This window comes from Hevea brasiliensis, chromosome 12, assembly GCF_030052815.1.
Source record: "Hevea brasiliensis isolate MT/VB/25A 57/8 chromosome 12, ASM3005281v1, whole genome shotgun sequence".
In the NCBI taxonomy this organism is placed as follows: domain Eukaryota; kingdom Viridiplantae; phylum Streptophyta; class Magnoliopsida; order Malpighiales; family Euphorbiaceae; genus Hevea; species Hevea brasiliensis.
Window position 1 is genome coordinate 11,895,122 of NC_079504.1, and position 136,593 is coordinate 12,031,714.

A 136,593-nucleotide genomic window follows, 5' to 3' on the forward strand; every position below is an offset into this window, starting at 1 on the left:
GTTAATTTTATATATTTTACATAAAAAAATTATTTTTATTAATAATTTATATTTTAAAAATTTAATAATTCCATTAAATATTTCAATTTTATTTTATATTAAATAAATATATAAAAATTAATTAATATTATCATAAAAAACATATATTTTATCTTTAACTAAATATTTACATAAACAATTTTGGATAATGGATATACAACATGTAAAATTCAAATATAGCCTGAACCCGTTATGAGTATTAAATTTCAAACTTGAATTCGTCCGAAACTTGATTAATTTCTTAATTAAATTAATTAATTGAATTAAATAAAAAAATTTTAAAAATATTTTATTTTATTTTATTAAAATTGATTTCTGTTCAATCCTAATTTACAATCCAATGGTTAAGCATTTTTTTTTTTTGAGGAACAATGATGAAGCATATTAATTTTTAATTTAGGTGGTTACAAGCTCAATCTTATCTCCTTCTCCTTAAAAGGTTTTAAAATTTACAGCAAGAACCAAACTTGAACTTACATTTGCAAAACTAGAAATGGAGAACTCTGATGTTTCCAACAAGTTTTGTTATTTGACACAGGAATGTTGGCCTTATAGAGGCTACAACTACAACAACCTTTTATTGTTCATTTTAATTATTTTTTCTTATCATAAAGGAGACTGACTGAGATGCTTGAAGCCATCTAGTCTACTCCTCCATTCGAATGAGACATCGAATGCCTTCTCCTTTAAGCATTAAATCAAAAGCTGTGTTGATCTCTGAGAATGGTACTGAATGAGTGATGAACTTTTCAAGTTCGATCTCCTGTCAAAAGAAACATCAATGAGTGCACAATATGTTATTTGTGTATGGTTTTATAATTTTCGATGAAGGGGAATATTGATATTAGCTATACCTTGTTCATGTACTTCTCCACAAGTAAAGGGATGTCAGTCCGGGGCTTGAAGTTCCCATAGAAAGTACCCTTGAGAGTCCTTTCTGTCAAGAAATTGAGGGGATGAGTCTTGAAGACATCATCTTTGCCAGGAAACCCCACAAGAACAGCCACCCCCCAGCCCTGCCACAAGAATTTTGGATCGTTAAACAAGGAAAATGGAACTGAGGCAACGAGATTAACAAACTATAGCCACTTAAAAAAATAAGATGTATACATCATGGACACTTTCAAATGCTGAAATCATGGCCTGAATATTTCCTGTGCATTCTATGCTTGTGTCTACACCTCCATTTGTCATTTCAACAAGTACCTGTTAAGGATATATAGATGTATATGATCACAATCGTATAACATCTTCAATGCAAAATCAGGAATTAATGTAACTAGTTTTAAGGAAAAAAGGGTTTATCCACAAACCTCTTGAACTGGCTTGTTGTGATCTTTTGGATTCACAAACTCGGTTACGCCAAACTTCTTTGCTGCAGACAAGCAAGAACTATGTATTCAATTTTCTTTCGTTCATTCTTTCCCATTTTTGCTTTTTAAGATTTGCGAGATGGTGTAAGGATCAGTTTTCGTGCATTGTACAATCTTCACACTGTGACTCCTGGATTCAACTATTTATAAAGTGCAGGAACACCAAGAAATCAATACCCTACCTTGTTCCAATCTATTAGGGTTCACATCAACGCCAATAATCCTGGAAGCCCCAGAAAACTTGGCCCCTTCAGCAGCCTAATTCTCATAGAAGCAACATAATGCGATTATTATCCTAATCATAGACATACGGAGAACAAGCGTTGCTCAAACTAAAATATAAGAGAAAGATAGGGGATGCTCACAGCAAGGCCTACAGCTCCTAATCCAAAGACAGCCACTGTTGAGCCCTTTGGAGGTTTAGCAACATTAACAGCAGCGCCAAAGCCTTGAAACAAAAACCAAAAATCTAATTTCAACTCATTACAGATACACACTGGTTTACAAGTTCTTATAATTTCTGTACCTGTGCAAAATCCGCAACTGAGAAGGAAGACTGTGTCAAGAGGAGCTGAAGGGTTGATCTTGGCTACACAGCCAGAATGAACCACAGTGTACTCACTGAAAGTGGAAGTCCCAACAAAATGGTAAATGGGCTTGCCCTTGATGGAAAATCTTGATTTTCCATCTTCAATCATCACACCTCTGTCTGGATTGACCCTGAGGAGTTCACACATATTGCTCTGTTCTGATTTGCAATGTGCACAATCCTTGCATTCCCCTGTGAATATAGGGAGGACATGATCGCCTGGTTTGAGTTCTGTCACACCCTCACCAACACTCTCCACAATCCTTGAAAAACCAGAAAAAATAACAAAATCATGTGAACATCGGTTCGGATCAAACACATGAAATTGATTCATATAAGACTAAGACTTGGCAGAGATTTACATACCCTCCAGCCTCATGACCAAAAATTCTAGGAAACAAAGGACTCTGTCCCTGCCAGGGCAGATAAACAATTTGCAGGATCAGTTAAATTTTTGTTTTGATCATCGGATCAGTTAAATTTGTGTATAATAATTTATCACAATTTGACAGAGAATTAAATTTGTGTTTGGTTTCTTACCTTGGCCTCCCAGAAGTAGATGTCAGAGTGGCAAATAGCTGTATAAAGGATCTTGATGCGGACCTCCATGGCCTGTGGGGGTGCCACCTCTACTTCTTCTATCACCAGTGGCTTCCCTGCTTCCCATGAAACAGCAGCTACACAAACAAATTAGACAAAGATATTAATATACATAGACGAGAGTATATGGAAGTGATCATATGGTATTTTAATTTGGTTTTACCTTTGCAAAGTATAATCTGATTAGCAGAACTTGCCATATTTCTTCTTTCAATTCTTATCCGTTCTAATGACAATAAAAAGGCACTGCCTTGCTCTCTATCAGAGGTCTGCAACTGGTCTTATCTTAAAAGTGGGGTCTTATCTTAAAAGTGGGTTATGATCCTACTTATGGGATCATGCCCCATTTTTTCCTTTCAATTAACTTTTAAATAGTAGTTTAATAGTTAGTTAAAATGTGTTTAAAAGAAAATTAATGTGTCAAAATAACCATCGATACATCATTGAGTATTATGATTATTAAAATGAGAATAATGTTAGATATTTTTCAAAATTATTAGAATAATATAATTTTTATTTAAGAAAAAAATAATTTTAAAATAATTAAATAAGCCATAACTAAGTAAAAAAAAGTACCTTACCATTAAGAACCTGATGGTTAACTTGATGAGATAGTCTTATCTCATCTTAGTTTAACTCCTCGTACCAGTATGATGGCTATATATTGTCTTCGCTTGAAATTGCAATAAGAGAAGATGGCGGGTTGTCCAATGATTTATTTCGTTGGGTGTCACAGTGGGTTCAGTGGTATATTCCTTCCTATAAAACTGGGTTAAATTGAGGACGACAACCAGTGACTCCGGACCTCACACTTAAAGTAACTATGAATATCATACTCGGAGAGCCCTTATTTTTACAATTAAAAAAAAAAAGAATACCTTACTTATAATTTTGGATTGATTTAGAGTTTTATTTTAATTTATAAGTTAAATTAAATACTAATTTACTTATAATTTTTTACTTTTTATTGATTTATAATTTTTTACATTTTATTTATTTATAAGCTAAATCAAATACTCTCTAAATTTATCTTTTTTTTTTTTCTCGTTTCCATAACGAAACTGAAATGTAAATTTATTACCCATTATATTCAATATAAAAAATTACTAAAACACTTCAACGCACGTCTATTTTTTAAAACTTTTGCAGTTAACAATAAACATTTTCATTTGTAAGTTCTAATCATTATGAACATTTTTGTTCTAGAGTTTTCATGATTATTGTCGTTTTTTTCTCTCATTGACCACCCCTTAGTCTTTGACTAATGGTTAAATTAATAAAAATAAACATATAAATCAAATAGTTAATGGACTAAATTATGTATTTTAAAAAATATTATACATAATCAAATACCTATTTTATAATATAAAAAATTTTAAATAGAAAATTAATAATATATTTTTTTAAAAATTTAATATAAATAAAAACAATTCCCTATTTAACTTGTTTTATCTATTTTAAATGATTTTTGTTAAATTTTTTAAACTTCAAAAATTAGTTCTATTTATCTATATGAAACTGCTCAATGTTATTTTTATTAATTAATAATATTATTTTTACTCAAAATGTTTTAGATATTTCTATTATTCATATCTATCATCAAAGGGTGTTAATCAATAATGTCAATCTAATAGATCTCCCTTTAATCGGTATCAACATGTCTTTCATACTTTATCACCGATTATTCTTCTTTTTATTACTATTTTTTTATAATTGACTAACTAATATTCGAACTTAAATCCTCACAACTCTAAATTGACTCTAATTTCATTAAGCTAGAATCTTCTTCTTATTATTATATGCTAAAACTTTTTGTGATTATTAATAATATATATTTTAATTATAAATATTAATACGATAAAATAATAAAAATAATCACTGTTCATAGAATAAGAAATATGAAAAACAGTTGCAATATGATAATTTTTTGATATAAAAATATATAATTACTTTTAAATCATATGCAAAATAATAGATTTAGTGTCACACGTATTAAGCAACAACTTTTAATATGTTATATTAAACATTTTCTTCAAACAATGTTCACAATAATTAAAAAAGAAAATTTCAAAAATTCAAAAAAAAAAAAAAGACGCAATGAACATTTTATATAATAAATTTTTTTGAAAAATTCAAAATTTCCTGAAAAAGAAAAAAAAATCTAGATATAGACAGAGTGAATTTTTCTTAATTATGTGATTTAGATTTTTAAATTTTTAATTAATAAAAATAAATATTAATATTAATTTTTAAACTTAAAAATTTCAATTACTCTAATTAAAATGAAAAAAGAAATTAAAATTTTCAAAAAAGGAAAAATAGAATGCTAAATAAAAAAAAGTCTTTTTCTCTGTTTTAGTCTTAATATATATATATATATATATATATATATATATATATATATATATATATATATATATATATATATATATAAAAAGAAAGAAAGAAAGAAAGGATTAACAAAAAGAAAGCATGCAATTCAATTTACAAAATAGCCACAGAAAATAATGTGGCAATTATTGTCGTAAATTGTATTTTTATCCATTATAATTTATGTATGGTAACTGGTATGGCATAATGCGTAATATAATATTATATTGCATATTTGATTATTTTATTTAATAATATTAAAAAATTTTAATACAATAAAATGACAATTATATAATATAATCAATTTCACTTGAAATTATATACAAAAATAGATATAATTATAATTATACTTATTTTAATTTTTTTATTTATTGTTCATACCACCACCTTTATTGCCACCACCGCTATTGCCACCATCATCTAGCCATTGTTACTACCATCACTCTTCTCATCCTGTTACCACTATTTGAGCATTGTTGTCACCGCCAGTACTATCACCACTATTTTGCTATCGCCATTATCATTACCACATAACTATCACTACTTAGTAGTGATGGTGAAAATATTAATAAATTTGAATTAAAATAATATTATATATTAAAATTTTATTACTAATTTATTACATTCCATCAACACATATATAAAAATAAACATGAGATTATAATAATAATTACATTACATTTTTGTTTTTCCAAACAAAGTAATATAATGCTTAATACGTTGCATTATATTACAATTTTAATTTCATTACATAGTTGATCACAATCCATTATACTACTGTGAGAGTTAGGGGTGTCGTAAGGCGTGAGGTGAAATATCATCCACTAGAATTATATAAAATGCACCAAGTAATATCCAGAAAAAATGGTGGAGTCACAATGGTCTCACTTAAGTACCACATCTTTATACAATATTTTCTAGATATGCACTTCATACAATCCTAATAGAATCAAATCACTAGTAAATATCGTATTCCCATAACATTACCACAGTACTAAAGATTTATGCCACGAAGGCATAGATAGACATGAGTCACTACTCGGGTAATAACCGGGACATTCAGTATTTATTCTGAGGGTCATGGATGGCAACTTACTCTTTGCAGAGTTTTCACAACCATTATTACAATAGTCCAATGTCTAGATTCGGAATAGTGGGTATGTAAGGGGAAGGTGTTAGGCATCCCTTACCTCTGGTTTAATCTCGTTAATTCGAGTGTCAGTCCTATACTAATATTTCTAGAAGTCTTGTTTATTATTATTTTATTAAACTTTATCCTAAAAATGCAATTCTAATCCTATACAAGCAAGTAATTCACAAAAGGGTTATTGTTTACAAACAATTTTCATGCACAAGTAATTCCTATCTATAGGGTTGTCAATTATTTAAATGATATTTACCAGATGACTAAAATTAATTTATTATTGAGAATTTAATTTATAAATAAATTCAATTAATCTAATTATTTAATTTTTCACCATGTTATCCTAAGGATAATTAAACTATATTAATTATGTACATGTGTAATTTATTATAATATCACATAAGGCCCAAACAATCACAACCTATTAAAGATTTCTAACATGTAAATTTATTTTACAATTACCAAGTATTAAATTATATTTATTTTATATGTCAATGTTAGTTGAATTTATAAACAAGATTAATTTTAATTTACAAAGTATTTATTTAAATTAATTACATGCAAAAGTCAATTAAATTAAAAACAAAATTAATTTTAATTTACCAAATAAAAATCATATTATTACTATAATTTCATGCCAATAGTTATTCTAGAAATTTAGGATTACTTACTTGTTAGTAATTGCAGTTGCCATTGGGGCAAGCTACCCTTAAAAAATGATATTCTCTTCTAGTATGGCAATGATATCCCTGACTTACTCTCGTTTAGCTCCATGTAAACTCCACGCAAATACCCTCTTTGGTACTTACCTTAGGACTACTTACCAATTTTGTTTGTAATAAAAAAATAAAGAAATTAAAGATAATAAGAAAATACAAATAACAATTCATATTGAATTCTAACTTTAGTCTTCTAAAGGGGTTAAAATTTCTAATCAGTTACAACTACCTAATAGTCTAAGTCTTCTAACCTGAGCCAAACACTTCATAACACCTATTGAATTAAAAGAATACTGAATATGTCAAATATCAATTAAAACCTAAGAACACACATAAGAACTTGCATAAACATAAAATTTTCAGATTTTGGTAGATTGACAATAATAAGAAATCTGATTTTTGAAAAATAATTAGACTACCTAAAAGTCATGAAAAAATTACAGAAGATAGCCAACACATCATATAAGATCATAAAATTTAAAAATCAAACAAAATCCTAGCCGAATGGTCTACACAAATCGTAATTTTTTTCAATGACATAATCGCACTACTTTTTGTTAAAATTCATAATTCATCGACCACAATAGATATGAATGCAAAACCAATCGGAAAAAATTCATAAAATTCTGAAATTAATTTTAGATGATAGGTTCACACAAAAATATTAAGAAACAAGGGAGATATGAGCGTCAAAAGTCAGGTATGCTACAAATCGGGTTTTGCAGGAACCCTAATTTCAAATATTCATAACTTATAAAATACAAAAACTGTTTCAATGATTCTTGAGTCTAAAATTAATAAATTTTCGTGACGAATATGAATATAATTTTACTAAAATTTTTAAATTTTCGGAACATAACACAAAATAATAAAAACATGAGAGACAGAAAACTGAATATATGCAGAGTTGTGTATCCCCTCAAATGAAAAATGATTACATGATCCACATGAAAATGCAAGATAAATTCAAAGACAAAAAACATAGAATTAAATATTATGTGGCATGAATCTTGAAAAGAAAATAACAAAAATCAACCTTCAAGAAAATTTGGGTGAAAATCTTCTTGAAGACAAGAAAAGAAACAAGGAAGAACTAAAAGAGTTTTAAATATCTCTAAATTTCTTATAGCTCTAAAATATTTCTAAATAGCTCTAAATTTTTTGAATATTTCTAAATCTCTTTTTTTTTTCTTGCTTTCTTCCTCATTTTTTTCTTCTCCTCTTTCTTTTTTTTTCTCAGTAGGGTATGTATAGAGTTTTGGGAGAGAGGTGTGATAGGGTTTGGAGTCCTAGGGTAATAAGGTTCAGATAACTTAAACAACTGGAGTTGTAGAATTTGGGTGAGATTAGGGTATGGGTGTGGTGTTTAAACTAATAAGAAGAGAGGGAAAAGAGGGCAGCACCAATAGGGAGAGAGGAAGAGGTGTGGTAGGGTTTGGAGTCCTAGTGTGATAAAATTCAGATAACTTAAATAATTAGGATTGAGGAATTTGAATGAGATTGGGATATGAGGGAGATATTTTAACCAATAGGAAGAGAGGGAAGGGGGCAGCACCAATTAGGGGTGTAATAAGTTGTATATGATCGCGTTCGCAAAACATCTTCAATACAAAAGCAGGAATTAATGTAATAAGTTTAAGCGAAAAAGGGTTCACAAACAAACCTCTTGAACTGGCTTGTTGTGATCTTTTGGATTCACAAACTCGGTTACACCAAACTTCTTTGCTGCAGACAAGCAGGAACTATGCATTCAATTTTCATTCATTCAATTATTTGCGCTGCGAGTCTACGACTCCGGGATTCAACTATTTATATTTTATAAAGAGCAGAAACACCAAGAAATCAATACGTTACCTTGCTCAAATTTATTTGGGTTCACGTCAACGCCAATAATCCTGGAAGCCCCAGAAAACCTTGCCCCTTCAGCAGCCTAGTTCTCATAGAAGCAACATAATGTGGATTATTATCATAATCATGGACATGAGCATAACAAGAGTCGCTTAAACTAAATATAAGAGAAAGATAGGGGATGCTCACAGCAAGGCCTACAGCTCCTAATCCAAACACAGCAACTGTGGAGCCCTTTGGAGGTTTAGCAACATTAACAGTAGCGCCAAATCCTTGAAACAAAAAACCCAAAATTTAACTCATTAGAAACAACAGATACACTCTGGTATACAAGGTCTTATAATTTATTCACCTGTGCAAAATCCGCAACTGAGAACAAAGACTGTGTCAAGAGGAGCTGAAGGGTTGATCTTGGCTACACAACCAGAATGAACCACAGTATACTCGCTGAAAGTGGAAGTCCCAAGAAAATGGTAAATGGGCTGGCCCTTGATGGAAAATCTTGATTTTCCATCTTCAATCATCACACCTCTTTCTGTATTAATCCTGAGGAGTTCACACATATTGCTCTGTTCTGATTTGCAGTGTGCACAAGCCCTGCATTCCCCGGTGAATATAGGGAGGACATGATCGCCTGGTTTGAGTTCTGTCACTCCCTCACCAACACTCTCCACAATCCTTGAAAAATGAAAAAAAAAATGAAAAAAAAAAACAAAATCATGTGAGCATGGGCTCGGATCAAACAGATGAAATAAACTCAGATAAGATTAAGATAGACTTGGCAGAGATGTACATACCCTCCAGCCTCGTGACCAAAAATTCTAGGAAACAAAGGGCTCTGACCCTGCCATGGCATAAAACAATTTGCAGGATCAATTACATTTGTGCATAATCATTTGTCACAATTCGACAGAGTTAAATTTGTGTTTGATTTCTTACCTTGGCCTCCCAGAAGTAGACATCAGTGTGGCAAAGAGCTGTATAAAGGATCTTGATACGGACCTCCATGGCCTGTGGGGGTGCCACCACCACTTCTTCTATAACCAGTGGCTTCCCTGCTTCCCATGAAACAGCAGCTACAGAAACAAAATAGACAAAGATATTAATATAAACAGACAAGCGTGTATTGGTGGGATCATAACTAAGTTATGATCTTTTAGTTTGGTCTTACCTTTGCAATGTATAATCTGATTAGCAGTACTTGCCATATTTCTTTCTTTCAATTGTTCTATGTTCTAGTGACAATCAAGAGTCGCAGCCTTACACTCTTGCAGAGTTCTACAACGGTTCTTATCTTTGAAGTGGTTTATGATAATCTACTTGCTGGATGGTGTGCTATTCACGGCCCATTATCAATAGATACCTCACGGATCTTTTTTTTTTTTTTTAATTATTTTTTATTTTAATACTATGATCTAGATAGCTAATATACTAGAACTGTCGTATATACAATTTTTTCTTTCTTTTGACAAATCAAATTAAATTTAATTTTTATATATACAATTTTTTCTTTCTTTTAACAAATCAAATTAAATTTAATTTTTAATTATTTTTTTTGAACTTAGAGGAAAGCAAATCATCTATATTAAAATCATCAAATAAAAATTTTCACTCATCATATTAAGTTGATGTTTTCGATTTGATTGGAAGCAGATCAATTATGTCAAAATTGGGAATTGACACTCACACAAAAAAATCATGTATAATCTAAATATCAAAATAAAAGTCTAATTAACAAGATAAAGACAAGTCTTACAGATTTTGTTGATGATGATATAACAACGGCTGTCCTGTCCCTGCACACAATTGTCTACAAGACTTTTCAAATGAATTTTCAAAGATAGATGATGAAAATTTAAAACTGTCATTGCTATTCATAATCCACTTTGTGCATACAAATTGGACTAATGACAGTAGGGGTGTGCAGTTTTCGGTTTTAAGTTTTAAATTTTAATCGTGTTCGGTTTATAATTTTGATAATTTCGTTATTTTCATAAAAATCAAAAACTATTAATATATAGAAAATAAAAATCGAATAAATCAAAGAAAACCGAACGAATCTAAAGATTTTTGAGTTTTGATTTCCAATTTTTTTGTTTTTATGTTTTTATTATTTAGATTTAATGTTAAAAATATGAAATTTTATAAATTTCGTTTGATCGGTTTAAAATCTTCGATTTTCGGTTTTCCCATTCTTAACCTTAGCTTCTCCTTTTTCCCTTTTATTATTCAATACTCAGTATATTCAAAGTTTGGCCAAGAAATTCCTGCTACATATAAAACAACATCATTTATTTATTTATTTATTTATTTATTTTTAACCCAAATTTCCAGTGTAGCTATACATTAGAGGGTATTTTGTGGTTTTGTGTTAATTAGAGGGTGATTTAGTCTTTTCAGATGAGTTTTGGGCTATGTAAAATAGTTGGGCCTGTTTTCATCTAAGGCCTTTTCCCTTATATTAAATTGGATCGTTTCATTAATACTAGTGATAGCATTAATGCTGGAAATAATAATCAGAAGTAGAATTTTATTCATATTAAAATTTTAATAAAAATATTTAATTAATAATATATATTATCATAATATTGTTAACTTTATTATATTTTTAATAATATATTAAAAGAAAATTAACAATATTATAGGTTAATGTCTTTTTTTATTTTTTTTAATTAGTATTAAAATTCAATTAATATATATATATATATATATATATATATATATATATATATATATATATATATATATATATATATATATATATATATATATTAAGCGAAAATTAAGAATGTTTTATTTTAGTATTAATTTTTATACAAATATAAATATTATTTTTTATAATACTAGCTATAAACATAAATTATATTATTTTTTTAATTATACATGAGTACATAAAAATTTATCGTACACATGTACGTATTAAAAAAAAAGAGTATTCTTAATAATGAGTGCTGTCTTAGTGTCTTTCACTAAACCAAAATTAGGATATATTTGCAAATTTAATTTGAAAAAGTAATATGATACAAAATTTATCATAAATAACCATGAATCAAATTAATAATAATAATAATAATAATAATAATAACATTGAGCAGTGAAATCTAATATATTATTTTGTGAATTGGGAATACTTGCAAGTCCGAGGTGCCACCTCCACTTCTTCTATCACCAGTGGCTTCCCATGAGACAGCAAAATAGACAGAGATATTAACATGAAAAGACTAAGAGAGAATATGTGTGGGATGATAATTAGGTTGTGATCTTTTAATCTTCAATTTATAATCTGATTACTTAGCTGTAATTGCCATATTTCTTTCCTTGCAGTGACAACCATAAGGCACAGCCCTTATACTCTTAGCAGAGTTCTACAACAGTTTTTTATCTTTGAAGTGGGATATGGTCCCGTATTCCCATTTGGTGGATGGGGACCTTGGGGTGCTGCTATCTGTCGATGGGCCATAATCAATATACTCCTCATGCCTCTCTGATTTTTTATTTATTTTTTTCTCTGAGGAAAAAAGCTAATATATACTATAAGAAAATATGTTGTTAGCGATATTAATAATTGAAGTAACAAGATAGAGACTAGTGATATAACAATTGCTGTCCCTACGCACAGTTGACTACTATACTTTTCAAATGAAATTTGATGAAAATTCGAAACTGTCATTGTTATCCATTCTCTAATTTGTGCATACAAATTGGACTAATAACAGTTTAAACCTCAGCTTGCCCATTTTTCCATGTATTAGTCAATACTCAAGTCTATTCAAATTTTGGCCAAGAAATCCCAGCTGTTAAGTAAAAATTGAAAATGGACTTGATGCTCATGGCCTTGATCGGATTTCTTGGGTGTTGGAATTTTTACTTAGTATGTATTTGGTAAAAAATTAAAAAATTAAAAAGTAAGCATAAATTATTTGATAAAATGTTTAAAAAAATTAATTGTTATTTTCGTAAGTTTGAACCTTTAAAAAAAGTATCAATATTAACATTTAACTGCTTAAAAAAATATAACTATCAACAAAATGAAAAATTAATCTTTATGTAATAATTATTCTTATTAATCTTACACTATACGCTCAAATTTTAATAATTTAAAATGATAATTATTAATTTAATCTGTTCAAAGTTAACATTTAACTCCTCAAGATATATATATATATTAATAAGTTAAAAAGTTAATCCAATCTCCAAATTATAAGAATAATAATAATTTTTTATTAATCTCATACTAAATATTCCCTTATAATAAAAATTAGCAGAAACATTTAGTTATTTATTGTTATAGATTTTCCAAATTGAGACCTATTATTTTTACCCCTTCGTCTGTTATTTGATTTGGTTTCCGTCTACACAAGCATAAAATGTTATGGTAAATAACTAATTATGCATAAATTAAATTAATTTTAACTTTTTAATTATTATTTCGTTAAAAGAAAAAAAAAAGAAAAAAAAAAATAATTAGAATTAATTTTAATTTTTAATTTTAATATATATATATATAAAATTTATTTTATATATATATATATATATATATATTATATAAAAATTATATATATATAACTAGAAACCCTTAATTAATAATAATATATATTATTATATATATATAATATTTATTTTATATATTATATAAAAATAGTACAATTTTTTATTGCTGTTGCCCACCACTGCTGCTTCTTTTTCTACTGTGCCTGTTGCGCCTGCTTTGCATTGCATTTAGATGATCCAAAATTTTTTTTTTAAAAAAAAAATTTTAATAAAAAAAAAATTTAAATAAAATAAAAATATTATTTTAAATTTTATATTTTTAAATTTTTTTATATTTTTTTTAATTTTAAATTATTTTTTAATAATTTTTAATTAATATATTTAAAAAATAAATTTTTTCAACGATACCAAACAGATATTAAATCTTCAATGCTGCGGTGCTTCGGTTTTCTTTTGATTTTCTTGGCTGTAAAAGAAATTAATAAATGGGTTAGTTGGTAAGATTTATTTTACTTGAATTTTCCTTAAATCACAGCTTTAGTTGGTAAGATTTGTTCCGCTTGAATTTTCCTCAGATCACTTCTTTATCGCAATTCGCTTAATCGTTGTGTGATTAATAAGCCATTAATTGGTATTTTAACCATTCTAGTTTTTTTTATTAAATTATAAATATTATATTTAATTATTTAAATTATAATATAATTTTAGTTAATTTTATAAATAAAAATGTGTATTAATTTAAAATTATTGTATTTTTTATTTGATCATATTTTATAAAATTTATGTGTTAAATGTAATTTAATAAAAAATGATATAATAATATGTTTTAAAAATATAAATGGATGAAGATGTATAAAAATTAAAATAAATTAGTAAAAAATAAAAGTTAGCTTATTGAATTAAATTTATTTAAGTTTTTATTATTTTGCTTTTTTTAAAAAAATTAAGTTTGATTTGTCTATGTTATTTTTTTATAATTTAAAATAATATTAATTTACATAATGAGATTTAGATTAATGTGAAAAAAATTATTTATAAATTAAAAAATAAAATAATTTTTAAAATTTATTTCATATTTTAGTGCATTATCATTATAAAATTTTATTTTCATTATATTTGTATTTTGAAATTTTATATTATCATATTGTTTGATACAAATAATTTTAAAACTTATTTAATATATTATTTAATACATTTAGTAAGTATTTTTATTTTTTAAATTATAGATTATATAATATATATTATAAATACATTATAGACTAAAATATAAATTTTACCATATATTTTTAACCAATTCATATTAATTATACAATTAATGCTCTCAAGTAGTCAAATTTTTTTTCTTCTTTTCCTTTTTATATCTTCCTCTCGATTTTATTATTTTAAAAATTTAAAACATAACCACTTAAAATTAACATTGAGAGGAATATAATTTTTCATATAAATATATGTAGAAATATAATTATACTTTCTTATAACCTTATTATAAAAATCAATAACTGTTGACCCGTGTAGCTCAAAATGGGCATTGATTTTGATAATAACAAAACTCAAAGGGAATCTATCTAACCCAACTTTAAAGTGATGTGTAGATTCTTTATCTTATTGCTAAAGAACCTTTGAAGTTACATCTAAAGAGAAATGATACTCAAAGACATCTCAAGACAAATCTAAAATGAGAAAAAGAACAAGACTATGGAAACCAAGACTCAAAGAAAATGTATGAAAGGAATAGTATTAGAGATTGAGTCTTAGGTCTTTTGTGAAAAGAATGGATGAGAATTTAGTCATATGGGGCTCAAAAATGAAATTTTATTTTCTGATTACTTTTTCTCATCATGACCTTGGATACTACTATTGAAATATTTTTTTTTAAGGTCTAAATCATTTTACATTGCAAGTTGAGACATGCAGCTGTTGACTTAGTTTGCTAACTGGTTTGCTAGATTTTTAAGTTTGCTAATGAGTTTGCAAAAAACGTTAGTTTACTAACCAGTTTACTGACTGCTCCTAAAATTTCATTAGTTTACTAATTTATCAGAGCTGCTCAACTTCGCACAAAAGGACAAAATAACGGCTATTTTGTCCTGGGTAGTGTGTATAACGTTCCAAAAGGGTTTCAAACGGTCTAAAATGATTTGGGACTATAAATACACATTCTTTACTTCATTTACACTTGATGAAAGCTTACATTTGAACTCCAACTTTGATTTTTCATTTATTGCTTTCATTCAAGAGCTTTAAAGATTTTAAGCTACCATTGGCAAATCAACTCATCTTTTCTTTATAGTTTGATTTGTATTGAGTAAGAGTGAGTGTTACAATATTGAATTGCATTTAAGAGAGGTTGTACAAGCACCTATTGAAGCTTGAGAGAGAAAGTGCTTGTGATAGCACTTGTAAAGGTTTCAAGCTACCATGGTGAAAGCTTGGTGTTGAAAAGTTGTAAAGGGCTTTTGGTCTCTTGCCTTCAAAAGAGCAAATAGTGGAGACAAGACTCAAAGAGGGTTCTTCGAGAGAGTGGATGTAGGCTAGTTAAGCCGAACCACTATAAAAATAATTGTGTTTGATCTCTTTAACCTTGAACTCCTTACTCTTGTGCAATTTAAATTTTTCTTGTTATACATGATATTGAATGTTGGTCAAATAGATTGAATTGACAAACTTGATAATATATTGAGTGACATGAGAAATTAGTTGTATATTGTATGATGCATGTTTTGTTAGATATTGCCATATACATTGATTGAGGCTTGAATTGCAACTTAGGAACTTATTGTTGAAACACATATCACTATCATTTTGTATAGAAAAGCATCTAGTTGAACAAAGCCACAATTTTTCATTAGGCTACAAGCAAGGGTCGAAAAATTGTTAAAGTCCAATTCACCCCCCTCTTGGACTATTTTGGGATAACAATAACTTAACTAAGATTGACTAATAAATTAAAAATAAAAAATATGTTCATGCACATAAGGATGTTAACGAATTATAATTAATTTATATTTAAACTAAATAGGCTCAAGAAAATTAAATTCTTATACAATCACATGTAAAATGTAAATTTTTATGTAAAAATTATAGTAATCATCCTAAAGATCATATGATGTAAATATTAAACATATTAAAAAAAAATCAATCTACTTAGCCTATATAAATATCTTTGACTATGTAAGAATATTGGTTTCATTTGATGTTGGTAATGATAATATTCTTGTGATCACATTTGTATATAACTGCTTTTATAAAAATGATACATTTGATTTACAAAAACTTAAAAATGTAAAAAACTTATGAATAAATTTTGCCTAATACAGAAAAAAGACACAAAATTGTAATGAAGAATGAAAAAAAAATCATATTATAAGTCAAAGTTAATCAAGCTTAAATTTTATTGTATGAAAATAAATTGTGTAAATGTAAAAGCTATCCATTTCTTATATTTAAAAAAAATAGCTACAAATTTATAACAAATAAAATATATGTCATTGAATAGGATTATAATTTTATATCTATTAATATAAATATAAATTTTTTATTTAATTAAATAGTTAATTTTTAATAATAATAGTAATTTTATAATTTAATATTATAAATTTGTAAATATTTAAAATAATTAAAAAAATAAATTAGTATAAATGAGATTTTGTTTATTAATTTTATTGTAATAGATTAAATAATTTTAATGAATTAATACTACTTATGGAATTAAGAACATAAAGTTAAGTAAGATTTTTAAATATAAGTATAATTACTATTAAAATAATATTAAAATTTTAATTAATATTAATTATGGTAATATTAAAAATTAAAATTATTTATAAATTTAATAACGGATAAGTCATTAATAAAAATTGTTAGTAACAAATTTATATTAATAGATTTTCATTACTTAAAATATTAACAATAAATATTTTCTTGTTAAACATTATTAATGATGAATTTACATAAAATAGCTTATCACTATTGAAGGTAGTAGCACCGAACAAGTCATCACTAAAAATTATTTGCGACGACATCATATAAAATAGCCTCTCATTGCTAAAAGTATTAGAAACAGATACATTGTTATTAAAAATAATTAACGATAAATTTTTTACTAATATATATTATTAGTGATAAATACATACAATTGTCGCTATAGATATATTTTTATTGATATTTTAATAAATAATATAAATTATGAAAGATATCATTGGCAATATCAGTTTCTCCCTTCATATATTTATATATATTTTATATATTATAGATATAAGGCTCTGCATCTAATATATATGAAAACTAAATACATAAAATCTATTAACTAAAATTTGATACTTGTATTAACCATTAATTAATATTTGATATATTTAAAAAATAATATCAATTTTTAAAATATAAAATACTTAAAATTTACAAATTTTGAAATATTTAAAATTTAATTTTAGTTTATCTCTTTTATTTTATTAATGTATATAAAATATTTAAAATTTAAAAATATAAAATATTGTAAATTTTAATGATAGACTTATCCTATTGAATTTATTATATTATATTACTAAGCAAATCATTTATCTTTAAAAAGTAAAATTATTATTTTATAAATATTAGTAACGAATACACCATATTTAAAGTTTTAAAGATTGACTTGTGTTTTAGTATTTCAATTATTAGGCCATGTGTAATTTTAGTTACATTTATTAACTAAAAATAAGAATTGTATCCACTATTAATTAATACTCGGTATAATTAAAAAAATTATTTAAAAAATATATAACATTCGAAATTTAAAAATATAAAAATTAAAAAATATCATTTTAACTTATCTTCTATTTTTATTATAGTGCATATAGAATATTTAAAAATTAAAAAATATAAAATAAAATTTCATTTTAAAAGTAAAATTAGTGTTATTAGATAAGGCATAATAGAGATTCATTTTAATTTATTTTTTTAATTATAAATTTAATTATTGATATAATTAGATAATGTTTCACTAACTTTATCTTAATAATATATATTAATTTAGTAATATTTTGATCAAATCGAAATAACCAAATTAAAATTTTGAATTGATGTTTTCTTTATTATGTAACTTTAGTTCGATTCAATTAATTTTTTTTATCAAAATCAATCCAAATCAATTAAACCAAAATTTAAAAAAAAATCAAAATTAACTATAATTAATTACCAAATAAAAGATATTGATTCAAAGTTTTAATTTGATTGATTATTTCAGTTTATAATAAATACTGCAAAATGAATATATTGGCTTATAAATTAATATAATAACTGAATTTTTTTTATCTATATATAAAAAAATAAATAATTTAATTAATTAAAATTCACTTGATTTAAATTAAATAAAAAATTAAAAAAATTAAATTATTGTCGCGCAACGAAGGAGGCGATGACTAGTTTATTGTTGATGAACATGAAAGCATTAATAATCCTAATGATTAGAAAAGAAATAGAGGGATGGAATGAAATCTCCAAGCAATAAAGGGATGGAATGAAATCTCCAACGATGAAACACACGATGGCAGACCACCCAAAAGAAATCTAGGAGCAAAAAATTCTTACTTTAGGAGGAACATCAAGTTTCCTAGTCAAGTTCAATAGAAAGAAGTAGAGGGATGGAATGAAGAGGATGGGTTCCTATCTAACATAGAAAGGGCAATATGATATCCAGATCTAACAATATGCTCTCATTTCCGAACACGAGGCCAATAAAGCCGACCAATTGGACAAATCCCACTCAAAGGAATATGTAAAATAGATTCCTGATCATCTTGAGAGAAACATTGTCGAACTAAATTCACATTCCAATTCATAGATTGGCATCAATGAACTTTGAGACCCTCGCATTTGGACCCAAACCCCGCCTTGCCAATGGTCTCCCAACTGCAGAATCCGAAATCCATTTATTAACCCAAACATTAATTGATTCCCCATTACCCACACACCAGCGCAAGCCATGTCCTTGAGGCCAGCCAAACTACACCAAATATAACTAGGATTATGACTTATCATTGCCTTCAAGAAAGAACACAGGAAAATACTTTGCCTTAAAAATCCAGGCACAAAGAGAATTATGATTTTATCTCTGTTCAGTAGCCGTTAACTGTTGAGTAATTCTTAACATAAATACTATGCTGTCAACGAATAAATGTCACCTTAAAAATTGTTGTCAAATAGGGTTTCATAAAATTTTACATCCCTATTTAGTTAACAAAACCAAATTAAAAAAAATGAAGATTTCTAATGCCTAAACCACCCTTTCTTAGAGAATTCAACTCCTTACATGAAAACCAATGCATCTTTCAAGAGCTATTATTTTTCCTTGTATTAGTCAATACTGGGTATACTCAAATTTTGGCCAACAAAAGCCTAGTATTAAGTAATACTTGAAAATGGATTAAGGTACCTAAATTTGAATCCGATAATGTATATAATACTTGAATTGTTCTGAATCTGATTATTTTTTTTTTACTATCTATAATTCTTCCAAACCCATTTATCATTCCACGCATGGCATTCGAACTTTTTTATATATTTTTGTTGAAATTTTAATCATATAGGATAAAAAACTATAGCAAAAAAATTTAAAATTTTAAAATAATTCAATAAAAATAATATTATAATTTCATTTTATACATTAATTTGATAAATAAATCATAAAAGAAATTTATAAATAAAATTAACAATAAATAAAATAAACAATATTAACACAATTATAAATTAAACATAATGAATTAAGGCATCCGTTACCTGTTACCCTCTTAGTTAAAAGAGTTCAGATAATGAGAATATAGAGTATTAAAGCCAAACCCAACTAATCAATTTAAAATTATTTAAATTTATTCTATTAGAATTCGGATAAATTGAGTGTTCAGAAAAATACTCTCAACTACCGAGTGTAGATTTGAGATTTGATGCTCGTAGTGTTGAACTGAATTCTTGGGTGTTGGAATTATCACTTATAATAAAGAAGCAAAGCATTTAGCTAATTTACATATTATCCAGATGAAGACTTTTTTACCCTTTCTATTATTTGATTTGGTTTCCATGTACACAATAGTATGAGATGTTATGGTAATTATGCATAAATTAAATCTCATTCTTTAACGTAAGTCTAGGGGAAAAATCAAATTCATTAATATGAATTTTAAATATTTAGTTGTTGAATTATTATGCAGAATTTCATCATATATATATATATATATATATATTCAGAAAATTCCTCTATACTGCTAGAATTCATTAGTTTTAATTTTCTGCTATATTATTACCATTATAGGGAACTAGTAGGATGATTACCACCCTAGTAAAAGGTGGCTGTTGCCCACTTGCAGCTGCCTCAACGAGAAATTATAATATGAATAGTTTATTCAACTCAACTCAACTCAACTAAGCCTTTATCCCAAAAATTTGGGGTCGGCTATATGGATTCGCTTTTTCCACTCTGAACGATTTTGGGTTAAATCCTCAGAAATGTGTAATGCTTCTAAGTTATGCTGTACTACTCTCCTCCAAGTCAATTTAGGTCTACCCCTTTTTTACTTTCTATCCTCTATCCTAAAGTGCTCTACTTGTCTAATCGAGCCTCACATGACCAAACCACCTCAATCTCCCTTCTCTCAACTTATCTTCAATTGGCACCACTCCTACCTTTTCTCTAATACTTTCATTACGGACTTTATCTAGTCTAGTATGACCACTCATCCACCTTAACAATAATTAAATTTTAATGGATTTCATAAAAAGACGTGTGAAGCGAAAATCTCGCGTCGCTTGAATATCTGACATCTCCAAAGCATATGACCCATTGTAGTTCTCCAACACTCAAGCTAGCTTTTGGGTTAGACTCTAGGTCCAATGTGATATCAGAGCCTTGGTTGTGAGGGAGGGTGAAAGGCGTGTAGAGCGAAAATCCCACGTCGCTTGAATAACTGACGCCCTCAAAATATATGAGTCTGTTATAGTCCTCCAACACTCGAGCTAGCTTTTTGGTTGGACTCCAAGCCCAATGTAACTTGATCTGCTCCAATTAGCTGAACTTAAACTTTCAAGGCAGTGCAGACATTTGGATCTCTAAGAGACATAATCACACCTTCCACGCATTCGCTGAATAACTGTTAATGCACACCGTAATTTTTCTCAAATAACACCTTCCAAGAAATTGCACCATTATAGTAAGCCTCATGGTTGGTCGTTTAATATATATATAGCCCTACATTTATTGTTAATGCACACGAAACCATTAACAATCCTAAAGATTAGTGCTTGGTTGCTCTACAACATCTCGTTGATTGCGAGAATGATGATAATGAGCAAGAGATCCCTTCAACATGTTTACGTGCTTGTTACTGCGCTCCTGTTTTTAGTGCACATTAAACCATCCCTTCACTTCAACCATGGTTGCATAGAAAGGGAGAGACTGGCACTCCTTAGGATCAAACATGACCTGATTGATGACTATGATTTTCTTTCTTCTAGGGGCACAGGAGAAGACAAAATAGATTGCTGCAAATGGAGAGGCATCGTTTGCAGTAACAGAACGGGTCACGTTAAGGAGATTCATCATACTCAACTCAACTCAATTAAGCCTTTATCCCAAAAATTTGGAGTCGGCTATATGGATTCGCTTTTTCCACTCTGAATGATTTTGGGTTAAATCCTCAGAAATGTGTAATGCTTCTAAGTCATGTTGTACTACTCTCCTCTAAGTCAATTTAGGTCTACCCCTTTTTTTCTTTCTATCCTTTAACCTAATGTGCTCTACTTGTCTAACTAGAGCCTCCGTATGTCTACGCTTCACATGACCAAACCACCTCAATCTCCCTTCTCTCAACTTATCTTCAATTGGCACCACTCCTACATTTTCTCTAATACTTTCATTACGGACTTTATCTAGTCTAGTATGGCCACTCATCCACCTTAACATTCTCATCTCTGCAACTCTTATCTTAGGGTGTGACGAAATTTTTACGCTGGTTGTCACTTACCGCAAGCTGCAGAGAATTTTACGCATTTCAGAACGAGTCACGTTATATTTACGGGCCACTGGGAGGTGAGATAAGCCATTCCTTGCTTGAACTGAGACATCTTACTTACTTGGATTTAAGTTTGAATGATTTTGGTGGCACTCGTTTCCCTGCTGGTAATTATTCTTCCCTCTCCAAGTTGCGATACTTGAATCTCCATTGCGCTAACTTTTCTGGAACCATCTCTTCCCTGCTTCCCAACCTCTCCAGCTAGCAGTATCTTGATCTGGGAGAGAATCATTTTCGTGATTTAGCAAACATTGACTGGCTTTTGGTCTTTCTTCTTTAAGTTACCTTGATCTGGGTGGCAATCCCCTTGTTAGGCCCGGTGATTGGTTGCAAATAGTTAACAAGCTCCCTCATCTAGAAACCTTGTGCCTGTCCTTATGCTTTTATGAGGATGTGATTCCCCTGACTCTTTCCCCAATCAATTCTTCTTCATCACTTACTACCCTCGATCTCTCTGGTAATAAACTGGTGATTCCTTCAACAGACCCATGGTTGTCTAACATCAGTCGAAATATTGTAGAATTGGCCCTCTCTTTCAACCTTTTACAAGGTTCAACTCTAGCTGAAATTGGGAGCATGATTTCTCTTCGATGGCTTGATCTTTCTAATACTGAAATTGTGGGCCCTATTCCAAAATCCTTTGGAAACATGTCTCGATTGCGTTGCTTACGGCTAGATGACAACAATCTCAGCTTACCACTTCCTGACCTGATTCAAATCTATCTGGTTACACGGAGAAATCAGCACTGACGCACTTAATCGTGGGTGCAAATCAAATAACAGGTTCATTGCCTAATCTTACAAGATTTTCATCTTTAAAGACATTGATTCTTCAAAACAATCGCCTGAGTGGGACCGTAGACAAAAGCATCGGACGTCTATCCAAGCTTGAATGTTTGTTGCTTGGTTGGAATTCATCGAAAGGAATCATATCCGAAGACCATTTTTCAAATCTGTCCAACTTGAAGGAGTTGGATTTATCTGGTAACTCCCTCATTTGGAATGTGAGTCTCGACTGGGTTCCTCCATTTCGTCTAGAAGAAATAATTCTTCAATCCTGCAATTTGGGACCTCATTTTCCTAAATGGCTCCGGAGCCAGAAAAATTAATCTTCGCTGGATATCTCTGACTCTGGAATTTCTGATTCCATTCCCAAGTGGTTCTGGGACTTGTCTTTTGCTCCCTCCTATTTAAATATTTCTCATAACAATTTGAGTGGGACCGTGCCTCATATTTCATTCTACCCTTCTGTTTTTGGCCTTCGTGAAATTGATGTAAGTTCTAATCGTTTCCATGGTCCATTGCCTTTGCTTCTATCTACTCCAAGTTTTATGTCTTCTAAACTTAAAGCAATGCCTTCGCTGTCCATCAATCTTGACTTCTCAAGAAACCTCTTTTCTGGAGCAATTCCTGATATTTTTTTTTTCCATGAAAGATCCCGTGTTTTTGAATTTGGCTAATAACAGTTTGTTTGGGAAAATTTCACCTTCCATTGGATCACTTTCAAAACTTGAAACCCTAGATTTAGGAAACAATGCCTTATCGGGACCATTAGCTTTGTCTTTAAAGAATTGCACTAGTTTGAGATTCGTTGACCTAAGGGGTAACAAATTGTCCGGAAATGTACCCACTTGGATCGGGGAAAGTTTAACCTCTTTGCAAATTCTTTGCTTGCAATCCAATCAGTTTCATGGAAGCATCCCCCTGCAACTGTGCCAATTAAAACACGTTCAAATCTTGGACCTCTCTGTAAATAACATCAATGGAACCATACCATACAGCCTCAAGAATTTAACGGCAATGGCTGACAGGAATTCAACTAAAACAGTCGATCATTTTGCAAATGATATGAAAGGTAATCTAATGATCCTTCAATATATTGATAGAGCATTGGTTCTTTGGAAGGGACAGAATCACGTGTTGGATAAAAATCTTGGGCTATTTAGGATAATTGACCTATCAAGCAATAAAATAGGAGGAGAAATTCCAAGGGAAATATCAAGCCTCTCCCAGATTAATCAATTGAACTTGTCGAATAACAAGTTGATTGGTGCAATCCCTGAAGAGATTGGTTATTTGAAGACAATGGAACCACTTGATTTGTCTCATAATCAATTATCAGGCAGACTTCCTGCTAGCATGGCCGATTTAAATTTTCTTAGCATCATGAACTTGTCGTATAATAATTTGTCTGGGAGGATTCCATCAAGTCCTCAGCTTCAGGGATTCAACGCTTCTTCATTTTCTAATAATCTTGCACTTTGTGGGTTGCCTTGTTGGATGTTATTGTTTATTCTTTTTTCACGTGTCCTATTTTTAGTTGTCCTAGTCTTTAGGATATGCAGTAGTTTGTTGCATAAAAGTTGCAAAGTCTTTGGGTATGTTAGCTAGTTGAGTAATAGTAGGGCTTAGTGGACTATTATCCTATTTTAATCCTTTTTTACCGTTAGTAGAAGCTCTATTTAAGGAGCTCAATTACTGTAATTCAGAGTGTGTGTTTTTTTAGTCAATTGAATAAAATTCCAAGTTAATTCACTCTTTTTCTTATTTTAGTTCAAACAGTGGTATCAGAGCCTAGTTAGAAGAGTGAATTGAAACACAAAGAAAAAGAGAGACGTGAGATAAGAGTGGTGTAGCAGTACCTTTATTTTTTTTGCAGCAGCAAAATAATGGCAACCTAGACTTTTGTTCAACCAGCAATTCCTCGCTTTGATGGTCACTATGACCATTGGAGCATGCTAATGGAGAATTTCCTCACATCCAAGGAGTACTGGCAAGTCGTCTCTGAAGGAATTACTGAACCAGTAGCTGGCATGGCAATAACTGTTGCACAAAGAATTGAACTAAAAGGGCAACGGCTCAAGGACCTCAAGGCAAAGAATTATCTATTTCAAGCAATTGATCACTCAATCTTGGAAACTATTCTTTCCAAGGATACCTCTAAGCAGATTTGGGACTCCATGAAGAAGAAATATCAAGGATCAACAAGGGCAAAGAGGCAGTAGCTTCAAGCACTTAGTTCGGAGTTCGAAACTCTTCGAATGAAATCTGGAGAGTCAGTCACAGAGTATTTTTCACGAGTGATGGCAGTAGTCAACAAGACGCAGATCCACGGTGACAAGTTGGAGGAAGTTAAAATTGTTGAAAAGATTCTTCGAACTATGACACCAAAATTTAATTTCATGGTTTCTTTTATAGAAAAATCTCATGATATTGATATGCTTTCAATTGATGAATTACAGAGCTCTTCGTTAATCCATGAACAAAAAATTAATCAGCAAGAAAAGGAGGAGCTAGCATTGAAGGCCTCAACAAAAAATCATTTAACTTCAGATAATCGAACTGGAGGACGAGGTAGCGGCAGAGGCAGAGGTAGAGATAATAACAATTATGGAAATCAACAACAAGGTCAGTACCAAGAAAATCAATTCCAAGGAAGAGGAAGAAGACGAGGTGGCTACAACTCAAAGTCATCAGACAAGTCCAAAATTGAATGTTATAGATGCCATAGGTATTGTCATTATAAATCAGAATGCTGAATAGATTTGTTTAAAGTGCATGGAGAGGAATCTAACTTTGTAGAAAAAGAGGAAGACGAAATATCTTTATTGATGGTTTATCACATGAAGGAGGAAACTAACAATAACCTATGGTATCTAGACACTGGTGATGCATGCATTTTAGATCATCATTTAGGTGTAATTTTTGCACATAATTTACCCTTGTTCATAGCTATTATTATAGATATTAGTATATATTTAGTCAATTTTGCAATTTTCACTTTTCTTAGTTTAATTTTTGGAATTCATTTGTTTTGTAGGTTAAATTTGGAGAAATTTGATGTATTTTGATCAGAGTAGCCATTTGGAGGAGATTAAAGTCGAATTGCAAAAATTTTGAAGTTGAGAAAAAAATGGCCTAGAGCGACACAACCTGCAGCACAACCGAGTTAGCTTATGTCGCAGGTTGTGTCGATCGTCAGATATTCAGGCCGAAAGCGACACAACCCACGACACAACTGACTCGGCTTATGTCATTTTTACTGGAAATAATTGACGTGGCATTTCCGTTACTCCAGCTTTTTACCTCACTTTCTCTGGAACCTTCCCCCTTTTACCCATTCTAGGGCAGACCCTTAGCCTATATAAAGCCTCATTTTATCATTTTCTTTGAATAGAGAGCAAGAGAGGCATTTTTGGCAAGATTAGAAAGAGAAGGAGGGAGCACTTTCTGCATTTTTTTTTTCCAGCAGCTGCAGATCACGTTTCTGCACTTTTCTACAGCAGATTCTGCTGCATATTTCTGGGTTTTTCTACCCTTGAGCTTACATTTCCATTATTTCTTCATTTATACATTTGGGTTTGTCTTTAAACAATGATTTGTGAGTAGTTGAATGAGATTCTAGAGATGGGTTTGTAAATATTGATTTGTATTGTGGTTTTGAACTGATTTAGCCATTTAAATGGGATTTGTTACATTTTGATTTATTGCTTGTGAGCTTGTTGCCTTGCTTGATGAATGGGCCCTCATTAAGTTAAGCTTTAATCCTTAATAGATGGACTGAAAAGTGAATATTAGGGATAGATAATCTTGCAATAAACTTTATTTTCTTGGTGTTAGAGATAAGCTAAGAAGATTAAGGGGAACTTTCCAAAAATCAATTAGAGCTTTAAATGGGTTTTTATTAGGTTTGAAATACCGTGAAAACAGGGTTTGATTTAATGAAAACCAACTTTGAAATGCTTGAAAAAGGTTTCAAAAATTTAAGAATTGATTTCCCTCAAAATTGCAATTCTCATGTGTTTGGCTAAATTAGGGATAAACCACATGCAAACAATATTGAAAAATCCAATCTCTAGAATCACTTTATTTTTTATTGAATTTAGATTTAATTCCTCTCAAATTTCATAAATAGAAATTTCAAATTAATTTTTGGTAATCTAGTTTAATTAATTTTAGTTAATTGTTTGATTTAGTTTTAATTCCTCAAATACCAATTTTAATTCCAAATTTCATTTTACATCTTTAATTTTTGTCATTCTAATTAGCTTATACTTTTATTTCCAATTTAAGCACAATTCCCTGTGGGATCGATATCATTTTTTAAAACTATACTACTGTGACCCGTGCACTTGCGGACACACCGTATCAAGTTTTTGGCGCCGTTGCCGGGGAATTGTTTGTTTTAAGTTGGATTTTAATTGTTTTAAGCTAATTAGAATTTTTATTTTCTTTTATTTTCACTATTGTTCCTTGTGTTTTTCAGGTACTTTTCTTGTTTATGAGACGATCGAAAAGCACAAGTGATACTGAATTGTTGTTCAATCCTGAAATTGAAAAATTCTGTAGAGCCAATAAAAAGGAATACAAGAGAAGAAAAGAAGCAGAAAAAGAAGAACAACAAAGATTTGAGCAAGAGGAGACAATAGAAAATATGGAGAATCAAAATAGAGCTATTGGTGGAAACAATGGAGGAAATGAGCAAAACGGGCAAAATGCTGTTGTTAATCAAAATGATCCTCAAAGAAGATCCATGTTAGATTATGCTTTTCCTAGATGTGCTGATGTGAGAGATAACAGACCTATCATTGGAGCTAATCAATTTGAGTTAAAGACTGGTCTTATTCAAATGGTTCAGAATTCACAATTTGGAGGTAGTCCACTTGAAAATCCTCATTCTCATTTGAAGAAATTTTTGATGATATGTGGCACACAAAGGCAGCCTGGAGTTTCAGATGAAGTTATTCGGCTCACCTTATTTCCATTCTCTCTTGAGATTGACATTGGAGTGGTATGACTCACTCCCACAAGCTATTATAGCTACTTGGGAGCAGCTATCTCAAGCTTTTCTATCTCAATTTTTCCCACCCGGGAAAACTACAAATTTGAGGAATTTGATGGTAGCTTTTAAACCAAGAGATGATGAAACTTTGTATGAATCTTGGATGAGATTTAAGGAGCTTGAAAGGCAATGTCCTCATCATGAAATACCGAAATGGATGATTGTTCAAAATTTCTACACGAGTTACTCGACCATAAGAAACACAATTGATTCACAAGTAGGAGGAGATTTCATGAGAATGACAAGTGAAGAATGCTATGATCTATTAGAGAAGATTGCTCATAATACCCATTTGTGGGGAAATCCTAGAGCACTTGAGCCAAAGAAGGCTGGGATTTATGAACTTGACTCAGTTAGCTACATGAATGCAAGATTTGATCAGTTGACTCAGCTTCTTAGTGATTTTTGCACAAAGGCAACAACCTCAACTCCTACAACTATGCAACAAGTTGCCTTCACAGATGGAACTCAAAGTTGTGGAGTTGATTACTCTTCTTATGGTGATGATTATTTGAACAAGCTGCTTATGCAGGAGGTCATCAACAGAAACCTATGGGAAATGCTTATTCTAATGTGAACAACTCAACATGGAGACCACAAGCAACTTTTGCTCAACAAGGTCAAAGCTCAAATTATCCTCATAACCAGCAGTTTATGCAGCAAAATAGGCCTCAATTTCAGCCTCAATTTCAGCCCACAAGGCAGCCACAACCTGGATATCAAGCAAGAGCACAACAATCCCTTCCACCCCATGAACCGAAGCCAACCATGGAAAGCATGATGGAGAAATTTTTTGCTGAACAAAGCAAGATGAATAGCAAATTGGAGGAAGAAATGCAACACATGAGACAAACCATGGATCAATTACAAGTCCACAACCGCATGTTGGAGACTCAATTGGCTTAACAAGCAAGCTCATCGGGAAGCAATTCCTATGGGAAACTACCTAGCCAACCACAAAATCCTCATGAACAATGTAAGGTTGTAACCTTGAGAAGTGGTAAAAAAGTTGGTCAAGAGAGTGAAAACAAGAGAGAAGAAAAAGAGAGCACAAAAGAAGAAAATTCAGTTGAGAGCAAGAAAAATGAAAAAGAAGAAGAAAGCAAAAGTGAGCAAGATGAGGGAGAAAAAACATACATCCCTTTGAACCTTACAAGCCCACCCTTCCTACCCTCAAATATTCATCAAGCATAAGCTAGACAAATAATTTGGCAAATTCCTTGAAGTGCTAAAGAAGTTGTATATCAATGTGCCATTCACTGAGGCACTATCCCAAATGCCAAGTTATGCCAAGTTTTTGAAGGAGATTCTTTCCAACAAGAGAAGGCTAGAAGATTATGACACCATCAACTTGGGAGAACAATGCAGTGCTATAATTCAGAAGAAGTTACCTCCCAAACTCAAAGATCCGGGTGTGTTTTCCATTCCTTGTCATATTGGTGATAATTGTGTGGCAAATGCCTTATGTGACCTTGGAGCTAGTGTCAGCCTAATGCCTCTTTCAATATATGAGAAGTTGAATATGGGAGAGTTGAAGCCCACAAATATGTATCTTTCATTGGCTGACCGTTCAATTAAGTATCCAGAAGGCATTCTAGAAAATGTGCCTATCAAGGTTGGGAAATTCTACATTCCAGTGGACTTTGTCATTCTAGATATGAAAGAAGACACAAAAGTTCCTATCTTATTGGGAAGACCCTTTTTGGCAACAGCTAGTGCATTAATTGATGTAAAGGGTGAGAAATTGACACTTAGAATGGGAGATGATCAAATGATATTCAACATCAATCCAGCCATGAAAAGGAAACATGAAGAAGTTGAGTCTTGTTTGCGGGTAGACATTATTGATGAGATGGTTCAAGAGCATTTCAGAAAAAGCTATCCACAAGACCCACTTGAAAATTGCTTAGTCCATGGTTGGAGCATTGATGATGATAATCACCACATAGCTGCTTTTGCACAACACTTGGAGAGTTCTCCACCACATCCTGAAGCCACAAATTTTCAGCTTGAAGAAGTGCAAACTTTGGAGATCAAACCACCATCATTAAAGGTAGAGGATGCCCCAAAGAGGTGTGCTGATAATGATTTGGTGTTGAATTGGGAGAAATGCCACTTTATGGTCCAAGAGGGAATCGTTTTAGGGCATTTAATCTCAAATAGGGGAATTGAAGTTGATAGAGCTAAAATAGAAATTATTGAAAAAATGCCCCCTCCAACCACTGTCAAAGGAGTGCGGAGTTTCCTTGGACATGCCGGGTTTTACCGGCGATTTATTCAGGATTTTTCTAAACTTGCTAAACCCTTAACAAATCTTTTGAATCATGATGTTAAATTTGATTTTAATCAAGATTGTATGGTTGCTTTTTGCAGGTTAAAGACGGCATTAACAACAGCTCTTATCATGCAACCCCCGGATTGGACTTTGCCATTCGAAATCATGTGTGATGCAAGCGAGTTTCTTTGTTGGGTATCCTTGGCCAATAAAAGATAGAAAACCTTATGCCATTTACTATGCAAGCCGAACCCTTGATGAAGCTCAAGTTAATTATGCCACAACTGAAAAGGAGTTCCTTGCGGTAGTATTTGCACTCAATAAATTTCGTTCTTATTTGGTCAACTCAAAGGTAATAGTTTTCACTGATCATGCAGCAATAAGGTACTTAATGAGCAAGAAAGAAGCTAAATCTAGGTTGATTAGATGGATTTTATTACTTCAAGAATTTGATTTGGAAATAAGAGATAAAAAGGGTGTTGAGAATGTGGTGGCTGATCACCTTTCTAGGATAAAAACTGAAAATAAAGATGATGAAATTGTGCCAATTGATGAGTTTTTCATGAATGAGCAGTTGTATGTGTTGAATTTTGCACTTCCATGGTTTGCTGATATTGTGAACTTCTTGTCTTGTGGTGTCTTGCCACCTTATTTATCTTGGCAGCAAAAGAAAAGATTCTTGCATGATGTTAAATTTTATTCTTGAGAAGAACCTCTTTTGTTTAGGAGATGCAATGATGGAATAATTAGAAGATGTATACCAGAGGAAGAAATACATGATGTTATTTACCATTGTCATTCCTCTGAATATGGTGGTCATTTTAGTGTCTCCAAAACTGTTGAAAAGGTCTTGACATCAGGTTTCTATTGGCCTAATATGTTTAAACATGTGAGAAATTTTGTAAGCAAATGTGATAGGTGCCAAAGGGTAGGCAACATTTCCAAGAGGGATGAGATGCCCCAACAGTCCATATTAGAAGTTGAATTATTTGATGTGTGGGGAATTGATTTCATGGGGCCATTTCCATCTTCTTGTGGGAATAAATATATCTTGGTAGGGGTGGACTATGTATCTAAATGGGTAGAAGCTATTGCTACACCTACCAATGATGCAAAAGTTGTGGTGAAATTTTTGAAAAAATTTGTTTTGACCAGGTTTGGTGCCCCACGTGCCATAATTAGTGATGGTGGTAGCCATTTTTGCAACCACCAATTTGAAAAATTGATGAGAAAATATGGGGTAAAGCATAGGATTGCCACACCATATCACCCTCAAACAAATGGCCAAGTAGAAATCACAAATAGAGAAATCAAGCAAATCTTGGAGAAAACTGTCAATAAGTCCATAAAAGATTGGTCCCTTAAATTAGATGACACTCTTTGGGCATATAGAACAGCATTTAAAACCCCCATAGGAACTACACCTTATAGGTTAGTTTTTGGGAAATCATGCCATTTGCCCGTAGAGTTAGAACACAAAGCTTATTGGGCCATTAGAGCAATCAATTTTGATTTACAAGCTGCTGGACATAAAAGACTTTTGCAACTTGATGAATTAGAAGAATTGAGACTTGATGCTTATGAAAATGCTAGGATCTATAAAGAAAGAACTAAAAAATGGCATGATAAGCATATCAAGAAAAAGGACTTTAAAGAAGGAGATTTGGTTCTCTTATTCAATTCAAGGTTAAAATTTTTTCCAGGAAAATTAAAATCAAGGTGGTCAGGTCCATTCAAAATTGTGAAAGTTTTACCTCATGGTGCTGTGGAAATTTTTGGTGAAAAATCTGGTAATTTCAAGGTAAATGGACAAAGGTTGAGGCACTATTCAGTTGGTGAGCCAATTGAGAAGATAGCAACTTGCTATCTTTCTCATTCTCCATAACATCTTGAGTGAGTATGGTCAAGCTAAAGACCTAAACTTAGCATTTTTGTGCATAACTCATAATTTTTCATTGATTCTTTATTTCTTTCATATATTTGTTTTAAGCTTTTCTATACTCCTTATTCAGAGTTTAACATTGTTCTAATTTCCTTGTGCAGATGGGATACAATGCATTGCAAGCAAATGAGCATAAAAAAAAAAAAAATTCATGTCTTTAATTTCGTTGCTTAATTAATTAGTATTTTGAACTTATTTAGTTAATATTTTGTTTGTGTTGTTTTTCTTTTACTTGAACCATTTACTTATTCAGTTTTTTTTTAGTTCCTCATAAAATACATTTTTCTTTTATATCTTTAGTACATTGCTCACTTGCTTTGATTTGCTACTTCGGATTTACACTTGATGGCTATATTTTTGAGCTTAACCTCTTTATTCCAACTTTTTGAGTTTAATTGATTTAATGGCTTCCATTGCACTGTTTCTTTTGCAATGAGTGCAGCAGCTGTCCAAATTTTACTTAATTAAATTGGCTGCACTTCAATGAGGTAACAATTCTCATCTCAGCTTGTGTCACTTTCAACACAAGTTGTGCTATCGCTTATGCAACAGGGTAATAATTCTTTATGCACATATGAGCTACCCATTTTCTGCACATATAGCCAAATTATCCCATTTCTTGCACTCTTTTAACATTGAGGACAATGTTCATTCTGAGTATGGGGGAGAGGGTAAATTTTTTGCAAAAATTATTTTTTCTTTTTTCATTTGCATATAGTGACATTACTTCATACTTGTACATATTCACAAACATACACTTGCATACAGCTTCATACACTTAGTTATGCATACTTAGTTGCATATAGGTTGACTATACATTTATACACTCATGCATTTTATTCATTCATTTAAAATTTTTGAATTTTTAAACCAGTCTTTGGATTCCATAAGCCACTTATTCAAGCAATCCAACTTGCCTTTAGATGGTTAGTGGAATGAAAGTTTCAGCTGGGTACAAAGTCTTAAGCATTATTCTTTCTCTTACTTAATAGCTGAAAATTAAGACATTCATCTAGGTATGCAGATTCTGATTAGTTATTTTGAGTTTTGAGTGTCTGGATAAGCCTTTAAGGAAGAAAATGGTCATTGTTGTCTCACCATTCCTAGAACAAGCATCTTAGATCTTTCAAAGCGAAATTTTTAACTTGCATTTGATAAGAAGATGATTTAGGCATTCCTTCATATTTTAAACCTCACATTTAGCCTTAACCTACCTTAATTTCATTTTAACCCTTGCAAACCCCCTTGAACCTTAATTCCCTAATTTCTTTGGAACCCAAATCATTTACCTAGCCATTAAACCTAAACACTACCACCTATTTATGAGAATAATATTCTAGCAATTAAGTGCATAAAAAAATAAAAAAAAATTAAAAAAAAAACATGGAGGATTGAAACATCTTGAAAAGTGCTAAAGTAATTGTCAAAAGTTGAAAAGGTCACCAAAATATCCCAAAGGTAATTTTGGGTGTGACATGAAATAGGGACACATACAAAATCAAAATAAAATAAAATAAAATAAGCATAAAAAGTAGTCCCTTTTGTATAATCATTGTGATAGCACTTGAGATTCATTGTGAATTTCTTTCCTTTTGATAAAAAAAAAAAAATGGATGCACTTTGAGTTTCATGATTAATATTATTCTCATATTTTGTTTACCTTATTCCCTTTCTTTGTTAACCACAATCTTACCCTATTTGACCCCATTACAACCCTTAAAAAGACCTAATGATTCTTTGAAAAATGCTTGTTACATTAGTAGAGTTAGATCTTTTATGCTTGCATATGGGTTTGGCAATATAATCTTCCATACATTACTCACCATCTATTTGAGACACATTGGCTATCTATTTCATTTAGGTTTGTTTTGGCACAATTGACTCTTGTAGCTGGTTGGTATTTATTGCTTGGGTTGATTGGTTAATTCTTAGCTATTCTGTAATTGTTGAGAGTGCTTGCTTCATTCTTTGTACTTTTGCTGGTAGGAACTTGGAATGTTGGTGGCTAGAGGTAAGTTGGTGGTTTGGATTAGTGATTTTTGTGTTTTCAAAGACTGATTCTATTCCCTTCCAAATGAGTTTTAATGAAATTTTGCTTGGGGACAAGCAAGAGTTTGAGTATGGGGGAATTTGATGCATGCATTTTAGATCATCATTTAGGTATAATTTTTGCACATAATTTATCCTTGTTCATAGCTATTATTATAGATATTAGTATATATTTAGTCAATTTTGCAATTTTCACTTTTCTTAGTTTAATTTTTGGAATTCATTTGTTTTGTAGGTTAAATTTGGAGAAATTTGATGTATTTTGATCAGAGTAGCCATTTGGAGGAGATTAAAGTCGAATTGCAAAAATTTTGAAGTTGAGAAAAAAATGGCCGAGAGCGACACAACCTGCAGCACAACCGAGTTAGCTTATATCGCAGGTTGTGTCGATCGTCAGATATTCAGGCCGAGAGCGACACAACCCACGACACAACTGACTCGGCTTATGTCATTTTTACTGGAAATAATTGACGTGGCATTTCCGTTACTCCAACTTTTTACCTCACTTTCTCTGGAACCTTCCCCCTTTTACCCATTCTAGGGCAGACCCTTAGCCTATATAAAGCCTCATTTTATCATTTTCTTTGAATAGAGAGCAAGAGAGGCATTTTTGGCAAGATTAGAAAGAGAAGGAGGGAGCACTTTCTGCATTTTTTTTTTCCAGCAGCTGCAGATCACGTTTCTGCACTTTTCTGCAGCAGATTCTGCTGCATATTTCTGGGTTTTTCTACCCTTGAGCTTACATTTCCATTATTTCTTCATTTATACATTTGGGTTTGTCTTTAAACAATGATTTGTGAGTAGTTGAATGAGATTCTAGAGATGGGTTTGTAAATATTGATTTGTATTGTGGTTTTGAACTAATTTAGCCATTTAAATGGGATTTGTTACATTTTGATTTATTGCTTGTGAGCTTGTTGCCTTGCTTGATGAATGGGCCCTCATTAAGTTAAGCTTTAATCCTTAATAGATGGACTGAAAAGTGAATATTAGGGATAGATAATCTTGCAATAAACTTTATTTTCTTGATGTTAGAGATAAGCTAAGAAGATTAAGGGGAACTTTCCAAAAATCAATTAGAGCTTTAAATGGGTTTTTGTTAGGTTTGAAATACCGTGAAAACAGGGTTTGATTTAATGAAAACCAACTTTGAAATGCTTGAAAAAGGTTTCAAAAATTTAAGAATTGATTTCCCTCAAAATTGCAATTCTCATGTATTTGGCTAAATTAGGGATAAACCACATGCAAACAATATTGAAAAATCCAATCTCTAGAATCACTTTATTTTTTTATTGAATTTAGATTTAATTCCTCTCAAATTTCATAAATAGAAATTTCAAATTAATTTTTGGTAATCTAGTTTAATTAATTTTAGTTAATTGTTTGATTCAGTTTTAATTCCTCAAATACCAATTTTAATTCCAAATTTCATTTTACATCTTTAATTTTTGTCATTCTAATTAGCTTATACTTTTATTTCCAATTTAAGCACAATTCCCTGTAGGATCGATATCATTTTTTTAAAACTATACTATTGTGACCCGTGCACTTGCGGACACACCGTATCAACTGGTTACAACAATCATATGAGTGGAGATAAGTCAGTTTTTTCCACCCTTGATGAATCTTTCCGAGATAATGTGAAGTTTGGGAACAATTCCAAAGTTGCAGTCATGGGAAAAGGGCAGGTAATAATTCAAACAAATGGAGATTTTTCTCATACAATTTCAAATGTCCTTTCTGTTTCATATTTGAAGACCAATCTTCTAAGCATTGGTCAACTGCAAGAGAAAGGTTATGAAATTTCTATAAAAGATGGAGTTTGCAGAATTCAAGATGCCAACTTGGGCTTAATTGCTCAAGTCAAGATGACTAGAAGCAAAATGTTTCCTCTCTATCTCCATAATATTCAATATGCATGTTTTTCAGCAAAATTAAAGGATGTGGCATGGCTGTGGCACTTTCGTTATAGGCATTTGAACTTTGGTGGACTGAGAATGCTACATCAAAAGAACATGGTGATTGGTCTTGCTCAAATTACAGCTCCTTCAGAAATTTGTGAAAATTGTATTGTTAGAAAACAATACTGTAGTCCATTTCCATAAGGCAAATCATGAAGAGCAAAGAAGGTGTTGGAATTGGTTCATTCGGATCTCTGTGGACCAATAAGACCAAGTTCCAATGGTGGTAAAAGATATTTTATAACCTTCATTTATGACTTTAGTCGAAAAACATAGGTGTATTTTTTTTCAGGAAAAATCTGAAGCATTTGTTGCCTTTAAAAGTTTTAAAGTGCTTGTTAAGAAAGAAATTGGTAGCCCAATAAAAGCTTTTCGCACTGATTGTGGGGGAGAGTACAATTCACAAGAATTTACAAATTTTTGTGAGAATAATAGAGTTAAGAGGCAACTTACAACAGCTTACACACCTCAACAAAATGGCGTTTGCGAATGCAAGAATCATACAATCCTCAACGTGGTGCGAAGCATTCTAACAAGGAGCAATGTCCCAAAAAGGTTTTGGCCTGAAGCTGTTACTTGGAGCATTCATATATTGAATAGAAGTCCTACATTCGTTGTTCAAAATATGACTCCGGAGGAAGCATGGAGCAGACAAAAACCAAATGTTGGCCATTTCAGAATTTTTGGTTGTATTGCCTATGCCCATATTCCAGATGAGAAGAGGAAGAAGCTAGATGATAAGGGAGAAAAATGCATTTTTCTTGGTGTTAGTAATCATTCAAAAGCTTATAAGTTACATAATCCTAACACCAAGAAAATTGTTATTAGTCGTGACGTGTTTTTCGATGAAGAAGTAACCTGGCCATGGAATGAAAAAGGAGTTCAACACCATATTCCAGTAGATTTTGAAGATGAAAAACAGCAGCTAGAGGAGACTAAACAACCATCAATTCCAGCTCAACCACCAATTCCAGCTCCTACACAAGTAGAGGAGCGACCTCAACGTGTTAAAAAAAGACCTACATGGATGACAGATTATGAGATAACTGGAATTGACCAATCTGAGGATCCACTTATGCATTTTGCTCTGTTTTCAAACTGCGATCCTACCACTTTTGAAGTGGCTGTTAAAGACTTAAAATGGCAGAAGGCAATGGATGAAGAAATTGCAGCAATTATAAGAAACAACACTTGGGTGTTGACTGAGCTTCCAAAAGGGCATAAGACAATTGGTATCAAGTGGATATACAAGACAAAATTGAATGAGAATGGTGAAGTTGATAGGTACAAGGCACGCTTAGTAGCTAAAGGCTATAAGCAAGAGTTTAGCGTGGACAATAAAGAAGGTTTTGCCCCGGTTGTATGACTTGATACAGTTGGATTGGTGATTGCTTTGGCTGCTCAAAACTCATGGCCCATTTTTCAATTGGACTTCCAATCAGCTTTCTTACATGGAGACTTAGATGAACAGGTATTTATTTATCAACCTCCTGGTTATGTTAAGATTGGAGAAGAACATAAGGTGTATAAATTAAAAAAGGCACTATATGGATTAAAACAAGCTCCAAGAGCTTGGTATAGTCGTATAGATCCCTATTTTTCTACGGAGGGATTTAAGAAATGTCCATATGAGCATACACTTTTTACAAAGTTTAATGATAAGGGAGAAATGCTCATTGTCTGCTTATATGTGGATGATTTAATTTACATCGGCAATGAGAGTTCCATGTTTGAAAGTTTTAAGAAGTCCATGATGGTAGAATTTAATATGACTGATATTGGAATGATGCATTATTTCCTTGGTCTTGAAGTAGCTCAATCTGCTGGTGGAATTTTTATTTCACAAAAGAAGTATGCTCAAGAGATTTTGGACAGGTTTCAAATGAAGAATTGTAATTCTGTTAGCAGTCCCACTGAGGTTGGTTTGAAGCTCATTAAAGAGCCTGGAGGTAGAAGAGTTGACAACACTCTTTACAAACAAATAGTGGGAAGTTTGATGTATTTAACGGCCACAAGACCTTATATTATGCATGCAGTAAGTCTTATTAGCAGATGCATGGAAAGTCCAAGGGAGATGCATCTTCTAGCTGCAAAAAGAATCTTTCGCTACTTGCAAGGAACTGCTAATTATGGTTTGTTCTACAAGAAAAGAGAAAAGTCAGACTTGATTGGCTTTACTGATAGTGATTATGCTAGAGATTTGAATGATAGGAAGAGCACGTCCGGTTATGTTTTTATGATGGGCTCCGGAGCAATTTCATTGTCACGAACAACCTATGGGTCGGACCGACACTAGGACCTAGGTTGGCATAAAGCCCTCGAGGCCCGTAGTAAATCTTACTATTCCCAAACGCATGATCAAGCCCACAATTTAGGCCCAACATGCATATAAAATAATTTAAATTAACTATTATAATTTTATTTTGGGCCAACTTAACCCAATAATTATCAGAAATTAAAATTAGGGGAGCCCAGCTCAACCCTGTTACATCATTCACAAACTATTTAAAAATCATAAAAAATTTTCATTTATTAATACAAAACTTAAATTCATACAGTTCCTGACAAGATCAATACTACTGCTAGTACATGCGGAGTTCTAAATTACAAATTTAGAGAATAATAATACAATTAAGTAATTATCGATAACCTGCGAAAAAAGAACCAGGTTATTCTGAAAAATATCTCTTCCTATAGCCTAAAAAAAAAGGTGAACAGGAGTGAGCATTCGACTCAAGAGAGTAAAATACCAATTTTAAGTATAATTTCTATAGTTATCTAAAACTAATGCGTCTTAACAGTGAAATGCAACACTATCATACATATCCATATAAGTCGCATCATAATAGTAAAAAGGTAATTTGGAGCACACACACACACCCAATAATATTCAAACTGCGAGTGTCTCTCAAGCCGCGTCTACCCGTCCTATCCATACCCAATACCACACACCACACGCACACTAACGCATGCACACTGCTCCAAATTACCATAAACAATAACCATGGCACTTCATCAATTAAGAATGCATTATAAAACGCGCTTAGTATTTAACTATGTAAATATATATTTATAAGTCATGCATGGACATGCTTGAACATATAATAATATTGAAATTATAATTAAAATTAATATTTTACTCACAGTACACCAGAGATTACTATAAAGGTTGGGTGTAGGAAGATGGTTGACCCTGATCACCTACATAATTTTATTATGAATTTATTAGTGCTAATTCAAATAAAAATAAATTTAAAGAGGCAACACATCCTAATTTATGCCGAAATGTGGTATCAGAGCCGGACCCCCTCTAGTAGATGTGTGGTTCGGAGATGAACCAGGTGGAAGCTGGTGGGCCTGTAACATCCCATGCGGAAAGAGAAGGTCTCGGCCGGAATGGTCCTCTGGGAGGGTAAGGCTCGCTGGTGCCCTTATCCAAATGGGAGGCAGGAATAAACTGAATCATATATTAAAATGGGGAAAACTAATCACTAGAGCCGCCTTTTGGTAGAATGGCCTGGAGAGTTGGAAGAACTCCAGGGTTAAGCGTGCTCGCTTGAGAGAAATCTTAGGATGGGTGACCTCCTGGGAAATTCTTCATTCCGCCTATGGGACAAAACCATGAGGCTCTGGATGGGGTGTGCCAAAGCGGACAATTCCTCTAGTGATTGGAGTAGGGGCGTTACATTCATGATCTTCAAGGAAGCAATGAATCGTGACTTTATCATCTATAGAAGCTGAATTCGTAGCAGCAACAACATGTGCCTGTCAAGCAATTTGGTTGCGTAAGGTTCTTGAAGAAATTCATCTCCAGCAGAAAGGATCTACTCCCATTTATTGTGATAGCAGTTCAGCAATAAAAGCTCTCCAAAAATCTTGTTCTACATAGGAGAAGTAAACATATTGATGTGAAATTTCATTTCTTAAGGGATCTCACAAAAGATGGGGTAATTGATAGAAGTGAAAATCAGGTTGCTTATGTATTTATTAAGTCCCTCAAGTTGGTATCATTCATGAAGTTCAGAAAATTACTTGGTGTCTGCACTTTGGAAAATCAAGTTTGAAAGAAGGTGTCCTGTAGCAAGTATATTAAACTGAAAGTGTAACTTTCAGACTAAGGGAGGGATTGTTGGATGTTATTGTTTATTCTTTTTTACGTGTACTATTTTAGTTGTCCTAATATTTAGCATATGCAGTAGTTTGTTGCATAAAAGTTGTAGAGTCTTTGTGTATGTTAGCTAGTTGAGTAATAGTAGGACTTAGTGGACTATTATCCTAGTTTAATGCTTTTTGACCATTAACCGAAGCTCTATTTAAGGAGCTCAGTTGCTGTAATTCAGAGTGTGCTTTTTTTTAGCCAATTGAATAAAAGTCCAAGTTTAATTCACTCTTTTTCTTGTTTTAGTTCAAACACGCCTCTTCAACAAAAGTGCCCGGGAGATGATATTCAAGTTTCACAACCCAAACTTGATGGCCGATACAGTCATGAAGATAAAGATGAATTCTGGAAATGGTTTTATGCTCGCATGGGTCTCGGATTCATTGTAGGCTTCTGGGGAGTATCGAGCACCTTACTGCTAAAGCGTCCTTGTAGACATGCCTTTTTCCAACTCTTGGACAAATTGGGAGATTGGTTTTATGTAAGACTAGCAGTGTACAAGAGAAGATTGCAACAGAAATTTCGTAGCTAGGATTCATCGCTTCTTTTGAAATGGTTGCCAAGGTAATGTCCTTACTCCTTATGATTCTTTCCTGTATGAATTTGACTAGGAATTAATATTACGTCTAGTAGGGAGAGAGTAGAAGTTATTTCAGTTATTTTGGGAATAGAAAGCAAAAGTACTAAAACATTGACAAAAAATTTATGATTTATGCACTAACTATCAATCTATTTTTTTTTCTGCCTTTTCTTTTTTCCTCTTCCCCTCTGTTTTTCTGACATTAGAACCTGCTACTGCTGCTGCCGCCGTTGTTTCGGAGAAAAAATTAGTTTGTTAGTCCGATGGCGAAATTTCGTATAAACAGCGAGCTTTTAGCCAATTGGTACAGTATATTAACTTCTTGTCATCATTTTGTTTATGTTTTGCTTCTTCAAGAATGAAAATTCAGAATGCAATAATGTGAAACTTGAGTTTGATTTTTGTTTCATGAATCCCTTAGTTGGCTTTGATTTTTGTTTCATGTATCCCTTAGTTGGCTCTTTGTACTATTTTCTCTTTCACGAAAATGAAAGACCATTATTATGTTAACTAAACAATAAGAAGTGATGACTTGAGCTTTTAGGATGAGTACGTCGGCAGCTTAAAGATAGAGGAAAAGCTTAGAGAAAATACCTTTTTCTTTTTTCATTAGAGAGAGGATTGTGTAGGTACCTTTTTCTTTTTTCTTTAGAAAGAGGATTGTATGGGAGTGTCTCATTCAAAACCTAACTTTACCAAACGAGTGATAAGCTTAGCAGATACTAAGTCTATGCATGTATACTTGAAGGGGTTGTATTCTTTATTGGATAGAAAACTATTCCTAATTGGCAACTACTTATGCAATGACCAGTGGATCCTAATATGTTAGGATTCGAAGTCATTACCCTCAGCAAGATAGCTCAAACGAAATTATCCTTCATAAACTCTGGCACTAACTTCATTGGTATCTAGGATTTGCACTTGATGTCTAAAAATAGCTATTGATACCTAAGTCCTTTAATATCATGTTATCAGATATCCCTTCTCCTAGTAAAAGAATAGCTTGAAAATGAATATAAAGAAAATAAATACAAAAAATAAATATAAATTGAAAATAAATATAAAGAATAAATAATAAATATCAATAAATGTATGCAAATAGATTCTTATAATATGAAATATACCTGCAATTGTTCATCGTCTTTTACTAATGTATTAATTAGTAAAATATTATTTAGTAAGTTTGAGAGAAAAATATTGGTTGAATGTTGTATCTTTTATTTATATTAAGGTGTGACTAATTTGATTTTTGACGTGTGATATTAGTTTATATAGTTTATAACTATAACTTTTAATTTTCTTAATATTAATTGAATTGTAACTATTGTAATAATTTTTTATTATAAAGAATTAATTACATGATTTTATAATTGTCGTAGAAAATAAAAAGGTTGTTTTGGTATATAATTTGTAACTATGACACTTAGTTTCCTAATGTTAATTAAATTATAACTATTGTCATAATTATTTTTTATTAAATGCTTTATACTTCTTAGTATTTACATATCACTATGTGTTGTAAAATTGTCTAAGTAAACAGGGCAAAATGGATAAAAAAAATTAATGGAGCGTTACTTGTCACGTTTTGATGAAATTTAATTTGAGATCAATTTTATTATATTTATTGTTATATAGATAGATATAGATTTTATTAACTATAGTTCTCATTCTTTATGTGGCAAACGGGCCGACAACGAAGAATTTCGAGTCCTCTAAGGTACAATTCAGCACTAAATTTCTCATCTTTCATCATCCTCGCCGGACTTTCAACAATCAACCCTAATACTGCAGAGGAAGCCAAGACAATTGAAGCATTCCCATTTCGAGTCCTCTAGGACACAATTGAAGTTAACCATGTCATGAGACAAGTTACTAAGTAATGTCCTCGTTTGAACATTTGGTAGTGACTGAAGCATTCTATGGAGTTGCTTATCTACCATGGCAAGATTTATTAAGATTGAAGTGACTGCTTCATTTGGAAAGAAACCCCTCTCTCTCTCTCTCTCTCTCTCTCTCTCTCTCTCTCTCACACTCTTTTAAGAAATTCCATTGCTTTGTGAACCTAATTTGCTTAAAGCAAACCCTGTATGATGATATTATACGAAATGGCATCTGGTTCACAACCCCTTTCTTCCAATTGTATAAGCAATTTGTCAGCCTATGGGAGCTTGTCAGCCTTGCAAAGGGCATTGATTATTATGTTATATGTCACAGCATCATGAACTAGACCTACTATTGGGATTTCATCAAATTTTTCCTGTGCTGCTTCCAATCTTCAGGTTCGAGACATTCATTCCATCAATGAGTATACTATAAGTCTCGATACTAGGCTCATATTTCGTACTTTTGAGGGACTGAAACAGATCTATTGCTTCCTCAATACAGCCATTTGTGCAAAGCCCATATAATAGGACTTTATAAGTAGAGAGCGATGGAGATTGACCACAGGATTGTATTTCCTTGAACGTCTTTCGCAGTTCTAATTCTTCCTCCCTGGAAAAGTGCTGCTATAAGCATGTTATAAGTCAATGTAGTTGGTTTCAATCCTTCACAGTGCATTTCTTGAAACAGCCGAATTGCTTCATCAATCTTTCGACTCTTGCGATAGCCAGTAGTCAACATATTATAGCTGAAATCATTAACCTTTCGACGCTTGCGATAGCCATTAATCAACATATTATAGCTGACATCATTAACCTCAATGCCTCTATTTACCATCAATTCAAACGGCTTCAATGCATCATCCGTCTGACCACGCAAACATAAACCGTTCAAAAGTGAATTGTAAGTGAACAAATCAGGCTCCTTTCCATGCTTTATCATCAATTTATAAATCTCATAATCTTCTTCAACCTTCCCCTTGTTGCTTAGGCAATCGATCAAAATTGTGAATGTTACCACATCTTGTAATATTCCTAGTCCCACCATTTGATTAAAAATTCTCGTAGCTTCCTTCCATAATCCTAATTCACAAAACCCGCAAATCAATGAGTTATAAGAGACTAAATCAATGAGTTATATATTTAAAAAAAATTATAAGGAATTAATTTTTTTTATTAATCCTAATTTTTATTATAAAGAATTAATTATATGATTTTATAATTATCGTGAAAAATAAAAAGATTACTTTGAGTTATAATTTATAACTATGACACTTAATTTTCCTAGAATTATTTATTTTTTTTTTTTGAATTTGGCTATTCAACAACTCTTAGTATTTAATCATAAGGTCTTTGAATTATAAATGACTGAATATTTACATGTTAATTTAGAGCATTAAATAATAATAAGTATGTAAAATTCTTTGAAAATATTCCACGTTATATACTTTTGTTACGATCTGATTCAATGGGCTGGATCGACACTAGGACTTAGATAGTATAAGGCTCCTAAAACTTATAGTAAGACTAACTATTTTTTAGCCCAACTTTAAAGCCCATATCTAAGCCCATTTTTAAGAATTAAATCGGACAGAGTCCGGTTATAAACTGGACTATCCAACAAAGAGCTTTTTAGATCGCTCGACCTGTTATCACAATATATATAGGTTTAAAAAACTTATAGTAACTAAAACTTTTTTTTTTAACTTTAAGCCATATTTAAATTTTTTTAGATTTAATAATAAGATATAGTCCGACTATATAATAAAAAGTATCATATTTTATATTATATATATATATATATATATATTATATATATATATTAAAAAAAAAAAATTGATGATCTTTTTATTATATAGACTACTTTGATTTTTAATTAAAAAAAAATTAAATTAATATGGGCTTTAAAGTTGGGCTTAAAAATTAAATATAGTAGGTTTTTTTTTAAATTTTTTATATATATATATATATATATATATATATATATATATATATATATATGGAGTTTAGCTCACCCTCACAACCCACAATCAATCAGTTTAATAAAATGGGAGCTCAGCTCCTTCATCCAAAATATATGTCCATCCCATTCAGCCATACATGCATAATATTAAGTTTAAAACATTAATTAATAATCTTTTAGAGCCCCAAATCAATAAAATATTTCTAGCACATGTGGAGTTCTAGAGTTTAAATCAATAACATAACATAAATATAAATACAGTGACTAGTAGACCTGCGAGGAAGAAAGCAGGTAAGTCACAAAGAAAAGCCTTCCTGTAGCCTAAAAAAAATGGTGAACAGGAGTGAACGTTTGACTCATAAAGTAAGATATTTATTTTACATACAATTTCTATAACTATCTAAGTCTAGTGCATTCCTAAGAATGAAATGCAACATCTTTACACAATTCAAACAAGTCAAGTCATAATCACAGCAAAGGCAATCTGGAGCACTCACATACCCGTGTGTCAAATTCATACTCACACACATGTATTTCAACCTCTACTAGCGAAATCAACTCAAAGTCGAACTTTCTTTTAATATCCAAATGTGCGGGCCAACGAGAACAACTCGAGTTGTGCCTACCCTGACTTATCCATAATAAGGATCGGGTCCCATTGAGTCAAGCTCCAGCTGCGTCTACCTATCCTACCCATATCTATATACACACCACATGCACACCAACTCACACACGTGGCTCCAGATTGCCATAAAGCAACAACCACAGCAATGTCATCAAATACAAATGTAATACAAGGCATGTCTAGCTAATGACTATATACATATATCTATAAGTGATGCATGAACATACTTTGAATACATAATAATATTAAAATTATAAGTAAAATCAATATCGACTCACAGATTGATCACTGGACTGCAGTTGGTCCAGCTAGAAGGAGAAGACGACCGGCACCGACCAGCTAAACATACACATTGACTTCTATAAAAAAAAACTAACAAAATTAAATAATTGATTTAAACCATAAAATAAAAATAATTTCTAAGATCTTGCCAAAATTTCGGTAGAGTTTTTCCTGTACCTAGAACTTACTCAACCTACAAAGTAGTTCAAATAACACTTTTAATACCACAAGCCTTAAGCCCACATATTAACAACGTCACATGGCCTCTTCTGGGCCCTTCAAATCAGACCAAACTAACACAATTAGACAATTTGATTATAAGTTTTAAAATTGATATTTTCCAAAAACCATTCAAACTAGCTTTAAAAATTCTATAAACTTGTTCTATCATCCTTAACAGTATTATAAGGATATTGCAAAAGAAATCATAATTTTTTGATCACCCACGAATATTTTATGAATTTCATTCTAAACCCAGTATTAGGCAAAAATTGAGCAACTTGGAATTCAGATTTACATATACCAAATCTAACACCTAGAATGAGTTTGAAACTTTTGAAAATGCTAAGATTGACTATAATATTGGCCACGTTCCGAGACGGGCCGCCGGACTGTCGGATCTGACTGAAAACTTGGCCTCGAGCGCTGGTGAGCTATCATCAATTCGATAGCACCTAAATTAAGCCCAAAAATTGTTAATAATTATCATAAAATTATTTTTAATTTTTTAAAAATGAAAAAGTCCGAAAATCTTACTAAGTGATCTGGACTGTTCGATATCGCCTTTTCCAAACAGCGTCTGATAGGAGCGAGGCCGATCCCATCTATAAGGTTTCGTCGCCCTGAGTCCATCGGTGGTCTCGAATTTCTGATCCGATGGTCGGATCGCCAGAAAAGTGGCCGAAAAGATAAAAAAACTACTAATTTTCTCTCTCCTTAATATGTGTGATTCCGGTAACTATAGGAGCTGCCACTAGTCGAAAACTCTTCCTTGGGCTGAGAGGTGTCGATTTGGACCAGTGGGGTCATTAATCACTGACCGAAATGGCCAGATTTTAGCTGGTCAACTTCCCTCTCTCTTCTCTCTATCTTCATTTTGGCTTCCACCGTCAGTTTTCTTTGCCCGTGCCGGCCTCCTTGTCATCGCTGGAGTGTTGCCTTGCCTCTTGGGGGGTGGCTACCATCGTTGTCATCCCTGACAATGCTGGATCGATGCTCCAAATGGGAAGGGGAAAGAGAGAGCGAGAGATGGGGAGGGGGGTGTCCTGCCTCACGCCTTACTACGATTCCCTCTCTTACAATCTCTACTCATGACCTAAGCCTATGTGCCATTTTCTACCATCCCTTTTGCTCGTCATGCCTATTTAAACCATTAGGTTTACTCTTATTTAACTTACTCGTCATGCCTATTTAAACCATTAGGTTTACTTTTATTTAACTTACTACTTATTAATTCACTCCTTTGCCTGATAGGGCAGTTCAAAACACCATTGTACATCCCATAACTTTTGCTTGCTCTGGTTGCATTCCTCAACTAACTTTCATCATACTGTTAGAAGTCTAAATGGACTTATCCCATTGCTACCTACTCCATCTTGGGAATCGGAATAGACAGAGTTTGGTCCATATCCTGCAACTTTGAACTCCATATTTAGGTTCCTAACATTGCCGGAACTATGACCTGCTCTAAGTCCTATACTTTTATATTCTATATCTTGACAACTATCCTCGCTCATGTACTCTTGTTCTAGGTTTTCTAATATTGCTCCTCAGTTCATCCTATTTATCTTGCCTATAATGGTACTTTATGTACTTATATCTCACTTTGATCTTCCTAATTTTGTCTTATTCTTGGCTATTTGGTTTGCTCTTTAATTCATCTCTTTTATCTTACCCAAAATAGAACCTTAATTACTTTATTTCCTAGCTCGATTCTTCTTTTTAACCTGATAGCTATGCTGAATAACTGTACTTTTCAGTGTCTCTGCTAGGTCATCTTCACCTTTGTACTACTCAAAATTGGTCTTTCGATCACTCTGTTTAGCACTTCCACTACCATTCAAATTTCTCTCCTATTATATCTGAAACCAACTATCCAAATTTTCATTTCCATATTTCCTTTTATCTACTGATATTCTATGACTTATTTTCACTTACTTGCAGTCATTGTCCTTTTCTTTGCTTAACTATAAACTACCCTCTCATACTTCAAGGAGGAAATCTACAAGGATTCTATTTTCTTATATCCACTCAATTAGTCAAAACTTATGGTACTGTTTACCATAACCCATCATTCAATTCACTGGCTTTTCATCCATTATGAGCCAATCACTTATAGTTCCTATAATGAAACTTATACCCTCTTCAGGATACTTTAGCCAATTACTCTTTACCACACTCTCCAGTCCCATCTGGGACATTATTCTTTAGGTCACATTAGTAGTAGTGATCTTCTGTCTTTCTTGAAAGCATAAGATCATACCCTACATCATAACTTACTACAACAGGGGTACTGCATCTTGCTAACACACAATGGATATAATATTCTTACTAAACATTAAGCAAAACGTCTCTTGTAATGCCAAAACTATTGAAGACCCCATATCAGGGATCAGATAATCCCACTAAGTAGGTGTCATCATTACAGTACGACCATACTAAAAACCTCTAGTCTCATACCACTTATGTTATAACCCTATGCTTAAGTTAAGATAACCGAGTCACTTATTCTAGTTATCACCCAACTGCGACCTTGATATTCTATTTAAGGGTCTTAAACTTCTAACAAGGAGTCTCAAACTCTTCTATAGAAATAGAACTTTGTTCTGGCATAACTGTTTGCTGGTTTTACAACAACTGCAAGTGCACGAATCGCTAACAAGTAATAAAGTAATGAGTAGAGTATCATTTCCATGAGGATCGTGTTGAGTACTGAACTATAGTGATTTTAATTATCTAGATGATTGAATTGTATAAAAATAGTAATTAAATCTAAATTAAAAGAAATAAAATCTAAACAATTAACTAAACTTGAATATTAATGAATAAAGGCATTCTAGAGCTAGTGGTTCACACTTCAATCAATTATAGAATCAATCTAATTTAGTCAATAATTGAGAGATTATTACTTTGATGGAAATTAATATGAAGTTATCTTAAGTCCTCTCTCAAGGCACTCAATGTGTATTTTAATTAACATAAACCCTACTTTCGTGATGATTAAATTAATTAAAATCCTTTAAGATTTTTTATTAATTTTGGAACTTCACAAAGGTCATCAGCCTATCTCCAGGTCAGATTTTCTATGTTCAAAATCATGATTTTCTAATACTAACCTTCACCTTTCAATTCTTCAATTAGTATCTTAGATCATAGCTAGGTGGCTACCAATACATAACATGCATTAAGAACACAAGAGATTGAATCAAAGAACAAAACCCCCAATGTATTAAATAAAATCAAATAAGATCCATAATTAAACTGAGAGTGCTACATCCCTAACCCTAGAATAAAGAAACTACTCACACATGGTGAGTTTTACAGTCAAGTTTATAAAAAGATAAAGAGAAGACATGAGAAGAAAATAGAGTGAAAGAACCCAGAAGAAGAGTTGCAGCCTTAGACTTTTGGAACTTCAGCTGAAAATCCCTTCTAGCAATCTTGCAAATCTTGTTTCTTCCTTGCCTCTCTTGAAGTTAATGTGCATCCTTGAATGTAAATTCTCTTCCTCTTTCAATTTTTGACTTGTTATATTTATATCTGGTATAAAAACCATAATTTCAGAGTCCTAAAAGCATTAGGAGTCCATCCAAGTCGGGTTGGAAGCAAGAAAAACCACATCAAAATTGTTGTCAGGGGACTTTACATGGGCTGTGTAGTGACACATGCCCCGTGTAACTTTTTGCCACTTCATTTTTCAAGTTTTCTTTAGTCTAGAGAGTTGCACGAGATCTAGGAAGTTACACGGGGTAGGTTACACGGCTCGTGTAATGCTTTTGGCCCTATATTCTTCACGTTTTGACCTTCAAATCTATTTTAAACTCGTTTTTTATTCTAGAACCGCATAAAAATACCTAATACAATATAAAAATCAATGAATTGAGTTGGATTAATATGTTTTCTAAAATAATAATAAAAACACATAAAAATAAACATAAAAGGAAACTAAATTCTGATAAAATGCAATGAATGTTAACCTTAAATATCTATATAATTTGATGTAATCAATAACTATACTAAAACAGAGGTTGTCTGCAATCACTGTCATCATGGTGCACAATGGGGAAGCACATAACTCTATACAATAATCCCATGTTGGTACTGTAATCTATAGCTTATAGCACAAATATCAAGAATATTGTATAGTTACTATGGTACATCCTAACAGACTAGTTTTCCCAATCTCTTATCTCTCTTGAACCCACTGATACTATAAATTTATGCTGACTGGGCTATCCACTGACGACTGCCCGTAGTGGTATCTCCACCCTTATCTAGGGCAACTATACTATCAAAACTCACCTTTATGTACTCATGCTTTGCACCAATTGGGCACGCCACTTAAACTCATACTTACAGAAACATAGCATTTCTTGGAGTACGTATCTCCATAGCAGACCTCAACACATCCGCTAACTCTAATTCACATCACTATGTACTCCATGAAAACTGAGACACTAAAATAAAGTACTCTTACACTACCCAAGAAATAACACAGAAGCTAGAAAAAAGGATTTATAGAAGAAAATGAAACATGATCCTATACTCCGCATGTGACCTCCTAATAAGAATCCTTTTACACCCCCAATTATACTATTTCCCATAAATCTAAAGCCTAAGCTTTGATACCAACTTTGTCATAACCCGATCCCATGGGCCGGACAGACACTAGGACTTGGGTCAGGATCCTCAAAGCCTGCAGTAAGCCTAACTATTCTCTAGCCTAACTTTAAAGCCCATATCCAAGCCCATTTTTAAGAAATCAATCGGACAGAGTCCGACTATAAACTAGACTATTCAACGAGGAGCTTTTGAGCTCACCTGACCTGTGATCACAATATGTGTGTGTGTGTGTGTGTGTGTGTGGGGAGCTCAGCTCACCCTTACAACCCACAATCAATCAGTTTAATCAAATGGGAGCTCAGCTCCCTCATCCAAAATATATGTCTATCCCATTCAACCATACATGCATAATATTAAGTTTACAACCTCAATTAATAATCTTTTACAGCCCCAAATCAATAAAATATTTCTAGCATATGCAGAGTTCTAGAGTTTAAATCAATAACATAACATAAATATAAACACCTACGAGGAAGAAAGTAGGTAAGTCACAAAGAAAAGCCCCCCCGTAGCCTAAAAATAAAATGATGAATAGGAGTAAGCGTTCGACTCATAGAGTAAGATATTGATTTTACATACAATTTTTATAACTAAGTCTAGTGCGTCCCTAAGAATGAAATATAACATCTTTACACAATTCAAACAAGTTAAGTCATAATCACACCAAAGGTAATCTGGAGCATTCACATACCCGTGTGTCAAATCCATACTCACACATATATATACAGGAGTTGATCTCCTATACAGCTCTCTTAGTTTTAACCTCTGCCAGCGAGATCAACTCAATGCAGGACTTTCTCTTAATATCCAAATGTGGGGGCTAGCGAGATCAACTAGAGTCGTGCCTACCCCGACTTATCCATAATAAGGATCGGGTCCTAGCGAGTCAAGCTCCAGCCATGTCTACCCGTCCTACCCATATCCATATACACACCACATGCACTCCAACTCACACACATGGCTCCAGATAGCCATAAAGCAACAACCACAGTAATGTCGTCAAATACAAATGTAATACAAGACATGCCTAGCCAATAACTATGTACATATATCTATAAGTTCTGTATGAATATGCCTTGAATATATAATAATATTGAAATTATAAGTAAAATCAATATCTACTCATAGATTGATTGACTAGACTGCAACTGGTCTGGCTGAAAGGAGAAGACGATCAACACCAACCACCTAAACATACACGCTGACCTCTATCAAAAAAATTAACAAAATTAAATAATTAATTTAAACTATAAAATCAAAATAATTCCTAAGATCTTACCGGAATTTCAATAGAGTTTTCCCTGTACCTATGACCTACCAATCTGCAAAGTAGTTTAAATAACACTTCTAATATCACAAGCCTCAAGCCCATATATTAGCAACATTACATCCCCCCTCTTGGGCCCTCCAAACTAGACAAAACTCATATAATTAGACAATTTGATTGTAAGGTTTAAAACTGATATTTTCCAAAATCTATTCAAACTAGCTTTAAAAATTCTATAAACTTGCCCTGTCGTCCTTAACAATATTATAAGGTTGTTGCAAAAGGAATCACAATTTTTTGGTCACCCACGAATATTTTATAAATTTTATTCTAAACTCAGTATTAGGCAAAAATTGAGCAACTTGAAGTTTGGATTATCTATGCCAAATTTGATACCTAGAATGCGTTCGGAACATCTGAAAATGCAAGAATTAACTATAATATTAGCCACATTCCGAGATGGGCCGCTGGACGGCTGGATCTGACCGAAAACTCAGCTCTGGGAGCCGGTGAGCTATCATTGATCCGATCGCACCTAAATTAAGCTAAAAAATTATTAATAATTATCATAAAATTATTTTTAATTTTTGGGAATTGAAATAGTCTAAAGATCTCACCAAGCAATCTGGATCGTTCGATGATTGCCTTTTCCAAATAGTGTCCCATCGGAGCGGGGCTAGTCCCATCTTGAAGGTTTTGTCACCCTGAGTCTATCGGTGGATCCGAAGGTCGGATTACTGAAAAAGTGGCTAGAAAGCTCAAAAACTACCCATTTTCTCTCTCCTCGATATGCATGAATCTGGTTGCAATAGGAGCTGCCATTGGTCGAAAACATTTCCTCAAGTCAAGAGGTGTCAATCTGGACCGTTGGGGTCGTCGGTCATTAGCCGGAATGGCCAAATTTTGGCCGGTCAACTTTCCTCTCTCTTCATTTTGGCTTCCATCGTCTAAATAGTTAAATAAAGTAAAGTAATGATATATAAAATCGTTACATCATCGGTTTCCATCGTCACTGCCGGCCTCCCTACCATTGCCAGAGTGTTGCCTTGCCTCCTGGGGATTGGCCGCCGTCGTTGTCTAGCCATCAATGGTGGATCGATGCTCCATATGGGAAGGGGAAAGAGGGAGTGATAGATGGGGAGGGGGGTATCTTACTACTGTGTTTTGAAGTTTTTTTTTATTATATTTTTAGTCCCTTAACTTTTCGAGTTTACTGAAATAAGTCCAAAATTTTTTTTTGAATTAGGTCCCAATTGTAAAAATGTGTTTATTTAAACCTATAAAGAAAATAATAATAATAATAATAATAATAACATGTTTAAATAAATTCTTGAAAATGTTTATAATTAAATCCACAACATTAATTTAAATTTCTAAATTATAGCAATTTTATTAAAATAACATTCAATTAAAATATCTTATTAAAAATAATATTTTAATTTTTAAAAAATAGAATTTAAGAAAAAATAAGATTTTTATAATTTAAAAAAAAAATTATTTGGTCTAGTTTTATATGTGCGCACATGCATCTCTTTCACCTTCATAACATTATTTGGAAGAAAAATGTTGCTTCCAATTCAATTATTGACAATGCCAGTGAACTTAAATTTTAAATATTCCATTGTCCTGGGTCTTTTCAAATTAGGAATTCTACTAATAACTTTCTATGATAGAATTAGCTTTTTGTGCATGACTTTAGTTTTTCTGCCTTTAAGTCTTAGTGGGCCAATTTGTTCAATTATTGACTTTAGTATTTTTCTCATTTTCATATATACTCAAGTTATACAATTATAAAACCATTTAATTTGAAGAAGACACAAATCTCTAATAAAATATGTGCATATCTCATAATAAATAGAAATTAATTCCTGTACTATTGCTGTAATTTCCAAAAAAAATAATAAAGTAATATGAAAACAAGTTATGAAACCCTCAAATTCTTTAATTTAGCTCTTTATCCTCAAAAAATAACCAAAAAAAAAAGTATCATTAAATATCATAAATAAAATAAAACATGAAAATTATGCAGAAGTAATACAAGGTCAATCCTTAATTTTTTTTTCCTCCACTATATTGTTAAGATTGATGTGTGTATTTGAAATGATAGCAAATTTAATTATATGTTTGGAATGAAAAATTATAAAATATTAATATAATATTAAATTTAAATCTTAATTTTTCTCAAATAGAGGGAAGTATCAATTGCTTCAAAGAATTCTAGAAAATTAATTTGTGAGAACTCAGAATACATTCAAAACTAGTGACTGTAAATGAGGCATGACTAGTAATGCCTAAGATAAATAAAGAAAATGAAGAAAAAACCATTTTTACAAGGATTGAAACCAGACCTAATGGTATGGGCCTAGCATTAAGTAGCTAGTAATCCAAATTTTTTGAGGTCAAGCTACCAATAAGAGCTGATCAAATGGTAAAGTTAGGTAACGTTGATGACTTGAAAGCAAGAGATTTCAAGTTCATAGTTCCACCATTATTAATTGTAATTCACATGATTATCTTTGCACTTCTATATTTTCGGTAAAAATAAATGAATGAAAGAGGTCTGGCTCAATTAGACCCACAAGCAGACATTTTCCAATCCACCTACGTCCAATCTTTTTCATGGTAGGAATTCTACAAAAGGTAGCTTAGACCATTGACAGACTTGTGATGCAAATTGAAAGCGTTCTCTACGCTCTGAAATTTGGGGTGTGAAAGTGAAAATGCACAGAGTTCAAGCATCTGGCGTTTTCACATTCAATTATTTTATATTCAAGACTGTCCACCTGCAAAAGCTTTCTAGTTCCAGAATTGTGGACCCACTCCATCTGGATAATTTCCACCAGTCTACCAAGGTGCTGTGGCCCACTTCGCTGCCCCGTCCTTTCCTTCAACGCGTTGGTGGTGGTTTTTAGCAAATTTAATTGGAACAACATTTATTGCATTTGAAAAAATTGATGTACAAATTCAGATTTTAGTATGAATTCGATTTAGAATAAAGATCGGAATGGATTCAGATTTCAGTAGTAATATTCACAATAAATTTAAATTCCATAGATTGAATATTTATTGCATGAATATATTTTTATAAATGATTAATTAAATATAAAATAAATATTTTTGTAATATATATTCTTTTAAATAAATAAAATTTAAGTATTTTATATAATTATTAAAATTTTAAAATATAAATTATTAATTAAAAATATTTTATTACAATTTTAATTAAAATATATAAAATTTAACGGTTCGACTATCATTTAGATAATAATAATCAGATATGGAATTGATTCAAGTAGTCAATGATAAACTTTAATAGAGTTTAGTCTCAAATTATATTAAATAATATAATTTAATTATAATTTTTAAAGTTATGTTCAAAAATAAATGATATTTTAACATAAATGTAAATTATTTAAATAAAAATATCATTAAAAAATTTTAAATTTTTGGAAAAAAAAATATATTTTCAAAATTACGTTCATTATAATATTTCATAGTAAATGAAACATGATATGAAAGTGAAGAAAATCATTTATGGAAACCAAAGCTGACAGTGTTAGATAATTTGTCATTTTATTTGAGTATTGTACTGATTATTTATTATTTTATTTTAATAATATAATTTAATATATATTTTTTATATTTTATATTTTTATGATCATTCTATAAAATTTTATTGATGATAAAATTTTAATTAATTATAGTTTTATATCAAATGTTAATATATAATTTTTTTAATAACAAATAGTATATGTATTTGATAAAAGAAATAAAAATATATAACTTTTAATTTTAAATTTTGAAGTAAGTTGAAAAATCGTTTATTTTCTATTGCTTTTTAAATTAGTTAATGTATATTAATAAGAGAATAAATGAAGTAGTGTAAAAAAACACATATATCACATGGTAATTTTTAAGGTATCATTATAAATTTTTTTTTTTAGATTTTAAATATAAAAATGTTTTTAAAGTAAATGTTTAAATTTTACAAATAATTTTCTAGTGAATAATTATTTAAATTTATATTAACATAATTTTATTAAAAAATTCATTTTTTTTAATCTACCAAAAAATTTAAATAAAAATATTATTTTTTTTAAATATATAATATGATGAGCATAATTTTATAATACATGAAATTGTAAACTTAGGAATTTTAAAATACTTAAAAGATGTAACAAAAGAAATTTTAGATGACTATTTTTTATATGAGATAAGATTTTAGTAATTAAAATTTAAAACATTTAAATAAAAAAATTAATGATTAATATAACGAGTTATTTTTTATGATAAGTTATTTTTTACATAAAATTATATAAAAAAAATTATGCTACATATCAATTTCTTAAGTCTTTTATTAAATTCGGCGGTAGATCTCTATGAAATCATTTTTAAGGGTGAACTTTAATATATATATATATATATATATTCAAACTGACTGGGGTCTGGCCATATCTAGGTAAGAGAAACCATGCATTATATATAGAAGCATCAATTGCCTGTAAGAATTAAAAATTAACAATCCTAAAGATTAATACTTAGTTGATTGCGAGCATGGTGATAGCGCGCACGAGATCCCTTCAACATGTTTATGTGCTTGTTACAGTGCTCCTGTTTTTAGTGCACATCAAACCATCCCTCCACTTCAAGCATGGATGCATCGAAAGGGAGAAAAAGGCACTCCTTAGGATGAAAGATGACCTGATTGATGACTATGGTGTTCTTTCTTCTTGGGGGAGAGAAGAAGACAAAAGAGATTGCTGCAAATGGAGAGGCATCGCTTGCAGCAACAGAACGGGTCACGTTATAGAGATTGCTCTTACTTACGAGAAGCCCCTGAGAGGTAAGATAAGCAATTCCTTGCTTGAACTGAGACATCTTACTTACTTAGATTTAAGTGGCAATGATTATGGTGTAACTCAGTTCCCAGCTGATAATAATGGTTCCCTCTCCAAGTTGCGACACTTGGATCTGCATAACGCTAACTTTGCTGGAGCCGTCTCTTCTCTGCTTGCCAATCTCTCCAGCTTGGTGTATCTTGATCTGAGTAAGAATCATTTTCATGATTTAGAAAACATTGATTGGCTTCTTGGTCTTTCTTCTTTAAGTTACCTTGATCTGGGCGGCAATTCCCTTGTTAGGCCCAGTGATTGGTTGCAAATAGTTAACAAACTCCCTCAACTAGAAACCTTGAGCCTGTCCTCGTGCTTTTCTGGGGATGGGATTCCTCTGACTCTTTCCCCAATCAATTATTCATCATCCCTTACTACCCTCGATATCTCTTATAATAACCTTGTGATTCCTTCAATATACCCATGGTTGTCTAACATCAGTCGATATATTGAAAAATTGACCCTCTCTTCCAACCTTTTACAAGGTTCAACTCTAGCTGAAATTGGGAACATGATTTCTCTTCAAGAGCTTTATCTTTCTAATGCTACAATTGTGGGTCCTATTCCAAAATCCTTCGGAAACATGTCCGATTTGCATTTTTTAGACCTATCGGACAACAATATCAGCGTACCACTTCCTGACTTGATTCAAAATCTATCTGGTTACACGGAAAAATCACTGGTGGCTTTAAGGTTGGATGGAAATCAATTAACGGGTTCATTGCCTGATCTTACAAGATTTTCATCTTTAAGCCAACTATATCTCGGAAATAATCGCTTGAATGGGACCATAGAGAAAAGCATCGGATATCTATCCAAGCTCCAAGCTTTGGCACTTGATTGGAATTCATTAAATGGAGTCATATCCGAAGACCATTTTTCAAATCTGTCCAACTTGAAAGAGTTGGATTTATCTGGTAACTCCCTCATTTGGAATGTGAGTCTCGACTGGGTTCCTCCATTTCGTCTAGAAACATTAAGTCTTCCATCCTGCAATTTGGGACCTCATTTCCCTAAATGGCTCAGGACTCAGAAGAATTATTATTGGCTGGATATCTCTGACTCTGGAATTTCTGATTCCATTCCCAGGTGGTTCTGGGACTTGTCTTTTGCTCCTTACTATCTAAATATTTCCCATAACAATTTGAGTGGGACGGTGCCTCATATTTCATTCCAACTTTATTTTCTTAATATTCTCATTATTGATATAAGTTCCAATCGTTTCCATGGTCCATTGCCTTTGCTTTCATCTACTCCAAGTTCTTCGTTTTTTATAACTGAAGTAATAGATTCACCGTTCATCTACCTTGACCTCTCAGGAAACCTCTTTTCTGGAGTAATTCATGATAGTTTGATTCTCATGAAAGATCTCGTGTTTTTGAATTTGGCTAAAAACAATCTGTTTGGTAAAATTCCGCCCTCCATAGGATCACTTTCGAAACTTGAAACACTGATGTTAGGCAACAATGCCTTATCGGGATCATTACCTTTGTCTTTAAAGAATTGCACTAGGTTGAAATTCATTGACCTGCGTGGTAACAAATTGTCCGGAAATGTACCCACTTGGATTGGAGAAAGCCTAACCTCTTTGCAATATCTGAGCCTAAAATCCAATAAGTTCTATGGAAGCATCCCCTCGCAACTGTGTCAATTAAAACAAGTTCAAATCTTGGACCTCTCTGTAAATGATATCAATGGAACCATACCATACTGCCTCAAGAATTTAAGTGCCATGGTTGATGGGAATTCAACTAAAACAATCGATCATCAATATGTTGGGACAACAGATGGTTCTGTGGCGTATGCTTATATTGACAGAGCATTGATTCTTTGGAAGGGACAGAATTACGTGTGCGACAAAAATCTAGGACAATTTAGGATAATTGACCTTTCAAGCAATGAAATTGGGGGAGAGATTCCAAGGGAAATATCAAGCCTCTCACAGCTTCATCAATTAAATTTGTCAAATAACAAGTTGATTGGTGCAATCCCTGAAGAGATTGGTTGTTTGAAGATATTGGAATCACTTGATCTGTCTCAAAATCAGCTATCAGGCAGACTTCCTGCTAGCATGGCTGATTTAAATTTTCTCAACACCTTGAACTTGTCATATAATAATTTGTCTGGGAGGATTCCATCAAGTACTCAGCTTCAGGGATTCAGTGCTTCTTCATTTTCTAATAATTTTGCACTTTGTGGGGAGCCTCTTCAACAAAAGTGCCCGGGAGATGATACTCACGTTTCACAACCCAACATTGATGGCCGATACAATCAAGAAGACAAAGATGAATTCTGGAAATGGTTTTATGCTGGCATGGGTCTCGGATTCACTGTAGGCTTCTGGGGAGTATCGAGCACTTTACTGTTAAAGCGTTCTTGTAGACATGCCTTTTTCCAACTCTTGGACAAATTGGGAGATTGGGTTTATGTGAGAACAGCAGTGTACAAGAGAAGATTGCAACAGAAATTTCGTAGCTAGGATTCATCCCTTCTTCTGAAATGGTTGCCAAGGTAACGTCCTTATGATTCTTTCCTGTTTTAATTTGACTAGCAATTAATACCATGTATGGTAGGGGACAAAGTAGAAGTTGTTTCAGTTATTTTGGGAATAGAAAAAAAAGGTACTGAAACATTGACAAATAATTTATATTTTATGTGCTAATTATCTATCTTTTCTTTCTTTCCTTTTTTTTTTTTTCCTCCTCTGTTTTGTGATATTAGGACCTCCTGCTGCTGCTGCCGCCGCTGTTGTTTCTGAAAAAAATTAGTTCCTTTTTCCTATGGCGAAATTCCGTATAAATAGTGTGGTTTTAGCCGGTTGCTTCAGTATTAGCTTGTTGCTCATCATTATGTTTATATATTGCTTCTTCAAGAATGTAATAATGATTTTTGTTTCATGAATCCTTTAGTTGGCTATTTGTACTATTTTCTCTGTCATGATAACGAGAGACTATTATTATGTTAACTAAACAATATTTAGTGCATCTTTTTTTAAACTCTAAGAATGATGACTTGAGCTCTTAGGATGAGTACGTCAGTAACCTGCAAATAGAGGAAAAGCTTAGAGAAAATCCCCAGCTCTATTTAGGGGATCAACTTCAACTTCAATGGTAAAATCAGATACCAGTCTTTGTTATTAGTAGAAAAGATTGAGAAAGCGAAAACTTAAACTTGATTTTACTGATATGCTTTGAGACTAGGCTAGGTTAGGCAAATTCCAGAGTCTGTGTATACTTAAGGAATTGTAATATTTATCATATAGAATAACTGTATTCAATAGGCAACTAATAGATTAGAATTTTAATTAAGTCGTTACCCTTTGCAAGGCAACTCAAACGAAATTACCTTCTTAAACTTCGACAAAACTTCATTGGTATTTAGGATTTGCAGTTGATGTCTCAAAATAACGCTTGATACCTCCCCCTTGAGAACCAATCATTTAGTTGATGGGGCATATTTTGTGAGAGAGAGAGGTGAACATGCACGTAAGGATGCGCATCCTCGTCCATTTTTCTATGCATCTTTTAGACCATAAAAAAAGAGTTTAATATCTCTCAGTGTGCATAATCGCCCATCCTTTCTATCTATATTTCTTAGCAATAATTTAACAATAAAAAATTATATAAAAAGATTTTAAAATAAACTAAAGTATTATTCATTAGTTTGATAATTTTTTTTTAAATCATAACTAACACTATCTTCTTTTTTTGTGTGAATGATTATATAAAATCAATAAATATAAACAATTAAAAATATAAAAAAATAAAGTGACATTTTTTAATTTTGTATAACAACAATATAAAAATTTTGAAACTTACAAATGACTGTCTTTATAATTAATTAATAAGAAATTATCACAATGGAATTGTGAAAGTTAGTACACTTAAACTTCTAATTCATTTTATTTTATTTTTAATCATATTTTATTAATAATTATATTTAATATGTATATATTAAATAAAAATTATTAGTCTTATTATTTCTTTATTAATATGTGAGTTTTTATTTATCTATTACGCAATATAATATGTTAATAATATTAAAAAAAGAAAGAGTTCAATATCTTTTATGCGCATGTATTCCTTTTCACTTTATACATCTTTTGAGCAATAATTTAACAGTGAAAAATTACATAAAAATTTTCAATGTCGAACTAAAATGTTATTTATTGTTTGGTTAATTTTCTCAAATAATAATAAACATTATCTAATTAAATAATTATATAAAATTAATAAATATAAATAATTAAAATATAATAAAAATGAGTAAATAACTAGTTATTCTTAATTTTTAAAATAACAAGTTTCCCACTTTATATTTATTTTTAAATAAAATAATTATTGAAATATGTCCAAATTTTCAGTCTTTAGTGTATATATATAACAAAAGGAATTTAAAATAAAAAACTTCACTTTTTTTTCTGGAAGGAAGAAAACTTCACTTATTATAATCCAAATATGAAAATACAACTTTAATGAGTTAGATATAGATTAGTCTTATAAATTTTGAAGATGATATTATCCATGATACGTTTTAGTAGTCAATAGTCTATTCAAATTAATTAGAACTAATTTTAAATTTCAACTGTTGAATTAATATATAGAATTTCATTTTATTGATATTTTTTCTCCGTTCAGAAAATTCTACCGAAGAAATAGAAATAATTATTTTTAACTTTTTGATATCTCACTCTTACATTAGAATCTCAATAATTATTGAGTGGTTATTTGATTCATATTTTGAGCACGATTGATAGTTGATAGGTAAACTAAAATATTTGATAAACATTATTTATAGAGTTGATAGACAACTTATAAGATACACATTAATTATATATTATATCAACTCTATTTTTAAAACTATTTCTCATCGGCTGATAGCTAATTTGATTTTATTTTTTATTTTAATTATATTATCCTTTTAAAAAATTTATTAATTATAAAATTTGTATTTTTAAAATAATTTATAGTAAATATAAAAATTTTATAAATATAATATTTATTTTTATATATATTTAAAAGATAAATATAATTTAATATGTTTTATAATAAATTAATAATTATATATCTATTTTAATAGTAAAATAAATAATATCGTATATATCTTTATTAGTTACTTTACATGTAATAATAATAATTAAATATAATTTTATAAATTATTTAAAATATATCAATTATGATTAATTATAAATTATTAATAATATTTATTATCTATCAGTATCATACAAATAAATCAAATAGAATCTGAGTTTACTGTAATATTAATATTATTACTATTATATATAATTGATTGAATTTTACACGGTGGCCGGGGCCCACTTTGTTGCCCTGACCGTCTTGTATTTTAACCCTTCAACGCGGTGGTGCTTCCGATTTTCCCTTGGTTTCCTTAGCTATTAAAGAAATTAATAAATGTGTTAGTTGGTAAGATTTAGTCCACTTGAATTTTCCTCAAATCACATCTTTCACGCAATTCGCTTAATATTGCGTGAATAGCAAGCCCCTTGCTTAGGCTGTTAATCATATATATGAACTCAAAATTTATTAACCAAAATTTGATATTTATATTAATAATTAATTAAAATTAAGTATTCAATTCAAATAAAATAAAATAAAATAAAATTATTAAAATCAAATTAATCGAATTATTATATTAAACAAACTAATTAAATCAAAATAATGAAAAATTGAACAAAATTAAATAACTCTAATTTGATTCAGTTCTTTCACAAATTCTCACACTTCAATTAAAATTCTTTCATAATTTCATTTTCATTTTCATTTTCAGCTCTCAGTCACAGAATTAGACATTCAAATTTACATAATTGATTCAAATATTTAAACATTTAAAATCATTGAATTGATTCAAGTATTCAAGATCACATGGTCACTTCAATTACACATTCACACATTCACTTTAATTTTATTTTTTTTTCATTTGCTTGGATTATTTTTTTTTATTTTAATAATATAATTTAATATGTATTTTTCTATATTTTATATTTTCATTATCATATTATAAAATATTAATAATAAAGTTATTAATTTATTATAATTTTATTTCAAGTGTTAATAAATTGATTTATTATTATTTTCATAATTTGGTTTATATGAGTGCTCATGCATCTCTTTCATCTTCATAACACTATTTGGAAGAAAAATGTTACTTCCAATTCCATTATTGAAAATGGCAGTCAACTTAAATGAAATATTTCATTGTCCTTTGTGTTTTCATATTAGGAATTCCACTAATAACTTTCTATGATAGAATTTTTTTTGTGCATGACTTTAGTTTTTTCTGCTTTTAAGTCTACGCCAATGGGCCAATTTGTTCAATAGCTTTTTAATTGAATTTAAACGATCCGTCATTTTCAATTATAAACTCTTTTAATTTGAAGAAGACACAAATCTCTAATAAAATAAAACATGAAAATCATGCAGAAGTAATACAAGGTCATTCCTTAATTTTTTTTTCCCCACTATATTATTAAGATGGATGTGTATTTAAAATGATAGCAAATTTAACTTTATATTGGAATGAAAAATTATAAAATATCAAATTTAAAATATTTCTTTCTTTTAAATTCTCGTGTATATATAAAATGAAGTCAAACAATTTGATCACTATGACTATAAAACATTATGAAATTGTTATGCGAAGTTTCGTGGAGAAAATTATGATGGTGAGAACCTTAGATCCACCAGAAGACATTTTCCAATCCGCTTAGAAAACCTGCACCCCTATACAAAAAGTACCTTATCGTCCAATCTTTTCATGGTAGGAGTTCTACAAAATGTGCCTTTGATCGTTGACAGACTTGCAATGCTTCATTTGTTTTTCTTCTTTATATAAAATTTTTAGTTTTTTTTTAATGATTTTAAAGTTATAATTTAATCAACAGTGATAAGATTTATTGTGCTTCTAAAAAGTGAACTTAAATTTGATCCTTATAAAATACATTGTTAAAAGAGCAGCCACAAATTCGAATTAGTTTTCTTTAGAATGTAAAATGGATATAGAAAATACTTAATATATTAAAAAATTTATAATTTATATTTTATGATATTAATTTTAAATTTTTATTATTTTAAATTAATATATCAATAAATATAAAAGAAGTATGCAAAAATTATACTAATAGATTCGCTTGAAAAAAATACAAAATAATGAAGTATTAAAGCAATGATATTTTGAAAAAGGTTGCATAAAATCTTAAACCATTAATTAATAATTATCAAATTAATTTAATTATTAATTTTATATATAAAATAACTACATATTATAAAATATCTTTTGCACGTGCAATCACTTTCAAGACTAGCATTTAAAAAAGTCCACAAGCAAAAGCTTTCCAATTCCAAAATTGTGAACCCCACTCCATCTGGATAATATTCCAACCATCCTACACGGTGGTTGTGGCACATTTCAGCATTTGATAAGAACTAATAATATTTAAATAAATATATAAATATGATTATTTAAAAAAAAACTATAAAATTATTATAAATTTATAGGATCCATTTATATGCATATTTTTATTTATTAAAACTCACATGTAAATTCATTCATTATTAGATTGTCACTTTATATTTTATGTAAAATATCTCATATAGAATAACTACTTTATTATATAATTAGAAAATTGTCCGTTAATAATTTTCTATGATAGACTTATCTTTTACGGATGAGTTTTAAGTTTTTCTTTTTCTTTTTAAGTCTTGGTCACTGGGCCAAATTTGTCCAATCTCTTTTCAATTGGAATTTAAACAATAAACAACTTCTAGTGTAATTTTGATATAAAATATATATCTCAAAGTAAATTTAATTAAATTAATTCGACGGTATGCTTTTGCTATAATTTGAAGCAATATAATAAAGTAGAATGAAAACATAAATATTGATGGTCTTTTTTACTACTTAGACGCAAAATTAAAAGAATTATGAAACCCACAATTTCACTCTATGCTATAGTCATGTGAATATTCATGAAAAGTTAACGATAGTTTAAAATTTAGATCATTTACAGACTTGTGATTGAAAATACTCTAAAATTTGTCGCTTATTTTCAAGATGTTACCTTGAAAAAAAGAATTGTCTTGTTTATCGATTGTCTACAATATGTTGGAAGATATTCATCTAATTGCCTTTTCTTTTACGTGGTCCAAATTCAAACTATTAATTAAGTGGAAAGTAGCATGGACTTGGACCAAAACTAAGAAAAAAAAAAAACCAAGGCTGTAGCCGCCATATTATACTATTGCAGTGCATTACGTATATAGAAGCATGAATTGCCAGTAAGAATTAAAAATTCACAATCCTAAAGATTAGTACCTAGTTGATTGCGAGCATGGTGATAGCGCGCAAGAGATCCCTTCAACATGTTTATGTGCTTGCTACAGTGCTCCTGTTTTTAGTGCACATCAAACCGTCCCTTCACTTCAACCATGGATGCATTGAAAGGGAGAAACAGGCACTCCTTAGAATGAAGGATGACCTGATTGATGACTATGATGTTCTTTCTTCTTGGGGGAGAGAAGAAGACAAAAGAGATTGCTGCAAATGGAGAGGCATCGCTTGCAGCAACATAACGGGTCACGTTATAGAGATTGATCTTACTTATGAGAAGCCCCTGAGAGGTAAGATAAGCCATTCCTTGCTTGAACTGAGACATCTTACTTACTTAAATTTAAGTGGGAATGATTATGGTGGAACTCAGTTCCCAGCTGATAATAATGGTTCCTTCTCCAAGTTGCGATACTTGTATCTCAATTCTGCTAATTTTTCTGGAACCATCTCATCTCTGCTTGCCAACCTCTCCAGCTTGCAGTCTCTTGATCTGAGTCATAATAATTTTCATGATTTAGCCAACACTGACTGGCTTTTTGGTCTTTCTTCTTTAAGTCACCTTCGTCTGGATGGCAATCACCTTGTTAGGCCCAGTGATTGGTTATCAATAGTTAACAAGCTCCCTCATCTTGAAACCTTGAGCCTGTTCTCGTGCTTTTCTGGGGATGTGATTCCTCTGACAATTTCCCCAATCAATTCTTCTTCATCTCTTACTGCACTCGATCTCTCTGATAACAACCTTGTGATTCCTTCGGTATACCCATGGTTGTCTAACATCAGTCGATATATTGAAGAATTGGCCCTCTCTTCCAACCTCTTACAAAGTTCAACTCTAGCTGAAATTGGGAACATGATTTCTCTTCAATGGCTTGATCTTTCTAATACTAGAATTGCGGGCCCTATTCCAAAATCCTTCGGAAACATGTCTGATTTGCATCTTTTAGACTTATCGGACAACCATCTCAGCGTACCATTTCCTGATTTGATTCAAAATCTATCTGGTTGCACGGAAAAATCACTGGAGGTTTTCATATTGATTGGAAATCAATTAACAGGTTCATTGCCCGATCTTACAAGATTTTCATCTTTAAAGGCACTATATCTCACAAACAATCGCTTGAATGGGACCATAGAGAAAAGCATCGGATGTCTATCCAAGCTTGAAAATTTGGGACTCGGCTGGAATTCATTGAAAGGAGTCGTATCTGAAGACCATTTCTCAAATCTGTCCAACTTGAAAGAGTTGGTTTTATCTGGTAACTCCCTCATTTGGAATGTGAGTCTCGACTGGGTACCTCCATTTCGTCTAGAAACAATAGGTCTTCAGTCCTGCAATTTGGGACCTCATTTCCCTAAATGGCTCAGGAGTCAGAAGAATAATTGGCTGGATATCTCTGACTCTGGAATTTCTGATTCCATTCCCAGTTGGTTCTGGGACTTGTCCATTGCTCGCCATTTAAATATTTCCTATAACAATTTGAGTGGGACGGTGCCTTATATTTCATTCAACCTTCATTCTTCTTATTATCTTTGTGTTGATATAAGTTCTAATCGTTTCCACGGTCCGTTGCCTTTGTCTTCTAAAACTGAAACAATAGATTCGCGGTTCATCTACCTTGACCTCTCAAAAAACCTATTTTCTGGAGTAATTCCTGATCCTCTGATTCCCATGAAAAATCTGGTGTTTTTTAGTTTGGCTGGTAACAATTTGATTGGGAAAATTCCACCCTCCATAGGATCATTTCCAAAACTTGAAACACTGAATTTGGGAAACAATGTGTTATCGGGACCATTACCTTTGTCTTTAAGGAATTGCACCAGATTGAGATTCATTGACCTAAGTGGTAACATATTGTCCGGAAATGTACCCACTTGGATAGGAGAAAGCCTAAACTCTTTGCAATATTTGAGCCTACAATCCAATCAATTCTATGGAAGCATCCCCTCTCAGCTGTGTCAATTAAAACATGTTCAAATCTTGGATCTCTCTGTAAATAATATCAATGGAATCATACCATACTGCCTCAATAATTTAAGTGCCATGGCTGATGGGAATTCAACTACAACAATCGATCATGAATATGTTATATTAAAAAACAGTTCGATGTTGGATCATTATATTGATGCAGCATTGGTCCTTTGGAAGGGCCAGAATCACGTGTTGGACAAAAATCTTGGACGATTTAGGATAATTGACCTTTCAAGCAATAAAATAGGAGGAGAAATTCCAAGGGAAATATCAAGCCTCTCCCAGATTAATCAATTGAACTTGTCGAACAACAAGTTGATTGGTGCAATCCCTGAAGAGATTGGTTATTTGAAGACAATGGAATCACTCGATCTGTCTCATAATCAACTATCAGGCACAATTCCTGCTAGCATGGCTGATTTAAATTTTCTTAGCACCTTGAACTTGTCATATAATAATTTGTCCGGGAGAATTCCATCAAGTACTCAGCTTCTAGGATTCAGTGCTTCTTCATTTTCTAACAATCTTGCACTTTGTGGGTTGCCTCTTCAACAAAAGTGCCCGGGAGATGATAGTCAAGTTTCACAACCCAAACTTGATGGCCGATACAATCATGAAGATAAACATGAATTCTGGAAATGGTTTTATGTTGGCACGGGTCTCGGATTCATTGTAGGCTTCTGGGGAGTATCGAGCACTTTGCTGTTAAAGCGTCCTTGTAGACATGCCTTTTTCCAACTCTTGGACAAATTGGGAGACTGTGTTTACGTGAGAACAGCAGTGTACAAGAGAAGATTGCAACAGAAATTTCGTAGCTAGGATTCTTCGCTTCTTTTGAAATGGTTGCCAAGGTAATGTTCTTACTTCTTTTGATTCTTTCCAGTGTGAATTTGACTAGGAATTATTATTACGTCTACTTGGGGTAGAGAGTAGAAGTAACTTCAGTTATTCTGGGAATAGAAAACAGAAGTACTAAAACATTGACAAATAATTTTTATGTTGTATGTACTAACTATCTATCTTTTTTTTTTCTTTTTCTCTCTGTTTTCTGATATTAGGTTAAAAGTTACAGCTGCTGCTGCTGTTGTTTCTGAAAAAAGTTAGTTTGTTTGTCCGATGGTGAAATTTCGTATAAACAGTGTGCTGTTAGCCGGTTGCTTCAGTACGTTAACTTGTTGGTCATCATTTTGTTTGTATTTTGCTTATGCAAGAATGAAAATTCAGAATGTTATAATGTAATAATTTAATAAATCTCAAAATCTTCTTCAACCTTCCCCTTGTTGCTTAGGCAATCGATCAAAATTGTGAATGTTACCACATCTTGTAATATTCCTAGTCCCACCATTTGATTGCAAATTCTCGTAGCTTTCTTCCGTAATCCTAATACGCAAACCCCAGAATCAATGAGTTTCAAGAGACTAAATCAATGAGTTATATATTTTTAAAAAATAATAATAAAGGATTTTTTATTATAAAGAATTAATTAGATGATTTTATAATTATAATGAAAAAAAATTGCTTTAGTAGATAATTTACAATCATGATACTTAATTTTCTTAATATTAATTTTTTTTTTGAATTTCGCTATTCAGCATATTTACATGTTAATCTGATATTTCTAATCATATGGCCTTTGAATTATAAATGACAGAATATTTACATGTTAATTTATAGCATTAAATAATAGTAAGTTGGTAAAATTCTTTGAATTATATATATATATAAATTGTTTGGTCTAATTTTATGTTTTATGTGTGTGCTCAAGCATCTCTTTCACCTTCATGACATTATTTGGAAGAAAATTATTACTTCCGATGCCATTATTGAGAATGCCAGTCAACTTAAATTAAACATTTCATTGTCCTGTGTCTCTCCATAGAAGGAATTCTGCTAGTAACTTTGCATTATAGAATTATCTTTTTGTGCATAACTTTAGTTTTTCTGCTTTTGAGTCTTGGTCAGTAGGCCAATTTGTTCAATTTCTTTTTAATTGAATTTTATATTATCTACATTATTGAAAGTATTTGTCTCATTTTCACATATACTCAAGTTATACAATCATATTTGACAAAAAAAAAAAAAGTTATACAATCATAAACCCTTTTAGTTTGAAGAAGACACAAATCTCTAATAAAATATGTATCTCATAATAAATATAAATTAATTCCTGTACTATATATTGCAGTAATTAAAAAAAAATAAAGTAATATGAAAACAAGTTATGAAGCCCTCAATATTGTTAAGATGGATGCACATTTAAAATGATAGCAAATTTAATTTTATGTTTCAAATGAAAAATTATAAAATATTAATATAATATTAAATTTAAAATATATCTTCTTTTTTTAATTCTGGTGTATATATATAAAATGAACTCGAACAATTTATCACTATGACTATAAAATATTATGAAATTGTTATGCAGAGAAAATTATGATGATTCAAAATTTAGTTCATGTATAGACTTATGACGCAGATTAAAAACATATTCTACATTCTAAAATTATATCTCTCATTTTCAAGATTTTTTATTCAATAGCAATTAATTTCATTGGATTTGTAGCATTCTTTATTTTCAACAATATTTTAGGAACACATTCACATATTCATCTCATTGCCTTTCTTTTTCCTTCCTTCATAGTGGAAATAGAAACAGGACGACTTGGACCAAAGAAAAAAAGACTGTGACTGCCGCAGTAGACTATTGTAGTGCATTGCGTATAATCGAAGGGAGAAATTCTTGCCTCTAAGCATCAATTGCCTCGAATAGAGGTCAGTAAGAATTCAAAAAAATTAACTTGTAAGAACCGAGAATTAAAAAAAAAAAAAAGTTAAAATAAAATTTTAAATTTAGTTAAATCTGATCTATAAAATTAATTTCATTTTTAAAATAAAATTCTACAAAAAGATTATCTTATTGCAATGCCCTTAAAGTGGCAAAAATAATAGTACAAAACTAATTTAAGACACAAAACTATATGAGAAAGAATTATCATAAAAACATTTCTATGATTAGAAAAACATTATGAAATTGTCATGCGAACTTTCGCAGAGAAAATTATGATGATTCAAAATTTAGATCATCCATAGACTTTTGATGCAAATTACAAACGTATTCTACGCTCTAAAATTCTCTCTCTCATTTTCAAGATTTCTTATTCAATAACAATTTCATTGGATCTATAGCATTGTCTATTTTCAATAATATATTCTTCAGCAGGAGCTGAAGAATCAACATCCGTGCACGTAAAACAATTTCTAAAAAAAATAAATAAATATATTTTCAAGCAATTATGGTACTCAATGAATGACAAATCCAGGCTTTTTACCATACTACGGAATCTCTTAGACATCAAATATATAGAATGATAATCTAATAATGAATAAATATATAAATATATGTGAATTTTAATAAATAAATATGTAAATATAAGTGAATTTCATATTTTTATAATTATCTTACAGTTTTTATTTTAAGTATAATCATATTTATATATTTATTTAACACTGTTTATTCATCGTTTTATAAAAATCTGACATGAAATAACTATTTTAGTATATAATTTCTTATGGCTGTGGTCTCCTTCACTGCGCCGTCCTTGGCTTCAAAGCGGTGGTATTTTTACCAAATTCGATCTAATCAGTACTGTTTATTGCCCTTAAAGAAATGATGTGCTAAAGTTGCTCTTATCAGTCCCAAATTATATTAAATAATAAATTTAATGATTATTTTAAAAGTTATGTTAAAACATAAATGATATTTTAACTTAAATTTCAACTATTTAAATATAAATATCATTAAAAAAATTTAGATTTTTGCAAAAAAAAAAAAAAGAAATTGTATTTTAAAAATTACTTTTCATTATAATACTCCACATTGAATCAAACATGATATGAAAGTAAAGAAAACCATTCTTAAATGGATTGAAACCAAACCTCATGGTGTAAATTCAAACTATTAAGTAAATAACAAAGTAACATGAAGACTTGGACCAAAACTAAGAAAAAAAAAAAAAAAGCTGTAGCTGCCGTATTATACTATTGAGGTGCATTACATATATAGAAGCATCAATTGCCTGTGTGAATTAAAAATTAACAATCCTAAAGATTAGCACTTAGTTGATTGCGAGCATGGTGATAGCGCGCAAGAGATCCCTTCAACATGTTTATCTGCTTGTTACAGTGCTCCTGTTCTTAATGCACATGAAACCATCCCTTCACTTCAACCATGGATGCATTGAAAGGGAGAAACAAGCACTCCTTAGGATGAAAGATGACCTTATTGATGACTATGATATTCTTTCTTCTTGGGGGAGAGAAGAAGACAAAAGAGATTGCTGCAAATGGAGAGGCATCGCTCGCAGCAACATAACGGGTCACGTTATAGAGATTGATCTTACTTATGAGAAGCCCCTGAGAGGTAAGATAAGCCATTCCTTGCTTGAACTGAGACATCTTACTTACTTGATTTTAGGAGGGAATGATTTTACTGGAACTCAGTTCCCAGCTGATAATAATGGTTCCCTCTCCAATTTGCGATACTTGGATCTGCATTACGCTAACTTCACTGCAACCATCTCTTCTCTGCTTGCCAACCTCTCCAGCTTGCAGCATCTTGATCTGGCTTATAATTATTTTAATGATTTGGGAAACATCGAGTGGCTTTATGGTCTTTCTTCTTTAAGTTACCTTGATCTGACTGAGAATCCCCTTGTTAGGCCCAGTGATTGGTTGCAAATAGTTAACAAACTACCTCATCTAGAAGTGTTGTGGCTACCCTCGTGCTTTTCTGGAGATGAGATTACTCTGACTCTTTCCCCAATAAATTCTTCTTCATCACTTATTGCCCTCTCTCTCTTTGGTAATAACCTTGTGATTCCTTCAATATACCCATGGTTGTCTAACATCAGTCGAAATATTGTAGATTTGGATCTCTCTTCCAACCTTTTACGAGGTTCAACTCTAGCTGAAATTGGGAACATGATAATCTCTTCGACTGCTTTCTCTTTCTAATGCTACAATTGTAGCCCCTATTCCAAAATCCTTCGGAAACATGTCTCGATTGTATTATTTAGACATATCGTACAACAATCTCAGTATACCACTTCCTGACTTGATAAGAAATCTATCTGGTTACACCGAGAAATCACTGACCTACTTAATGTTGGAGGAAAATCAATTAACAGGTTCATTGCCTGATCTTACAAGATTTTCATCTTTATAGCAACTATATCTCAAAGACAATCGCTTGAACGGGACCATAGAGAAAAGCATCAGATGTCTATCCAAGCTCGAAGTTTTGGCACTTGATTGGAATTCATTAAATGGAGTCATATCCGAAGACCTTTTTTCAAATCTGTCCAACTTGAAAGTGTTGGATTTATCTGGTAACTCCCTGATTTGGAATGTGAGTCTAGAATGGGTTCCTCCATTTCATCTAGAAGTAATAAGTCTTCAATCCTGCAATTTGGGACCTCATTTCCGTAAATGGCTCCGGAGTATGAAGAATTATTATTGGCTGGATATCTCTGACAACGGAATTTCTGATTCCGTTCCCAGGTGGTTCTGGGACCTGTGTTATGCTCCTTACCATTTAAATATTTCCCATAACAATTTGAGTGGGACGGTGCCTCATATTTCATTCCACCTTTCTTATTATAATTTTCTTGTTATTGACATAAGTTCTAATCGTTTCTGATGCATGCATTTTATATCATCATTTAGGTATAATTTTTATACATAATTTATCCTTGTTTATAGCTATTACTATAGATATTAGCATATATTTAGTCAATTTTGCCTTTTTACACTTCTTAGTTTAATTTTTGGAATTTATTTATTTTGTAGGTTAAATTTAGAGAATTTTGGTATATTTTGATTAGAGCAGCCATTTGAAAGAAATTAGAGTTGAATTGCAAAATTTTGAAGTTGAGTTAAAGAAACAGAAAGTTGCACAATCTATGACACATCTTGTTTCACAGGTTGTGTCGTTGTCAGATATGAAGTTTTTCTCGGGCAGAAAGTTACACAACTTGCGACACAAGGCACAACACAACCGATTCAGCTTGTGTCGTTTTAATGAAAATGGCTGACGTGGCACTTTCATCCCTCTAATTTAATACATCACTTTCTCCAGAATCTTCTGCCTTTTAGCCCATTCTAGGACAGACCTCTGAACCATATAAAAACTTCTTTTTCTCTTTTTTTCCACAAGGAGAAAAAGAAGGAGATTTTTGCAAGAGAGAGAGAGAGGAGGAGGAGCACGTAAGATCGTTTTATAGCTGCAGCAGATGACGTTTTCTGCAACACTCCAGTAGCAGATTCTTCATCATTTTACTGAGTTTTCTGTCTCTTAGCTTAGATTTTCATTATTTCTTCATTTTATACTTGGGATTGTCTTGAAACCATGATTTGTGAGTAGATCTTTCAGATTCTAGAGATGGGTTTGTAAATATTGCTTTGTATTGTGGTTTTTGAACTGATTTAGTCATTTAAATGAGATTTGCTACACTTTGATTTATTGCTTGTGAGCTTGTTGCCTTGCTTGATAAATGAGCCCTCATTAAGTTAAGTTTTAATCCTTGACAAATGGACTGAAAAGTAAATGTTTGAGATAGATAATCTTGCAATAAACTTAATTTTCTTGGTTTTGGAGATAAGTTAAGAGGATTAAGGGGACTTTTAAAATCAATTAGAGTTTTAATTAGGTTTTTATCAAGTTTAAAATACCATAAAAACATGGTTTGATTTGATGAATACCAACTTTAAAATGCTTGAAAAAGGTTTCAAAGAACTAAGAATTGATTTCCCTCAAAATTGCAATTCTCATGTGTTTGGCTAAATTGGGGACAAACCACATGCAAACAATATTGAAAACCCTATCTCTAGAATCACTTTAATTTTTATTGAATTTAGATTTAATTCTTCCCAATTTCATAATTAGCAATTTCAATTTAAATTTTGGTAATCTAGTTTAATTAATTTAATTAATTGTTTGATTTAGCTTAAATTCCTCAAATACCAATTTTAATTTTAAATTTAATTACCAATATCTTTAAATTTCAACATTCTAATTAGCTTATCCTTTTATTTTCAATTTAAGCACAATTTCCTGTAGGAACAATATTATTTTTTAAATTATACTACTGTGACCTGTACACTTGCTGAAGCTATTTCACAGCTAACATCAAGTTTTTGGCGCCGTTGCCGGAGAATTGTTTGTTTTTAAGTTAGATTTTAATTGTTGTAAGCTGATTAGAATTTTTATTTTCTTTTATTTTCACTGTTGTTCCTTGTGTTTTTCAGGTACTTTTCTTGTTTATGAGACGATCGAAAAGCACAAGTGATACTCAATTGTTGTTCAACTCTGAAATTGAAAAATTCTATCGAGCCAAGAAAAAGGAATCTAAGAGGAGAAATGAAGCAGAAAAAGAAGAACAACAAAGGTTTGACCAAAAGGAGAAAATTGAAAATATGAAAAATCAAAATAGAGCTATTGGTGGAAATAATGGAGAAAATGAGCAAAATAGGCAGAATGAAGTTGTTACTCAAAATGATCCTCAGAGAAGATCCATGTTATATTATGCTTTCATAGATGTGCATATGTGAGAGATAACTGACCTATCATTGGAGCTAATCAATTTGAGTTAAAGACTGGTCTCATTCAAATGGTTCAGAATTCACAATTTTGAGGTAGTCCACTTGAAAATCCTCATTCTCATTTGAAGAAATTTTTGATGATATGTGGCACACAAAGACAGCCTGGAGTTTCAGATGAAGTGATTCGGCTCACCTTATTTCCATTGTCTCTTCGGGATTCAGCATTAGAGTGGTATGACTCACTTCCACAAGCTACTATAGCTACTTGGGAGCAGCTATCTCAAGCTTTTCTATCTCAGTTTTTCCCAACTAGGAAGACCACTCATTTGAGAAATTTGATGGTAGCTTTTAAACTAAGGGATGATAAAACTTTGTCTGAATCTTGGATGAGATTTAAGGAGCTTGAAAGGCAGTGTCCTCATCATAAAATACCCAAATGGATGATTATTCAGAATTCTACACCAGAGTTACTCCAGCCATAAGAAACACAATTGATTCACAAGCAGGAGGAGATTTCATGAGAATGACAAGTGAAGAATGCTATGATCTATTAGAGAAGATTGCTCATAATACCCATTTGTGGGTAAATCCGAGAGCACTTGAGCCAAAGAAGGTTGGAATTTATGAACTTAACTCAGTTAGCTAAATGAATGCAAGATTTGATCAATTGACTCAGCTTCTTAGTGATTTTTGCACAAAGGCAACAGTCTCAACTCCTACAACTATGCAACAAGTTGCCTACACAGATGGAACCCAAAGTTGTGGAGTTGATTACTCTTCTTATGGTGATGATTATTTACAAGAACAAGCTACTTATGCAGGAGGTTATCAACAAAAACCTATGGGAAATTCTTACTCTAATGTGAACAACTCAACATGGAGACCACAAGCAACTTTTGCTCAACAAGGTCAAAGCTCAAACTATGCTTATAACCAGTAGTATATGCAGTAGAATAGGCCTCAGTTTCAGCCTCAATTTTAGCCCACAAGGCAGCCACAACCTGGATATCAAGCAAGAGCACAATAATCCCTTCCACCTCATGAACCGAAGCCAACCTTGGAAAGCATGATGGAGAAATTTTTTGATGAGCAACGCAAGATGAATAGCAAATTGGAGGAAGAAATGCAACACGAGATAAACCATGGATCAATTACAAGCCCACAACCATATGTTGGAGACTCAAATGGCTCAACAAGCAAGCTCATTGGGAAGCAAATCCTATGGCAAACTACCTAGCCAACCACAAAACCCTCATAAACAATGTAAGGTTGTGACCTTATGATGGGTGTGTCTGCAAGTATACGGGTCTTATCAAGTAATAAAGTGATAAGTAAAGTATCGTTCCCACGAGAAATTGTGTTTGAGTACTCGATTATGGTTTTTTTTATTATTTAGACTAATGGCAATTTATAAGAACTAAATTTACTAAATGCAGTAATTTAAATAGAAAATAAAAAAAATAGGCAATGGGTAATGTAAATAAAGTTTTAATCTAAGCAAAAATTAACTAAATTAATAATGGGCAAGCAAAAACAAAGACTAATTGATACTAAAAATGATTTCAGAATTGGAGTTTATGAATTAAATCTATTGGGATTTGTCTTGGGTCATCCAATTTTAAAAGAAAATAGAGTTTGAAGGTGATTGATTCTAAAATCCTTTAATATCTTTTTCAAGCAAACCAAAGAGTATTTTAAGAAAACCAAACCTACTTTCGTACGATATTTGATTAACTGAAAACCCATTAAGTTTTATAATCAATCAATGAATCCTCTTAAAACCCTAGTTTATTCCTAAATCTAGGTAATTTCAAGTTCTAATCCTTGATTATCTATCAAAGATTTTCTCCTTTCGGTCCTTCAATCAAATATTAAAAACTAGACCCAATGGGATCCAACATTAGGTAAGTCATAAAGCACACAAGAAAAAGAATCAAAACTCATATTTATATAAATCTAGATAAAACCCAATCTAAATCCACAAATAAATTCAAAACATTATAACCCAACTCTGAAATCTTAGAAAAACTATTCTATCATGGTAAAATTTACAAGAGAAAATGATAAAACTAACAAAAGAAACATAAAAATAGACTAACAATAGAAAAATCCAAGGGAAGTAGAGCCCAAAACTCTGAAAAACTACAGGTAAACATCACTTGGTAGCAGCTCCCCAGCAGAAATGGCATCCTCTCTTCTCCTTCTTATTCTTGCGTTTCTTTTTTTTTGTTCTCTCTTTCTCCCACTTCTTCTTGTGGTAAAAACTAGAAAATGATGCTTTTATATGGTCCCAAAAGTTACCCTAAAAATGGATAAGAGCCAAGGAGTGGAAAGAAAATGAGGTGCAAAAATATCCAGGTCAGCAAAGCTGTTCACGTTTTGGGCAGTCTGCTTAGGGTACTGCTTACCCTAAGCAACATCTTCAGCAATTTTCGACCTCTGCATGCATTGTCTGCTTAAGGTTAAGCAGACCCTCAGCAAATCTCGACAGTTTTAGGATAAAATGAGTTTTTCTGCTCATGTTTGACTTCCAGCTTGACATGAGTTGCACCTTAAGCACTGTTGCTTACCCTAAGCAGGATCTCAAGCACATTTCGCCCAACTTGATCTTTCAAGGATTGATTTCTTCAACTTTCCTCCATGCTTAAGGGACTCCAAATTTCTTCAAATCACTTTCTAATGCACTCATTGACCCTCAGTTTGCCATAAAAACCTATTAAAAATAACAAAATTACAAAAATCAAATATGAAGTAACTAAAGTTAATAAATAAGCTAAAATAAAGCTAAAAACATAAAATATACTAAAATATAAGGGCAAAATGGATGCAAAACTATCCTAAAATGCCTATATGAAATGAGTGCAACACCTTGAGAAGTGGTAAGAAAGTTGATCAAGAGAGTGAAAACAAGAGAGAAGAAAAAGAGAGCACAAAAGAAGAAAATTCAGTTGAGAGCAAGAAAAATGAAAAAGAAGAAGAAAGCACAAGTGCGCAAGATGAGGGAGAGAAGCCATACATCCCACCTGAGCCTTATAAACCCACCCTTCCCTACCCTCAAAGATTCATCAAGCATAAACTAGATAAACAATTTGGCAAATTCCTTGAAGTGCTAAAGAAGTTGTATATCAATGTGCCATTCACTGAGGCACTATCCCAAATGCCAAGTTATGCCAAGTTTTTGAAAGAGATTCTTACCAATAAAAAAAAGGCTAAAAGATTATGACACTATCAACTTGGGAGAGCAATGCGATGCTATAATTCAGAAGAAGTTACCTCCCAAACTCAAAGATCCGAGTGTGTTTTCCATTCCTTGTCATGTAGGTGATAATTGTGTGGCAATGCCTTATATGACCTTGGAGCTAGAGTTAGCCTAATGCCTCTTTCAACATATGAGAAGTTGAATATGGGAGAGTTAAAGCCCACAAATATGTATCTTTCATTGGCTGATCGTTCAATTAAGTATCCAAAAGGCATTTTAGAAAATGTGCCTATCAAGGTTGGGAAATTCTACATTCCGGTGGACTTTGTCATTTTAAATATGGAAAAAGACACAAAAATTCCTATCTTGTTGGGAAGACCCTTTTTGGCAACAACTGGTGCATTAATTGATATAAAGGGTGAGAAATTGACACTTAGAGTGGGAGATGATCAAATGTTATTCAACATCAATCCAGCCATGAAAAGGAAACATGAAGAAGTTGAGTATTGTTTGCGGGTAGACATTATTGATGAGATTGTTCAAGAGCAATTCAGAAAAAGTTATCCCCAAGACCCTCTTGAAAATTGCTTAGTCCATGGTGGGAGCATTGATGATGACAATCATAACATAGCCGCTTTTGCACAACACTTGGAGAGCTCTCCACCACATCTTGAAGCCACAATTTTTCAGCTTGAAGAAGTGCAAACTTTGGAGATTAAACCACCATCATTAAAGGTAGAGGATGCCCCAAAGATAGATCTTAAACCTCTTCCTTCCAACCTCAAGTATGCTTTTCTTGGACCCAATGGAATATATCCTGTTATAATTAATGCATCTTTAACTGATATTAAGACTGACAAATTGTTGAGAGTTTCGAGAAAATATAGGAGTTTTGGGTTATGCAATTGATGATATAAAGGGAATTAGTCTAACAGTCTGTATGCATAGGATTTTCCTAGAGCCAAATAGTAGACCTTCTATTGAACACCAAAGAAGATTAAATCCTACAATGAAGGATATTGTGAAAAAAGAAATCCTAAAATTACTAGCTGCTAGAATTATTTACCCCATTTCTGACAGTGAGTGGGTTAGTCCTGTGCATTTTGTACTAAAAAAAGGTGGGGTGACAGTTGTTAAAAATGAGAATAATGAATTGATACCCTCTAGAACTGTTACAGGCTGGAGAATGTGCATAGACTATAGGAAGTTGGACAATGCTACAAGAAAAAATCATTTTCCCCTTCCTTTTATGGATCAAATGTTAGAGAGATTAGCCAAGCATTCTTACTTTTGTTACTTAGATGGATATTCTGGTTTCTTTCGAATTCCAATCCATCATGATGACAAAAAAAAAAAAACTACCTTTACCTGTCCCTATGACACCTTTGCCTATCGAAGGATGCCATTTGGATTGTGTAATGCGCCTGCCACCTTTCAAAGGTGCATGATGGCCATTTTTTTTTATTTTATTGAAGAAATTATGTAGGTCTTCATGGATGACTTTTCAGTATATGGCACTAATTTTTATTCATGCTTGACTAATTTGTCTAAAATCTTGTAGAGGTGTGCTGATAATGATTTGGTGTTGAATTGGGAGAAATGCCACTTTATGGTCCAAGAGGGGATCATTTAGGGCATGTGATCTCAAACAGGGGAATAGAAGTAGATAGAGCCAAAATAGAAATTATTAAAAAAATGCCCCCTCCAACCACTGTCAAAGGAGTGCGGAGTTTTCTTGGACATGCCGGATTTTACCGACGATTTATTCAGGATTTTTCTAAAATTGCTAAACCTTTAACAAACCTTTTGAATCATGATGTTAAATTTGATTTTAATCAAGATTGTATGGTTGCTTTTTGTAGGTTAAAGACGGCATTAACAACAGCTCCTATCATGAAACCCCCGGATTGGACTTTGCCATTCAAAATCATGTGTGATGCAAGCGAGTTTGTTGTTGGAGCTGTCCTTGGCCAGTGAAAAGATAGAAAACCTTATGCCATTTACTATGCAAGTCAAACCCTTAATGAAGCTCAAGTTACTTATGCTACAACTGAAAAGGAGTTCCTTGCGTTAGTATTTGCACTCAATAAGTTTCGTTCTTATTTGGTAAACTCAAAGGTAATTGTTTTCACTGATCATACAGCAATAAGGTATTTAATGAGCAAGAAAGAAGCTAAATCTAGGTTGATTAGATGGATTTTGTTACTTCAAAATTTTGATTTAGAAATAAAAGATAAAAAAAGGTGTTGAGAATGTGGTGGCTGATCACCTTTCTAGGATAAAAACTGAAAATAAAGATGATGATATTGTGCAAATTGATGAGTTTTTTTTATGAATGAGCAGCTTTATGTGTTGAAATCTGCACTTCCATGGTTTGCTGATATTATGAATTATTTGTCTTATGGTGTCTTGCCATCTAATTTATCTTGGCAGTAAAAGAAAAGATTCTTGCATGATGTTAAATTTTATTCCTGGGAAGAGCCTCTTTTGTTTAGGAGATGTAATGATGGAATAATTAGGAGATGTATACCAGAGGAAGAAATAAATGATGTTATTTACCATTGTCATTCCTTTGAATATAGTGGTCATTGTAGTGTCTCAAAAACTATTGAAAAAGTCTTGACATCAGGTTTCTATTGGTCTAATATGTTTAAACATGTGAGAGACTTTGTAAGCAAGTGTGATTAGTGTCAAAGGGTAGGCAATATTTCCAAGAGAGATGAGATGCCCCAACAGTCCATATTAGAAGTTCAATTGTTTGATGTGTGGGGAATTGATTTATGAGGCCATTTCCATCCTCATATGGGAATAAAAATATCTTGGTAGGGATGGACTATGTATCTAAATGGGTAAAAGCTATTGCTACACCTACTAATGATGCAAAAGTTGTGATGAAATTTCTGAAAAATTTTATTTTGACCAGATTTGGTGCCCCACGTGCCATAATCAGTGATGGTGGTAGCCATTTTTACAATCACCAATTTGAAAAATTGATGAGAAAGTATGGGGTAAAGCATAGGATTGCCACACCATGTCACCCTTAAACAAATGGCCAAGTAGAAATCACAAATAGAAAACTTAAGCAAATCTTAGAGAAAACTGTCAGCAAGTCTAGAAAAGATTGGTCCCTTAAGTTAGATGACACTCTTTGGGCATATAGAATAGCCTTTGAAACCCCCATAGGAACTACACCTTATAGGTTAGTTTTTGGGAAATCATGTCATTTGCCTGTAGAGTTAGAACATAAAGCTTATTGGGCCATAAGAGCAATCAATTTTGATTTACAAGCTACTGGACACAAAAGATTTTTACAACTTGATGAGTTAGAAGAATTGAGACTTGATGCTTATGAAAATGCTAGGATCTATAAAGAAAGAACTTAAAAATGGCATGATAAGCATATCAAGAAAAAGGACTTTAAAGAAGGAGAATTGGTGCTCTTATTCAACTCAAGGTTGAAATTTTTTCTAGGAAAATTAAAATCAAGGTGGTCAGGACCTTTTAAAGTTGTAAAAGTTTTCCCTCATGGTGCTATGAAAATTTTTAGTGAAAAATCTGGTAATTTCAAGGTAAATGGGCAAAGGTTGAGGCATTATTTAGTTGGTGAGCCAATTGCGAAGATAGCAACCTGTTATCTCTCTCATTCTCTATAAAATTTTGGTTGAGTAAGATCAAGCTAAAGACCTAAACTTAGCATTTCTGGACATAACCTACAATTTTTCTTTGATTCTTTATTTCTTTCATATATTTGTTTTAAATTTTTCTATACTCTTTTTTCAGAGTTTGACATTGTTCTAATTTTCTTGTGCAGATGGAATACAATTCATTGCAAGCAAATGAGCATTAGTCATTCTGTTTTAGTTCTAGTTTTAAATTTCAGCTTTAAATTTTAGTTTTAAATTTGTTCCCTTGTACTTTTCATCTTTCTATGGTTGAATATTTCCTGGTGAATTTTGCAGGACTCATTGCTTTTTTTGTTAATTTTAAGAGGAAGTTTTTCCAAACTTTGTCATCTTGGCTTAATAAAAAATTATTTGAACGTGGATGTGTCAATTGGTGCTTTGAAAATTTTTAATGAGTGTTTGATGAACACAGCAGGTTAAGTAATTAGAATTTATGTTATGAAGGTCTGATCACTTAAAATCTAATTTGTTTCAATTTTTCAGGTACTGTGTAATTTTGTCAAATTTAGGCAGAAAGTTCCACAACCTGTGGCACAACCAATTTTGGTTGTGTCATAGCTTGTGTTCACTGGGCGCAATTTGGACAGAAAGTTCTACAACCTGCAGCACAATCGATTTTGGCTTGTGTTGTAGCTTGTGTTCACTGGGCACAATTTGGACAGAAAGTTGCATAACTTTCGGCACAACTTACATCCCTGTGTTCTAATTTGTGTCGTTTATTTGGTTTTGCAAGTTGACAACCCAATTCACCAGAATGGGCCCGCGACCAAACCCATGGCCAAAAGCCCACTAACCCATTTTTATTTCAAAAAAAAAAATCACTAACTAATTAAATCAAACCCATGGCCCATAGCCTATTTAACCAAACCCATGCCCAAAAGCCCATTATTATTTCTTTTTTACCAAAAAGCCTACACCTAATTAACAAAGCCCAAAGCCCATAATCCATATCCAAAACCCCTCACTTTTAATCCCTAACCCGAACCCATACCCGACACCCATAATCCCCACTACCATGGATACTGACTCGCCGGTAGCCCATTCTGGTGATGCCCCTATTGCTATATACAAGAAGAAAGCAAAAAGTATTAAGCCACACAAAACCACAAGCGGCACAAAGAGAAAGAAACCCAAACAAGCACTCGGCCTCAACCAGTCCGGTAGCCTACTACTGCATGCACTGGTGCTCGCGTGGAATTCCGAGATCACCAGTAAACGCCAGGAAATCTTTAGGTAACCCCAATATTCCTTCATCTGTACCTACTACCAGATAATGGGTGTTGCCTACTGCCGAAATGAAGAAAAATAAGAAAAGAATTGAAACTAGAGAAATTGTTCAGACTCAGTATTTGGATGTGTTTACACTTAAGTCTTTGAATATATATGATGAAATGCAGAATCTATTGGATGCTTTGGGTTCGGTGAGATTTGTTCATAAATAGGAATTGGTTTACCCCACTTTAGTGCAGGAATTTATGGCTTCCCTATCCACTAATGAGCATAAATATGAATTGGATCATAAATTGACAATGAACTTTAGATGCTTAGGTCAAGATAGGGTACTGTCCATGGATGAATTTCTTCATATATTCGGGTTCCCCACTAATAGTTTAATTAGAATGCCTACCAGTAGAAGGGAATATAATGGGCATAAATTTTGGCAGCAAATAACACCCTTAGGAGGTATTTTCAAACCTGGGCACAGTAAAGCCTCTAAAATTGAGAGTCTGTCACACCTTACCCCTCTGTAAGGCATAACATGATCCCGTAGAATACCTAATGAACTACCGAACTTCACCTATTGATAACTTATTAAGTACCATACAAGGGATTTTAAACAATTTTCTTACTTTTGACAAGTGGTGAGCATTTTCTAATAGGTATTTAAAACATATGATTAAAAGTAAATCTAGTTAATATTTTTGGTCCATTTTATTTTTATGCAAATTTTATAAAAATTTTGACAGAGTTCCCTTTGTATTTTGAGAAAACAGTTCTTCAAATACCTGTAAAAAAGCACTTCTAAAATTTTTTCTCAAGAACTGCTTCAATTTCATACTCAATCTCAATCAATTTCTCAACACATTTATCAACTTTCAAATTTCAAATCCACTATCCAATGATCATCAAAATACTAGCAATCCATTTCATTCAAATTAAATAAAATAGTTCCATTCATATTTCATTAGAAACAAAATAATTTAGATACATCATTACAAAATTTATATTAAGAGAATTTCAAACTACAATATATATTACAACTTTATACAAATTTTATACAAACTGCTCAAGACCCATTTTTACATGTCCATACATTTATGTGCAATATATACATCAAAAGAAATATTTACAATTAGGGTATAAATTATACCCGATGACTTTAAGCTGATAGCTCCTCACACTTCAAGACTCAATCTCATCGCTTCCTCTAGTCTCAGATTCTGTGACAAAGAATAGAAGCTATCGCTGAGTACTAGGACTCAGTGGTGCACAACATACTAAAATAATCTTTATGCAAAACTTAAATCACATTTATTCAAAAAATTTGACTAAACATGAGCATTAAACACAAAACATGAATTATGAGATTTTAATGCAAACCAAGGTCATTTCAAAGTATCAAAACACATTTCATAAAACCCATAGTTAGATCATGCCATTCGAAACAAATAGAATCTCAATAGCCAGAGGCTAAAGAGAAATCACATCACAAGGCTAGCTAGCTCAAATATATGGATATCCATTCACATCCTCTTCTACTGGCACACCTCAACACTTCTCCAGAGAAGGAATCAAAATTCGAAACTAATTACTCCCACTAGTTGTGCTAGTGAGGTGTTCAAATATATTGTCATGACACTGTGGTTTCAAAACTTATCTTAGCAATTTGCTAAACATTGTCATTTTAATATACATAATAACTTTCAACAATTTAAACCAAATATCACAAGAATGCCATAATCCAATATTTCACATTATTCAAAACAGTATGCAAAAGATGATTATAAAAAGTATACGTTGTACACAAACCTCAAGCGAGTCGCCTCTTGGCCTTGACTCGGTTCCTCGGGTTCTTTCCCGGTATTATTCCCAACTGAAACACATAATTTTACAGTGTTTCAGTACTATAATTTAACATAAATCCAAAAATAAATTTAGCCTTATTTTTACCTAGCTCTAACGTGCTAAACTCGACGTTCTCGAAATTTTGTGTTTCGGGTTACTATTCACTATACTATTCAAGTCAAATTGTTGACTTTCTAAGGCTTAATAGGTATGGGAATTCCAACTTCACCCACATACCACATTTTGGTCGCTAAACTTGTTGGTTTTGGTCATTTTCTCAAAACTTAGGTCTTTTAGGCAAAATTGCTAAATTTTTAATTTTAGTGTCCCTAATTATACTATTTCATTGGTCAGTTTACTGTTAGTATTTGGCAAAACTTTCTTCATAGAAAATGTTCCTTACTGTCTTAAGTTTATTCTCCTTTTTGAATCACCCCAATTGGAGTTTTGTAGCTCAAGTTATAAGCAAATTACGTTTACTATTCATGCTACAGAATTTGGTTCTACAGATTTGTTGATCCAACTTCATTCAGTAATTTGATCAAGTTAAGTCCATAATTTGGTCTAATTTTTTTCATATGAAATGTTCTACTATGTCTTAGGTTTCTATCGGTTCAAGAATCGCCTAAATCGGAGTTTTCTAGAGATAGTTATAGCCATTGAAACTTTACTGTTCAAATGGCAAATCTGCAGTCTGCAGATTCAATGACCTAACTTGGCTCAGTAATTTGATTGGGTTAATGGCATAATTTGGGTTGGTGTTCTTCATAAAAGTTTTAGGTCTATATCTCATCTAACCACTGGTAAAATTTCAGGTAATTTTGACCTGTCTAGCTTGAGTTATGACTAAATGAACAAATACTATTCATTTGATCAGGTTGTGCAGGGCAGCCTCTGATTTCTCAACTTCGGTCACTTTGTTCACTAGGTTTTAGTCACTTTTTGGGCAGACTTCCTAAATGAAAATTGTGTCATTTAGTGCCTATTTTCATCCCCAATTGGTCCCATATCCATTGGACTTGTAAAATTTCATTTTTGATCCCTCAAAGGGAATTTAGGTCATGCTACCAGCATATGACCTTATCCAATCCGAATTGGCTTTTAATTCCAACACTTCTAACACACCTCATTTGGTCACAAATGACCATTTTTCACTTCACATTAGGTCAAAGACATCATTTACAAATTTCTCTAAATTTTTGCCTCAAAACCCTAGGTCTCAAACCCTAACCACTCTAATCCATTGCAATTAACTAATTCAAAGCATATAAACACAATCTTTCAACTCATTCAAGCATTTTAACATGTTTAACTCAATCAAACTCATGCAAATCACTCTCCCCTCCTTGCTAGACGAATTTCAGTTTAGTCCCTCACACATATTTTTTTTTCTAATTTTAAGTTTATTTCTATGCTCTTGATGCTATACATACACTAATTAAACTAAAAACTTGAAGTTTGCATTACTTACCTTGTTAGGTGTCGTTGAACTTTCACTTCCTCTCAATTTTCTTCAATTCTTTGATGACCAATCTTCCTCTCAAGTGATTAAATCAAGTTTTTATAAAGCAAGTATGGGAGGATTTGGGGTTTAATGGTGGTTTCAAAGCTTGAAGCAAGCTTTAATGGAGGTTTACAATGGTGAGGGAGAGAGAAACGTAAATGGTGAGGAAGATGAGGCTTTTTACTTTTTTTTTTTTCTTTTCTTTTCTTTTGTTTTTATCCTTATGGAAGACTCAAAAATCCATTTAATTAATTTATTAATTATGGGATTTATGGCATCATGCATGATGTCATGCATGATGTCATTTCCATACACCTTTTTCATTTTCCTTCTTTTTTCTTTTTTTTTTCTATTAGTTCTTTAATTTAATTTTCGATTCCAAAATTTTTTTTTCTCCGATTTTATTTGATAGTTAGGTCAGGAGTCAGCTCTCAGGGACAATTGACCAAATTGCCCTTCGCAGGTTCAACCCGGTTTGCAAATAATTCCATATTTCTTCCGGCTCCCTGACCTAATTATTTAACTGGCTTAATAGTTCTTTTTCGTGATTTTCTCTTTTCCACTGTGTTTATAAGGGTCCTAAGGACTACGGCGTCACATTTTACGGTTCGAAATTTGAGTTTAAAATGACTTCGCAGTCGTTCCCGAGAAGGTCAACCATCGCTGTGACTCTCGGCTCGTTTAACTTCTTATATTTTGTTTTTCTTATTTATACTCAACTAATTGAACATTACTAATTATTTGTGTTTATGGTTTATCTAGTTGTCTTAAGTGTGGTTCTAATCCCCTTAATTGTTCGGACCGACTCCGGTCACCGGAACAGTGAAATATACCAGGCTATACAAATGGGGGTGTTACAGAGTCACTCTTTACGGTTGCTTCAAAGGTTAATTGCAAACACAATTTTAGGAAAAGGAGCAAGTGTTGGCACAATGTCTCAGTATGACCTTTTTTTTTTGTGGTGTGCCAAACTGGTAAAAATGTTTCACCTGGTTATTATTTTTGCCCCCATGTACTATACCAAGCTACTAGGGGTACTGGTGAGATTGTGTTTGGAGGTTTGGTCACACCCATTGCACACTATTTTGCTTTTTACCCTCAAGTTCATAGGTGTGCTGCCATCATAACTGGCTTGCTGTATTTGGATGGACCTCATTTGGCCAACCAAAAATTCTGTGTTAAAAATGAGGCCACACAGCTTTATGAGATTCCAGCACCAATAGCAACACCACCAGGCTCCCCTACTGCAATTAGCTGCTCCACACCATCTGAGCAACCTACTGAGCAGCCCTCTACACAACCTCTATGTCAGGCTCCAACAGCTGCACAACTTGCTTCATCAACAGCTTCTGGACCCTCCATGGCAACCCTCTTGACATTCATGGAGAATCTCAGTGATGAGATCTACTCCTTAGCTGATATTTATTTGGATAGGAGTGCTGAAATGCAAGATGAGTTGAAAGCCATACGAGCTAAGCTAGAGCAAATAGAAACTAACCAGGCACTCATTTTGAGCATCATTTCTCCACAGCAACCACCAAAAGCGCCACCACCTCCACCAGATGGCAAGGGCAAAGGAGTTATCATTCATGACGGACCAGCTTTTAGTTTCAGTTTACATATTTCATGTCTTTATTTTAGTTGCTTAATTAATTAGTGTTTTTAGTGACTTGTTTAGTTAATATTTTGCTTGTGTTGCTTTTCTTTTATTTGAAAATTTTGCTTATTCAGTATTTTTTTTAGTTGCTCATAAGTACATTTTTCGTTTGAATCTTTAGTGCTTTGCTCACTTACTTTTGATATGCTACTTCGGAATTTCACTTGATGAGTGGATATCTTATGGTTATATTTTTTGAGCTTAACCTCCTTATTTTAACTTTTTGAGTTTAATTGCTTTAATGGATTCCATTCCACTGTTTCTTTTGCAATGAGTGTAGCAGTTGTCCAAATTTTATTTAATTAAATTGGCTGCACCTTCAATAAGGTAACAATTCTTATTGCAGCTTGTGTTATTTTCAGCACAAGCTGTGTCACACCCTACCCCTCCGTAAGGCATGACATGATCCCGTAGTATACCTAATGAATTACCAAACTTCGTCTACTGATAACCCATTAAATACACTATAAGGGATTTTAAAACTTTTTTTACTTCTTTTTACAGTGGTGAGCACTATTGACAGGTGTTAAAAATTTTCTTAACTGAAATGAAACCAAATAACACATTTGAAGTATTAACAATTTCTGTAAAAATTTTGGCAGAGTGTCATCTGTATTTTGAATAAAACAGTTCTTCCACAAACCTGTAAAAAGCGCTTCAAATATATAATTCCTCAATCCCAAACTCCAATAATTTGTTCAACACAATAAATTTCTCAACATTATCAACTTAGTTCAACAATCAAATTTTCAGTGTTTCCAAAAAACTGAGATAAGATAAATTTATCACAATACTTTTACAGGCTAAAATAGTTTACAATTTTAGTTTACAACTGCTCAAGACTAAGTACAATATATACATACAGTGCATATACATTACAACAAAAACTACAAAATATGATATACTCAATATACCTGGCGAAATCTCAAAATGTGGTACAAGCGATTTACTCTGCTCCGTCTCAATCTGTGTACTGCGACAAAGAATGAAAGCTATCACTGAGTAAAATTTACTCAGTGGTGCACAATAACAATTTAAAATGCTGTATGTAAAACTTTTGTTGACAATTTACCATTCAAATAATTCACAATTTTTCAAAGCTCACATAACACAAATTTGATCAAACAATTGATTAACACAGTGTTGTCAATCAATAACACAACATAGGTCATGACACAGACTTTTCCGAACATGCCGTGTGTACATCACGACAAGGCACACTCACCCCACTAATCGAAATCAATGAGGGAGGTAGCTAGCTAGATAATGGTTACTCATCCATACTCACCTCAGACTGACAAGTCAAAGAGGGAGGAATATAATCACACTCACCCCATAAATGGAGGAGAAACATAATAACATTTTCATGCCAAGTGTGAATCAAAACAATTCCAAATCACAATATTTCATACAGACCACAAATCACATTTTATCTCAAAATTTCCATTTGCAAAGTAGGCAACACAATAATTTCCAAATAAAATTTTCAAAGTCAAAACAATCAAAAAATTATTCATAACTCATTTCTCTAAATTAATTTTCTGGTAAAAGCAGTGAATATAAAAAGTATTGTGCACAGACCTTTGATAAATGCCTCTTGGCCCTGAGTCAGTGTTCCTTATGCTTCTCAATATCCTTTTCAACTGAAACACACAATTTAAAGTATTTCAGTACTCAATGAATTTGTTTCTAACAATAAAATCTAATATTTAAATTTTCTTGATACTATTCCCTTCAATTCATTTCATTAGTCAACCTATAATGTTGACCCTTGAAGGACTCTAAGTGAGTCAATTATAATGTTACCAATATGTCACATTTTATAGCCCTTTAGTGTTGGTATATATTACCAATTTCATTTCCAAGTGTATTGCATTTTATTGTAATTTATCGGATTTCGGTGTACCATTTTGACCTAGCTGGACGACCTAGTTCCCTTGGTTTTCAGGTTCTAGTCCAAACTACAAACTTGTAGGTCTATGTCTTATTGCATGCGGGGCAAAATTTCAGGTCATTCTGAGTAGTGTAGACCAAGATATGGTCAATTTACCAATGCTAGATAGAATGCACTAAAATGGTAGGCTTAGGTCATTTTTAGGTCACTTTTGGTTCGGTCAGTTTTGGTACTTGAACTTGTGCAAGCTATTTGGCTTGGTTCTGGCCATTTCTGAGCTTTGATGTCTTTATAAGAATTGTAGATATATGTCTAAACTATTCATGGTAAAAATTTCAGGTCATTTGGATGTGTTTTGAGTAAGTTATGGTAAAAAAACTAACTGCTGCCCAAATGGTCAATTTTCAGGCTTTTAAGTCACTAATCCGGATTTGGTCATTTTTCAAGTCACCTTCTAGGCAGAATTTAGGTAAGCTTCCTTCATGAAAGTTGGCACATTTTGTGCCTAGTTTCACCTCCAATTGGTCTCATACCAATTGGAGTCACACACTTAAGGTTCTAAGCTTAAATGTACACTGCCCTGTTAAACATTATTCAACACTTACCAATTACACATCCAATACTTACCAAGTTTACCTTTCATGCCAATTCTGGTTTGCACCATACCATTAACACATTTTGGTTATTTTGTACAGCATGTAACCATTCTCAATATACACACTATAACACAGAATTTTCCAAAGTCCATTTACACAATTTAACCACATGAACATACCCCATTTACATATCCAATTCCAAACAATTATTCACATACACATGCTGCCACCATAAGCAACATAATTCAACAATATTTTATGAACTTAAACACTTCAATCTTCTTCATGAGGCTGCCACAAGTTTACACATACCCATCAACTTCAATTTTCACTTTTTAAGCTTACAAATCAAACTTTACACATGGAATTCAACTTCAATATAATTAAACATTTAAGTCAACATCTAAACAACCATTTACATGCAAGGACAAGCTATTCATGATGAAGTTCCATGGCTGCCAAAATGCTCCATCACCAATAATTCATCAAACCTCAAAAATTCTTCCATAATTCAACTACCCACAACCTTGGTTACACTTTTAATGAAACAAGAATTGAAAATAACTACTTACCTCTTTTGGACTTCTTCAAAACTCCACCAAAAATTATCTTTCTTGCTCCCTTATTGCTGCCCAAGGTGTGTAGGCAAAGATTAATGAAGGAAGTTCAAGAATTTAGCTTGAAATGAAGGTGATCTCAAGCTTGCATGGGTGGTTTCCATGGAGGAAAGTTGGGACACCATTTTCGGCCATGGGAGAGCTTGGTGAGGATGATGAAGTGAGCGGAGGATTCTGCCCTCATTTTAAGTATTAATGTATCCACTTAGTGCTCCACTAAACCTAGATTAATGATATTATAATTTAAGGTTTCAAAAATTACAATTTTAACCTTAATTTCTCTTAATTTACATTTTATCTTTAATTTCATTTTTCACTTGATTTTCCCAAATGTAATACCATTTATTTTTCATTGACATTTAGGTCAAAAGCTAACTCTAGGTGTCAAATGACCACAATGCCCCTATTCGGGTTGCTTTTCGGCTTTTTCGGTAACACCAATTTTTATCGGTTTCTTAATTTTTCTTTGTACTAATTATTTAATTTTTCTTTAACATTTCTAATGCCATTTATTTTTCAATAAATATTTATTTAAGTCCCAAAAATATTTTCTAGGATTCCATGAGGTCCAAGGCTAGTCAACGGCCCACGCCACAACTTCCCAGTGCGGTTATCCATTGGTACGGTTTTGTCCGTTTAGCTTAGTTCCATTTTCTCTCTTCTATTTTTCCTTTATTTTTTTTCTTGTATTTTTCTCTATTGTATTTCACTACCTTATATCTCCACACTAATATTTAATATAATTCCAAGCATCCTAGTTGTCCGGACAAACACTGTCACCGGAACAGTAGAACGCACTATCGAACATAGGGGTGTTACAATTCTCCCCCCCTTAAAATAAATTTCGTCCACAACATTTTACCCAATAGCTGTCTTACAATATTCACACGTTTATTTTCTCCTTTCTGTATGATCGTATAATCTTCTTTCCTCTGAATTTGTGTAAAACTTTAACAATCTAATATAACATTTACTTTATTTATATAGCACTAATCTTCTCTTACAATCGTTCCGTCTAATATTTTGATTCATGTTCCCTTTTTGAAAGACCATTGAGGTCGTGTTAGAATTACTTATCTAATCATAGGTCCTTTGACCATTCTAATCAACAATCTTACTCATTTTCGTAACATTTCTTTGTTATATCTGAACCAACTATTCAAATTTTTACTTCCACAACTCTTTTTGTCTATTAATATTCTAAAATCTACTTCCTTTTGTACTAAACTATAACCTTTCGATATTCTAGCTTTTGAGTTTTAAATCCCTAAGTAGGATTTTCAAACTCATTTCCAACCATAAAATTTTGTCCTGGCATAACTATACCAATACAGATCTTTGTTGGCAACTATTCTCATTTTGGTGTACTATCGAGTAGTACGTAGCTCTACACAATAATCTCAAGTCGATCAGAATCTACAAAGATACAAGATAAACATCAAGAACATTGCACGCTATTACGATACATCCCAATAGATCAAATTTTCCTATATTTTATCCTTTTCAATTTATCGATATTCGAATCTTATTCGATTATAATATCCATCGACAATTACTAATCAGAACATCTTTGCCCTCATCTAGAGCAATTCTATTACCGCAACTTACTTTACGCCCTCTTGCCTTACATTAAGTAGGCTTGTCATTTAGCTTTATAATTTATGGTGTGTTAGAAAATACTTTTCGCTGATAAACTCTTTCATATTTTTCATTGACATTTAGGTCAAAAGCTAACTCTAGGTGTCAAATGACCACAATGCCCCTATTCGGTTGCTTTTGGCTTTTTTCAGTAACAATCGATTTTTATCGGTTTCTTAATTTTTCATTTTTCTTTGTACTAATTATTTAATTTTTCTTTAACATTTCTAATGCCATTTATTTTTCAATAAATATTTATTTAAGTCCCAAAATATTTTCTAGGATTCCATGAGGTCCAAGGCTAGTCAACGGCCCACGCCACAACTTCCCAGTGCGGTTATCCATTGGTACGGTTTTGTCCGTTTAGCTTAGTTCCATTTTCTCTCTTCTATTTTTCCTTTATTTTTTTTCTTGTATTTTTCTCTATTGTATTTCACTACCTTATATCTCCACACTAATATTTAATATAATTCCAAGCATCCTAGTTGTCCGGACAAACACTGTCACCGGAACAGTAGAACGCACTATCGAACATAGGGGTGTTACAATTCTCCCCCCCTTAAAATAAATTTCGTCCACAACATTTTACCCAATGGCCGTCTTACAATATTCACACGTTTATTTTCTCCTTCGTATGATCGTATAATCTTCTTTCCTCCGAATTTGTGTAAAACTTTAACAATCTAATATAACATTTACTTTATTTATATAGCACTAATCTTCTCTTACAATCGCTCCGCCTAATATTTTGATTCATGTTCCTTTTGAAAGACCATTGAGGTCGTGTTAGAATTACTTATCTAATCATAGGTCATTTTACCATTCTAATCAACAATCTTACACATTTTCGTAACAGTTATTTTTTATATATTAAACAACTATTAAAATTTTTACGTCCACAACTCTTAATTTCTATTAATATTCTAAAATCTACTTCCTTTTGTACTAAACTATAACCTTCGATATTCTAGCTTTTGAGTTTTAAATCCCTAAGTAGGATTTTCAAACTCATTTCCAACCATAAAATTTTGTCCTGCATAACTATACCAATACTGAATCGTTGGCAACTATTCTCATTTTGGTGTACTATCGAGTAGTACGTAGCTCTACACAATAATCTCAAGTCAGTACTGTAATCTACAGCATACAGTATAAACATCAAGAACATTGCACAGTTACTACGATACATCCCAATAGATCAAATTTTCCTATATTTTATCCTTTTCAATTTATCGATATTCGAATCTTATTACGATTATAATATCCATCGACAATTACTAATCAGAACATCTTTGCCCTCATCTAGAGCAATTCTATTACCGCAACTTACTTTTTACGCCCTCTTGCCTTACATTAAGTAGGCTTGTCATTTAGCTTTATAATTTATGGTGTGTTAGAAAATACTTTTCACGATAAACTCTTTCATATTTTTCATTGACATTTAGGTCAAAAGCTAACTCTAGGTGTCAAATGACCACAATGCCCCTATTCGGGTTGCTTTTGGCTTTTTCAGAATAACAGATTTTTATCGGTTTCTTAATTTTTCATTTTTCTTTGTACTAATTATTTAATTTTTCTTTAACATTTCTAATGCCATTTATTTTTCAATAAATATTTATTTAAGTCCCAAAATATTTTCTAGGATTCCATGAGGTCCAAGGCTAGTCAACGCCCACGCCACAACTTCCCAAAGTCACGTTATCCATTGGTACGGTTTTGTCCGCTTAGCTTAGTTCCATTTTCTCTCTTCTATTTTTCCTTTATTTTTTTCTTGTATTTTTCTATTGTATTTCACTACCTTATATCTCCACACTAATATTTAATATAATTCCAAGCATCCTAGTTGTCCTGACAAACATCACCTAACAAAGAGAACGCACTATCGAACATAGGGTGTTACAATTCTCCCCTTAAAATAAATTTCGTCCACAACATTTTACCCAATGGTCTGTCTTACAATATTCACACGTTTATTTTCTCCTTTCTCGTATGATCGTATAATCTTCTTTCCTCTGAATTTGTGTAAAACTTTAACAATCTAATATAACATTTACTTTATTTATATAGCACTAATCTTCTCTTACAATCGTTCGCCTAATATTTTGATTCATGTTCCCTTTTTGAAAGACCATTGAGGTCGTGTTAGAATTACTTATCTAATCATAGGTCCTTTGACCATTCTAATCAACAATCTTACTCATTTTCGTAACATTTCTTTGTTATATCTGAACCAACTATTCAAATTTTTACTTCCACAACTCTTTTTGTCTATTAATATTCTAAAATCTACTTCCTTTTGTACTAAACTATAACCTTTCGATATTCTAGCTTTTGAGTTTTAAATCCCTAAGTAGGATTTTCAAACTCATTTCCAACCATAAAATTTTGTCCTGGCATAACTATACCAATACAGATGCTGTTGGCAACTATTCTCATTTTGGTGTACTATCGAGTAGTACGTAGCTCTACACAATAATCTCAAGTCAGTACTGTAATCTACAGCATACAGTATAAACATCAAGAACATTGCACAGTTACTACGATACATCCCAATAGATCAAATTTTCCTATATTTTATCCTTTTCGAATTTATTGATATTCGAATCTTATTCTGATTATAATATCCACTGACAATTACTAACTGTAACATCTTTGCCCTCATCTAGAGCAATTCTATTACCGCAACTTACTTTTACGTCCTCTTGCCTTACATTAAGTAGGCTTGTCATTTAGCTTTATAATTTATGGTGTGTTAGAAAATACTTTTCGCTGATAAACTCTTTCATATTTTTCATTGACATTTAGGTCAAAAGCTAACTCTAGGTGTCAAATGACCACAATGCCCCTATTCGGGTTGCTTTTCGGCTTTTTCGGTAACACCGATTTTTATCGGTTTCTTAATTTTTCATTTTTCTTTGTACTAATTATTTAATTTTTCTTTAACATTTCTAATGCCATTTATTTTTCAATAAATATTTATTTAAGTCCCAAAAATATTTTCTAGGATTCCATGAGGTCCAAGGCTAGTCAACGGCCCACGCCACAACTTCCCAGTGCGGTTATCCATTGGTACGGTTTTGTCCGTTTAGCTTAGTTCCATTTTCTCTCTTCTATTTTTCCTTTATTTTTTTTCTTGTATTTTTCTCTATTGTATTTCACTACCTTATATCTCCACACTAATATTTAATATAATTCCAAGCATCCTAGTTGTCCGGACAAACACTGTCACCGGAACAGTAGAACGCACTATCGAACATAGGGGTGTTACAATTCTCCCCCCCTTAAAATAAATTTCGTCCACAACATTTTACCCAATGGCTGTCTTACAATATTCACACGTTTATTTTCTCCTTTCTGTATGATCGTATAATCTTCTTTCCTCTGAATTTGTGTAAAACTTTAACAATCTAATATAACATTTACTTTATTTATATAGCACTAATCTTCTCTTACAATCGTTCCGTCTAATATTTTGATTCATGTTCCCTTTTTGAAAGACCATTGAGGTCGTGTTAGAATTACTTATCTAATCATAGGTCCTTTGACCATTCTAATCAACAATCTTACTCATTTTCGTAACATTTCTTTGTTATATCTGAACCAACTATTCAAATTTTTACTTCCACAACTCTTTTTGTCTATTAATATTCTAAAATCTACTTCCTTTTGTACTAAACTATAACCTTTCGATATTCTAGCTTTTGAGTTTTAAATCCCTAAGTAGGATTTTCAAACTCATTTCCAACCATAAAATTTTGTCCTGGCATAACTATACCAATCTGAGATCTTTGTTGGCAACTATTCTCATTTTGGTGTACTATCGAGTAGCACGTAGCTCTACACAATAATCTCAAGTCGATCAGAATCTACAAAGATACAAGATAAACATCAAGAACATTGCACAGTTACTACGATACATCCCAATAGATCAAATTTTCCTATATTTTATCCTTTTCGAATTTACTGATATTCGAATCTTATTCTGATTATAATATCCACTGACAATTACTAACTGTAACATCTTTGCCCTCATCTAGAGCAATTCTATTACCGCAACTTACTTTTACGTCCTCTTGCCTTACATTAAGTAGGCTTGTCATTTAGCTTTATAATTTATGGTGTGTTAGAAAATACTTTTCGCTGATAAACTCTTTCATATCTTTTCACAAGATTTTCTATTTCCTATACAACCAACACAAGGAGATTTCCTCCTGTTAGTGCATATTTATAATGTAATATACTGTATGTATCAAACAATGACATTGAGCAGTTGTACTATGAAGAAAGAATATTCAAATTACAGGTCAAAACAGAATTTAAAAACTTGCTCTGATACCACTAAAACATGTCACACCCTACCCCTCTGTAAGACATGACATGATCCCGTAGTATACCTAATGAATTATCAAACTTCGTCTACTAATAACCCATTAAATACACTATAAGGGATTTTAAACCTTTTCTTACTTCTTTTTACAGTGGTGAGCACTATTGACAGGTGTTAAAAATTTTCTTAACTGAAGTGAAACCAAATAACACATTTGAAGTATTAACAATTTCTGCAAAAATTTTGGCAAAGTGCCATCTGTATTTTAAATAAAACAGTTCTTCCAAAAACCTGTAAAAAGTACTTCAAATATATAATTCCTCAATCCCAATTCCAATAATTTGTTCAACATAATAAATTTCTCAACATTATCAACTCAGTTCAACAATTAATTTTCTAGTGTTTCCAAAAAACTGAGATAAGATAAATTTATCACAATACTTTTCTGTGCCAAAATAGTTTACAATTTTAGTTTACAATCGCTCAAGACTAAGTACAATATATACATACAAAGGCACATACATTACAACAAAACTACAAAATATGGTATACTCAACATACCCGAAATCTCAACATGTGGTACAAGCGACCTATTCTCGCTTTGTCCGTCATTCACTCTGACAAAGAATGAAAAAGCTATCATTGAGTAAAATTTACTCATCGGTACACAATAACAATTTAAAAGGCGGTATGTAAAACTTTTATTAACAATTTACCATTCAAACAATTTACAATTTTTCAAAGCTCACATAACACAAATTTAATCAAATAATTGAATAACACAGTGTTGCCAATCAATAATACAACATAGGTCATGACACAGACTTTTCCAAACATACCGTGTGTACATCACGACAAGGCACATTCACCCCTCTAATCGAAATCAATGAGGGAGGTAGCTAGCTAGATAATGAGTACTCATCCACACTCACCTCAGACTGGCAAGTCAAAGAGAGAGGAATATAATCACACTCACCCCATAAATGGAGGAGGAACATAGTAACATTGTCATGCCAAGTGTGGATCAAAACAATTCCAAATCACAATATTTCATATAGACCACAAATCACATTTTATCTCAAAATTTCCATTTGCAAAGTAGGCAACACAATAATTTCCAAATAAAATTCCCAAAGCCAAAACAATAAAAAATTATTCATAACTCATTTCTCCAAATAAATTTTCTGGTAAAAGCAGTGAATATAAAAAGTACTGTGCACAGACCTTTGATAAATACCTCTTTGCCCTGACTCAGTGTTCCTTATGCTTCTCAATATCCTTTTCAACTGAAACACACAATTTAAAGTGTTTCAGTACTCAATGAATTTGTTTCTAATAATAAAATCTAATATTTAAATTTTCTTGGTACTATTTCCTTCAATTCATTTCATTAGTCAACCTATAATGTTGACCCTTGATGAACTCTAAGTGAGTCAATTCTAATGTTACCAATATGTCACATTTTATAGCCCTTTAGTGTTGGTATATGTTACCAATTTCATTTCCAAGTGTATTGCATTTTATTGCAATTTACCGGATTTCAGTGTATCATTTTGACCTAACAGGACGACATAGTTTCCTCGGTTTTCGGGTTCCGGTCCAAACTACAAACTTGTAGGCCTATGTCTTATTCCACGCAGGGCAAAATTTCAGGTCATTCTGAGTAGTGTAGACCAAGATATGGTCAATTTACCAATGCTAGATAGAATGCACTAAAATGGTAGGCTTAGGTCATTTTTAGGTCACTTTTGGTTCAACCAGTTTTGGTACTTGAACTTGTGCAAGCTATTGGGCTTGGTTCTGGCCATTTCTGAGCTTTGATGTCTTTATAAGAATTGTAGATATATGTCTAAACTATTCATGGTAAAAATTTCAGGTCATTTGGATGTGTTTTGAGTAAGTTATGGTAAAAAAACTAACTGCTGCCCAAATGGTCAATTTTCAGGCTTTTAAGTCACTAATCCGGATTTGGTCATTTTTCAAGTCACCTTCTAGGCAGAATTTAGGTAAGCTTCCTTCATGAAAGTTGGCACATTTTGTGCCTAGTTTCACCTCCAATTGGTCTCATACCAATTGGAGTCACACACTTAAGGTTCTAAGCTTAAATGTACACTGCCCTGTTAAACATTATTCAACACTTACCAATTACACATCCAATACTTACCAAGTTTACCTTTCATGCCAATTCTGGTTTGCACCATACCATTAACACATTTTGGTTATTTTGTACAGCATGTAACCATTCTCAATATACACACTATAACACAGAATTTTCCAAAGTCCATTTACACAATTTAACCACATGAACATACCCCATTTACATATCCAATTCCAAACAATTATTCACATACACATGCTGCCACCATAAGCAACATAATTCAACAATATTTTATGAACTTAAACACTTCAATCTTCTTCATGAGGCTGCCACAAGTTTACACATACCCATCAACTTCAATTTTCACTTTTTAAGCTTACAAATCAAACTTTACACATGGAATTCAACTTCAATATAATTAAACATTTAAGTCAACATCTAAACAACCATTTACATGCAAGGACAAGCTATTCATGATGAAGTTCCATGGCTGCCAAAATGCTCCATCACCAATAATTCATCAAACCTCAAAAATTCTTCCATAATTCAACTACCCACAACCTTGGTTACACTTTTAATGAAACAAGAATTGAAAATAACTACTTACCTCTTTTGGACTTCTTCAAAACTCCACCAAAAATTATCTTTCTTGCTCCCTTATTGCTGCCCAAGGTGTGTAGGCAAAGATTAATGAAGGAAGTTCAAGAATTTAGCTTGAAATGAAGGTGATCTCAAGCTTGCATGGGTGGTTTCCATGGAGGAAAGTTGGGACACCATTTTCGGCCATGGGAGAGCTTGGTGAGGATGATGAAGTGAGCGGAGGATTCTGCCCTCATTTTAAGTATTAATGTATCCACTTAGTGCTCCACTAAACCTAGATTAATGATATTATAATTTAAGGTTTCAAAAATTACAATTTTAACCTTAATTTCTCTTAATTTACATTTTATCTTTAATTTCATTTTTCACTTGATTTTCCCAAATGTAATACCATTTATTTTTCATTGACATTTAGGTCAAAAGCTAACTCTAGGTGTCAAATGACCACAATGCCCCTATTCGGGTTGCTTTTCGGCTTTTTCGGTAACACCGATTTTTATCGGTTTCTTAATTTTTCATTTTTCTTTGTACTAATTATTTAATTTTTCTTTAACATTTCTAATGCCATTTATTTTTCAATAAATATTTATTTAAGTCCCAAAAATATTTTCTAGGATTCCATGAGGTCCAAGGCTAGTCAACGGCCCACGCCACAACTTCCCAGTGCGGTTATCCATTGGTACGGTTTTGTCCGTTTAGCTTAGTTCCATTTTCTCTCTTCTATTTTTCCTTTATTTTTTTTCTTGTATTTTTCTCTATTGTATTTCACTACCTTATATCTCCACACTAATATTTAATATAATTCCAAGCATCCTAGTTGTCCGGACAAACACTGTCACCGGAACAGTAGAACGCACTATCGAACATAGGGGTGTTACAATTCTCCCCCCCTTAAAATAAATTTCGTCCACAACATTTTACCCAATGGCTGTCTTACAATATTCACACGTTTATTTTCTCCTTTCTGTATGATCGTATAATCTTCTTTCCTCTGAATTTGTGTAAAACTTTAACAATCTAATATAACATTTACTTTATTTATATAGCACTAATCTTCTCTTACAATCGTTCCGTCTAATATTTTGATTCATGTTCCCTTTTTGAAAGACCATTGAGGTCGTGTTAGAATTACTTATCTAATCATAGGTCCTTTGACCATTCTAATCAACAATCTTACTCATTTTCGTAACATTTCTTTGTTATATCTGAACCAACTATTCAAATTTTTACTTCCACAACTCTTTTTGTCTATTAATATTCTAAAATCTACTTCCTTTTGTACTAAACTATAACCTTTCGATATTCTAGCTTTTGAGTTTTAAATCCCTAAGTAGGATTTTCAAACTCATTTCCAACCATAAAATTTTGTCCTGGCATAACTATACCAATACAGATGCTGTTGGCAACTATTCTCATTTTGGTGTACTATCGAGTAGTACGTAGCTCTACACAATAATCTCAAGTCAGTACTGTAATCTACAGCATACAGTATAAACATCAAGAACATTGCACAGTTACTACGATACATCCCAATAGATCAAATTTTCCTATATTTTATCCTTTTCGAATTTACTGATATTCGAATCTTATTCTGATTATAATATCCACTGACAATTACTAACTGTAACATCTTTGCCCTCATCTAGAGCAATTCTATTACCGCAACTTACTTTTACGTCCTCTTGCCTTACATTAAGTAGGCTTGTCATTTAGCTTTATAATTTATGGTGTGTTAGAAAATACTTTTCGCTGATAAACTCTTTCATATTTTTCATTGACATTTAGGTCAAAAGCTAACTCTAGGTGTCAAATGACCACAATGCCCCTATTCGGGTTGCTTTTCGGCTTTTTCGGTAACACCGATTTTTATCGGTTTCTTAATTTTTCATTTTTCTTTGTACTAATTATTTAATTTTTCTTTAACATTTCTAATGCCATTTATTTTTCAATAAATATTTATTTAAGTCCCAAAAATATTTTCTAGGATTCCATGAGGTCCAAGGCTAGTCAACGGCCCACGCCACAACTTCCCAGTGCGGTTATCCATTGGTACGGTTTTGTCCGTTTAGCTTAGTTCCATTTTCTCTCTTCTATTTTTCCTTTATTTTTTTTCTTGTATTTTTCTCTATTGTATTTCACTACCTTATATCTCCACACTAATATTTAATATAATTCCAAGCATCCTAGTTGTCCGGACAAACACTGTCACCGGAACAGTAGAACGCACTATCGAACATAGGGGTGTTACAATTCTCCCCCCCTTAAAATAAATTTCGTCCACAACATTTTACCCAATGGCTGTCTTACAATATTCACACGTTTATTTTCTCCTTTCTGTATGATCGTATAATCTTCTTTCCTCTGAATTTGTGTAAAACTTTAACAATCTAATATAACATTTACTTTATTTATATAGCACTAATCTTCTCTTACAATCGTTCCGTCTAATATTTTGATTCATGTTCCCTTTTTGAAAGACCATTGAGGTCGTGTTAGAATTACTTATCTAATCATAGGTCCTTTGACCATTCTAATCAACAATCTTACTCATTTTCGTAACATTTCTTTGTTATATCTGAACCAACTATTCAAATTTTTACTTCCACAACTCTTTTTGTCTATTAATATTCTAAAATCTACTTCCTTTTGTACTAAACTATAACCTTTCGATATTCTAGCTTTTGAGTTTTAAATCCCTAAGTAGGATTTTCAAACTCATTTCCAACCATAAAATTTTGTCCTGGCATAACTATACCAATACAGATGCTGTTGGCAACTATTCTCATTTTGGTGTACTATCGAGTAGTACGTAGCTCTACACAATAATCTCAAGTCAGTACTGTAATCTACAGCATACAGTATAAACATCAAGAACATTGCACAGTTACTACGATACATCCCAATAGATCAAATTTTCCTATATTTTATCCTTTTCGAATTTACTGATATTCGAATCTTATTCTGATTATAATATCCACTGACAATTACTAATCAGAACATCTTTGCCCTCATCTAGAGCAATTCTATTACCGCAACTTACTTTTACGTCCTCTTGCCTTACATTAAGTAGGCTTGTCATTTAGCTTTATAATTTATGGTGTGTTAGAAAATACTTTTCGCTGATAAACTCTTTCATATCTTTTCACAAGATTTTCTATTTCCTATACAACCAACACAAGGAGATTTCCTCCTGTTAGTGCATATTTATAATGTAATATACTGTATGTATCAAACAATGACATTGAGCAGTTGTACTATGAAGAAAGAATATTCAAATTACAGGTCAAAACAGAATTTAAAAACTTGCTCTGATACCACTAAAACATGTCACACCCTACCCCTCTGTAAGACATGACATGATCCCGTAGTATACCTAATGAATTATCAAACTTCGTCTACTAATAACCCATTAAATACACTATAAGGGATTTTAAACCTTTTCTTACTTCTTTTTACAGTGGTGAGCACTATTGACAGGTGTTAAAAATTTTCTTAACTGAAGTGAAACCAAATAACACATTTGAAGTATTAACAATTTCTGCAAAAATTTTGGCAAAGTGCCATCTGTATTTTAAATAAAACAGTTCTTCCAAAAACCTGTAAAAAGTACTTCAAATATATAATTCCTCAATCCCAATTCCAATAATTTGTTCAACATAATAAATTTCTCAACATTATCAACTCAGTTCAACAATTAATTTTCCAGTGTTTCCAAAAAACTGAGATAAGATAAATTTATCACAATACTTTTCCAGGCCAAAATAGTTTACAATTTTAGTTTACAACTGCTCAAGACTAAGTACAATATATACATACAGTGCACATACATTACAACAAAAACTACAAAATATGGTATACTCAACATACCCGGCGAAATCTCAACATGTGGTACAAGCAGCCTATTCTACTGCTTTGTCCGTCTGTCCACCTGCGACAGCAATGAAAAAGCTATCGCTGAGTAAAATTTACTCACTGGTACACAATAACAATTTAAAATGCGGTATGTAAAACTTTTATTAACAATTTACCATTCAAACAATTTACAATTTTTCAAAGCTCACATAACACAAATTTAATCAAATAATTGAATAACACAGTGTTGCCAATCAATAATACAACATAGGTCATGACACAGACTTTTCCAAACATACCGTGTGTACATCACGACAAGGCACATTCACCCCTCTAATCGAAATCAATGAGGGAGGTAGCTAGCTAGATAATGAGTACTCATCCACACTCACCTCAGACTGGCAAGTCAAAGAGAGAGGAATATAATCACACTCACCCCATAAATGGAGGAGGAACATAGTAACATTGTCATGCCAAGTGTGAATCAAAACAATTCCAAATCACAATATTTCATATAGACCACAAATCACATTTTATCTCAAAATTTCCATTTGCAAAGTAGGCAACACAATAATTTCCAAATAAAATTCCCAAAGCCAAAACAATAAAAAATTATTCATAACTCATTTCTCCAAATAAATTTTCTGGTAAAAGCAGTGAATATAAAAAGTACTGTGCACAGACCTTTGATAAATACCTCTTTGCCCTGACTCAGTGTTCCTTATGCTTCTCAATATCCTTTTCAACTGAAACACACAATTTAAAGTGTTTCAGTACTCAATGAATTTGTTTCTAATAATAAAATCTAATATTTAAATTTTCTTGGTACTATTTCCTTCAATTCATTTCATTAGTCAACCTATAATGTTGACCCTTGATGAACTCTAAGTGAGTCAATTCTAATGTTACCAATATGTCACATTTTATAGCCCTTTAGTGTTGGTATATGTTACCAATTTCATTTCCAAGTGTATTGCATTTTATTGCAATTTACCGGATTTCAGTGTATCATTTTGACCTAACAGGACGACATAGTTTCCTCGGTTTTCGGGTTCCGGTCCAAACTACAAACTTGTAGGCCTATGTCTTATTCCACGCAGGGCAAAATTTCAGGTCATTCTGAGTAGTGTAGACCAAGATATGGTCAATTTACCAATGCTAGATAGAATGCACTAAAATGGTAGGCTTAGGTCATTTTTAGGTCACTTTTGGTTCAACCAGTTTTGGTACTTGAACTTGTGCAAGCTATTGGGCTTGGTTCTGGCCATTTCTGAGCTTTGATGTCTTTATAAGAATTGTAGATATATGTCTAAACTATTCATGGTAAAAATTTCAGGTCATTTGGATGTGTTTTGAGTAAGTTATGGTAAAAAAACTAACTGCTGCCCAAATGGTCAATTTTCAGGCTTTTAAGTCACTAATCCGGATTTGGTCATTTTTCAAGTCACCTTCTAGGCAGAATTTAGGTAAGCTTCCTTCATGAAAGTTGGCACATTTTGTGCCTAGTTTCACCTCCAATTGGTCTCATACCAATTGGAGTCACACACTTAAGGTTCTAAGCTAAAATGTACACTGCCCTGTTACACATTATTCAACACTTACCAATTACACATCCAATACTTACCAAGTTTACCTTTCATGCCAATTCTGATTTGTACCATACCATTAACACACTTTACAACACATTTTGGTCATTTTGAATAGCTTGTAACCATTCTCAATATACACACCATAACACAGAATTTTCTAAAGTTCATTTACACAATTTAACCACATGAACATACCACATTTACATATCCAATTCCAAACAATTATTCACATACACATGCTACCACCATAAGCAACATAATTCAACAATATTTCATGAACTTAAACACTTCAATCTTCTTTATGAGGCTGCCACAAGTTTACACATACCCATTAACTTCCATTTTCACTTTTCAAGCTTACAAATCAAACTTTACACATGGAATTCAACTTCAATACAATTAAACATTTAAATCAACATCCAAACAATCATTTACATGCAAGGACAAGCTGTTCATGATGAAGTTCTATGGCTGCCAAAATGCTCCATCACCAATAATTCATCAAACCTAAAAAATTCTTCCATAATTCAATTATCCACAACCTTGGTTACACTTTTATTGAAACAAGAATTGAAAATAACCACTTACCTCTTTTGGACTTCTTCAAAACTCCACCAAAAATTATCTTTCTTGCTCCCTTATTGCTGCCCAAGGGGTGTAGGCAAAGATTAATGAAGGAAGTTCAAGAATTTAGCTTGAAATAAAGGTGATCTCAAGCTTGCATGGGTGGTTTCCATGGAGGAAAGTTGGGACACCATTTTTGGCCATGGGAGAGCTTGGTAAGGATGATGAAGTGAGTGGAGGATTTTGCCCTCATTTTAAGTATTAATGTATCCACTTAGTGCTCCACTAAACCTAGATTAATGATATTATAATCTAAGGTTTCAAAAATTGTAATTTTAACCTTAATTTATCTTCATTTACATTTTATCTTTAATTCCATTTTTCATTTGATTTTCCCAAATGTAATACAATTTATTTTTCATTGACATTTAGGTCAAAAGCCAACTGTAGGTGTCAAATGACCACAATGCCCCTATTCGGGTTGCTTTTCGACTTTTTCGGTAACACCGATTTTTGTCGGTTTCTTGATTTTTTATTTTTCTTTGTACTAATTATTTAATCTTTCTTTGACATTTCTAATACCATTTATTTTTCAATAAATGTTTATTTAAGTCCCAAAAATATTTTCTAGGGTTTCCCGCGGTACAAGGCTAGTTAACGGCCCACGCCGCAACTTCTCAGTGCGATTATCCATCGGTACGGTTTTGTCTGTTTAGCTTAGATCCATTTTCTCTCTTTTATTTTTCCTTTATTCTTTTTCTTGTATTTTCCTCTATTGTATTTCACTACCTTATATCTCTACACTAATATTTAAATATAATTCCAAGCATCCTAACTGTCCGGACAGACACTGTCACCGGAACAGTAGAACGCATTACCGAATATAAGGGTGTTAGAAATTGCACTACCACTTATGAAACAGGGTACCCCTTATCCACTTTAGGCTTATATATCCATTCTTTATGCACAAATTAGCCACATATTTTCTGCACTGTGTTTGAGTGAGCCCATTGAATTTATAGCCAAATTATCCCATTCCTTGCATTCTTTTAACATGGAGGACAATGTCCAATCTGATTGTGGGGGAGAGGGTAAATTTTCTACAAAAATTATTTTTCCCTTTCATTTACATATAGTGACATACTTATTCATTAATTCATACTTGTACATATTCACATATATACACTGCATATAGCTTCATATACTTAGTTATGCATACTTAGTTGCATATAGGTTCATTATACATTTATACATTCATGCATTTCATTTATTCATTTAAAATTTTTGGATTTTTAAACTAGTCTTTGAATTCCAGAAGCTTCTTATTCAAGCAATCTAACTTGTCTCTAGATGGTTAGTGGAATGAAAGTTTTTAGTTGGATACAAAGTCTTAAGTATTATTCTTTCTCTTACTTAATAGCTGAAAATTAATATATTCATCTAGGTATTCAGATTCAAATTAGTTATTTTGAGTTTTTGAGTGCCTAAATAAGCCTTTAAGAAAGAAAATGGTCATTGTCGTCTCACCATTCCTAGAACAAACATCTTAGATCTTTCAAAGCAAAATTTTTAACTTGCATTTGATAAGAATATGATTTAGGCATTCCTTAATATTTTAAACCTCATATTTAACCTTAACCTACCTTAATTTCATTTCAACCCTTTCAAATCCCCTTGAACCTTAATTCCCTAATTTCTTTGGAACCCAAATCATTTACGTAGCCACAAAATCTAAACACTACCACCTATTTATGAGAATAATATTTTAGAAATTAAGTGCACAAAAAAAAAACTTGGAGGATTGAAACATCTTGAAAAGTGCTAGAGTAATTGTGAAAAGCTGATAAAAAAAAAAAAGAGGGGTCACCAAAATATCCCAAAGGTAATTTTGGGTGTGACATGAAATAGGGACAAGTACAAAATCAAAAGAGTATAAAAAGTAGTCCCTTTATATAATCATTGTGAATTTCTTTCCTCTTGATTTAAAAAAAAAAAAAAAGGAATATTGGATGCACTTTGAGTTTCATGATTAATATTATTCTCATATTTTGTTTTCCTTATTCCCTTTCTTTGTTAACCATAATTTTACCTTATTTGACCCATTACAACCCTTAAAAGACCTAATAATTCTTTGAAAAATGCTTGTTACATTAGTGAAGTTAGATCTTTTATGCTTGCATATGGGTTTGGCAATACAATCCTCCATACATTACTCACCATCTATTTGAGACACATTGGCTATCTATTTCATTTAGGCTTGTTTAGGCACAATTTGTAACAACCCAAAAATTTAATGATAATAATAATAATAATAATAATAATAATAATAAATTAAAAATTAAATTAAACAAAAAAAAATTATTTAAAATTTTTTTAGGAATGAATCTGGACAACATGTCTGTCTAGGTTCATTCCCAGAATTTCAAAAAAAAAAAAAATCAGAAACCAGCATACCCCCCCCCCCCTTAAACTCTCCCTCCCGTCACTCTCCCTCCCCCTCCCTTTTTCTTCCGGCCGGCTGGCGAGGAGTCCCCCCACCCTTGGTGACACCGGCCAACCACCAGCCGGGCGGTAGCACCGCCAGACGCGGCGGTACGAGAAGGAGAACAGAGAGAAAATGTGCGCATAGTGGGCAACGACTTTCCGAGTCGATTCCGGCTTCGTCCGACGTCCGATCGAGGCGATTCAGGTGGGGTTGGAAAGCTTGTTCTGAGAGCTTTCTTTTGATACTAATTTTGCAGCAAATGGAGGTCGGATGAGTGAGATATGGAGGAGAGAAGTTTTGGATTTTTAAGCTTTTTCATCATATCTAGGACGATCTTACCGTTGGATCGATGATCCGAGACCACCTATGGACTGAGGAAGAGGGGAGAAACATGATGGTATGATCAAATACGGCAAATGTCGTCGGCGACAGGCAGCCGGCCACCATGCGCGGTGGTTCCAGCGGTGGCTCCGGTGGGCTTTGGAGATGATTCAACTTCTAGAGGCTCTCTTATAAATTTTTGAAATTTTTGAGACACAGATAAACTTCGGGTAAGACTATTGTCATTATTTCTTTATTTGTGGAGCATAAATACAGTGTTTCTTAAACAGGAAAAATTAGAAAAAAATTTTAAGAAAAATATATGATGAAAGTAAAATTATTTGGAGATATTCTATGGTGTTTGTTAAATTTTTGAGTGATTGTAGAATATTTTTGAAAAATATAGATGGATTTTAGTTAGATTTTTAGCATATGGGCATATAAGATTATTTGAAATTATGATATTTAAATTCTATATGATTGGTTGAAGCTTGAGAATGGAGGTTTAAATATGTGAATATTGAATTGGGTTGAATTAAGAATATGTTAGTTGTTGGAAACTTATGAAATTGAGTAATATTCTTGAATAAAATATTCATGGGTGATTAGAAAATTTTAATTCATTTTGCAATAGCCTTATAATATTATTAAGGACCGCGGGGCAAAATTTTAGAATTTTTAGAGCTTGTTTGAGTGGATTTTTACAAAATGTTAATTATAGAGACTAAAACGTAATTTTTAAGGTTTTGAGTATTACTTGGTTTGGAGGGCCCAGGAGGGACCATATAATGATGATAAGATATGAGTTGAATTTAGAAGTGTTATTTGAGCCTTTTTGCAGGTTGGGTAGGTTCCAGGTATAGGGAAAATTCTGCCAGATTTTCGACATAAATTAGGTTGTTTGTTGCCTCTTTAGAGTTTTATTTTGACTTAGTACTAATAAATTTATAATTTAATTATTAGGTGATCGATGTCAACTATTTTCCTGCATCCAGTAGCCACAATAGTCTTCGGTGTACTGTGAGTAAAATATTAATTTTAATTATAATTTCGATATTATTATATGTTCAAGCATGCCCATGCATCACTTATATGTATATATCTATGTAGTTAAACTCTAGGCACGTTTTATGTTGCATTCACAACTGTTAAAGTGCCATGGATGTTGTTGCGGTAATTTGGAGCAGTGGGTGTGATGTGGTGTTGGTTATGGATAGGACGGGTAGACACGGCTTGAGATCTTCGCTGGGACCCGGTCCTTCGGGGTAGACACAGCTTGAGTTCTTTGCTGGGACCCCGATTTGGTTTATTAAGCAAAAGTCCGGCTTGAATTCTTCGCTGGCACAGGTTGGATTAAAGAGAGCTGTATAGGGGATCAGCTCCCATATATTTATGATTTGACATTACTGGGTGTGTGAGTGCTCTAAATTACCTTTTTGCTATTATGATATGAAAATATTGCCGAAGTTACATTTCACTCTACAGGGTGCATTAGCTTTAGATAGTTATAGAGATTATGGTTAAAATTGATATTTTACTCTCTGAGTCGAACGCTCACTCCTATTCACCATATTTTTCCAGGCTACAGGAGGAGTTCTTTTACAGAGCAACATGCTTTCTTCCTTGCAGGTTTAACGTCGGTTATTTAATTGTTTTATATTTTTTCAAAATTTGAAATCTAGAACTCCGCATGTGTTAGTAATAGTGTGAACCTTGTTAGAAATCGTGTTAATTTAAATTTTTGAGATTAATAAATGAAGATTTGTATGGCATTTAAACAATTTGTAAGTGATGGTAACAGGGTTGAGCGAGGCTCCCCTGACTCTAGTTTTTTATTGTTATCGGGATGGGTTGACCCAAATGAAAATATTTTATTTTATTTTATTTTATTTACATGTTGGGCCTAAGTTTTTAGGCCTTGGTTATGGATTTGAGAATAGTAAGGCTTACTACGAGCCTCGGGGGCTTTATGTCGGCCTAGGTCCTAGTGCCGGTCCGGCCCATAGGTTGGGTCGTGACACAATTTACTCTTATAACTTGTTGGTATTTGTTGCTTGGGTTGATTGGTTAATTCTTAGCTATTCTGTAATTGTTGAGAGTGATTGCTTCACTCTTTGTGCTTTGCTGGTGGGAATTTGGAATGTTGGTGGCTAGAGGTAAGTTGGTGGTTTGTATTAGTGATTTTTGTATTTTCAAAGACTGATTCTATTCCCTTCTAAATGAGTTTTAATGAAATTTTGCTTGGAGACAAGCAAGAGTTTGAGTGTGGGAGAATTTGATGCATGTATTTTATATCATCATTTAGGTATAATTTTTACACATAATTTATCCTTGTTTATAGCTATTACTATAGATATTAGCATATATTTAGTCAATTTTGTCTTTTTACACTTCTTAGTTTAATTTTTGAAATTTATTTATTTTATAGGTTAAATTTAGAGAATTTTGGTGTATTTTGATCAGAGCAGCCATTTGGAAGAAATTAGAGTTGAATTGCAAAATTTTGAAGTTGAGTTAAAGAAACAGAAAGTTGCAAAACCTATGACACAACTTGTGTCACAGGTTGTATCGTTGTCAGATATGAAGTTTTTCTTGGGCAAAAAGTTACACAACTTGCGACACAAGGCACAACACAATCGATTCAGCTTATGTCATTTTAATGAAAATGGCTGACGTGGCACTTTCGTCCTTCTGATTTAATACATCGCTTTCTCCAGAATATTCTGCCTTTTAACCCATTCTAGGGGAGACCTCTGAACCATATAAAAACTTTTTTTTTTCTCTTTCTTTCCACAAGAAGAAAAAGAAGGAGATTTTTGCAAGAGAGAGAGAGGAGGAGGAGGAGCACGTAAGATCATTTTGCAGCAGGAGCAGAGGACGTTTTCTACAACACTCCAGCAGCAGATTCTTCATCATTTTACTAGGTTTTTCTATCCCTTAGCTTAGATTTTCATTATTTCTTCATTTTTACACTTGGGATTGTCTTCAAACCATGATTTGTGAGTAGATCTTTAAGATTCTAGAGATAGGTTTGTAAATATTGCTTTGTATTGTGATTTTTGAATTGATTTAGTCATTTAAATGAGATTTGCTGTATTTTGATTTATTGCTTGTGAACTTGTTGACTTACTTAATGAATGGACCCTCATTAAGTTAAGTTTTAATCATTGATAGATGGACTGAAAAGTGAATGTTTGAAATAGATAATCTTGGAATAAACTTAATTTTCTTGGTGTTAGTAAGCTAAGGGGATTAAGATGACTTTTAAAATGAATTAGAGCTTTAATTGGATTTTTATCAGGTTTGAAATACCGTGAAAACAAGGTATGATTTGATGAATACCAACTTTTAAATGCTTTAAAAAGGTTTCAAAGAACTAAAAATTGATTTTCCTCAAAATTGTAATTCTCATGTGTTTGGCTCAATTGGGGATAAACCACATGCAAACAATATTGAAAACCCTATCTCTAGAATCACTTTAATTTTTATTGAATTTAGATTTAATTCCTTTCAATTTTATAATTAGCAATTTCAATTTAAATTTTGGTAATCTAGTTTAATTAATTTAATTAATTGTTTGATTTAGCTTAAATTCCTCAAATACCAATTTTAATTTTAAATTTTATTACCAATATATTTAAATTTTAGCATTCTAATTAGCTTATCATTTTATTTTCAATTTAAGCACAATTCTCTGTGGGAACAATATTATTTTTTAAACCATACTACTGTGATCCGTGCACTTGCAGAAGCTATTTCACAGCGTCCATTGCCTTTGTCTTCTAAAACTGAAGCAATAGCTTCGCCGCTCATCTACCTTGACCTCTCAAGAAACCAATTTTCTGGAGTAAATCCTGATCGTTGGATTCCATGAAAGATCTGTTGTTTTTGAATTTGGCTAATAACAATTTGATTGGGAAAATTTCACCCTCTATAGGATCACTATTGAAGCTTGAAACACTAAATTTAGGAAACAATGTGTTATCGGGACCATTACCTTTGTCTTTATTGGAATTGCACTAGATTGAGATTCCTTGACCTAGGCGGTAACAAATTGTTCGGAAATGTACCCACTTGGATCGGAGAAAGCCTAACCTCTTTGCAATATCTGAGCCTACATTACAATCAGTTCTATGGAAGCATCCCCTCTCAAGTGTGTCAATTAAAGCATGTTCAAATCTTGGACCTTTCTGTAAATAATATCAATGGAACCATACCACCCTGCCTCAAGAATTTAAGTGCCATGGTTAATGGGAATTCAAATAAAACAATCGATCATAAAAATGTAAGGAGAAGAGGATATGGTTTTACACAGACGTATCATTATATTGACAGAGGATTGGTTCCTTGGAAGGGAATGAATTATATGTGTGACAAAAATCTTGGACGATTTAGGATAATTGACCTTTCAAGCAACAAAATAGGGGGACAGATTCCATGGGAAATATCATGCCTCTCACAACTTAATCAATTGAACTTGTCCAATAACAAGTTGATTGGTGCAATCCCTGGGAAGATTGGTTTTTGGAAGATATTGGAATCACTTGATCTGTCTCAAAATCAGCTATCAAGCAGACTTCCTGCTAGCATGGCTGATTTAAATCTTCTTAACAGCTTGAACTTGTCATATAATAATTTGTCTGGGAGGATTCCATCAAGTACTCAGCTTCAGAGATTCAGTGCGTCTTCATTCTCTAATAATCTTGCACTTTGTGGGTTGCCTCTTCAACAAAACTGCTTGGGAGATGATATTCAAGTTTCACTGCCCTACCTTGATGGCCCATACAATCAAGAACACACAGACGAACTCTGGAAATGGTTTGATGCTGGTGTGGGTCTCGGATTCACTGTAGGCTTCTGGGGAGTATCGAGCACTTTACTGTTAAGGCTTTCTTGTAGACATGCCTTTTTCCAACTCTTGGACAAATTGGGAGATTGGGTTTACTTGAGAACAGCAGTGTACAAGAGAAGATTGCAGCAGAAATTTCGTAGCTAGGATTCATCCCTTCTTCTGAAATGGTTGCCAAGGTAACGTCCTTATGATTCTTTCCTGTTTTAATTTGACTAGCAATTAATCCTTTGTATGGTAGGGGACAAAGTAGAAGCTGTTTCAGTTGTTTTGGGAATAGAAAATACAAGTACTGAAACATTGACAAATAATTTATATTTTATGTACTAATTATCTATCTCCTTTATTTTTCTTCCTTGTTCCTTTTTCCTCTACTCCCCTGTTTTCTGATATTAGGACCTGCTGCTGCCACCGCTGTTGTTTCTGGAAAAAAATTAGTTTGTTTTTCCTATGGCGAAATTCCGCATAAATAGTGTGGCTTTAGCTGGTTGCTTCAGTATTAGCTTGTTGCTCATCATTATGTTTATATTTGCTTCTTCAAGAATGCAATAATGTAAAACTTGAGTTTGATTTTTGTTCCATGAATCCCTTAGTTGGCTATTTGTACTATTTTCTCTTTCATGACAGTGAGAGACCATTATTATGTTAACTAAACAATATTTGGTGCATCTTTTTTTTTTTAACTATAAGAAGTGATGACTTGAGCTTTTAGGATGAGTACGTTAGTAACCTACAAATAGAGGAAAAACTTAGAGAAAATCCCCAGCTCTATTTAGGGGATCCACTTCAAGAGTAAAATAAGATATTAATCTTTGTTGTTATGTAGAAAAGATCGGGAGAATGAAAACTCAAATCTGTATTCACTATATGCTTTAAGACTATGCTAGGCTAGGTAGATACCAGACTCTATGTATACTTGAAGGAACTATAATCTTTATTGTATTGAAAACTATTTTCAATAGGCAACTAATAGATTAGAATTGTAAGTCATTACCTTTGTAAGGTAACTCAAACCAAATTACTCTTCTTAAACTTTGGCAAAACTTCATTGATATTTAAGATATTCACTGATGTCTCGAAATAATGCTTGATGCCTCCCCTTTGAGAACCAATCTTTTAATTGAAAGGGTATATTTTGAGAGAGAGAGAGAGAGAGAGAGAGAGAGGGGGTAGAACATGCACGTAAGAATGTGCGCTCCCATCCATTTTTCTATGCATCTTTTAGACCATAAAAAAAAAAAAAGTTTAATATCTCTTATGTGTATGATTACTCATCTTTTTTATATATATTTCTTAAACTTTGTTTGGTTTAATTTTATAGTAAAATTCATTTTATTTACAAATGTACTTTATGATAGAATTTATTTATAAATATATTTTTTGTTTGATATAATTTATATTAAATATAGAATTCATTTTAAATAAAATAAATTTTGTATTTGTAATAAATAAAATAAAATGAAATGATATATAATAAAAGGATAATTTTATCGCTTAAAATATATATTATTTTAAGTTTGAAATTCATTTGCAAATTCTATCAAATTTGATAGAATTTAGTTTAGCTATAATAAATTTCATAGAATTGATTATTAATAATTTTAAATTAATTTTTATTTAAATCAAACATTAAAATTTTATATTTATAAATGAATTCCACAAAATTTTGTAAAATTCATTTACACCAAACACTATCTTAGCAATAATTCGATAATAAAACATTATATAAAAAGATTTTAAAATCAAATTAAAATATTATATATTAGTTTGATAATTTTTTTTCAATCATAACTAATACTATCTTCTCTTTTTTTGAATAATTATATATAATCTGTTAATATAAACAATTAAAAATATAAAAAAAAGTGACATTCTTTAATTTTATATAACAATAATCCAAAAATTTTAAAACTTACAAATGAAAATTTTAAAACTTACAAATGACTATGTCTTTATAATTAATTAATAAGAAATTATCATAATGGAACTGTAAAAAGTAGTAGAATTAAACTTCTAATTCATTTTACTTTATTTTTAATCATATTTTATTAATAATTATAATTAATATGTATATATTAAATAAAAAATTATTAATTTTATTATTACCTCTAATTAATATGTGAGTTTTTAGTTATCTATTTCTCAATATAACATGTTAATAATATTAAAAAAAGAAAGAGTTTAATATCTTTTATGTGCATATGTACCTTTTCACTTTACACATCTTTTGAGCAATAATTTAACAGTAAAAAATTATATAAAAATTTTTAATATCAAACTAAAATGTTATTCATTATTTAGTTAATTTTCTCAAATAATAATTAACATTATCTAATTAAATAATTGCAAAGAATTAATAAATATAAACAATTAAAATATAATAAAAAATAAAATAACACTTTGTAATTTTATATAATAATTTTAAAAATTTAAATACCCCACATAACATGTGGGCAAATGACTAGTTATTCTTAATTTTTAAAATAACAAGTTTCCCACTTTATACTTATTTCAAGATTACACCTCCACATGACACGATATATATCATATATAATTTTTGATTGGTTGAGTATATAAATTAATTATACACTTAAGTGCGTATAAGAAATTTTTATTTAGATATAATTAAATCACTTTTTCTCTTTTATCTTTTTACAAAATTTTGCAATCATATAAGAGCATCACATCACAATTCAGTTCTGAATAAAATTTCAATATATAATTATTGAAATATAAATTTGTAAGTCCCAAATTAGAAAAATAAAAAGATGAACACAGAAATTCAATGATTTGATAAATGTATTTCTATCACAAATAATCAATTATTTTTCACTACTAAAATAAAAATATTATAATTCCATTTATATAAACTTAATCCTTTTTTATTTGTATTCACAAAGTAATCTCAAAATAATTAAAACTTACCATAACTTTTCTAATTTTAATAAATTAAAAATAAAAAGACATTATAATTAATAAAATATTATTTTCGAAAATTCTTTAAGTAAAACTAAAAAAAATAAAAATTAAAAAAATTAGAGACTTCCCTGAGAATTAGAAGAGCAGCTCCATATTCAAATCAAGATAGAGATATGTCACCATCTCCTCTTACCGACTCTATTCCCATCAATAATTTGTATTTGCGTGTGTTATATTTTTATAAAAGCCCAAAATCAAACATGTGGAAATCAAAATAGGAAAATCTCACAAACGAAAAGAATTATATATATATATATATATATATATATATATATATATATATATATATATATATATAGCTGATGTAAAACAAAGTATAATAATATTGAGCAGTGAAATGAAATAATTTGTGAATTGAGTGGGAAACCTGTGATGATTTTTTTTAATAAAAATGGGAATTAGGAATAGTGGACTGGGTGAACTTAGCCCACGAGATTTGATTTATTTTTTTATGATGGGCCGGTTGGTGTAGAGTCCGTGGCCATGCGTTGCTACCCAATCAGGGGGGCCGTAGGTCCCACTTCTCACTCCACTTTTCTTTTCCTTATCATTTTTCCTGTCCCAGTTTTCTACCATTGCTTGCTACTATGTTAAAGTTATTTTGCTAATAATAAAAGTAATTTCATTCTATTTAAAAATAAAATATTAAAAATTAAAATAATTACAAATAGACCACTCCTAACCCCGTTGAATTGAGTGTAGCATAATTTATTAATGTATCATATTATATTTTATTATATTGTATAGTTACCATATTTAGAAAAATAATATGGTATAAAATTATTTAATATCTTTATTTTTATTTTTATTTATTTAAATTTTATGATTTGATAAAGTAAATATAAAAATTATTAAAATATTTTATTATTATTTTAAATATATAATTGATTATTATTCAAAATAAGAATATAAGAATTTAAAATTATCTCAAATCATTGATTTGGTTATGTAGTAAAATGATGGTCCTAAAACCACTATTTTTTCAAGAACAATTTAAACAAATAAAAAATACAATCATACCATACAATATGAAGCCATGATAAACCATTATCAAGGGATAAGTCTATTATAAAAATTAAGTATTTTTTAAGGAGATTTAAAGAAAATAGATTATTTGATAATCAAATAATACTATTGACCGTAAAACTCAAATTTTAATATTACCATTTATTTAATTTTATTTAAAAATAATAATTAGCATTAACAAAGCGTTGGTGCAGGCAGACTGATAGAGTTCTATTAACTTCTAGGTTATAATAACTTAAACCTGAAGCCTGCTTCCACAACTTTAAATGTACTGAGACACAGACAATTATAATTCTATACTAGTTCGGGCTAGGCATCATTAACATTTATAAGTGAGGCATAGCTCTCATTTCCCATCATCTTTGCCTCCAGCTAAGCCTTGTAGCCACATATGTATATATTATCCCCGGTTGAGACTCAGAGAAGCAAAGACCATTATAACAATTAAGTTGAAACTTTTAATCAAGATTAACTTATGATCAAACCCTAATTATCTTATCTATCATATGTGCTTATTAAACAGAGATTATAGTGTTTCGAGATGTAGAAAGTAAATGCAGAGTATATATGATTGAGTTTGTGGGGGTAGGGGGGGACGTCCGAGACCAAGCAAGAATCCACCAAGGAATAAGATAGCGTTTCCTTGACTATAAAACTCAAATTTAAAAATATATTATAATCTTAAAAATAAGCTTAGTATTATATGAACTAATCAGCGAATCCATGCTTCCTTCATAAATACGAAGGAGGGCCATGACAGGATCATTGAGGAGCTCATTCATGGAATTTCATCAGCTTTTCCACTTATTAATTAGCTATTTAATTAGCTGGCTAATGAGTTGATGAAAAGTAAATGAACTTTATAAAACACCCATGTTACAGGAGCTGTTAATGAAAGCCTTTGAGAATATGAGATTTGAGAAAGGCTCTCCTGTTGGGGTCCAATTTAAACTTTTCTAGTCTTTCGAACATTAAGAAGAAAGCCCTTTTTACTGCTCACCTTTGGCGATCGATCATTGGAATTAGATTTTGAAGATTCATTTTGTGTTTCTCATTCATAAAGTGAACAGAACAGAAAAGAGTTGATTTTGGGTGGCGCAGAGAAAATGAAGGGAACTTTGTTTCAATTCTTTTCATGTTATTTATTCATTTATTTTAACAAAGGATAGTTGCATGCTCAATTAAGTGAAGAAATAATACAAAAGTTTGAACCTTAAAGCAACCTCACACAAAGACATAAAGCAAAAGAATCTAGCTAACCTTTGACTTGTCTTATCAAATTATGGCAGCCCAGTTATACGCTCACCTCACAAAAACAAAAGAGCATGCGTGACAAAAGGATGAGGATAGCTGAGAAGCTAGTATCCAAGAATATGCATGGTCTCACTAGCTGGATCCAGTAAACCATTGATTGAGTCGATGTCTTGTTTACAATCACCTTCAAAATCAACCTGCTGGAGATTTCTACTTCTTGCTTTGAAGACAGCTTCCCTAAGCCCCAAAGAGCGGATCAGTGATGTCCTGGAAGACTTGTCAAGAGAGAATACAGCTGCACCGTGGTAACCTTTGGTACATTTCACGAGCTGTACTTTCTATTTATTTATTCATCAATTTAATGATATTAAATTTTATTATTAACTTCCTGTCGAAATTTGACTAGCGTAATAGGAGAAGGAAAAAGAAAAATAATTCAAATTATGTGTGGGGGGCAAAATGATCACAAATGAACAATGGTGTTTCTTTCTGATCATGCATGCGTTATGCTTAATCATGACATAAAACCGGCCAATCGTGTGATCCAGATTGATGCATCACCAAACCAGCTTGTTCAGTGATAACTTTGTGCAGTAGGTACAGTACAATAAAGGGAATGAAATATGTGACCAGACCACTCCATGTCCACATCATTACATACCCAAAAGAATCCATATCACTTTCATTGACTTCAATAAATGTAAGGCTGAAAAAATAAATTCAAAGAGGGTAATCCATTATTAATTTCTATTTTATTTAGACTTAAAATTTTAGTGAAATATTATGAAGAATTTCTTTTTTTTTCTTTCATTAATAATTAGATTTATTTGATTATTTTATTTTTTTTAATTATAATTAGTTCTATTGAAATTTATTTGGAGTTCATCATAGGCTGTAAATAAAAAATTAAAAGAGAATATATAAAAAAAGAAGCAAGTCAAATTAACATAAATCATTTTGGTGGAGTTAACTTCAAACTCAATAACTACACCTTGCTAAAAATCTTAAACATTCTCTAGGTCAATGAGAAATTAACATAATATCAGAGCAGTTTATAGTCCAAGACTTAAAAAAAGCATATTAGGCAATGCTGCAATGAGTTAAACCCAAGTAAATCCACAGCCTAATAAAAACAACTACACCCATAAAATCAAACCACAAAGAAGAGGCAAGACAAAACTCTAAATGGGTAATTGTATGTAGTTCAAGTGACAACTACATGCTAATAAAAAGAAATAGATCCATAAAGTTAAGCCATAAAAAAGATGTAAAATTCTAAATGAGTAAATTTATAAACTTGAGTTCAATCTAATTGTATTTAAGGGGAGTGTTTGAGTCCCACATTAATTTAAAAGCAAAAAAGTTGAAAGAGAATATATAACACCATTTTAATAAAAACAACCTCCACCTCAACAATTAGACATTATTGACATTTTTCAGCACGTCTTTAAGTTAGAATTTCATAGGACAAAACTTGAGATTTTGCAGTCCACTAAATCAAAGCTGATTGAATGATTTATTTTTTTTTATTGAATCAGAAATTAAATTGGAAAATTAATTTATGATATTATTTTATCATAATTAAAAAAAATCAATAAAGATTAACCTAGGAGGCACCAAGCACAAAAGTTCAATTAATTAAGATGAAGTCATGATGAGAGGCGTAATTAGCATCCGCATTCTGTATTTCTAAGTTCATCATGGTTTCTCTCATTAAAAAAAAAAAAAAAAAAACTTGGAAATAACAATTAATTTTGCTCTTTTTAAAAAAAAAACCAATTAATTTAGCTAAGTTCCCATCTTATTTGCCACGTGGAAAAAACATAAGAACCTGTCACAATGTTAATCATAAGCTTACCAAACGCAATTCCCGCTAAACACAGTGCGTATTCAATCAAATAGGTTAATTAATTACTCTTTTAAGGGTAATTTCGTCCATAAATCTCCTATATAAACACTGAAAACCTCTTCACTAGCATGTAAACCCTCCGTTAACTGATAGGCATTCAAAACCCTGAAGAAAAAAGAAGGAGAAGAAGAGAGAAAGAGAAGATGATAACTGGAGATGATTTCTACAAGGTGATGTGTGCAATGGTGCCTCTGTATTTTGCAATGCTAGTTGCATATGGGTCAGTGAAATGGTGGAAGATATTCACACCAGAGCAATGTTCAGGGATCAACAGATTTGTTGCTGTTTTTGCAGTCCCAGTTTTATCTTTCCACTTCATCTCTCAAAATAATCCATACCAAATGGAAACCAAGTTCATACTAGCTGATACTCTTTCTAAGGTCATAGTCCTTGTTATTCTCTCAGTTTGGGCCATTTTCTTTAATGGAGGATTGGATTGGCTTATCACTCTCTTCTCAGTTGCAACTTTGCCTAACACCCTTGTCATGGGAATTCCTTTGCTCATGGCCATGTATGGAGATTTCACTCAAAGCCTCATGGTGCAAGTGGTTGTTCTTCAGTGCATCATATGGTACCTTTTTTTTTATAGGCCCTTTTTGGTTTTTCTTTACTTTTTCATGTCTACGGATCTTTTGTGGAAAAAAAGCAGCTGAAAAGTTTGAAAACTCCAGAAATAAGCATCCAATCCAATCCAAGAATTTTTCTATATATTGGAAATGATAAACCTATGAATTATTTAGTCTTGGCTTCTTGGATTCTTTCTTTTCTTTTTCTGTAATGCAAGCTATAACTAAAAGCGGTTCTTGCAGGTACACTCTTTTGCTCTTCCTCTTCGAGTACAGAGCAGCAACCCTCTTAATCAAAACCCAGTTCCCAGGACCCGCAGCAGCCTCCATTTCCAAAATCGAACTCGACAATGACGTCATCTCCCTCGACGGCCGAGACCCACTCCGCACTGAATCTGAAACCGACGGCAATGGCCGAATCCGAGTTCGCATCCGCAGGTCCACTTCCTCTGCCCCGGACTCTGCCCTATCATCCTCCATCTGCCTCACTCCTAGACCTTCAAACCTCTCCAACGCGGAAATCTTTTCTGTGAACACCCCTGCACCATTTTACGAGTACACTATCAATCCTAATACCAATAATGGTTACACTCATTATAATCATGGACCAAACAACGAGATAATAATATGTAATGGAGACTTGGGTTTCGGGTATCGGTCCGGAACGAGTCCCAGATTATCTGGATACGCATCGTCGGATGCTTACTCGCTGCAGCCGACGCCAAGGGCGTCGAATTTTAACGAGCTGGACGTGACAAACGCCGCAGGTACACCATACTGGGTCAGGTCTCCGGTAGCCGGTAAATTTTTCAGGCAGCCTTCCCCGGCGGTTCCCGAGGTCAGGATGGTGTGGGGAGAGTCTCCAGGAAAGGGTCAAAACTGCGGAGCCGGCGGTGTCAAAGATATTACAGGTACGAACAAATTAAATCCTCTTTCCTCTTTAAACTGTGTCGATTTTATCCACACGGCGTCGTTTTTTATGTATCGCCTAAGTAATAATTATATATGGTTCCTTGGAGTTGACAAAAGGAAGGAAGTTTAATGGGTGAAATATCAATATGAGACCAAAACGACATTGCAGCTTTTGCAGTGTACGGTTTGTCTCCAAACATAGATTTGTTTGTTTGCCTGAATTTGATCTGATTGAGTAGTCACTTTCAGCCTTATGCTTCTATTAATAGCTGAATTAATTTGATTTTATTTTATGAAATGGAATTGAAAACCCTTGATGAAAGAAAATAAAAGAGAAGAAAATTGATAGTATCCCGAAGGGGAATGATGGGTATTGAAATCCACCATTCCATTTCTTTGTTGGGGAATCATCCATCCATTTTGGTAGGCCACAATGTTTATTATTCAATAAGGAAATTATACATTATTATTATTTTCTATTTTTAATTTTATTATAATAATAAAATTAAATAAATTATGAGTATGATGAATTAGAAAATAGAAGGTAATTATCTTTTTTTTTATCTCTCATTATAAATATAAAGATTTTTAATATAATAATATATTTAAAAAAATATTTTGTATATATATATGTATATCTTTTTTCCAAGTTTCTACCGCTATAAGACAGGTGGGGTACCTCCAACACAACCCTGGAAAGAAAAAAAAAGAAAGGAAGAGGTCAATGAATTTCTTAACTATTGGCTTCAACGAATCAGCTCCCTGTTGATAAGCACCATCATTAGCTCACAGCACGTGTGTAATGATAGATTATTAGGAATATTAGGTTTGCCTAATTGGTCTTCATAGCAGAGAATCTAATTATTTTTCCCCCTAATCATAACAATCTCAACCAAAGCAAATTTTGGGTAATTAATTATCACCAAAATCATGCTCATCCACAATTTTCTAAATGCTCATTATGTTCCTAAAGTAGGATCCATTGAAAACCAAGTATACATGTATCTAACATATAAGTATCAGTTATATAATTTTTTGGTTTCATTAGTATATTATTTCTTCAACTTTATTTTTTATAACCAATTCGACATTCTGTATATATTGTATTGTTGTATTGTGACTCAAACTTGAAACATCACAATTTTGGAAGCATCACAGTTTTGGAAACCACTCTCACACCCCGTATAGCTTGCATAGACTATTAACTTACTCTGCAAATAAGATCCGGGAAATTGATTGTAGTTTATATATGCTTTCATCATACAGAAAAGGAAATTAGCTTCAGAGACAGTTCCAAAACGGTGGCGCCTGAGGAGACAAATTCAAAAGAAGCAGCAGCAACTAGCCAAGAAATGCCTCGTGCCTTTGTGATGCTGAAACTCATACTCATTGTAGTAGGAAGGAAGCTCTCTCGGAACCCAAATACATACTCTAGCGTCCTTGGCCTTCTCTGGTCTTTAATCTCATTCAAGTAATGCTTATTCATACAAATTTTTTACTCATGAAACTATACATGATCCTATATTTACTTTTTCACTCATAGAGATGTTTTGTGTGGTGGGGCAGATGGAATGTGGGAATGCCCAGCCTGGTTAAATACTCTATCAAAATCATTTCAGATGCAGGACTTGGAATGGCCATGTTCAGTTTAGGTACGTATAAATAAATTTTGTATTCCTTTTACTATTTTCTTCCTATTCAGGAGTTTGAGTTCTATTTATATAGACTGAAATTAATGATATCTTTATTTTGTATTTCATAACCTTGTTCACCAGAGCTTTAGTTCAATGGTATTTGAGTTCTAAACTGTGAAGTTCAGAGTCTCAATCAAAGCTAATTATATCCAAAAATTGTTAACCATAATGAGAAATGAGACCAATCACATGTATCACTAAACATAAGAGAGTGACGTGACAAAAATATTACAGAGTAGTAACATTAATAGTTATCATGTTACTAACATGAACGTCAAGCCCAAAATTAGTTTATCAACTTGGAAATAATAATTTTCCTGTTAAAACCACAATGAAAATGACATATATCCGTAGAATTGCAGGCTTGTTCATGGCCCTTCAACCTCGAATAATTGCATGTGGCAAGAAAAAGGCGACAATGGGAATGGCGATCCGATTTATTTGCGGTCCCATAGTGATGTCAGCCGCTTCTGTTGCCGTTGGTCTAAGAGGAGTCCGGCTACGCGCTGCCATAGTTCAGGCAGCTCTTCCACAAGGGATTGTACCGTTTGTGTTTGCAAGGGAATATGGATTACATCCTGACATTTTAAGCACAGGGTAAGTATGGAGGCTTGTACTATCTTTCTTTAAGGTGATTCAAATAAAGATGAACACATCTAGTATAATTTTATATTAAAGGTTGCATCTTTGCATTAATGTTTTGGAAGAATACATGCGCGGGAAGCAACATAATTTTTCTTGTCTAGACCAATGGTGGATTCAAAATACAAAATATATGGTGGATCAGATTTAGGCAAGAATTTTCCATTAATCCCTTTTCACTTGAGACCTAGATTTAATTATTAGTGTTGTTTATTCTCTTTCAACTCATAGTAAAAGTAATTGCCCTTTAACCCATAAAGCCCTTTGAACCGTAAGAAAAAAAAGGGGGAAAAGTGAACAAAAAGCAAAGGAGGAGGATCCACAGCAATAGTTGGGCATAATATCATATCATATGTGACCAAAACAAACTTTACCCTTTTCTTTCTTGATGTGGAATTAGCCATTAACTTATGCTTGGTCATGTTTCAGGGTCATTTTTGGGATGCTAGTTTCTTTACCAGTAACGCTGCTCTATTACATATGCCTAGGACTATGAGGAGACAAGGAAAGCTGGGTCATCATCAGTAAAAGAATATGAAGAATCCAAAGCATTAGTTCATCCATGGCATTTGTCCCTACCTTGGTTGGGTGGATGATCCAGCCATTATATAGCCTTCCATTAGCGAGATGAGTGGAGTTTTATTTAATTATTGTAAACGTTTCTGTGCAGATTGACTAGAAAAAGGGCTGGAGGTCCAAAAAAAAAAAAAAGCCTAAAAACATGGTGAGATTAATTAGAAAATGTGACAAGATGATCATATTAGGTTATTTATATATGGTGAGGATTAATGCGCTAATTGCCCTAGTACATAGGCTAGTGGTAACCGAAAGGAAAATGGAAATTATCATGACTTATGATGAGGGTGGGAGCTAGACTTGACTTGCTTTCATGTTAGGAGGTGGGTAAAGTTGTTGCATATCTAAGAATGTTTGACTCAACTAAAGAATTTTCCTACTATTATATATGAAAATTTATAAGAGAGAAAGAGAGGCAAATTTATTGTATAATTTCTACTATTGTATAATTTCTACTTTGTTTTGGTGTCTTTTGATGCTTTTAACAACCATAACAAAACAGTTCTTGCTTCTATAAATCTTGGCCATTTCAAGGGAATTTGTTTAATATATAATGGCTTAGAATTGAAGTCTTATAGACAGGTTAAAAAGTTTGATTTCCTTTCTTGTTGCCAATATCTTAAAAGTAAGGAAGCAATTGAATTTCTAAGGGCTAAAGAAAGCTCACATCCAAAAAGTTGTCCTATCAAAAGGCTAAAGCAGTCTTGAAACATTATTATTCATTTTGTTATTTCTCTGAAAATGCTAGTATATGTATATACTTCCAAACCTAATCCATTTAATTGGGAATCTTTCAGACTACCATGTTGGACTGTCATATTTAGATAAGATATCATCATCTAGCCATGTAAAGTCAAAAACATGCAAACATGCAGGCGGCCGTCTGTATGCTATGGTGAGACAAACAAGATTTCTTTTATTTGACTTGATTGCTAATATTAATGCCAATTGCCAAAGATAAAGACTTTTAATTCTATATAATTTGAGATGTTTAGGCCTTTTTAATTTGCAGATGATCTATGCCCCCCATTTTGGGAAGGCTGGAAGCTCAAGTTATTAATCCAATTTTGCTAAAAATTTGTGTAGCTTCAACGTCTGTAAGTCATGAAAAATCAAGTGTTTTGTTCAGTAAAAGAACCTTTTTTTCTGGAACATGGGTGCCATGACTGATTTCCTTTTTTCTGGAACATGGGTGCCATGGAACAGCTTCAGGCCCAACAACTTTCCTTCAAACGTGGAAACATTTGGCCCATAAACAACTCCTCAAATCAAATGCACCCAGTTAAAGAATGGCTCCACTAAAGCCTAGAAAGCTTCTCTGCCAAATGCAATGGTTAATTTAATTGGTGGAGAAAAGTTTTAGATTTTTGTTTGGAAAAAATAAAGTTAATAATTGATGATTAAATTTGTAAAAATTCTGTGGTTGGTTGGTTGGTTGGCAGACAAAGTGAATCGACATAAACATGTGCGCAAATGCAAGGCGAAAACGAGCCCTGGGCACGTGGTGTGTCTACGACACTAGTGGATGGTGGACCACACCGCTTCAGGTAGAAGAGGCGCTGGATAAAAAATAAAGGGACACGTGTTGCGCCGATTGGATCACATCTTCCACGTGGATGGTTGGAAATTAACTTAGCCACGTATCCTCCCATCGGCTTTTACGTTATTATTATTATTATTTTTGTTTAACGGAAGTTTAATCGCCTAATAATAATTTATTAGTTGCTTAAAATAATAATAATAATAACAATAATATATATATATATATATATGATATTATTTGACAAAAATTAATATAATAAGTATTATTTAAATTAATAAAAATAGTGTTGTTTACATTTTTATTATTAAATATAAATAACTTTATTTATAGTTATCAGCTTCAAATAATATTTTATTACGTTATTTTGTATTTTCTATGTTTTTAAAATAATGAGTATTTTAAAAAAATTATTTAAAAATATAAAATATAAAAATTTCAAAACGTCATTTTTTTTACAAAATAAAATAAAATAAAATTACTTTATTTTGAAAAAAATAATTATAAATTTTATCATAAATTTAAGAGATTAAATTAATAAAACGTGTGGTTCTTTTGTTTCCTTTTTTTCCCACGCGACTATTTAAGGGTATGCGACCATAATGCCAATGGTCCAAAAATCATATTCTTCAAAATTAGGAATTTATCTAGTACAGATTATGATGTTGGGGTCCAATTTGAGATTTTTTTAATTTCAGTTATTTTAATATTTTTATTTAATTTTAATTTAATTATTTAATATTATAATTTCAATTCGACTTTTAATTTGTTAGTTTTAATTCAGATTTAATTTAATTTAATTCTTGAAAAGATTTTATATAATTTTTATTATTAAGAATTAAACTTAAATCATCATCAAGATTTTAAAATTAGTTATTATTTACAACATATTAAGACTTTATATATTTAATTAAAATAATATAAAATATATGAAAAATATTTTTTTATTAACATATTACAAGTTGAATTTGTAAAAATTAAATGTAGATATTAATATTTAATGGTAAATAATCTCATTTTTATCACTAAAATAAGAAATTAATTCTAATAAATTTATTAATTATTAATACAAATAAAAAAATAAGAGAAAAATTTTTAATGTAATTTGTGATTTGTTTTACATAATTTAATTAATTATAATAAAATTAATTATCTATTTACTTTCTAATTAAGGCATTATATAATTTAATAATAAAAAAGCATATAATATATACTTAACTATAACATATTTTATAATATATATACATATATACTAATTTTATAATTAATTTAAAAATATATATTATAAATTTTTCTTTTTATTTACCTCGAAATTATTCAATTTTTAATATAATTTGATTTAAATTTTGATAAAGAAAATTAAAATTAAATAACAAAATATAAATATAAATTTATCTAATTTAATTCAAGATATTAAGAATAGTAGATAACTTAGATATATGTTTTTAAAAGCATTACTGAACTAGTCTCGTAATGATAGATTTACTTTATTTTTTACTTGTTCTCACTTTTTTTAGTAGTTTGTTTAAATATATATATATATATATATAAATAAAAAGTAAGAAAATATTTTAAAGAGAATATAACATGTCATTCTCTTTTATAATTTTATGACTTTTTGTATTTACACATAATATTTTTTATTATATATAAATTATAAATTATTTAATAATTAATTTATTAATATTACAATAAATAGTCATTATTATAAAATAACTTATAATATATTAATATATATTAATTATATATATAATTTATTTTTATGATAAAATTTTTATTAAAAAGTTTGAAAAATAAAAGTAATGAAAATAAAATTTAAAATAATTAATAAAAAGTTTAAAGCATTATATTATTTTTATATATTAAAATTAAAGAAAATATATTAATTAAAATTATTAATAACCACATGTATTAGTATGGGTAATTTTTTAATTTTTAATAGAGCAATATAAAAAAATAATAAATTAAAAAAAGATAAATAATAATTATTACTTTAATTATATTAACTATATTTTCTGAAAAGAGAAATTAAAACTAAGCTATTGAATATAACAAAACCCATACATTAATTATTAATTTGTTTTTAAATAACAAATTAATAATCATTTAAATTTGTCACTAACCGCTTTTCAATTTAAAAGAATTTATTTTTAAAATTTTATTTTATTAATAAAAAATTTCAATATTTTTATTTTTAAGTAAATATTTATTTTATATTTAAATAATTATATATTTTATAAAATATTTATTATTTTTTAATATGTATAATTAATTAAATATAAAACAGTAAATATATAGATATATATAAATATTTTATTAATAAAATAAAATTTAAAAGATTAAATTATTTTAAATTGGAAAACAATTAATTATAATATTAATTTGTTAAAGAATTTTAATTTGATGATCAAATTGTTATTCATAAATAAATCAATATGAGTTTTGTTATGTCAAAATTTTAATTATAATTTATGTAAAAATAAAAATAATTTTTTATTAAAAAGTTACTATATAATTTTTATATTTAAAAAAAATAAAATACTTGTTTCTCCTATTTATTTCATTGTTAAGTTCATTCTTTCAGAATTAATATATTCAAATGATATAAAGTCATCGTTATGAAATTAAATATTTTAACGTTTAATTTGTTAAAATGGAGAAAATTAAATAATAACTTTTTCGAACTTTTATTTGATAAAATTGTTATTGGTAAAATTATTTTTTAAATATATTAATAAAAATATATTAAAAAATAATTAAAAATTAAATTTAATTAAATTTAATTATTAAAATATTAAAATAATAAAATTATTTTTTTAATTATTTTTTAATTATATTTAAAATAATATTTTTATTTAAAAAATAATTTTAATTTTAAAATTTAATGCTAAACAAAGCTTTTGTCCTTACACGAAAAATCCATTAAAAAAAAAAATAGAAACCCACGTGGCTGGCGGTTCTACAGAAAACCTTAGGCGCCACTGGTAACAGAAAACAAGCAGTAGCCCACAATGACGAACGCATACCGGAAAGGAAATTCAACAGCACCGACGCGCCTAATCCAACCTCGAAGCTGCAGCCGCAACCCAAAATGGTGGAAAATTCTTATCAATATTACCAGCTTATATACACTCAAGATTAATATATTATACTTTCAAATTATATTTATTATATTTTTCATATAATTTTCAATATTTATAAATAAGATAAATGTTATTTAATTTATTTTAATTCATTAAAAACACACAAAGAATATTTATTATTAATAATAATGAAACAAAAAAATTAAGGATTATAAATATATTTTTTAAAATAAGAAAATTAAATTATTACTTTTATTAATAATAATATTTTATTTTAAATAATATAAAAAAAATTAATTACAATCTATTTAGTATTAAATTTTAAAGGTAAAAATTATTTTTTTAATAAAAATATTATTTTTAATGTTATTAAAAATATAATTTAAAAAAATTATTTTATTATTTTAATATTTTTATGATTAAAATTAATAAATTTAATTTTTAATTTTTTTAATATTTTCTAATTAAAATGTTTACAAATGTTCTTGCCGTACTTTTGTTCTCTTCTTCCCACTATAAATACCGCCCAGGGGCATGTTCATTTCCCGAATCCATCTTTATCATCATCCGTTGTCTTTGAAACTCGAAAGTAGTCATGTCTAGCACCGCTGGTCAGGTCATTCGCTGTAAAGGTGAATGAGTACTTACTATTCTTTTCTTTATTCGATCTGGTGTTTTGTTTTTTGTTTTTGAAAATTTATCTACTTCTTCTCTTGTTAACAAGTTTATGCTTCTTGATCGATCTATTTCAAGGTCTCAATTTCTCCAAATAGTTTTATATACCTTGTTGCTAAGTGGGTTTCTCTGGGCTTCTGCTGAACGTTAGAGAATGATCTTAAATAATCAAGAATTTGTTTGCGTTTCTAGATTATTGTTTTAGGGGGAAAATTAGTTATTTCATAATTAGATTTATTACATATTGCTTGATGTAGTTTCTTTAGATAATTATTGGTTTTTCTTATAATGCTTTTGTGACTGATCATCGCTTAAATGATCATATGGAATTGTAGCTGCTGTAGCATGGGAGGCAGGAAAACCACTGGTGATTGAAGAAGTAGAGGTGGCACCGCCACAGGTTAATGAAGTTCGTTTGAAGATCCTCTTCACCTCTTTATGCCACACTGATGTTTATTTCTGGGAAGCTAAGGTCACAGATCTCGTACTTATAACTGGATATGATGCTCTCCATTTGTATTTTTCCAATTGGATTTTTGGGGCTTAGGCTCTATTCACATCGGATCGAAGTTAAAAATGTGTTCTTTACATTGCAGGGGCAATCACCATTATTTCCTCGCATATTTGGTCATGAAGCTAGTGGGTAAGCACTTCTCACGTGCTCTTAATTCTTGGGATATTGTCATATTACAATGTATTGACTAGTTTGTTTCACTTTGCTGGGACTTAGAATTGTGGAGAGTGTCGGTCCTGGTGTGACTGATCTCCAACCGGGTGACCATGTCCTACCTGTGTTCACTGGGGAATGCAAGGAGTGCCGCCACTGTAAATCAGAAGAAAGCAACATGTGTGATCTCCTCAGAATCAATACTGATAGGGGTCATATGCTTGCTGATGGCCAGTCGAGATTCTCTATCGATGGGAAACCCATTCACCACTTTCTTGGCACCTCCACATTTAGTGAATACACTGTTGTGCATGTTGGCTGTCTTGCTAAGATCAACCCTGCCGCTCCTCTTGACAAAGTTTGTGTGCTCAGTTGTGGAATATCCACAGGTTTGACGAAAACTCCCTCCTATTTTTCGTCTTTTGTTCATGATTTTGATAACAATAACAACAGGGCTACATTTTTTTTGGTGATTTATATTGATCAATATAGCCACTTGTTGGTGAAGGTCTTGGTGCCACCTTGAATGTTGCAAAACCAAAAAGGGGTCAATCTGTTGCAATTTTTGGACTAGGTGCTGTTGGCCTCGCAGTAAGTTGTTCTGGCTTCCACGATTTGGTTTTTACAACAATCATAAAAGGCTTGAGAGGGGTTAACCCCTGTGTGTGTGTGTCTGTAATTTTTAGGCTGCAGAAGGGGCAAGGATATCTGGAGCTTCAAGAATCATTGGTGTTGATTTGAATCCCAATCGATTTGAAGAAGGTAGAGTGAATTTGTATTGAAGAAAAAGCTATGTAATTAACAACAGGAATACATACCTTTCTTGATATCTTGAATTGTGCAGCACTTAATTGACGAATGGTTTACATTCTGTCTCTTCTGGCAGCCAAGAAGTTTGGTGTCACTGAGTTTGTGAATCCAAAAGATTATGATAAGCCGGTTCAACAGGTGAGTTCGATTTCCAATTAATAATTTCATTAGCAAAATATGTTGGACATCCTACTCTGTCTTGGTCCTCAAAGGGCAGAGTTTAGATTCTCAGGATAATGGACAATTTAGAATCAATTGCTAACATACTCGGATAAAACCTGTACAATGTAGCACAAATGCTTACATTACTTTTATTCCACCACCTTCTCCCTTCTAGAATGTTGAAAAATATTACTTCTGTAAATGTGATGTCTTTCTTCTTTTAAAAGAAAAGGTCAAATTGATTTTTGTTCCAATTATTTAAGGCTTGATTCTAGTAAACTACCTGTTCAAATTGGAATTGATACATGAGTTCTGAACAGGTGATTGCTGATATGACTGATGGAGGAGTCGATCGGAGTGTTGAATGCACTGGGAGCATCCAAGCCATGATCTCAGCATTTGAATGTGTTCATGATGTAAGCACTTCCCATATGTCATTGCAGTATGCTTTTTTTCTAAGATGTGTATCTCATGATTTAGCACATTATTTTTGCACATCAGGGTTGGGGTGTTGCCGTACTTGTGGGCGTCCCAAGCAAGGATGACTCGTTCAAAACTCATCCTATGAATCTGTTGAATGAGAGAACTCTCAAAGGAACTTTCTTTGGCAATTACAAGCCTCGCAGTGATCTTCCATCTGTCGTGGAAATGTACATGAAGAAGGTAACTTTCTGTTTCTCAAGATGTTACAGACGGTTCATCGATGCTGTTTAATGGATTACTTAAGACAGTTTAATTTCAAAGAAATTGTGATTGGTACTTGTGTAAATTGTATTGATATGCAACTAACACATTTGAATGCCTCTTGTTCTGTAGGAGCTAGAAGTGGAAAAGTTCATCACTCACTATGTTTCTTTCTCGGAGATTAACAAAGCATTTGACTACATGATGAAAGGAGAGTCTCTGAGGTGCATTATCAGCATGGAGGGTTAAAAAACTACATGATCCTTTCTGTTTGATGAGGTCATAGCTTGTATCCTGTAGTAAGGATGCCCTGTTATCAGGATCTTTTTAAGCTTGTGAAGTGATGAATAAATAGTTGTTGCAGCAAGTTTGTGGCTTTGACCTTATGGACAAATAAATAAACTTTTAATATATCTGTGTGGATATTTTGATGTCCTTTACTTTGTTATTTCAGACTACTCCAACTACAGCCAAAACAGATAACCAGCTTAATTAATAATACTAATCCCATGAGATCAGGCTACCATATCATAAATCCCGTCCTATTTCTTACACAAATCACATCCCCAATCAACAAGACATTTGTCTTACAGTTTGTACAAGCATTTCTTGCATAATACATCATGCTAATGATTTCATAAAAATTAGTTTATATGAGATTAAATTTTGTAGTTCCTTCAAATGAAACTAGCAAATAATAGAATCGCATTTCTTATATTTGTTGTTGCAATGCCTACAACTGATAGTCCCCATTTTCTGGCTTCATTTCTGCCATCTTTGAGACCTTAATGTAATGCCCATTTCCAAATCCTAACATTGGAATTCTTACAATTTCTCCTTGCTTGACATTAGTCCACCTGAAGTCCATCAAACTTGTAGCATTAGTTCCTAGTGGCACAGTACATTTGACAAAATTCAGAATTTCAGATACTGCAGTTAGAAAATTCACATGTATTGGCTTAGAGAGACATGCAGAAACGCTGCCACCAACACTTTACTGAACTCACTTGCCCGCATGAGCTCATTCTTCCACCAAATGGGATAAAATTTTTTGCACGAACATTTGGTCCCAAATCCTGTTTAAATCATATTGAGATTAGTTCTACAATACAATCACCTGACAATGTACATATGCAAGTCAAACCTTGCTGGGTTTTGTGCACTTTTTGAGTACATTTATATGGTTCAATTTTCAAGATTCCACACACCTTCCATTGCCATGGATTGAAAGCAAGAGGATCTTTGTGTGTTTCTGGGTTAAAAGTGAAGAGAAGATGGAACGATCATGATTGTCCAGCCTTTTGGAATAGTATATCCTGTGAAATTTTGCAATGTTTTAACCTTAGTAGCCTGAGCTAATAAAGAATAGAAATGCTACAACAATTTTAAAAATAAAAAAATGGCTTGTAAAAAAATTGAAAAAAAAAAAAAAGAATACCATTTATGTAAATATCTTCAATTGTTGTTCTTAGGATCCCCACTGAACCACTCATTCGAATTGCTTCATCAAACCTGCATATTCAATGAGAGAAGAGAACACAATCAAATAAATTTTAGAAAGAAAAAGAGGCCAGGGAATGAAGTAGAAATAGTTCATCACTTCTTTATATAACTCACATGCATTGTGAAAGTCATATATATTCCTTCCATGTTATACCACTTTCCTTATTTTCTCTGCTACTAATGATCTCCTTGTTTTCCTTCTGATAAGACTATATCAATGGATATATAAATAAGCTTGCTGAGGGAAAAAAAAAAATCTAAAAAAAAATCCCTTGAAAAACATTAGTTTTGTTATTAAAATAATTTCTTATACAATTATTGTTGAATTTTATTTCTTTAAAAATTAATTTTTAAATTAAAAGAATTCAATTTTTTTTATTCTGAATATAAAATTAATAAAAAAAATTAATTAAAATAAATTCTTATAAAATTTTAAATTCTAAATGAGGTAAAATTATGTGGGTGAATTGCTCAAAAGTACCAGTAGTTCTTGCATGACAAAAGGACGCTCATGGCCGAAGTGAGAGTCGAAGGGATAGTCTCGGAGGTGGCAAGTAAAAGTGCAATATATATATATATATATATATATATTAGCTAATCTGTTTTTTCATAGGAAATGGATTGAAAAAACTGATAAAAAATATTTATATTGAAAATAAGAATATTATAAATAGACTGCTATATATTTTGATAATTAAAATTATATAAAAAAATATTAAAAATAATTTTAATAAAAAATAAAATATTAAAATTTAATTAAATATATAAAAAAATTAATTTGTATTAAATTTGTACACAATACAAGTATTTAATTAATTAATAACAAATGTGAAAATATTTTATTCTACGTGAACTGATTATAAAAAGAGTCTCGTAACTTGTTTTAATTTTTATAAAACTTAACCCAAATGACTGGTAAAATTGAAGGTCAATTCAATGATTTGAATGACCCGATTTAAAATTGAATCGTCTGTGGTGGTCTTGATCAACCCAAACTTTCATCTGAAATAATTTTCAATTCTTAAATTGATCTAAAACCTTTTTTATATAATGAAGTGAAGAATAATTTAGATCAACTCGTAATTTAAAATATAAATATGTGATATTCATATATTTCATAGGTAAATCTACCATATATTTTATGTTTTGAATTTATGACAAATTAAGCTACAAACAGAAATTCTAAACCGATATTAAAAATTATTATTTTAGCTAAGAAAAATTTAACATATTCATTTTTTCACATATTTGGCCATTATTAGATTCTCATCTTATTTCTATCATTTGAATTTGATTTGCTAAGTAATTGATATGCTAGATAATTATTATTTTTGAATTTATTAATTTTATTATAAAATTGAAAAAAAAATCATATATATTAGATAATTTTTTTTATATAAATTAACTAATAATAATAATAAGTAATTTTAAAACGATCCCATTTGTCAAATACATGAGTACATATGCTACTTATTAACTACTAATCACAATACCATAAATATATAGTAACCATTAACTACTAATCACAATTACTTAATTAAGAAAATAAATTATACATCTGATCGACTATTAGACACTGAATTCAAATTGCAAGTTCTTCGTTGCTACAATCTGAATTAATGAAGAACCAGAACAAATTAAAGTATGCTTGAACTTTTTGGATCAACAAAGTGTGCCTGAACTTGTCACTGGGTTTTGTACAGATTTTATTTCATTCAATCCTAAAGATTAGAGGAAATTTATTAATAATTAATGGAATAATAATTTAATATGGATCACGCCTTGTGATCAATCTGGGGATGATTAGAAGAGGAAGAAGTTGCACCCACCTCAAGGGCACTGGCACTACTAGAATTAGCCTCCACAGACATGGCATGTAAACCTTTGCCCAACTTCTCATCCTTCTTGATCACTTCATCAACATGCACATCATCCTCAATCTCTAGCATTACAACTTGTGGCCCATGAGGTCCTTCTACAATGGCCTCTTTCATCTTAATGTGTTCATCCACATGAATAAGATCTGTTTCTTTAACTTCCTTTTTCTTCTTTTTCTTGAGGAAGCAACACAGGGCGGCCGCAAGAAATGCAAGGAAGAAAAGGCAACCAGCTGAGACGAACACAATGACTATGACTGTGGTGTTGTTGCTTGGTGATGGTGCAGGTGGCAGTGGGGGTGGAGGGGGACGTACATGGGGTGGTGGTGGTGGGCGAACATGGGGTGGTGGTGGTGGGCGAACATGAGGAGGTGGTGGTGGGCTGACAGAAGGTGCTGGTGCTGGTGGTGGTTGTGGTGGTGATGGACGTACATGAGGTGGAGGAGGAGGAGATGGTGGTGGCTGGAAAGGGTGACTTGGCGGTGGAGGAGAGAAATATGGGAAGTAAAAGTTATTGGAAGAAGCCATTTGAAGGTAAGTAGATATTTTATTTGAATTAGAGGATTAGAATGATAACTGATGCGGTAGGCATTAGGCAGGTGCCTATTTGTAGTGAGGATGTGGATAATATTTTAGTGTTAAAATCGATAACAAGTTTTTAATGACTTGACTCTCATTCTAAGATTTGTGGAGAACTGGTTGATTGCATTGGAAAATACTTCTTTGATTCCAATTCCCTTTGTGTTTCTTCTGAAGCTTATTTCTATGACCAAACTGTTCATGGACATTTCCATCAAGCGAGATAACAAGTGTA

The 136,593-nt window shown here is 31.8% G+C and overlaps 5 protein-coding genes, 1 non-coding gene and 3 pseudogenes across 12 annotated transcripts; 6 read left to right on the top strand and 3 right to left on the bottom strand.

The window, feature by feature from the left end:
- Positions 1-443: 443 nt before the first annotated feature.
- Positions 444-10,016, bottom strand: LOC110651205 (alcohol dehydrogenase 2-like). Of its 6 annotated transcripts, none has more exons than XM_058131132.1 (10): positions 9,854-10,016; positions 9,622-9,758; positions 9,480-9,526; positions 9,035-9,360; positions 8,884-8,954; positions 8,689-8,764; positions 8,498-8,559; positions 1,150-1,245; positions 894-1,055; positions 444-802 (listed from the first exon to the last, which is right to left on the bottom strand). In XM_058131132.1, exons 1-10 carry the CDS (start codon positions 9,888-9,890, stop codon positions 686-688), a joined length of 1,131 nt encoding a protein of 376 aa, XP_057987115.1. In that variant the 5' UTR covers positions 9,891-10,016; the 3' UTR covers positions 444-685. The 6 variants fall into 6 exon arrangements, with proteins under 6 accessions (XP_057987115.1, XP_057987114.1, XP_057987112.1 ...); XM_058131131.1 differs by having other exon boundaries at positions 8,872-8,954; XM_058131129.1 differs by lacking the exons at positions 8,498-8,559; positions 8,689-8,764; positions 8,884-8,954; ... (1 more) ...; positions 9,480-9,526; positions 9,622-9,758 and adding exons at positions 1,353-1,414; positions 1,595-1,670; positions 1,778-1,881; ... (1 more) ...; positions 2,368-2,414; positions 2,542-2,678 and having other exon boundaries at positions 9,854-9,982.
- An 11,456-nt stretch (positions 10,017-21,472) lies between these two features.
- LOC110658341 (receptor-like protein EIX1) lies at positions 21,473-42,582 on the top strand (annotated as a pseudogene).
- On the bottom strand, positions 28,091-28,197 carry LOC131171484 (small nucleolar RNA R71). Its single transcript, XR_009142144.1, has one exon. It is a non-coding gene; the product is annotated as a small nucleolar RNA R71 (small nucleolar RNA).
- Positions 42,583-42,667: 85 nt separating the features above from the next.
- LOC110658342 (pentatricopeptide repeat-containing protein At3g22470, mitochondrial-like) lies at positions 42,668-45,661 on the bottom strand (annotated as a pseudogene).
- A 10,612-nt stretch (positions 45,662-56,273) lies between these two features.
- On the top strand, positions 56,274-59,751 carry LOC110658303 (receptor-like protein EIX2). The gene is made up of 2 exons (XM_058131133.1): positions 56,274-59,278; positions 59,489-59,751. Exon 1 carries the CDS (start codon positions 56,430-56,432, stop codon positions 59,244-59,246), a length of 2,817 nt encoding a protein of 938 aa, XP_057987116.1. The 5' UTR covers positions 56,274-56,429; the 3' UTR covers positions 59,247-59,278; positions 59,489-59,751.
- Positions 59,752-65,027: 5,276 nt separating this feature from the next.
- Positions 65,028-68,351, top strand: LOC110658304 (receptor-like protein EIX2). The gene is made up of 2 exons (XM_058131134.1): positions 65,028-67,933; positions 68,141-68,351. Exon 1 carries the CDS (start codon positions 65,115-65,117, stop codon positions 67,899-67,901), a length of 2,787 nt encoding a protein of 928 aa, XP_057987117.1. The 5' UTR covers positions 65,028-65,114; the 3' UTR covers positions 67,902-67,933; positions 68,141-68,351.
- A 2,862-nt stretch (positions 68,352-71,213) lies between these two features.
- On the top strand, positions 71,214-113,367 carry LOC110658343 (receptor-like protein EIX2; annotated as a pseudogene).
- A 7,108-nt stretch (positions 113,368-120,475) lies between these two features.
- Positions 120,476-125,210, top strand: LOC110658305 (auxin efflux carrier component 6). 2 transcript variants are annotated; one of them, XM_021815857.2, is made up of 6 exons: positions 120,476-120,959; positions 121,198-121,865; positions 123,133-123,337; positions 123,433-123,518; positions 123,923-124,157; positions 124,632-125,210. In XM_021815857.2, the coding sequence occupies exons 1-6, from the start codon at positions 120,532-120,534 to the stop codon at positions 124,696-124,698; spliced, it is 1,689 nt and encodes a 562-aa protein (XP_021671549.1). In that variant the 5' UTR covers positions 120,476-120,531; the 3' UTR covers positions 124,699-125,210. The 2 variants fall into 2 exon arrangements, with proteins under 2 accessions (XP_021671549.1, XP_021671550.2); XM_021815858.2 differs by lacking the exon at positions 124,632-125,210 and having other exon boundaries at positions 123,915-124,093.
- Positions 125,211-129,900: 4,690 nt separating this feature from the next.
- On the top strand, positions 129,901-132,834 carry LOC110658306 (alcohol dehydrogenase 1). The gene is made up of 10 exons (XM_021815860.2): positions 129,901-130,033; positions 130,412-130,548; positions 130,673-130,719; positions 130,807-131,132; positions 131,252-131,334; positions 131,430-131,505; positions 131,630-131,691; positions 132,036-132,131; positions 132,217-132,378; positions 132,532-132,834. Exons 1-10 carry the CDS (start codon positions 129,997-129,999, stop codon positions 132,646-132,648), a joined length of 1,143 nt encoding a protein of 380 aa, XP_021671552.2. The 5' UTR covers positions 129,901-129,996; the 3' UTR covers positions 132,649-132,834.
- The last annotated feature ends 3,759 nt before the right edge of the window (positions 132,835-136,593 follow it).

Excerpts from the sequence above, each read along its gene's own strand:
- LOC110658304 (XM_058131134.1), top strand. The coding sequence starts at position 65,115 with ATGGTGATAGCGCGCAAGAGATCCCTTCAACATGTTTATGTGCTTGCT.
- LOC110658306 (XM_021815860.2), top strand. The coding sequence starts at position 129,997 with ATGTCTAGCACCGCTGGTCAGGTCATTCGCTGTAAAG. Across the intron at positions 130,034-130,411 it reads TCAGGTCATTCGCTGTAAAG|CTGCTGTAGCATGGGAGGCA; the intron begins GTGAATGAGTAC and ends ATGGAATTGTAG. Across the intron at positions 130,549-130,672 it reads TTTATTTCTGGGAAGCTAAG|GGGCAATCACCATTATTTCC; the intron begins GTCACAGATCTC and ends TTTACATTGCAG.
- LOC110658303 (XM_058131133.1), top strand. The coding sequence starts at position 56,430 with ATGGTGATAGCGCGCACGAGATCCCTTCAACATGTTTATGTGCTTGTT.
- LOC110658305 (XM_021815857.2), top strand. The coding sequence starts at position 120,532 with ATGATAACTGGAGATGATTTCTACAAGGTGATGTGTGCAATGGTGCCT. Across the intron at positions 120,960-121,197 it reads GTTCTTCAGTGCATCATATG|GTACACTCTTTTGCTCTTCC; the intron begins GTACCTTTTTTT and ends CGGTTCTTGCAG. Across the intron at positions 124,158-124,631 it reads CCTGACATTTTAAGCACAGG|GGTCATTTTTGGGATGCTAG; the intron begins GTAAGTATGGAG and ends GTCATGTTTCAG.
- LOC110651205 (XM_058131127.1), bottom strand. The coding sequence starts at position 2,801 with ATGGCAAGTTCTGCTAATCAGATTATACTTTGCAAAG. Across the intron at positions 2,679-2,764 it reads TCAGATTATACTTTGCAAAG|CTGCTGTTTCATGGGAAGCA; the intron begins GTAAAACCAAAT and ends TTGTTTGTGTAG. Across the intron at positions 1,415-1,594 it reads CCCTAATAGATTGGAACAAG|CAAAGAAGTTTGGCGTAACC; the intron begins GTAGGGTATTGA and ends GCTTGTCTGCAG.